This window comes from Pteronotus mesoamericanus, unplaced genomic scaffold, assembly GCF_021234165.1.
Source record: "Pteronotus mesoamericanus isolate MK-2021 breed Mesoamerican mustached bat unplaced genomic scaffold, CSHL_Meso_final contig_78, whole genome shotgun sequence".
Lineage (NCBI taxonomy): Eukaryota > Metazoa > Chordata > Mammalia > Chiroptera > Mormoopidae > Pteronotus > Pteronotus mesoamericanus.
Genome location: NW_026555258.1, coordinates 27,688,471 through 27,832,018, shown reverse-complemented (window position 1 = coordinate 27,832,018; position 143,548 = coordinate 27,688,471). Strand labels below are relative to the sequence as shown.

Here is a 143,548-nt window from a genome sequence, read left to right as displayed (position 1 = left end):
CAACTTTATTGAGATATAATTTATATACAATTCACCCATTCAAAGTATGCAATTCAATGGGTTTTAGCGTATTCACATATACACGCAACCATCAGCATAGTCAATGCTAGAACATTTTTACCACCTCAAAAACAAACCCCATATTCTGTAGGAACCACCTTGTATTTCTCCAGCTCCCAGCAACCACTAGTCTCCTTTCTGTCTGTACATTTGCCTGTTCTGCATGTTTCATATGAATGCAATCATACAATGTGGTCTCTTCTGGCTGCCTTCTTTTTCACTCGTCACAGTACTTTCAAGGCTTATCTATGTTGCAGCATATATGAGTACATTCCTTCTAATGGCCAAATAATACTTGATTCTATGGATATACCACATTTCAATTACCCATTCATCACGCGATGGACATTTAAGTTCTCTCCACCTTAGTGACTATTATAAATAATGGTGCTATGAACGCCCTGTACAAGTTTTGGGGTACACAGGTTTTCACTTCTCTTTGGAGCATACCTAGGAGTGGAACTGCTGGGTCACATGCTAACTCTATGTTTAACAATTTAAGGAGCTGCCAAGCTGTTTACAAAGTGGCTGCACCATTTTATGTTCCCATCGGCAGTATATGAGGGTTTCAATTTCTCCACGCCCTCGCTAATCCCTTTTATTATCTAACTTGTTGATTCTAACCATCCTAGTAGGTATAAAAAGGCATTCTGATTTGCATTTCCCTAAGCACTGAAGGGTTCTGACTGAGGGTCTGATACAGCCAGACTTTTGAATTGTCACCCTGGAAATAGGACTTGAGGACAGAAGGAAGGCCGGGAGACTATGGTTAAGAGGCCATCAAAGCAGTCTGGGGAAGCTGCAACAGTAGCTTGGGCTGTGATGGAAGAGACGGCAAGAAGATGAGGGTTGGCTAAATGGGAGATAAAATCTACAAGGTCTGGAGATCACTGGATGGGGGCACAAGGGAGGGGTCAGAGGTTACTGGTTCACAGAACCGGGTGGGTAGTAACGCCCTCATCAAGAAAACACAGAAATATTTTTTTAATTGTCGTAAACCACACATAACAGAATATTTACCATCTTAATCACTTTTAAGTGTATAGTTTAGCAATGTTAAGTGTTTTCACATGTAAAACCAATTTCCGAGCTTTTTCACCTTGTAAAACTGAAACTCTGTACCCATTAAACAATAACTTCCCATTTCCCCCTCCCCCAACCCCCTGGCAACCACCAGTCTGCTTTCTTTATGAATCTGACTACTCTAGACACCTCATACAGTATTTGCCTTTTTGTAACTGTCTTATTTCATTTAACATAATGTCCTCAAGGTTCATCCATGTTGTAGCATGTGACAGTTTTCCTTTGTTTTTAAGTGATATCACAGAAGTTTTTTACTGACCAACAGATAAACACAGGTTGATCTAAAACATTTTCTTCTTCAGTGTCATTTTCTAAATTTTAATCTTAGCCTATTTTAGATTCAGACTGACAGACGTGCATAGCATTATGCTTGTTCCTTGATCCTTGCTGTTCATGACCCAAACTTCATGAACTTGACCCTTTAGTGTCTTTCAAACTGACAAAATAATTCTCAGGTAATCCAAAGGATAAGGGGCTTTCATCTGAATTACCAATCTGATCATCTGAGGTTTCTTTTTTCTTTAATTAAATTATCTATTGATGGAAACGAAACAGTTTCGTTTGAAAATTAGTCCTAACCTTTTCGTCTACCTCCCTTAAATCTGAAAATGTTAAGATCTATTCTGAGAGATTGGGCAATTTCTGCTGCCTTTAATCATCTTGCCTTGCATGTGACAGGCAATCTTTGCATTCACAATAATTTTATTACTTGATTATAGTGTAATCTTTTATAACACATAATAAGCAATAATGTAGAATCCAAATGCAAGTTAAAATTCAAGTGAGTGGAAGGTCTCCAAATAAAACAAGTGACCATAGCAACTGAGGTGGAAAATAGATGAAATCCTAACTACACACAGACAATGATATTCTTCATCAGAACTATTCCTTTGCCTGCTGGAGAGACACTTCCCTGTTTCAAAAACATTAAAATGTTGAGGGAAGATGTGCATCTTAGAATCAAGAAGATAAGGTGAATGGAGAGAGGCAAAAAGAATATAAGGAAGGTTTACACAGAGCAGCAGAAATTGCTAGCAGGAGCCAGGAGAATGAAACCACATAAAATTGAAAATAACCACATACAACCCTTTTTTATATTCAAGAATCATAGTTTGGGGTCAAAAATCCACATGTCCCATCCAATTTCCCCAGAGTGAAGTAGATGACAACTAATGAGAACTGAGACAAAGATCTTGAATCATCAGTGAAAGACTGAATTAAAAGCACCACATCTTAGAAGGTGGCATGTTAAGAGTGCTTATCTCTGAGAGGAGCAGATTAGGGGAGAAAACACATTGTTATTGTTTATGAGTATTTTCTTGTTTTTCCTTCCCTACAATGAACATACATATGAAAAAATGTTATGTTAAAAAAAGAAATAAAAATATTTTAGAAAGAAACACAAACTGGCCGATATTTAAAAAGAAAACAGTTTCTGGTGTTTAAATGTAGAAACCTTAGTTCCCCAAAAATAACTGCCTTAGTGCAATTCCTGTCCTGAAATCCTGAATAAACGAGGCATCACCGCACATGGAAACCTTGCGTCATCACCGATATCACTTTGGTTTTGCTACAAAGCACTGCTCAACGAACAAGTCCCTGTCTGACCTACACTCAGTGCTAATTCTTCAGTAGCTATCTCTGAAGGTCACAAGGAGCCCTGCTGAGGAGGAGATAAATGGTAATGGTTTTTGTAAGGACGAAGCCTCGTTTGGGGCCTAAAAGTCACTGCAAATGCCATCCACACAACCCACATCAATCCTCCTGGGAAGGAGCAAAGGTTTACAAACTTTGCTTAACAGTCAGACACTCTGTCCTCCAGGCGCTGTGGGTCCTGACTGGGGCCTTGCAGAGTTCATGATGTTCAGTCATTTTGGTCTCCATCATTCTCCAGGGAGGGGACAGGAAAGCTTTATAAACTGTGCTTAGCAGTTCCCTCTGGTGCCCCCGACAGTGTCTGGAACACAAAAGGAGCCTAATGATTTGCCTCCGCTGGAAGGAGGGCCAGCCCTCCCCAGGATTCCCAAGCCCTGATTCAGTGACATCACCTGTTCTTACAAACTGATTAAACCCATCAACAATCCGCACAACTCAGGAATGACAGGGATTTCCTTGGTGTTCTTTGGAGGGGAAGAGCACACCCATACGAAAGCCATGGAAGTCACAGTAATGTTGAGGGGAGGGGTATCACAGGATCCTTCACGCACCCTGCCTTTATGTTCCTGCTCCTGGTCCAAGGGCCCTGACTCCTGGTACCTGGGTTGGCAGGATGGCACCGGGGGCCACATCGGATGGATGTGGCCTCTATGGCTGAAAAAAGGCAAGAAGACAGGTTCTCCCCTGAGAGTCTCCAGAAGAAAGTAGCCCTGTCAACATCTTGCTTGACTTTAATAAGATTCATTTTGTACTCCTAACTTCCAGAACTGTAACTTCCAGAACTGGCCAGAAGCAGAAAGGAACGAGAGAAGATCTGCGCCAGGGAGTCTAGCCTAGTGGAGGAGACAGCCCCTGGCGCATCACTCATTCTAAGCCACTGCTGCTCCTGATGGTGGAAGAGAGGCGATGGCACATGAGGTGAGAAGCAACCAAGCAGCAGTGTAGCACAGAAGAGCCGACTGCTACACCCTCACAGCTGGCGGGGTCCCTGGGACGCTGGGCCCTGAGCTGGGCCTCAGGGACAGGCCGGCCATGATGCCTGCCTTCTGGAGCTCATGAAGGGGGTAGGAGCGCCCTGAGGCTTTACAGGCCAGGAAGGAGGTCATGAGCCAGGTGTCTGGGGGGTGTTGCGCGGGGCAGTAGTGAGGCTGGCCTCCTTTCCTCTTCTCTTCTCTGCCTGCCTCCCCAGGCTTCCGCTGGCAGCAGTCCTGGTCACCAGGTGGGACAGGAATCACGACACCTTTGAACGCGGGCTCAGCTGGCCAGCCTCCCCCATCTTGTGAAGAAGGAAACGGGGGAGAAGCGTGTCTTGCCCCTGAACTCCCAGTGGGATGATGGCTGAGGATGAGACCCTGAGGCCCCAGGACTCCAACTCCAAGAGTGGGGCATTTCCCTGTTCCCACACTGGTCGCAAACACAGAGACCGAGTGACGATGAGCTGTCATCTGACAGCAATTGGGAAACTAAACTGATGGGGATTTCTGAGCCAGTCTAACGGGAAGGCAGTGGTTCTCTGGTCAGTGAGACCAAAGCAGGAGCTGCCATGGACAGGACAGGACTGGGGGAGGAGGGCCCCACAAGGGGTACCGAGTGTGCCGGGCGCAGGGACGGGTGCCTGGGCCAGTTCCATGAAGAGTGAAGAAAGGCCAGCAGTGAGCACCATGAGATCTGAAAATGTGGAGGCGGATGCGGGGCAGGGCCAAGTGAAGGGGGTGGTCATAGATGAGGCCATGGCTCCCAGCCTTTATGACGAGCGGGGAGAACCACACTGGTGACCTCAGGTAATGGGCTCAGTTTTATCTTTGTAGAGCTGATCACATGTCTGCAGTCCAAATGCCCGTCATTCTAAAGGCGAGAGTGGGTGATGAAGTCCAGGAAGGGTTTACAACTGAACAATAGTAAGTATGGACAACTGACCTGCCCCATGTGCTTCCTCCTAAATTCTTTTACCCAAACTTAAGAGTCTACGCCCAGAAGACATCCTTTGCTTTTCTATAATGAGCTATTATTGAACCAATGAATTTCAGAGTGCTATGAAGGAGCAGCATGCAATAGCCCACCAAACGGTCCTTCTTTCAACATTAACTGAGCATTAAATACGCTGTTTCCTAATAGTCTTTCTCCCTTTCTTTCTTTGAGTAATAAAACCACTTCTTACCTGTGGTATATAGAATAGTGCCCCCTACAATGATGTCCACATCCTAATCCCAGACATCTGTGAATATGTTACCTTACATGGCAAAAGAGGCTTTGCAAATGTGATTAAGAATGTTGAGATGCGGAGATTGTCCTGGATCATACAGGTGGGCTGAGGTAATCACAAAGGTCCTTATAAGAGGGAGGCAAGAGACTAAAGTAAGAGGAGATGTGGCCATGGAATCAACAAGTTTGAGTGAAAGAAGGAAAGAGCCATGAGCTAAGGATGGATGTGGCCTCTATGGCTGAAAAAAGGCACGAAGACAGGTTCTCCCCTGAGAGTCTCCAGAAGAAAGTAGCCCTATCAACATCTTGCTTGACTTTAATAAGATTCATTTTGTACTCCTAACTTCCAGAACTGTAAGAGAATAAAGATGTGGTGTTTTAAGCCACTGCTTTGAGATAATCTGCTATAGCAGCGATAGGAAATGTATTACATCATTAAATTTAAGCTAGGCACTTGCCATCTAAGTGGAGATCAAATGTAACCATCCTACCCTTGAAGGTAGGTATGACCATGTGACTAATTTCTAACAATGGGATTGAACAGAAGTGATATATACAACTTCTGGATCATCTCCAGCTTTAAGGCAAGCTGCTTGCTCTGGACTTTGGAACTTTTTCTTCCCCCTGCCCCTTCTGGTGGATTGGAATACGGATGTGGTAGTGACCATGTTCCAACCACATCAATGAGGACAAATCCTACAACAAGAGTTAAGGAACCTGGATCCCTGAATGACCTTGTGGAGCAGATGCTCTCCCGGCCTAGATCAACCAGACTGTTGGCTGATGAAGAAATAAAATTTTAATGTATTTAAGCCACTGTATATTAGGGTCTCTTTGTGACAGCAGCTTACTTATAACCCACACACAGTGCCTGAAAGAAGTCCCAACTTATCTGGACCAACAAACAGAAATAGGTCGTCATATTATTAACAGAACAGAGGTGGACAAGGTGCCCAGGAGAACAGGAGGCCCATATAGTGCAAAGGAAAGAATTCCACATGGGGACCCAGGGCCTCAGGTGGTCATTCACTCAACAGAAGCCCTCAGTGCAAACTGTCCTGCCTTACAGGCCTATGAAAAAACAGGAATAACCCTAAAGATGAAACAATTGTTTCCCATGACCGAGAGGACTACTGCACTATTTGAAGTCCAACGGAATGACCACTGCCCAAGTCCTGCCATCGGCAGTGGTTATTTTCAGTGGAAGAAGATGGCTCTAAGCCATTTGTATGCCAGCCCCAGGCTCCTGACCAAAGGGAGGTGTCTGGCAAACTGCGTACTGGCCAGCCCCAGCACAGCCGAAGGCTTGATCCAGACAACAATATGGTCAAAAATGAGGAGTCCTACTCATTGGCTTTTCCCATATTAATAATCTGAAAGCATCTGAGACAGGTTTACAACATCTTACAGATATTCAAGCACTGTTGTCAATTTTTCAGAATTCTCTTCTGGTTTTTGTGGTGATTGTTGGCTACTTTTTCTATCTTTTTATATCTTTGTCATTTTTGGCCAATTATGCCTGCTTTGCCCAAAAAATTATTTTTTGATAAATGAACCCAAAATGCCTAAAGACAGAGCGTGGAAAGTGGGCCTAAAACACAAGTCAAATCACGTAATCTCTTCATTCAAAATCCTCAAATGTACCATGGCCATAAAACCTTGACGATCCAGCCCTTACCCCGGCAGCTTGATCTGTAGCACTCTGTCACTCCGGTCCAGCCCCAAGGGCCTGCTGGCGGGTCTCAAATTCGCTGAGCAAGCTGCCTCCAGGCCCCCGCAGCTGCTCTTGCACTGGCGTGGACTTCACAACATCAGGGACTCTTCCTCTGTTCAATCTCTGCTCAAAGGCCCCTCAGAGAGGCCTTCTCTAGACACCAGAGCTCACCTAGCACCTAGCATTATCACTCATCCCCTTACTCTACTTCACTTTTCTAGTGTCAAGATCACCTGACAGTTTATGACCAGCAAGCTAAGATATAGTGTTCATTTAGGCACTGTTCATCTGTCTCCTTCACTAGCATGCAAGCTCTCTGCAGAGGACCTTTGTTTAGTACACTAACATACCCCGAGTGCCCACAACAATACCTGCTCCATAGTAGATGGTTAATATTTGTTGAATTAAAGGGGGAAAATTGAGACAACTGTAATAGAATAAACATGATTTATAAATAAAAAAATATGGTAAAAAACCCCCACAAAATAAAACCTCCCCCCCAAAAAAAATATTTGTTGAATAAACAGTGTACCGAAATTAGTATTAAGGACTATTCATTTTTGGCCAGCTCATCAGTTTGGACCTAATTTTCACTGGATCATACTATTTTCAACCAAATAATTTTAGAACACCTGGGTTTCAGATGAATGCACGGATACTGCCCTGAGGACACTTTCAACCACTGTCCAGCTCATCACCTGGCACCCTAATCACTTATTTATTTGGGAAGCAGGTCTAATTCCCCAGACGAAACCCACCCAGTCCCAGCAGCACCTTTAATGCAAGGTGCTTTGCTGGAAAGCCTGCCTGCCACCCCAGCAGCCGGGGTAATCATGAGGTTGGTGATACCAGAGCTCAGGAAGGCTGCAATTAGTACTTGACGAGCACTTTATGGCCCGCAATTTAAATGTCTATAGCATTGTAATTCAGTTCCTCCATGAGGTAAACATGATACTAACCTCATCTAGAAAACTGGATGGAATGCCTCCTCCTATTGAAGGCCTGAGAATGAGTGCACAGGAGGAGGGGAAACTCCCCTGATATCCCACCTTGGAATTGTGAGGAATCTTTGGCATCCTCCTAAAATTCATGCCAATTTTATGCACCCACTGGCTCCAATATACGTTGATCAGGCACCTACTGAGGGGAGCACTAAGATGGTTTTGTTTCTCCTCGGGGTCTCAGTTCGACCAGGAGGAAAGAGGGTAGAAGACCTTGAGGACAGTCCCCCTCTCTAAGGATGTGTAGTCAGCTGCAGGTATGAAGTCGTCCTCCAGCCCTCTGAAATGACCCTTTGAAATGCAAACAGTTCATACAGAGATGCTGAAAATGCCCTTAATAAAATTCAGCACTCATTTCTAATCTAAAATAACAAAACTGAACCTTCTTAGTAAATGAGAGAGAAGGTACCTCCAGGACACAAATTCGCTCATAGACAACAGCCAGTGTGCCTGGCAATAGGAAATGAGCAGTCAGTCCATGGACCAAGAATATGCATATGACTTCTACCCAGTTCTGTCCTCAAAGTTTACAATTCAATCTGTGGACAAAGAAGCAAGGTATTGGAAAGAGGCTCAACTGTTGTTACTTGCAAGTAATATAACTGCCTAGCTAGAAAACCCAAGGTAACCCATGGGAAGCTATTAGAACCAATGGGAATATTCAATTAAGTGGCTGGCGATGAAAGTAATATTCACAAATCAAAGTTTTATACATACCAGCCATAATTAAAAAATACAGCGACGAAGGGGAACCACTATAAAGTAATGGGATAACACTCGCAATGCTAAAAAAAGGTATAAAACACTGAGTAATTAACTTAGTGAAACAAGTAAGATTTATATGACAAGAGCTACAATGTCTGGAACTGCTCAAGAAATATTTGTTGAATGAATGAATAACTATCAGTTTCTCCAGAAAGATATAAGACAGGTAAGAATGAAAGAAAAGATATATCCTGTCCCTGAATGTGAAGACTCAATACCATAAAAAATTTTATTCTCCCCCAATCAATCTCTAAGTTCACCAAATTCCAACCAAAATATCAACTTTATTGTTATTATTTTAGAACTCAACAAAATGATTCTAAATTTCTAGCATAAGGATAAACAGGTAAGGATAGTTAAGAAAATCCTTGAGAAGTACTATTATGAAGGATGGTCTTATGGGATATTAAAGTATAATAAAAAGCTAAGGTGATTTAAATAGTGGGGCACTGACCCAGAAAGCATCAGACATACCTATGGGACAGAACAGAAAATTCAGAAATAGAGCAACTATTTCCAGTAAGTGGAGAAATAAGTTATTCAACAAATGATATTGGGACAGTGGATTAACCATTTGGAAAAATATATTAGATGTTCACATCATAAATAAATAAGTTCCAAATGTATCAAAAAGTTAAAAATTTAAAAATTAAACCATTAGTGTAACCAAAAGAAAATCTAAGTGGGTTATTCTAGAGCCACGGAACATTTTCAAGACATTCGAAGTATGACGACAAAAGCAGAAACCATGAGATATAAATCTAGCTAAGTGAAGTTTTTAAAAACTCCTATGTTAAAAAATAAACATATTAAAAAGCAAGAGAGAAAAGTAGAAAAAAATATGTGCCACATACTTGGAGGGGGGAAGAATTTTAATATATAAAAAACTTTGCAAATCAGTAAGAACTATAATTTTAATAAAAATAGGCAGCAGATATGACAAGTCAATTCACTAAAACAGAGGGCTCATTACATACTAAAATATATTCAACCTTCCTGATAAAGAAAGAAGTGCAAAATAAAAACTTAGTAAGCGCCCAACGGCCAGGGCTTTTGTTTTTGTTTTTATTTAGTACTAACTCGCAGTTACATAATCCAGGAAAGTTCCCCTCCTCCCGTACCCACCCACCCACCTCTGGCTACATGAGGGTTTCATAAGGTGCCTGCCGGGCAGCTGAGTGAGCTGATCCCTTGTCGGTCCTAGCTCTGAGGCCTTGGGCAAATTACTAATGCTCTCTAAGCCTCCAATGTTTTCTCTCAAAAGAGGAATGAAAATAGTTTCTATCTATGTAATGAAAGCTAAATGAGATGATGCATATAGAAGCACCTGATTCTGGTCCAGAGTCAGCTCTTCAGGAGTGGCAGGGAGAGCTAATTATTAAAATACTAAAGTTTAGCATACCCTCTGGCTCAACCAGTGCTGGAGTCTAAAGAGCTAATCATGGAAAAGCATACAGATTTTGTTTCAAGGCTGTATGCTGCAACACTGTTTAGACACACAAAATACTGGAAACAACCCGCATGCTCCATAACAGAAGATTATCCAAATTCACTATGGCCCCTTAAAAATAGGGAGTACAGGTTCTGAAATGGCCTGGAGGGCTCTTCATGATACAGAGTTAAAGAAAAAACACAACATGGAACAAGCAGCAGATAAACCAAATTTTATTTTTTAAAAAGTGTGGTGATACACGCCACTATCTCAACAGTGCTTATGTCAGACAGTGGGGTTATGAGTGATTTTCAGTTCCTTCTTTTTATTTGCCTTTTCCAATATTTCTACCATAAACATAAATTACTTCTATAACAACATAAAAACACTACAAGTTATCTTTTTTCTTTTAATACAAACTCTCCTAATATGAAAGTTTGTCATTAGCATGATTTTTCCAAAGATGTAAGTGGTCTTTTAAGTGTGCATTTCCCTTCCTAGGTGGAAAAAGTCCAACAGTGAAGACAGACTCTATTGGCATGATATTGACTAAAGTCCCCAAACGGAAATTGCTCATGGCACTCAATGATACCCATCGATCCTCAGTACATTTGTCCTCATTCTGGAAAAGGAGGCTTGTGATTTCAAAATAATGGATCTATCACAAAAGATCAAAACCAAATACATTTTGCCATACTCTACAATCATGTTTTCCCAAAACACAGAGTGAAAACAACGTCTGTGGTAGAGAAAAACTCTACCCCCGTCCATAGCTGCTCTCCTCACAGGTCTGTATTTTGCCCGGGCGATGGCCGCTGCCTGAATTCCCTACCCTAAGGATGACATTCTGTGCCTTCCTCAAAGCCAGCGGCTGCATCACCTCCTCCTCCCCAAACTGCTCCATCCAAAGCAGAATGCACGATTCAGCAGCATGACCCTTCTACTTCTGACTCCTCCATTTGGTCTCACCTGTGTGTGTTTGCCAGCTCTTGGCCACATGGATGCCTACTTCAGGATGCCCGGATCTCACCCACAAGAAGCCTAACGGGACCATACCATAGACCCCTGACACAAACTACCCCCACACGTGTTGCAGAAAGACACTGGCTCATCAGCTCCATAAGGACAGGGACCATGTTTGGTTTGCCCACCATGGCCCACTGCAGTGCCTGGCATGCAAGGGTCTTACTTAATAAGCATCTATGGAAGGGAAGGTGAGCTGAGGGAGGAGGGCTGCTGAAGACAAAGCCAGAGTCACACAATAGGAGCTTTTCTCTAGGCTGTGGACATCTTCGATAGTATCACTGGCGTTGTCCTTCCCAGCACGTGCCCTGAAAGACAGCCCGTTCTCAGCGACCCAGGGACTCCAGCCTACCCTGCCCAGCCTGAATTTACATCAATACAGGCGCTGAGCAGTCCCAGCGGTTCCCTCCCTCCAGGGATAATGCATCACAGTCAGCTAGGGCCTCGGTCTTTTTTCACACCAGCTCCCTTTAAGCCTCATCAACTTTGTCCTGTCCTTAAGCAGTTAGTTTTCTGAACCCATGTGCCAGATGATACCGTGAATCCTGAAAAAGAAATCGTAGACTCCTAGAGCAATGGGGTGAATGTAACAAGAGGAAATTTGTTTTCTGGCCTTGCCATCCAAAATATTTGCTAATCCTCCTAGCTTGACATCATCAGCAAAATTTGACCAGTATGACTTCTATGATTTTATTCATTCAAATCACTGATTAAAGAAAGTATACATACCTTCTTTTAAAGGTATCATTTAACGGCCCAGGCAAACAACAGAGTCCTTTTGACAACCACCACAGACTACCTGCAGATTAACACATTTTGGGTTTGAGAAATCAGACAACAGATGAACCTAAATGGACCATCTTCTCCACCTGATTGAAAAGTTACAAAAGATTTTGTCAAATACTTGCATGGAGTTCGTATTTGCCAAGTTCCCAGCTCCCCTGACTTAGCCAGTCTAGTAACTTCCTCAATCGAGCTAGCGAGATCAGTCAGCAGGTAAGCGGTTGGAGAAATCAGAGTGACCCCCAGAGATCCCCACTTCCTTTCTTAATCGTTCAGACCACTGTCTGAGCGCCCCCATTGGAATCACAGCTGGTGAAGGTTCCTGCCAACCTGCCTGCAACACTCACCCACCCCTCTGCGGAGGGGCTCACCCGGGGAGGGTCCTGAAGCCCGGGTGACCCTGGCAACAATAAGAAGACAGGCTGGTTCTAGAAGGGGAGAGTACAAAGCATGATAGCGGTGAGAAAGAAAAGCCCAATCTGCACCAGATGTTGACGTTGCTCTCAGGCCATGAGAAAGAGGAAAGCCACACAAAAGGCAGGGCAAAATATTCTCCGGGGGGTCACTATCGGAATGAAGACCCAGGTCCTAGTCCTGGCTCTCCTGCAATCCTTGAGCTGCTTAGCAAAACAAGGCTCCCTTCTTCCCTGGGTATCTTAATCCACTTGGTCTGCTACAGATTGGGTGGTTTATAAACAACAGAAACTTCTCACAGCTCTGGAGGCTAGAAAGTCTAAGGTCAAGGCACCAGCAGCTTCAGTGTCTGGTGAGGGTCTGCTTCCTGGCTCATAGAGAGCCATCTTTTGCTGTAGCCTCACATGGTGGAAGAGGCAAGTGAGCTCTCTGGGGTCCCTTTTATAAAGGTGCCAATTCCAGTGATGAGGGAAGAGCCTCCCAAAGGCTTCCAATCACCTCTCAAAGGCCCCACCTCCAAATACCAACACACTGAGAATCAGACCATGACTACTGTGGACAAACATTCAGTCTATAACATGGGGCCTCAGCTTTCTCATCTGTAAAATGGGGATAATGACAAGTTTACCTGTGTGAAGGCAGGCGACTGGACTACTTCATCTTTTGAGGTCCCTTTAAAAGCCAGACACAAAGACAGTGGTGCATAATGGTTAGGGGTGTGAGCCCTAACATCAGACTGCCTGGGGTTGAATAAGTCAATTACTAGCCATGTAACTTTAGGCAGGTTATGAAACCTCTCTGTGCTTCAGATTTCTCATCTGAAAAATGGGGGGCGGCAGGAGCGCAGCAATAAAACGCTTACCTTGTAGGGCCTTAATGAGATGTCAATGATTTACTGCCATAGCGTGCTTACCATAGAGGCTAAGCCCGTGGTGTGTGCTCTGAAAATGCTGGTGGTGCTGACGGTGGGTCCTGCTGTGGTTTAACTAGGCAAGTTCATGCCTGCTGCCAGGGCGCCCGGACAATAAAGCAGGATCCCCGCATCCCAGGTTTCCAGAGGACCTTACACAGCTCCAAACAGGAAGAACTGGACTGGAGAAGGCAAACTCTGCAGCCAGCCGACGGCCCAGTGCCATCCTCTAAAATATTCTCTTTTCCAGAAGTCTCCTAGCCAGGCTTTTCCCTAGAGGAGCCAGAATGGTAGGCGTCTGTGGCCCTGTTGGTCCTTCCCAACACTATCATGCCTATGATGATTATTTATACCACATAAAGGTCTGAAAGCTTTTCAACTGGCTACGTATACACATCCGAACCACATGAGAAAATCTTTGCAGGACTTATTTGTTTGTTTGTTCGGGTGGGCCTTACATCAACCCTGACCTCCTGAGTCCTCCCTGACCCAGGATGAAAGAATCCGCCTGCCCATCTTCTGCCCTGAAAAGTCAATTCTGACTTAAAAAAAAAAAAAGATAGCTCAATCTTTACATCTACTGTCCTACTTCTTCCTAAAACCTAAATGAGATCTACTTCAGTCCCTATTATTTTCACGACAAGGCTTTTTCTGTAGCTTTCCTGATTTCCTTCCCCCATGTTCAGGCAACTGCCGCAGTAGGGCTCCCTCATAAAAACACTTAACAAGCTCAGATAGTCCTATCATGACTTTTCCCAAGGGCTTTCCAACACCATTATCTGATTTAAACATAAAATCACCTGTCGGGGCAGGGGAGCCGGAGCAGGCACCCTCCCTGCCTTACAGATGAAGAAGCCGAGGCTCAGAGAAACCAATTCCTACAGAGAGACCCTGGGGCGGAGCATTCTAAGATCCACGTCTGTATCTGGAACACATCTTTTTCTTTCCTTTCAGCGTCCCCTAAGCTAATACAACTCTCTTTCCCTAAACACCCAGAACAGATCCATTTCAGTAAAAATCTAACTCGGTCTTCATACATCAGCTTCTTTATCAGTGGATGTTGCCGCCTCGCTCTGTTCAGAATGCCTTCCATCCAAATGGGGGTCAGGAACGGCCCCGTCACTGCTCCGGGAAGTGAGCCGTGACAGTCTGGAAAAGGGCTGGGACGTGGCAGATCTCAAAAGAGAAGCCATTCGGCGTCCCACCTGGGCAGCAAGACCTCGATGCTCTCACGATGGTCTGCTCAGTCCCCGGAATCTAAAAGGCCAGCCGCCCCCGACCCCCACCAGAGCTTTTCTGTCTCAGGGGACAGAGGGGATGCCTAATCCTTGCCAGGTATCTTGCCACACTCAGAGACAGGTTCCCCAGGACCAACACAGTCTGTGGCTCACCCCACGTCACCCCAGAGAAAACCTCTGCAGTGAGACTGGCCACCCTCAGATAGGCCTGGGGACATCAGCGCCAGTCCTCTGTCCTCAGACCTCATGGCTGGGCCTGCCAACCGGGCTTCTGGCTGCGGGGGGTCTAGGGCAGTTCATTCCAGTGCGAATCATTGCTACCCGCTGCTTCCCTTCATTAAGAAAGCCATTAAGAGAAACGTAAATCTGATTGCGTCTGTTTTGTCCACCTACAGACGGAACTTGGAGTGAGCTTTGAAATCACTGCCCGGCCCTCCTCAGACCCGGGGTCATTTTTCAATTGTTAAAATCTGAATGGTCTCAGGGCAGACCCACTCCTGACCCTGAGCAGTGTCACACAGGGCTGGGCGCACCCCCCGCCCCCGCCGCCCGTTACATGCTCTCAGGCACCTGCGGTGAGCACAGCTCCAGCTGGGGCTCTCTGGGGTAAGTCCTCTCTTCCCTGCCTTCAGGCCACCCTGCCCGGACGGTGCCCACATCCCAACTGTGCAGATGGAAAAGCAGGCTCAGCGGATTAGGGCCTTGCCCAAAGCCACACCCCAGGAAGTGGCAGTGCCAAGATAACTCCAAATCTGCCTGATCCACCTCCTTTCCTTTGTGCCCCAATCTGTGTGACGTCCCTGGAGATGACCTTGTCCAGCTCCCAAGTAAACCAGAGTGCTTCCTCCAGCTTTAGCAACAGGAAGCCTCTTTGCTGACAGCAAGTCCTAGAAGCCAGGACCTTGCAGGAGGTCCTTGGTGAGTACTAAATGATTTTAAAAATACATGCTTTCAGACACTGCAGGTTCAAAAATGTTTTTTCCAGATCTCCCAGCTCTTTCTCCATAATGTGTCTTGCAGTCGATCCCCTATGTGCCTGCCACAAATGGCTCAACACTATCCTCTCCATTTGCTAGTGCAGTTCCCTCCTCCCACAGAGTCCTCCCACATCTTCCACCTTTGCCCTTCAAGGTCAGCTAGAAGGTCACCTGTTCTGCGAAGCCCTCCCAGGCTGCATCCAGTGAGAAGTCAGCACCCCCCTGCTTCATGCTCCTATCGTCCTTACTGTGCTTCTCCTAAGAATATATTTAAATGAGCCTCATACCATTCATTATATTTGACAAACACTTTAATAGCACTTACTGTCGAGCAGCGGATGAAGTCTTCAGCAAGTTTTAGCTGATTTAATTTTATAACTATCCCATGAAGTAGGTACTACGATCATCCCCCCACTGTACAGATAAGAACACCGGGGCCCGGGAAATAAAGTGGCTTGCCCGAGATTAACACAGCTGACATGCGGCTGCCAGGCAGTCCTGCTCCAGAGTCAGCGCTCACTCTTAAGCTCTCTGCCAGGGCCATTTACTTCCCTGTGGGCTGCCAACACCGGCCTGTGAAGCCCCTAAGGGCAGGGGTCACGGGTAAGCCACGTTCAAATGCCCGCAGCCAGCAGGGAGGCAGGTGCTCTGTGCTTGTTCCTGAACAGAACTCAATGTCTAGCACGAGGTCGCCCCTCCCCTGTGGCCCGCGAGAGGGTGGCCTGCAGTATGGATGCTGGTCCAAATTTCCAGCTGCTTGGAGCGCCTGCCTCCCCCCTACAGACGGCCACCTCTCACAGTCCTCTCGTGTTTTGGAGGATGAAAGAGGAAGCCCTTTGTCATCCACGAAGCTGATAGCATCTGAGTACACACCTCGCCATCTATGACCATCCCACCCTCCGTGGGGCTTATCCGGGGGGCTTATCCGAAGGGCTTTCAGGAACAGCCATGATGGATGACTCCCCGGCTGCTGGCCGGATCCCTGCGTATCCAGTCAGGAGTCCAGGGCCACAGGCCCCCTCTGGCTAGAATGCGGTGTACCCGGCACTGTGGGTGGTGCCGAGGGCACTGAGCTTGCGAGTCTGCTGACTCAGTAGCCCCTGCTTTGTGACTCACCTCGGGCTCCTCGCTCCATGCCTCACTTTCCCCATCTATAAGTGGGGTTATTGGGAGAATTCTTTTCTTACCAGGTATTACTGAATGATACATTTGGAAAAAAGAGTGCACTCTAGCACTGCACAAAATTTATAACCCTTATTGTCTAACTGTTGGACTAGTACCTACTAACATAAGATTATCGGAACTAAATGAGAAACTAACTGCACTTTACACTTTACCAGACTGGGGTACAAATAAGGTCACATTTCTTTGAATGTTCAAAGACAAGAGGACTAGGTCAGCTCAGGCATTCTCCCAGCCCGCCTGGCCCCAGGGCTCCACAGACTCCCAGGCAGTCTGTGCTGATGGGTTGGTGCCTCTTCCTCACCTGTACCCCGTGAGGTGTCCCTGAGCTCAGCCTCTGAAGCAGTCCCCACTGCCACGCTGTTCCCTTCAGCTCTGCCCGGCTGCCATGGTGGCCATTGAGATGGCCAGTTGTGCCAGAGACAAGATCGAAACTGAGGATTACAATGATCAACGTTAAGCACCTTCAGTTTGCATTTATACACACGGTCGCTGTACCCAGGACCACCCCACCTCCGGCTATGGTGTCAGGGGAGCAGAGGAATCCAGCATCAGCTCCAATCTCCAGACCAGCCTGCCCTTGACACCCGGAGCCCCAGGACCCCATGCTAAAGTTCGTTAGAATTTCTTTTTGTCCTTTCTTGCAGCAGGTCCCCCTCAGGGCTATGCTACCCCTCGGACATGTTCTAACAATTTCAAACCCCAGAGAGGGAGGAATCAGAGTCATTCCCTTCCCTCCCAGAGGTCCCTCTGTTCTTTGGATGGGACCACCGGTCCCAGCAACCTTGAAGCTTCCTAACAGTAAGGGAGGGGCTTCTATGCCATCTGAATACAGAAGCAGACCAGCACAGGCCTTCAGCCGGTTACTCCCACCTCCCGGAACTGCAAGGCACCCGGCTTTGCAAGTGTGCAGTGAAAGGGCCACCCGAGTGACTCACACACAGCGGAGGTCCTCACCCATGGAAACCAGAACCCACGGCAATTCTCAGAGGCCAGTCCTGCGATTCTCCAGCCCCACCACATCCCAGAACAGAAGTGTGTTGCGTCCCCACTGGGGACCCTGCTCCCCGCTCCGTGGCATCTCCTGAACACCCGCTGGGCACCAGATTCATACACTTTAATTTTATTTAGTCCTCAAAATGAGGCTGGTGGCTTGCTATCAAACCTACACGTTACACATCAGGGAAGGGACGCCCCAGGAGAAGTGACCCACCCAAGGTCGCCCAGAAGGGCTGAGAGTTGTGCCTGGGCCTCTCTAGCTCAAAAGTCCGAGCTTTTCCCACTACACCTTGCCTTCTTGGGCGTACACGTGAAAGCACCCAGCATAGCACCCGGTGCGTCGTAGGGGCTCAAAAAGGAATATGCACTTTGTTTTCTCCACTGTGGAGCCACGAGGCTGGAATTAGGGCCTGCCGGGGCCACGGCTCGCAGAGGATCATGAGCGGCCAAGGCAAAGCCAGCTGGATGGTTTTAAAATCCCAGCATCCACTGGGGGCTGACTGGGCGCTCTTCTGGATGCGGTAGCTGGGAGGCAACCAGGGTCCCCAAACCTCCCAAGCCAAACTCATCATCCCCACCTGGCTAGGTCCAGAATTCTGAATTCTCAACCAAATACTTCACATCTGCTTGGGAAGAGCCAGAACTCTTTTTGGAGAAAATAAGCACTATTAGCTCCTTATGTGGGCATCCCAGCCACCAACTCCTAGGCTGCTATGGGCTGGCCCCATCTGGGCACTTCCTATTTCGAGCTGGCATGCCCATCTTTCCCCAGCCCCCAAACCTACCAACCCCCACGATTTGAGGGCTGGGCCCCCACTGTTAGTCTGGATCCCCAATCACTACCCACAGCAGACAGCCTCACTAACTCCCACGCCCCCGAGTTTCTGCCCTGGGACCCTTGTTGGAGAGTCTGGCTGTGGATCGTGTTGCATCTGACACCTGCCAAAGACAGACGGCCTTCTTTCTAAGACATCTGATAGTTGAGAGGAAGACATGTTAACTACGTCTCATTCTAGATGCTTCTGTGAGACAACCTGAGAGGGTCAAGAAACCTCAGCTCCCTGACTTCCCCATCCTCTCTCCAGTGATCGCCACAATAACTCCATGGAGAAGCAGGGCAGGCACTTGTGTTCCCATTTTATAGATGATAAAACCAAGGTGTGTAGAGAGATTAAATGACTAGTTCAAGGTCATCCACTAGTTAGTATCAGAGATAGGTCACCCACATCAAGCGCAGAGTTCTTTCCACTGAACCACCCTGCTGAACCACTCTAAGCTAAAAGACGTGTCCCTGAAACCTGAAGGGAAATGAATTCTTAGCACACAGGAACACCAGGCAGCCTCTCTCTTGCCTTCAAGTCCAGTGCTCAACTGGAGCAACCGTTCCTCACAAATGCCTGGCAATGTCTTCTCCCTCTGCTCCATGTAGAGGCCCAGTCATGATTTTATCCAAAATTGTTATAGTTTACATTGTGTTTAGTGCCACTCATGCAACGAGCATTTGTTAAGCACTCGCAGTGTGCCAGGGGCCACGCCGGGTGCTCGGACACGGGCCTCCAGTCACTCACTCGCAGATCTCGCCGCACGGCTTCAGGCCCAGTGCTCTGCGCTTGGCGGGACTGCACTCACAGCCACTTGAGCTGGCGGACGATGGCCAGCAGTCACAGCACAGGGCTACGAGGACTTCACTGGGACAAAAGCCTTGCCTGGAGGCCCGAGGTTTGCCATCGACCTCTCCGGGCACCAAAGATTCTTCTGAAAATGGATGGGGCTTAGACACAACCACTTCACTTAGAAAACTCATCCAAGAACGCTCAGACACAGATCACTCCCTTCTCCGTCGGCCTCAAACACATAGGCCTCCACTTTGGTGAGATCCAGTATTTAGGTGACTACACAGCATTTTACATTTTCATATACATTATAATAAAATAGAAGCAAAATTCAGTGGATGCCTACTCAGTGTGGCTCCCTAGGCTCCATTCTTCCCAAGAATATTTTAGCTCCATCTTCAAAATAACCCGCTGAGAAAGTAATGTCCCCATTCCACAGGTGAGGGCACTGAGGCTCGGTGGCTGAACAGTGCCAGCAGGCACACACAAGTCTTCCCAGTGTGACTCTCTTTCCACGGCGCGCAGTCTCCCCGCACAGCATGGGCATGGGACAACACAGAACAAGCTACTATAAACATCCAGCTCTGCCTCATGAATCCCTCAGCATTCCTCCATTCAGCCATTCCGTAAACATTTACCAAGTACCTACTATGTGTTGGAAACTGTACTAAGACAGACCTATTCTTGCACTCACAGAGTTCACAGTCCCCTGGTGAACAGGGGAACACCAACAACGACCAGTCAATCAAACGATGTAAAACCGTAGCTGTGGTAAGCACCAGAAAGGTCAGGTTTGTGTTTCTTAGAGAAAACATGACGGGATTTTTCCTAATCAGGGAGCTTAGAGAAAGCACACTTGAGCTGGTATCTAAAGATGAAGAGAGGTGGCAAAAGCCTGCCAGGCAGCGGGAACGGCTTGTGCAAAGGCCCTGGGCTGCGGGGAGGACAGTCACCCGAGAAACTAAAGGACCACGTGTCTGAGCCCAGAAGGAGGAGGACAGTACTCAGAACAGAAGCTGGGGAGTGGGCAGGGCAGACTCCACAGGGCATCCAAGGCCACCAGCAATAGTTTTGTTCCCCTTCCCAGAACAACCGTGAGCCCCTGCAGGGTTATAGGCCGGGAAGCCACTTAACCGGAGCGCTGGGTCGGCGTTCCTAAGTGTCCCCTGACCCTGGGGCAGCCCCTGCACCTGCCCCAGGCTGCACTGTCACACTTCTCATGCTGCAGGGTAATGACCCCCGGCGGCCTCCCCTTGCGCCTTGAGAGCTTGGCTGTTCCAGCATCTTTTCACACCCCTAACCAGCCCCGGGCCTGGCACCGAGTACGTGCGTAGCAAGTAGGAGCTACGTGCACGCGTATAAAGGAAGCAGCACTGCTGCCCTTGAGATAACCCAAGTCTAACAGGAGAGATGCACACAGACACAGGAGGTGACAGGCTCTGCAGGTACAAGGGGAGCAGAGAGCAGGTTTGTGTGAGCCGGTGGATAGGCAGACAGGCCCGAAGTGACTAGGGAGTACAGCGCGGGCTGTGTGTGGCTGAGTGGGCGGACAGGGAAATGGGTGAGGATGGGGCTGAATTAGGAGGGGAGGCAAGCGGTGGGGTGAAATTAACCAAATTTTTTTTTTAAAGCACCAGCTGCTGACAAAACTTGTACTTGCTTCCATGGGAGCAAGACAACTATGTGAGACGCTCTTTCACTCAGTGCTTGATCTGTAGAGATCAAAGTCTGACCACCCAGTTTAAAATCCCAGCTCACTACTGGGTTGGCTGTGATGTTAAATAAGTCACTTCACCTCTCTAAGCCTCGACTGTAAAATGCAGACAATAACAGTACCTACCCCATCAGATTGTTGTGAGGATTAAATGAGTGATGACGCAAAGCGCCTGATGTAAAGACAGACACACACTAAACACAGGATAAAGGTGATTTGTTGTTATATTCTATTTTCCTTCTCCTACACATCCGCAACTAAGCATTTCCATTCCCTTTTCCTCGGTGTGTGACAAAATCAGAAGTTCTCTAAGGGCTTCCCAATATTTCTAGAACTCACAGAGTCCAGTGAGCTCAGAAGGGTCAGCTGGGCCCCGGAGGATGCTTTGTGGAGCGAAGGGCGTCAGTTCTCCTTCCGTCAAAGTCAAGGCCCTCGGTGCTGGGCAGGGCGGGAGCGCGAGCAGGGCTCTGAACACACGTCCTGAAGTGCGCTCCCCAGGCTCGCCTGCCAGGCCCCCTGAAACAACCCTGGGTGTTCTCAGAAAGGTTTCAGTGAATGGCTAGTCCTGGAAACAGAGCGATTTAGATAATATAGTGAGTATTAAAAGGATGGCTGTTGCTTTCAAAATCAGTTCCCTCTGAACCGAGTCAAGTGGATCATGAGCAGAGTACGAAAATATCATTTTCTCTCTTCTACCTCCTGACCCTGCAGCATGAGAGCAGCAATAATGTATCACTTCACAAAGTCCTTTCGTGGCTAGATTTTATCAGAACCGTGACTGATGACGTCCTTGCCAAATGGCAGGAGAAGGGGTCTGCTCCAGCCAGCCGCCGCAGGACGTGGGCGCTGATGAAGACAGATGACTCCATTTACTCAGTACTTTGGATCTACTGCTAATTTTCTAGATGACAATGACACTTTACCCTTCCAGGATTGTAGACGGTTAAAAAAAAAAAAAAAACACTAGAAAAGTAGAAATTAGCAAAAGAATACCCTAATCAGCCCCAAAAGGTGCTACAATGTTGTCCTCTACTTAAGCAAGAATTCTCAGACCCTTAAACGCTAGCTCCTAACCAATCTACTCTTACTTTGTACACAGTTCTAATAAACTTGATGATCAGATTTGGGGTCCGAACTAAAACCAGACCAGGAAGATGGTGACCTCCAGACTGAGTTTACCCAGTCCCTGAGTCAGCCCTGACCTCGGAAGGATGAAGAGCAGAAGCTTCCGGCCCAAGAGCAGGGAGGATGGAATAAATCTTGCCGTTCACGGGATCCCGAGGCCCCTCTTTATTCACTGTAACCAGACCTGTCACTAGATTACCTGGCTCACCAAGGCTGATGACTTGGCTTTATTGCTATAATTTCTACTAGGATCATAGTCCAGGCCAGCTTCTATGGGCTCTCATGCTCCGTGGAAGTGGAAGTGGAATGTCAGTACCTGATTCTTATGTCAACTGCTGGTTAGAGTATTTTCTAATATATCGATCTCCTAAAACCATCATAGTTCTCAGGTGCTGAAACCTTTCTTAGGTTTTCATGCGCCTTGGAGGATGCCGTGCATGTTTGTCAGGGGAGAGGAGACTCACATCAGCCTTACACATAATCTTTTAGAACCTCCAACATGTACTCCTTTGCACTCCACGAGAATAGCGTCCCCAAAGTCACCAAAGAACGAATAAAGAGCAAGTAGGAAGTTCACCTCACATGGTTTGGCATACAAAACACTTCCTCAATTTGATAAAACTATACCCCATAAATCCTCTTAGAATCGAAGAGCTAAGTAAGTTCCAAGCTTTTAGATCTATTTGTTTGTTCAATAAATATTTATTGAGCGCCTGCTCTGTGCTGAGACAGTGCCTGCGGGGCCACAAGGGAACCAGACATACCCAGTGCCTGCCCTCTTGGAGCTTACAACGGAGCACAGATCCTCAATTCATGATGATTCACAGACAGGAGCAAAGAATTCCCTATGGTCTCAGCCGCTAACCTACCACCAGTACCCGGACCGCCGGCCCCATACGGGGTTCACACTCCCACGGTTTCAGCCTGGCTTACCGGCTCATTCCTAGAAAGGTACACAGAGGAAAGCATCCTACCAGCCTCACCGCACATCGTCACATAAGCAGAGAGAATAAGAATAAAATAAAGCAGCAGATGAATGCAGATGCTCACTGGGCAAACTATGCCATTTAATTTTCTCACCTTCCTAGAACCAAAATAAATAACCGGAAAAGTTAGCAGTAAGAAGTCACCTACATTTCATTCCCAAATAACACAGGGAATGACCGAGCAGCTACCTCCAGAAGGGGCATGCATTCCCAGCCTCCTCTGCTGTCTCTTTCCATGGCTGGACCATACTGTGTGGAACGGGTTCTGTCTTGGCCACTTGTTTAGACAGTGAGCTCAAGGGCAGGGTCTGTGTGTCATCCATCCCAGAACCTAGAGCATAGCCTGGCAGAAAGTTCTTTCAATCAGAGCGTGAAGCATTGGGCTGTTGGAGCAGGAACAGGCAGTATCTGCGGCAGCCATCTCGAAGGGCCACTCAGCTCTTCCTTGAAGAGAGAACCTCCAGGAGGAGTGCAGTCAGCTAACAGCCTTCAGCTGTAGCTTCCAGATCTTCCAGATGTAATTAAGCGAAGGGCACAATCTCCCCAGGCAGCCCGCCGCCAAAGATGGAAGTGGGCAGGCATTCTGAGCCTCACTCATTTGGCACGATACGGAAACCCTTAAATGGGAACCTGTGCCCCAGGGCACCCCACTGGGCTGGCCACACCTTTCTGAGAGCTGCATCCCAATCTGCGACTCTTCCCACCCAACTCTTCTTCCTTCCCCCTCGCTTTTCACAGGCATTAGAACAGCATCTTGGTCTGAGGGTTTCCCTACCTGCCCTTTCACAGGAATTAGCCCCAAGAACTCTTGCACTTCTAAATCCATCTTGGCATCTACCTCCTGAAGGACCAGAATGACAAGTGTCCACGGCATCCACATGCTCTTCTACATATCCCACCCACGAGGTTGACCAGTGACTGTTTCCGGTCAATGAAATATGTGTGGGAATGACATGTGTTGCTCCCAAGAAAGGATGGTTACAAATTCTGTCTGCCTTTCCCATGGATTCCTCCACACCCCTGTCTTCTCGAAGCCACAGGTAGGAGAGTCACAACACGAAACTGCCTGGATCTCGGTGTTCCCACTTGGAGGAGCGCCACCCAGGAGGACCTCTGACACACACTGACTTTGGGTAAGCGACATACAGATTTTATTGGGCTACGCCGCAGAGATTTCAGCATTTGTTTATTAACGCAGCATAGCCTAGTCCATCCTAAGAGTGCTTCTGTTTGCACTGCTATCTTGCACTTCCAGCTGGCTCGTTTCCCTACTGAGATCTCAGATCTCTGTGAGGAGAAGCCGATGTTACTGTGTGTCCACAGGAGCAGAGGCCAAACACATGGAGGGCACCCCTTTAAAGATACAGCTAGAAAGCCAGAACTCTTAGCCCCATGCCAAGTGCTAAACAGGCCCTAGTGTATTAGTTCCACCCACCCTCCCCACGGGTGTCTGGCTGGGTCTGAGGAACTGGCCGGGGGCGGGCACAGCTACGGGCATTGCCCTCATACCAGGGAAACTCAGGAGCTGGTACTGGTGGGAAGATGCAGAGGGCAACAAATCTGATACACCCTGATACATGGGGTCACCTGAGTCCCGTGGTGGCAGGGGCCGGGAGGGTGAAGGACCAGGGGAAGAGATCTGAAGAAAACCATTCATTTTGTGGGATGCGAATTCAGAAATCAGATTCGTACTTATTCACTTACAGTTCAGCTTAGCAAACATTCGCTGACACCCACTGCACGCAAGACACGGGGGCATCAGACGGGCCCTGCCCTCACGGAGCTCCAGGCCAGCGGGGGAGAGAGATAAACGTGGCTGTGCCACATGCCAGAGTGGAAGGTGTGCTGGGAGATACACATTAATAAAGATCTCGGATTCGCACCCTCTTTCCCCGACATCCCTCTCAGCAACCAGTTTTGGAAAACAAGATTACAGATAGCACTGCATTGCATTTACATTGTGTTCTGAAGTTCTACATTCATTACATCTATTCCTTATTACAGCCCTGTGAGGTCAGCATAATTAACCCCATATAGTACAGGAATAATGATAACGGTGATAATATAGCAGCGAATGTTTACCAAGAACTTACAATGTACCGGGCATTGATTTGATGATTTACTTGGATGGTCTCATTTATTTCCCACCCACCCGATAAGGCAGTTAGATTAGATTCATTTTATAAATGAAGAAAGGGAGGCAAAGTGACTTGCCCAAGGTCACCAAGCAGGTAAGTGGTACCCAACAGGGACAGAAGGAGCTCATGCCACAGGCACCAGGAGCTGGGGGGACTGAAGTCTCTGGAGTGGGCGTTGGCCAGGACCCTCTCTCCTTATTCCCCTACAGCGACTGCCTTGCCTGCCAGATACTTCCCACCCCCACGGCTCCCTCTCTGTTGGCCCTCCTGCCCCGCCAGGTCTCAGTGCTACCCATTCTCCTCCACATCCCCTCACTGCCTCTCCTTCTCTGTTCAAGGCTCAGCATCTTTCCTTTCAACCGCTAGAACAGTATCCTGGCTTCTGGGGCGCCAGGCTCACTTGTCTACTAACCAGCCTCTGCATTCCTGCCAACCCTGATCATCGCACATTTGTGTTCAAAAACCTCCCACAGCTCCAGAGTAAAATCCAACCTTCTCGACAAGGCAGTCAAGGCCTTCCACACCCACCACCAAGCTACCTTTCCCTCCACAAACCCTGCACTCAGGTGAAAACACAAGTCCCTGCTCCGCAAACACTGCTCACACTTTGTTGCCTCCGTCCTGTGATCTTGAGGGCCCTTCCTGAGATCCAGTCTCCATTTCCCTGAGCCCCTGCCTCTCTGTGTCAACATTACATTCACCTTCCAGGGCTATCTTTACTTCTTATCCAGAAGACTCTTGACCTAGATATGATCTTCCCTTTCTTTCTCTTAATGTCCCTGGTATCTATCGTTTCATTATTGAATTTAGCATTTCCCCAGTGCCTGCCTTTGTGGATATCTGTGATCAGACCCACCTGATATCCACACCCCTTGAACAGCTTCAGACGTCCTTTGAGGAATCACCTCTTCTTCGCTCTGTATTCATACAGAGCGGTGGGGCTGGCCTTGCCTCCCTCTCCCTCTCTTACCAAACAAAAGAGGGTATGCCCACTTGACACAAAGCAGAGCCAAATACTGAACACTGAGTTTTGCAATGGGGAAATGAAGGCAGTGTACTGGCAGGACGCCCAGCGAAGAGACCAGCAAGCAAGTGTTCAAAATCTGAACTCCCTGATAATTTTTATTCAAGGATTTTTAAAGGAAAAGAGTGAGGGTTAGGGGTCATAGGCAAAGCTGATTGGTGTGAGCTTCAGGGGTTTTCCTTAGTCTGATTAATTCAGTTCCTTTGTCATCTTGTCTGGTGCCTCTGTCACTGTGGTTGGGTGATCTAACTAAGTTGAAGAGTCAATCAAGATTTTACAAGATATTTCACGATTGTGCATCGATAACATTATCTTTAAAACAAAAGGCAGAAATAAATGTCTTGTGACTATTGTTATTGTGTAAGTCAATGCTTTTCAAACTTTTTCATCTCATGGCATACACAAACTAATTACTAAAATTCAGCGGCACATCAAAAAATGTATTTTTTGCGGATCTGACAAAAAATAGCTATAATTTTGATTCATTCACACTGGACAGCTATTGTTGAGTTGAATGTTCTCATTTTTTTTTTTTTTTTAATTTAAGGAGAAAGAGGCCAGTGCCCCTGACTAAACAGCCAAGTATTGTATGTTTTACAATCAGCAACATACTGATTGAAAATTGCCGGTTTAAACTATCACTGTTTTGTGCTTAAGTAGCCATATTTTTCTATTATTTCAAGCAAAGTATACTTTTAAACACTTTTTCCTAGAACTTGCTTTACAGGCGGACTTCTAGGACATGACTACCAAACTCTATAATCTTTGACTATAAGCAATTAACACATTTTCTTAATCTTTGAGTATAAGCTAGGTAGCAACCGAAGTAAATGCAACATTTATTGAATAGTTAAAGCTTATGCCTGTATCTCTAGACTGTAGGATCTAATACCTAAACATGTTCACTGTTAACTGCCAGTCTCATGTCCATGAAAGGCTGGCCGATCGATGTCCTAGGCCCATAGATGTCATGTGATTGGGATGGACATATGACCCATTCAAGTCAATGCAAATTGGTCTTGGCACGTTTGCTGAAACACTTGGGAGAGAAACACTCTTCTTATTGGACTTTCTAAACAGGGAATGGGTGAACTTGCAGCTGCTCAGGGCCACCTATGCCACCACATGCGGAGAGCCTGCCTGAGAGCGAAGTCAAATACAGACGAAATCAGAGCTAAGAGAGGGTGAGAATTTGTTAAAGGTGTCACTTGTGACCCTGGATTCAGCCATGCCTGCACACAGTCTATTCCAGGGTTTTTCACTCATCTGAACCAATTAAAGTTGCAACGAGAGTCCTAAGCACCTGCTAAGGACCTAAGAGTCCTTCATACCTACTAAGGGCCAGGTACCATAAGTGGGCAGTGGGGTTGTTAAGATGTGAGCCTGATCCTAAAAGAGGTAATTTTCTATCTTTTTATTTCTAACAACAGTTCTATTGAACTATAATTTATAGATCATAACGTTCATTCTTTTAAAGTATATGATTCTATGGTTTTTAGTATATTCACAGAATTATGCAACCCTCACCGCGGTCACTATTTTGTGCTGAAAATAACAAATATGTGCTTGTTCTCTTCTCCCCTATGCAACAGCTCCTCTCCTGAGCCCAGGGCTGGGTTTTACTTCTCTCTGCAGCACCGGCAACTACAGTAGGTACTCAATTAATGCCTGCTGAGCTGTACTCAGACCTCCTTGTAAAGCTCGGCCTCCCTCCAACAGTCATTTGGGTCCCTTCTAAAGCACAATGAATGAGAGAACAGATAGTTGGCAAAGCCACTCAAGGAAAGGACGTGCTCACCAATCGCTAGCTTTTCTCTGGATCCCTGCATCAGGGCAGGCTCCCCGGGAGAGAGGTGCATGCCTGAAATGTGCTCCTTTGTCTCCTGGATTTTTCCTAAGGTTATTACAGAATAATTTAAAACAGTAACAAGTGGGAAAACAAGTCCGACAAGAAGGGAATGATTTAATACTTGTGCACCCAAAGAGTAGAATGGTACACAGTCACTAAAAATCATTTTTGCAGAGAGGATTTGAGAATGTGAAGAAATACCCATGACATAATGTTAACTAAATGAAACAAAATATAAAAGGGCACACGTGTATAAAATAGTGAACGCCAGCACCTCGAAGAGAATAATGCTAATTATTAGATGTGATTATCTTAGTGTAGGTACGTTAGGGGAACCTATTATTTTTCTTAATGTTTCTCCATAATTTTCCATTTTCTAAAGTGAACATTAATCAAATCGAAAAAGCCAACAATTAAAAATTTCATTTCTTGGTTATAATTTATTTTATTAATGTGATTACCAAGAATGAGAAACAACCACATGCAGAACATTTCTGAATCTCCTGCAAAACTTTTTTTAAAAAAATACTGTCCCTCAGAGTCTTTTAATCAAACATATAAGAAATATAATCTATGATGTTTACCTTTTTACCCTGACTGCCAGGAAGCTCAGAATTAAAATTTAATACTCCAAAATGAGCATCTTAACTCAGGTTCTTGTTATAGTAATTTCTGTTTCTATAGGGTTTCTGATGCTTCCCTTTACCTGTTGTCTTGCTTATGTTTTTATATTCAAATCTTCCTTGGAATACATAAAGAAGTCTTTGCTAAAGTGATTTGAGGTCCACCAGAAAAAAGAGGTCCTGACTAGCAGATGCTCAGTTGAGATGTTTCATTTTTACAAACACATGCCTCTGCATGGGGCTTTAAAAGTTTGTTACTATTCTAATTACAGTAGAGGGTCAAACATAGATAAACGCATGCAGGAGGCTCCTTTATTCAGACAAACTGTGTCAATGATCAGATTAACCCATTCCCTGCTAAACCTCCATCTCCTTGAAGGCTGTGTGGAGGAAGGGCCATCCTCACTGCCCACCGTCTCCAGCCATTGACTGACATCCAGCGACCGTCAGCGAAGCCAGCCAAAATTGCTTCACCACATCCATCTTGTGTTCAACAAGTGACACAGCCAGCAAGTGATGAGGGAGTACACCAGTCGACAACAGCCCATCTGAATAAAACAGGTCCCAGACACTCAAACACAGGCCCTAAACACCCTTCAGATGACTGTCAATTTGCTGCAATTACAGACTGATCCTTCCTTTACTTCAGCTCAGAGAGAAACTACATCTACTCTAAAGATGGACCACTTAAAAAAAATTAGGTATTATATCACCTGGGCATTCTATTCTCCCAAACATGACACCTCATGGCAGGAGATAACATAATTATTTGAATGTAAGCCAGAATTCTTTTTTTCTTGTGATAACTTCAGGGATTCTTCACAAGCTTTCAAAAACAAGAAAAACAAATAAGCAGTTCTAATCTTTTAGCTGTGACCATTTTATCACACCTAAAGTCTCCATGTTGTACTTGTGAATCCACGCCAGAGGAAACCGAAGGAAGGGAGGCAGGAAACATTTATTTAGTGCTTACAGCATGCCAGACAGAGCGCTGGCCTCTGAGCCTGCGAGCTCAGAGCATTTTCTGCTCTGGCCTGTTACCTCCCTTAAGCGTCACATCACCATCTTGCAGAGTACATCTAATAGTTCCACTTTGCCATATGTGGAACTCTAGGTTCAGAGAGAGTAAGTACCTCCTCAAGGTCACCGAGGGGGAGTGTAACCTGTTTCTCACTAGCACCCAGGTCCAACCCACCCCAATGCCCATGCTATGTGCCCTTCTCAGAGCTAGAGGTGCATCCTGTTTGCCTGAGGCTGATAGTACCCCTGCCCTCCTTCCCAATGCTTCCTACCCAGTCCCGCAAACTGAAGAGCCTTCCGACTGCCTCCTCCTGGGGTCTCTGGGCTCTCTCACCCAGAAAGTCATCAAGACACAGTTGAAAAATAAAATTAAAAGCTTCAACCAATACCCTGAAACCAAGCACCCATCGCTTTACTGCCATAAGCAAGCTAATATGAAATCTCTTTTTAGGGAAGCTTTCTGAAGGGATAAATTGATGATGAAAACATTATGCAGCTGACAATACTGGGAGATGATGCAAGCAGAGCTGCCCTGTCTACAAATGTTTTTGTCTCCAAAGAACTGGCTCTTCCGTGTCCCTTCCAAAAAGATTATGTATGGAAGGAGCAGAGAAACAGTGCAGAGAAGACATGCCTCGGAGTAACTGCATCCTACTCTCCATTTACATGTGCAGGGCAAGCACCCCAGAGAACTTGAAGTGCTAGGGCAAAGACGGAGGCTTCGGGAATGTCATTCAAAAATGATTTCACGCCCGGGTTAGCTCTGCATAGCCCCCCAGCTTGCACCCTCCCAGAGCAGAGGAAGCCTCCTGGCTTGCAGCAGCCTTTGCGCTGCCACCAGCTGTCACCCGTTCCTTCACCTTTTATTTACAGTACAGAGCAGGCTGGTTCATCCGTGAAGGGGGGATGACGGGGAATGAGATGCAATCCAGATTTCTGCCCTTCCTCCAGGGACCAAAAAAGGGCCAGACAGAGAAGGAAGCAAAGCCCATGCCGAACGATCAGCGTGGCACCGCGACCCTCCTCTACGACGAGGTCTACACCTGGCCTCTAGCTTAAGTGCCTGGAGAGCCCCAGGAAGCCCGAGTCAAGCCCAGAGCCTCCGCCAGGCTTGGCACGGTGGAAGAGGTGCCAACAGAGCTTACTGCACAGGAAATCACTGCCCCCTTCAGGCCGCGTCCCAGACTCTGCGGCCGGAGCGTAGAGGCACGCTTAGTCCGAAAAACTCGCAAACCCGACCTCGCGCGGCCGGCAATCGCTCCTCCAAGCCCCCTCTGCGCACCTCAAAACCCTATCCGCGGTGAAGGTCCGCGCTGGGGCTTCAGTCGGAAGCAAAGCCGAGGGTGTGAGGAGGGGGCTTGAGATGGGAAACTCTCGGGTCTTCGGCTCCCCTCGTAGAAAGCGGCCGGGAGGGCAAGCCCGCTGCTGCGCTCCAAGTCTGTGCTTCAAGTCTGCTCCCGGAGAAACTGCGCCTGCAGCCGCCTAGCCAACAGCAGCAGCGCAGCTGGACACCCCTGCGCACCCCCGGGCGAGACTTCCTCAGGGCACTCTCTGAGCAACTAACCCGAGGTGGTCTCCTCCGGCCACAGGCAGCGCCGGCCACCTCCAGGTAGCAGCGCTGCAGAGCCAGAGGCCCCACACCTGCCCGCGCGGTGCGAACCCAGAGCGGCTGGCGCGCACCATGCGCCCAGCCCTGCTGCGCGCGTGGGCCCCTAGGGTCTCGGAGCCCTCCGGACCTCCGAGCGCGGCTCGGCTCTCCTGGTGGACCGCGAGCAGGCCCGTGGCCTCTCCAAACAGGGTGGCCCAGTTTGCAGTCATTGCGCCTGTTCCTCCCACCCGGCACTCCACAGCCCCACCAGCGGGACTTGGGCAGGGGCAACCACTGCAGGCCTTTTGGGGCGGTCCAGTTTCCACCTTCTCCACTCCTCTGGTTAAAGGAGACCCTAGTCTTCTATCCTACACCTCACACACATACACACACACACATACACATACAATCCCAGAGGAACGAGATGCTCAACAAATCTTGGTAGCAGCTGTGCGAGCCCAGCCCGGTGGGACTCCAGGGGTGAGCATGAGCACCAGCTCGCGATGCTCTCGGCAGGCACGGACGGGTCAATCAGGACTCTGCCCAAGGACCGAAGCTTGCCTCTGTCCAACACTCCCCTCCCCCATTGCCCACCACAGCCCCGACGGCGCGGGTGGCCGGACACTCACCTCGGTGTCGTAGAGCCGCAGGTCAAGGAAGTAGGGGCGCAGGAGCGACTCGTTTCGGATCTGCTCGATGGCCAGTTCCACCGCGGGAAGTACGCCGCGCCCGATGCTGCCCTTGGCCACCTCCTTGGTGAGAGGCATGAGGCCCATGATGGAGAGCGGCGGGCTGCTGGGCGGCGGCCGGGGGGCGCCCCGCGCCCAGCCCCAGGCCCCGGGCACCAGCGGGAGCAGCAGCGGCAGCAGCAGGAGCAACAGCAGGCGCGCGGGCGGCGGCGGCGGCGGCGGCGGCCCGGGCTGCCCGAAGCTCCGCGGGGAAGCCATGCCGCGCCGCGGGCTGCGGGCGCCGGCTCACTCGGCCCGCATGGCCTGGCCCGGCCCGCCGCCCCGCGCCAAGCTCTCCCCGCGGCGCCCGCGCAATGGCGCCGGCCCCGGCTTCGGCTCGGGCTCCGGCTTGGCTCAGAACGGCCGCGGCGGCAGCGGCGGCGCCCGTGACGGATCAATCACGCTGGGAAGGGGTGGGAGCGAGCGGAGTGCGGGAGGCGGGGAGCGAGCGAGCAAACGCGGAGAGGGGGGCCGGCGTCTCCTCGCGCGCCTCTCTCCCGCACGGCCGCCTAGAACCGGGCCGCCTCCGCCCGCCCCCGTGCGCGCTCTGAGCCGCTCTCCCGCCGGGAGCTGCTCGGCGGCAGCTCCTAGAGCCTGGCCTGGGGAGGGCGGGCGGCAGGAAACGCGGGAGGCGAAGGCGAGGCTGCTCAGCGGCGGCTCGAGCCGCCTCCGGGGATGGGGACGGGCTGAGCGCGCCAGGGGAGGGGGAGGCGCTGGCGCTGCGGCGGCCGCGGGGAGGGCCGCCTTTCCAGCACACGCATACACGCGTCCCTGATCCTCCGCCTCGCGGGCTGTCGCTGCCCGCCGGGAACCTGAGCGCCCGAGGACAGAGATCGGGAAACTAGGGCTGGCCCAGACGCTGGTTTCCTGAGCGCTTCCTGCAGCACCTGCACGGTGGTTTGGAACTGCTTGTCGGAGGTCTGGGCGGTGAATGCGCCACGGAGGCGTCCAGAGGCACCTGCAGCCTGTGTTCTCCTGCTCTGCGCGGATGCTCAAGAGGCCCTGACCCAGCCCGAACGGGCAGCCGAAAACGCTGCGGGCGCTGGAACACCTTTTTGGTGCCCTGGTGTCCGGCTGGCCCTTAGGACCTTGGATGAGGGCCCTCCTCCCTTTCCCCACCAGACGGTGCAGCCGCCCTTTGCCAAACCCAGGCCACACTGGAGTCCTCACCTTTCCTGTGCTACCGCCCCCTCCAGGCATTTGACCTCCCCGCGTCCCCACTCCCTAAGGGCTCCGCCCTAAAATTCTCCCCGGGTGCGAGCACTGTCCTCAAGCCAGAGCCGGTCCTGGTCCGCGCTCCGCAAGACTTAGCCCTCTCTCTCTTTGCCAGGTTGCAATGGCTGCACCGCCTGACCTTAAACAAAGCAGTCCTGGGATCTGACCTAGGGCCTTGGCCCCGTGTGTCTCTCCATACTTGAAGAATAGAAATCGTGATCATTAAAACATAAAATCCCAAGGAGTGTTTAATGAGGGGGACATCATAGGTCATCAAATCAGAAAACATCCTTGATCTTGCACCTTGTAACAAGGTTGGGAGTTTAACCTTCACAGAACACTTACTACACGCCTTCTAATGTAATCCTCGCAACAGCCCTCAGTCCTCTGAATTAAGTGCTGTGTTTATCATCTTCACTTTACAGGTGAATGCACCGAGGCTCAGAGAGTTTTCCACAGCTCGTCAAAGTCCCAGAACTACTCAAAGAGGGCTGGAACTTAGAGTCAACAGGAGCTCTATGCATAGTGCAGGCAGAATCAGGACAGGAAACAGCTTCTCCAGCAAGCAGGAACGGCACTCTGCCCTGACTTCGAATTGTTCTGGACCTGATTTCCCTCGGGCATGTGAGGAAGGTGCTGGACCAGATTACGTCCACAAACTTGCTCTTCTGGCATGAGGCAGGCAGGGGTGGCCCTGGATTACAGGCTGGGTTCTCAGGAAGCATGAAGGAGAAGGGAGGCTGAGCTCAACTCCTGGAGAGTATTTTGGACAGCTCTCGGGAAACCTAGCCAAACTGTCCCTGCCCCAATTCCTCTTTCTAGGCTTCTGCAGACACCACCTTGCTGGCTAAATGGAGCGTTTTCTTCTCCCCAGGCAGGAAAGTTTGCCTGGGCAGAGCTCACCTGAGCATCTTCCCCTCTCCCTTCCAAAATATCCAGAGGACAATGTAATGCCCAGACGCTCACTCAGCTGACGTCTCACTTGACATCACACATATCCTCTAGCCATAGGCTTCTGGCATCTGCCATTCCTCAACCTCTCAGCTCATATCTCTGAATGGACATTTTCACTTCTTTTTTCTTTCTTCTCCTTAGTCATTTGTGTTTTGCTTGTGAGCTGCGCCAATATGGAGTATTCACCGACACTGACATCTGGGAATAAGTTGAAAGCTAGGATAACTTTGCTTGACATTTACTAAGTGGTTGAAGGCCCTGCCTGGCAGCCTGTCTTTCATGAAAGCCCTCTGTCTCCACTCATGGGGCATCCGGGCCCCAAGACACATTGCCTGGGACCAGCCCTGACCCGAGGAGCACGGACACTTTCCATCAGCCTGGCTTCAGGCCAAGTTCTGATCTCATGCCCCACTCCCGATGTCTGGGCGTCCCTCAGGTTCCCAGATTCCACCCTGGCCTGCGTTCCAGTTTAGGTAACTGGATCCCTGGTGTGCTTCCTGGTTCTGAATTCCTGCCTCAGTCACCAGCTTCAAGTCCGTGTTCCTCTAGAACTGGAATCCAGGCTTTTGCTTTATGATAATCATTTGTTCCTTCAACCAATGTTTTGCAGTGTCTCCTATGTACTGGGTAGTGTCCTGGGAGCTGAGGATACAGGCATAAACAAGCCAAACTGAAAACCTCTTCTCATAAAATTCACATTCTAGTGGAGTGAGACAAAAAACAGAAATAAGATATTTTAGTAGGTCAGTTTATGAAAAGTGCTATGAACAATAAAGCAGGAAAGAGAACTGAGACATTGAAAGAGAACAGAGTGGGGCTGCAATTTGAAATGCGGAGGTCACAGAAGGCACACTGAGGTGACTTTTAAGCAAATGCCTAAAGGAAGTAAGTAAACAAAACATGCAAATGATGTTCCAGATAGTGGAACAGCAAGGGCAGGGGCTCTGAGACGGGAGGGTACCTGGCATGTTCAAGGAACAGCCAGGAAGCCAGTTGGCTGGAGGGGAGTGAGCAAGAGGAAAAGCAATAGCACCCAAGGTCAAAGGCAGAGGGGATCGGGCAGGACCTAGGCATTGACAGGACTTTGGCTTACACACGACGAAGTGGGAACTACTGGAGGGTGCCAAGTGGAGCAGTGACATGATCTGACATATTTTAACAGAATCACTCTGGCTGCCAAGTGAAGAATCATTGGTATGAGGGGAGAGTAGAAGCCGGGAAACCTATTAGTAGGTTATTACAATAAGCCAGGCATGGTGGCAAGAACCAGGTACATGCAGCGGAAGTGGTGAGAAGTGGTTAGGTTAATAATTGTTCTTGGTGGTAATAAAATATGTTGGCAAATACCAAGTCCCAGGGCTGTGGCAAACACTGATCCGTTGAGCTCATCTACCTTGTAAGAGATGTAGCAGGGACTTTAGACAGCAGCATGCCCAGGGGTGCACCCCTGGAAAGTGATGAATATCACCCCAGGTCTGTATGGCTTCAATTCTCGTCTTCTTCCAAAACCCTGCCTCCTTCGCAATCCTTCCTCCTTTGTCCTCACCCTACAACACAAGAACCAGAGTCCAGTCTCCAAACCATAGTTCAGACATTGGGTCTGTGTTAAGAGATGATGCCTTTTCCCCTTCTGAGGATTTTGGGGCCCCATGGTCCACTGACTGCCTATCAAAAGGACTGCGCGTCCCTTTGAGTAGGATCCCAACAGTGGGAAGCTAAACAGGCCTCCCCCTGCTGTCTGTCCTTCTGTATCGGGCTGGACAACCTTTGCTACCCAGTGCCAGCTGCTCAGATCTGCCCTCCCAAAGCTGCCTCCTCCCAGGACTGGATTCAGTTTACAACACCTTGATCCCAGTCTAACCTGTCACCCATGGCTTCTTCTCCTCTAACTCCCATTTTTTAAAAAAAATTCACAAGCCATCTTTGCAAACACCTCCCATGTGTTTCCTATTCATGTTTACAATGAAATGTTTCTTTCAACCAAGTAGCTCTGCTGTTTTTTTTAAAGTATGTTGTTTGTTTTATTTCCTTTTTTTTAACGGATAAGTTATGAATGATGGCTCCATAAAAGATTAGTGAATGAACCTAAGTTGCTTTCCCCTTTTCACAAGGCGTGTTTTTTAAACCATAAAATTGGGCTCCAGGCATCAAACATGGTCTGGTGACACAGTTCGAGTAATAATAATAGCTACCATTTATTAAACACCTACCTCCTCTGTGCCAGACACGTTGGTATGCATCATCTTAATCTTCACGACTACCTGAAAAATGGGTGTTGAAACCCAGTTTTGCAATTTACAAGACTGAGGTTCAGACGGATTAAATGATATGCCTGATGGTACTCAGCAGAGACAACGGCGAGGCCCAAACCCAGTCTGTCTGACCCCAAACTCGTGCATGTGCCTCTAGTCCACATGCTTCTCCTTGAAGATGCCCACGTGTGACTGAGGAAGAAATGGTCTTAAAGAAGTAAAGAATGCTGCTGAGGGTCAACAGCAGAAGGAGGTAAAATGACTTGGCCAGGGTCCCCCACCAAAATAGAGATGAAGCTGGCTCTCCTTCTGGATTACCAAGGGAGAGGGTCTTGCTTAGAGAGAGCCTGTGACTGAACCCTTCGGGAGTCAATGCCAAGCCCAGGGTGGACCAGTAGAGCCTGGAGCCTTCTTTCTCTGCCCCTGCTCCTTATGTGGATTGAGAACAGTGGAAAGATAGTTTCATGGAGAGGTCCTAATTATATGTGGATGGGAAATTTAGCTCATAACCGAGTAGTCTCCAGAAGGACACAGACGGGCAATGGGGCCCTAAGTCCCTCTGATTTAGAAGTTTCAAAAACAGATCCTTTATGAAGGAGATCATAGATGGATAAGAGGCACAGTTTAGGAAGGGAGCCCTGGATGAGGAAGGGTCCTGTCAAGTCTCTGGTCCAAGCACTCGCCAAACCTTACGGGCAATGGTGAGCTCTGGAACCAGGCAGTCCTGAGCTCAAGTACTTACCAATCATTAGCACTGCAGCTTTGGGTAAGTCACTTGCTCTCCTGAGCTTAAGTTTCCTCATCTATAAAGTGAAAATAAATGATTCCTCTTTCACAACAACAAGGTTAGTGTGAGGATTAATTAATAATAGCGGTTAATATGTACTGAGCACTCACATGTGCTAGACACTGTTCCAAGTGTATGTAATTAAATCCCTTATTAAATAAGACGATCCATATAATGTACTTAATATACCACTAGACACTTATCTGGCATGCAACTCATAATATTAATGGTGATGATGATGATGAAAACACCACCAGAAATGACCAGACCAGTGCCTTCTGAGGCTCCCATTCCATCATTTGATTGGTGGGATTTTTGTATGATGCTCCCCATCACCCAAGGCGCCTCCCCCCCGGAAAGACAGCTCACAACCCCCGGAAAGACAGCTCACAGGTACCTCCTCACTCCCAGCCCCAACCAAGTCTTCTCTTCCTTAGAAGAGTCTCCACATTCCTCAACCTTCCCTGGCCACCAGTTTAAAATCTGCTCATGGCTCTCTTCAGAGGTGATACCCAGAACTGACCACAAACCTTCCACGTGGGCCAGGATAGTAGGGCCATCCCTCTGTCCTCGGGCTCTGGACTGCTGTCCCTGCTGTCCTTGCATTTTGCTAGCAGCCACATCACCCTCTTTGGGTCATTGTAAGCTTATGGTTCTCCAAGAGCCCCAGGTGGGGTTGCTGTGCCTTTCCAAATGAACAGCAAGCCAGACGTCTCTGGTCCTAGTTATGAACAGTTTAATTTGAAGGCCCATGGACAGGGCTGAAACAATTCCAGTCAGGATTATGTCCCAGTGCTCCAGCCTATTGAGAGCACCCTACATTCTGGATCTGTTTCCTCTCATATTCAGCATCACTCAGTGCCATTCTTACTGGACAACCTGCTTTTCCTTCTTAACCTGAAGCACTGGTCAAAATGTTTAACGGGAGAGTGCCAAAGACAGAGCTCTGTGACGGCCCACACTGGGAGTCACCTGCCCCTTATGGCCCTAGGAATAAACCCACTGAGGAGGCCCCCCAATTTCCACATCCTGCAGCCGTGTTTCTCCTTCATGCACTCCAGGAAGGGGAGCCCTTACTGAAACCCTGATACACACCGTCTCCTTAATTTCTCTGACAGGCGCACCAGCAACTCCACACATACATGTGACGGTGGCTGGCAGGTTCCTGGTGAGCCCACACTCACTCCTAGGGGCATCCCTCTCTTCTCTGTGTGATCACATGTCAATGGTATAAGGTTTTCCCCAAACATCTTTGAGGGTTGACACCCAAATTCCTTACTGCTGAAGTCGCATGGTTAGCCTGTCAGAAGAGTGACACTTTGCTATATCCAGCACCACCTGGTCCCTCCTTTCACTCATCTCCCAGAGGTCCTCAGATGCTCTCCCTGGGTCACCCACAGTGCCCACCCTGCCTGTCCTCACAGGTACGTCATAGACCTAGTGACATGCGCTTATTGAAAGTAGCTAGGTGCCTTCTGAGACAATCCTCATCTTGTTTTCCCCTTAACTTTGCTCATTCCACTATGTCTGTTTGCTGTCATCCTCCACCAAAATGTCTAGTGTGCTTCAGTCACAAGCCTGGAGGTGAGAAAGTTCTGTGTCCTTTCCATCACCTGCCCGTGCTTGCTCCAAATGCACCCTATGAAAGCCCCTTTGCTGGTCCATGACATTCTTCTAAAGCCAAACTCATTCTGGGATTGAGTGCCTGCATGTACCAGCACGTTCTTGTCTGGACCTCTAATTTCGCTTTCTCTCCACAGCCACAATTTTGTGGGGAGAGGGTGTTAATTGTATTGAACTACAATATACATTAAAAGACTGCACAAGTCTTAAGTGCGGAGCTCAATAAATTTTCATAATATGAAGAAACCCCATGTAAACAGCGCCAAGATTAAGAATATTACCAGCACCCAGAAGCCCCTGTTGAATCCCCTGCCAGTCATTACCATCCCTGAGGCTAATAGTATAGATTGGCTTTTGCCTTTTCTTGGTGTTATTATAAATGGCATCACTATCTGTCCTTTTTTGTGCCTGGCTTCTTTCACTCAATACCATGTCTGTGAGATTCAGCCATACAGCTCTGAGCCTCGTCATCCATCTTAATCCATAGTCTCAGAGCTGTATAGTTGCCTTAGCCTTTTACAATCTGACTTCATTGCATGGATCTGTATGCAGCACGTTGCATTGCTTTCCACCCCCTCCCAACCTGGCTGGTGGCCATAGTCTAACCTGCAGCCCTGCCTCTAGTCTTCTCTTTTCTAGCCTGTGCTTCATCTATTGTGCCAGACTAACCTTTCCAGAGTTTAGCACTAATTGTTTTTCCCTGCATAGAAAACATTCTATGGCTCCCTGTTACCCATGGCAAACTCAAGGCTATTTACAATCTGGCTTCAATGTTTCCACCTTCAAGACCCAGATCAAATGTCACTTCTCCGCATGATACCTTCTCCAGTCACTCAAGAAGAAATAATTGCTATCTTTTCTCAGCTCCCATAGTAAAGCTTGGCTCATGCATAGAGATATCACTTATGACTTCTTTAGAAGTTAATTACCACATTTCACCCACTCTAAGACACATTTTTATTTCTCTCTGAAATCTGGATGCACCTTGCCATTGATGGCATCTTATAATTGGAAGTATTTTTTTCCCTCGTAATACACAAAATAACAGTGTCTTAGATTTGATGAAATACAGTATTTCATTTTTTTATCTAGCACATTCTTGAACAACTCCCTGGCACCGTACTGCGTTGTATAGTTAGCTTACGTTTCTGGGTCCTTTTCCACGTGTGTGACCAGAAACACACACAAAGCACACAATCTGCGTTTGTTGAATAAAAAGGTGCATACTATTCCTTATTACCTGGGCACCTTCTGCCCATATTTCTACTGTGGCATGGAGAAGGCCTCTCAGTGTGGCTCTTCATGGGGTCGCTCACAAGGGGAAGAGGACTACTCTTTCCTCAAGGGGTGCTGAGAGCCAGGTGACAATAGGGGGCGGTGCGGGGTCAGCTACAGAGGTCTCCATTCCCTAGGGCTGGCATCGCTTGTGAGGGGAAAGAGGAACGTTATATACGAGTAATTTAATGCGGAATCCATGATCAGCAAAGCAAGCTTCAATTATAACATCCTTCCTATCATGTAAATATGATTTGCTTTTCAAGGATCTGATTTATGGCCTGGTTTTCAGGAGCACACTGTGGCAGGAAAAAGTACGTCCTAATCAGCCAATCTTGTTCCAAGCCTCCCTCTTTGAATAACAACAGTGTCTTCTCATTTGCTTTTTTCTAATGATATCAATTATTTCCTTTGCCCCCTCAATCTATGTCTATATTATACGATATAACAGAAGACACAGAGAGGTTGGCAGCTGACCTTAGTGACATTTTAGTTACTTTTTGCCAATTTCTTAATATTCCAGCCATTCAAATTTCATAGGTGATTTTAGTAAAATCCAGCATGTTTTCCACATGCTTCTAAAATTGGGAAACGCAACATCTATTGTCAACTTTGGGATTATCCACTTTGCATGATCAATGATACTGTCTTTCCCTGATATTGCACCACCTCGCACAAGTGAGCATAGAACCCCTTGACTTTGGATGGATCTTTGTCTATGTTTAAAGGATTAGTTTGAGTGATAGTTTGCTCCTGTGTTCAAGGGGTATCCTGAACAAGGTAACAACTTTCCAGGTTTTTCTCCAGTTTTAGGTCAGTTTGATAAAGAATTCACAATAAGTATCAGGCATTGCTTTCCTTAAGATGGTTTTCCTGAGTATGTCAAGGGCATGGAGACTGCAAGGCATAATAAAGTTCAAATGCATGGCCATCTGGACTTTCTTCGGGGAGTTTCTTTGATTGATATATTTATTTTGTCAGGATCTAGGAAAGCACTTAATTCTTTTATACAATGTTCATTATCTTTTAGCAAATTAGATATCTCTGGGAATTTTCTAAATTCCATTGTCTCCTTTAAAAGACAGCAGATGCAATCACTCACAATGTGAAAACAACCAATAAAAACTTTCTTGCTGTCAAGAGCAGTGACCCCTGGCTAATAGGATCAGGGATGAGAGGAAATAGAGGGCTGAAAACAGATTTTTTTTTTTTTTTTTTACTTTATATCCTGCTGTAATGTTTGAAATTTTCCCATGAACATGTATTCCTTTTATTAAAGAAAAAAAAAATGTGCCCTGGCTGGTGTGGTTCAGTTGATTGAGCACTGGCCTGTGAACCAAAGACTTACCGGTTCGATTCCCAGTCAGGGCACATGCCTGGGTTGCAGGCCAGGGTTCCCAGTAAGGGGCACATGAGAGGCAACCACACATTGATGTTTCTCTCCCTCTCTTTCTCCCTCCCTTTCCCCCCCACGCCTAAAAATAAATTAATTAATAATCTTTAAAAAAATGTTTATCATTTTGCTCTGTTTTCTTATTGCCTCTGGTTCCATTTTTCTTTTATTTTGAGAAATTTATCCAGAGGATGACTAAGTTCATTCAAAAAGTCCAACAGCAACAAAACAACAAAAAGATTTTTTAAAAACCTACATTTTTGTTTCTCTTGTTTACTATTGCTTTTCCTTTTCAATTTTCTTTTTATCTGTGCTCCGATTTTTTTTCAATATTAGATTTAATCTTATAATAGAAACCAAATAAAACTCTTATGTCTACAAAATAAATTTATTTGAGAGAAGTTAGGGACCCTTTAGAAAATCTGAAGGAGCCACAGACCACTCTGCAGAGGAAGGTAGAGGCACACGCTTCAGGGACCATGCTGTGCTCCCTGAATATCTATTCAATATAACCCAGTGTGTAAATACCCTTTGCATGTATTTTTCATTAATTATTCTGTTAGTTGTTCCTATGACCATTTTACAGAAGATAAAATGGAGTCTTAGAGGGGTTGAATGATTTGCCCAGGACAGATCAAGGAAAGTGACAAATTTGGGGCTATACTTTTGGGCATAGGGGACGAACTTGTTTTTTCTATTGCACAACAGCTTCAACATTGAGTAAATTATTGATTTTCTAGCTTCTCATATCGTTTTTGTTCCCTTTGTTAAAAGTGGGTACCAGATGCCTCATGGTGTTTCTTTGTTGTTTCTCTTACAAAGGTCCCCTGTGTCTTGCATGTTCTTCTCTGGACATCATCTATGCTGAGTATGAGACTCTAAGGGGCCATGTGACTTATTGTCACTTTGAAGGTCCCCATGGAATAACCCAGAAGAGAGTCATAGGGCCTGGAATTCAAGCTTCCTCACTGCAACACCCCAGGGGACACGACAGCACAACCTCTAGGGTCAGGGAAGGGAGGTGGGGTGCACTTGGGAAGCCCTTTGGCTTTAGTTTCCCCTTTTTAAAACGGGGTGTATGTTGATCGTGAGCAATTTGAATTTTTTAAAAAAACATCAAGCATTTATCATGTGCCTGACCCCATGCTTAGCACTTTATAACTAGAAAGGGGCAAAGCTAGAATTCTAACCTGGGTCTGAAAGCCTCCAGGGCCTTCTACCTATTACCCTATACCCTGCTACCACTTACTATGGTACCCTAACTGGCCCACCCTCTGTCAATGGTCAACAGAATATCAAAGGGACATGAAAAGAAATGCCACGCCCTTCCATATATATCTTTTCTCTCTTTTTATGAAAAGTATTTCTTGCCAAAAGTCTGCATTTTTAATGTTCATGAAAATGATATTATGATCAATGAAAAATTAATGGCCTGTGTCTATTCTTAGGCATTTATTTGTCTCCCAATCCATGATGATAACGTGAACTACTTTGGAAGAAATCTCACTCACTGGGGGTTTATTTTCTTTCTTAACTCACATAGCCAGAGTGTTACTAGGGCTTGCTTTAATTTTAAAATATCTCCGCAACACCTGTGTTTGGAGGATTTACTAAGACAGGCAGCAGGACTACCATCTCTCATTGTGATGACATTATCCACTTTTCTCCTGGCCACTTTGGGCTTCCTAACAGCCCAAACAACCCAGCTTTCGGCCTCTGTGCACACAAAACCCTTCACCTGGAAAGCTTTTTTCCTCCAACTCGAAACTACACCCCGGCTTCCGTGGCCAAATTAAATTCCTCCTTCTCTGTGAAGGCTTCCCTGGTTGTCCCTCCAAGGAGACAACCCCTCTGTCTCCTAAATGCTCTGCCCACTGAGTACATCCAACCTCACACTATTATTGTGATGCTCAGGGCTGCCTCTCCACCAGGCTGTGACTATCCTGTCTCCTCTTCAGCCTCCATCCAGGGTCTGGCACATAAGAGGTCCTCAGGGAGACACCTGTTGAAACACACTGGTGATGCCCAAGACTCACCTTCTTCTCCTTCTATCATGTCTCCTATTTCCTGCTCAGCTCTCAGATCCTTGGAGTCAGATTCTCCTGGCCCTCATGTAACCCTGTCCTTCTCAATTTTATTTCACTCTTCACTTGATATCACATGTTTTGGTAACCTGTTTAGCTGACATAACAAACCACTCTAAGATTCCATAGCTCAAAATAACATCTGCTGTGTTTGCTTATGGCTGTCATCTGGGCTGGGCTCAGCGGCCCAGTGACCACTCATGTGGCTGTATTCAGTCGGCAAGTTGGCTGGGACAGTTAGGATTCTCTATGTTTCCAGCTAGTCATGGAGCCACCCCCTTTCCATGTGGCCTCTCCATGTGTTGTCTCCAGCAGGGTAGCTAGTTTTTATGTGGCAGCTCAGGTTTCCAAGAGGCAAAAGCAAAAGCCCCAGGCCTTAAGGTTTACGCCCCAAACTGACACAGTGTCACCTCTATCATGTTCTGTTGGAAAGCAAGTCACAGACCCAGCTCAAATTCAAGGGCAGAGGACATCAAAATGTCATGAATACCAGGACACATAGTTCATTGGGGCCACCAGTGTCACAGACCACCACACCACACATCAGGGCTATTTGCCTCTGTTTCTGTCTCCCTCCCATGAGTGGAGCTCCCTGAGGGCAGATGCTGTGCCCCTATAGCCAGCACAGTGCCTAAACAGAGTGAGGACTTAGTGGAGAAGAAAGAAGAAAAAGTTGCCAAACAAGCGCCAGGAAATCTCAGCTCCGGACCAGTTTTACCATGGTGTGATCTTGGGCCAGTCCCTGCTCATTTCTGGACCCCAGTTTCCCCATCTATACCATGAGAGGTTGAACAGATCTTCAAAATCTTTCAGATGCAACTGTCATTCTGTGATTCCACCAGGTACAGCACTGACCACACACCCAAGTCCCAGTAATGACCTACTCCTAGGTATTCCCTGAACAGGCCACTTATAGGCATCTTCTCTTTTTCATATGTTATTCTCTCTGCCTGGACTATCACATCCTTTTCCCACTCATCCTTTTAGGATGTAATGTATATTTTTTAAAACTTCATTTGCTGAGGTTGAGTTAAGCACCTCCTCAGCTTGATACACATTCATCATCAATCATTCCATGCAGTGCCTCTCTTGTTTTTGCTTTCCCCTTCATCCCTAATCCCCATTCCTCCCCTTATGTCCAACATGATCACTCCTCCAATGTATCCTATACATGTCATATGTTATCTATTCTTGTAAAATATCTGTTCCTCTGACCATGGGTGCCCATGCTCCGTCCACCTCTCCATTTTCACCAACAACACTGTAGATGTCCTTGTACAGACCTCCTGAGACATGCAGGTGAGGCGCTCTAAGATATATATACCTAGGATTGGGACTGATGGATCACAGTGGCCAGGAAACAGGAACTGCTTGAGTATGTAAAACAGAGGGACTTGACTGCAGGGAAATGTTACTTAGAGAATGAAAGGGCTGCGAAGCTCGTTGGTGATGTCAAGGCAGTCAGAAACTAGCAACAGTCGTAAACTGCTACCTTTCCTAGCAGGGTGGGGCCATGGAGAGGAGGGATCACCTGGTAAAGCCGGAATCATAATTGACCTGTGCAGCCAGGACTGAGCCCATGGAAGAGGTACAGCTGCTGCTTGGAGATGCCACCTGAGGCTGAGAGGGAGGAAAAGAAGTATCGTGGCTCTCCTCTCCCTCTCACCCTCTAACTTCCTATGAGTGCCTCACAGTGGAGGTCAACTGACAAGAAGCTTGGGAACACAACCTAAAGGTACTAGACCCCCATAGTACAGAGCAGAGCAGGAAAGGAACAAGAGAGAGATCTCAGAGCACAGAAGCCTGCAGCTAGCAACTCAGTAGGCATGTACCCAGTGTCACTAAATCTGCCAGACTGCTCTCCAGGTGGCTGTGCCAGTTTAACATGGCCCACATGTTGCCAACACTTAGCGTTATCCAACTTTCTAATTTTTTTGATTGATGGGTATAAAATTCAATCTTGCATTTCTTTCAACTACTGATGCGGCTGAGCGTTTCATATCCTTGTGAACCACTCAAGTTTCCAGAAAGACAAAGAGATTCAAGGGTTGAGAGAGATTAAGTCAGTTCCCAGGTTTAAACAGCTAAGATTTCTATGCCACTTCCTTTAATTGGATTGGAAACATGGAGCTATTTGGTGTGGGGACTTCGGCTCTTCCTGTTAGGTATTTCTCAAGTTCTTTCAGCTGAAACACTAACTCCTGGGACATGTGGAAGATATACAGCCCCATTTTCCTGTCCGGGAAACCAGGTTGGAAACAAATTGCCAATGGAGCTGTCCAGGTCTTCCCTCCCCACAGCTCAAGCACTCTTGCAGCCTTGGCAAGCCCAGGGATCCCCAGACCTGGCTGCCGAGGCTTGAGGGCTCCCTTGAGATAGCAATGAAGTGGTTCCTGCGGCTCTGAGCAAATGGAAAAGTGGTGGGAGGACCCTGCCTACCCCAAGGGATGGAAAGCGAGTGAGAGCCCCCAAGAGACCCAGCATCCCGTCAACACAGCGGGACCTGCAAACAGCCTGGATCGTCCCCCAGGAGCAAGGCTTCCCCTTAGCTCTGCGGGGCCAGGAGAGATTTCCAGTTCTCCACCGCTCCTCTTCACCTCCAGAAGATGAAGCTGCCTACAACCCAGAAGGTGGAAACAGGATCAAGGGCCTTTAAAGCAGAGTCTGGGTGTCCAAGGGTATGGTGGGTGAGTTGGGGTAAACACACCATGGACACGTGCTGTCATCGCTACCCTTGGGTGCCCTCTGCCAGCTTAGGCTGAGTCCTGGAGCAGTGGCCGGGAAAAGTGGTCTCAAATGCTCCTCCCCTTGAGACTGAACAGAGACTGTTTTCCTCCGAGCCCCCTTCACAGGAAACTCCCAGGACCTAGCCAGCAAGAAGCTGAAGAACCAGTGCTGATGCTTCTCAACTCAGGTATGTGTCAGCTGATAAACAAGGCATCAAGGTGACTCTAGGAACAATGCATTTCGTTCTCTTTCTTAGAAAATGGTTATCAAGCCACAAAATGTCAGAGCTGGAAGGTCACATCAAACCTGCCTTTTGGTGCACGTGGGAAAAAGGGCTCAGAGAGGGCAAGCCAAGCTGGGGCAGCCACTCTAGGCCTACAGTCTTACCGGTGCTCCTTGCTCAAATGACTTCTAGCAGCCCCCATGATGAAACGTCTTATCCCCGACCTCTGCTGGGTATGAGGGCTGCAGTGAAACAGGGATATTCCTCCAGATTTTGAAAACTCAAAGGCATAGGTTTTGTTTTCACAATTTCACCGTTTCATTTGAGCTTATGTAGTTTACAGAAATCTTGTTTCTCCCATGGAAACAACAAAGACATGATAGCTTTCGGTGTCAAATTCCTGGGAGTCGTAGGACTCGAGAAATATTCTGCTTCTCATCTCGCAGAGCCCAGGGGGAACCAGAGAAATCTTAAGCCTAATGTTTCCCAGGGAGCAGCACTACGATGCTGGCACAAGCATCAAAGGAAGATGTGATTGGCGAAGTGGTGAAACAGTGACTTGAGAGTTGGGAGATTTAGGTGCACGTTTCAGTTTTTTCACTGATTTGCTGTGTGACCCTGAGCAGGCACTGTCTCATTCTGGGCCCATTTTATCACCTATAATTTGGAGGAAAGATGATAAGACATTCTCGAAATGCCCTTCCGATGTCAACTCTGACTGAGGTCCCAGGTCTCCCTTGTACTATCCTTGGACCAACTCCAGCCATCCTTCTATGTTTACAAAGCCAGAAAAGGGATGAGAGACCGTCTCTCAGCCATGTTTTCTTTCCATTTAAACTCAGATTTACTGACTTGTCTACATTTCTCTGGAAGTGACAGCTGGTGGATACCGAGTACGTGAGGTGCTTTGTCCAGATTTGACCAGGGAAATCAAGGGAAAGACAATCTCCAGATTGCTCTGGGCCGACATTGCTGCTACAAGATGATGTGAATTCTGCTGTTTACAGAAATAAGTCCAGTGTGAGTCGAGCCTTTTTGATGTTTAAAACCAGATGGTATTTCCTGCCTTGATTAGCCTCAGAGCTTTCGTTCCCATGACAACTCCTAAGTTCCACCTACTGCAACTTCCCTGTTCTCTGAGCTTCTTCCTCTTCCATCATTGTGCCAAGATCCCTGGAGAATAAACTCACTAACTAGCATGTGCACAGCACTTTACAGTTTACAACACACTCCAGCATTTATTACCTCACTTACTCCTCACCAAGGCCTTGCCAAATAGCATTTGCTATTCCCTCCATCTTTCAGATGGGAAAACCAAAGCCTCAGAAGTGAGGTGATCTCCCTCTTAGCCTCTTGTGCTGTCAGCAGGATGCAAAACCAGGTTTTATGATGTTGGACCTCATGTGGGGTCCACTACACCAGGATGATTATGACTGCTCTGCTCTGCAGGCCATCTACCTACTTATGATTGCTAAGTGGTCAGTTCTATACATGTACTGGGTCTCGACCAAGGTGTGACATCTTAAGGCAAGTAACTTAACTTCCGTGTGCCTTACTTTTGTCATCTGTAAAACGGGTAGTAATAATGGTATCTCCAGATGGATGAAAGAATTAAATGAGTCCATGTGTAAAACCACAGTAAGTGCTCATGGATTTGAAAGGAGAATTGAGAAGCCTGGGTGAGTCTCAGTTCTACTTTAACCATCCTGTGGGCTTGGGTGGGCCATTCTGTTTGTCGCATCCTGTTTCTCCCTCTACCTGATAGCATCACCGTACTCAGATGGATGTTGTGAGTGATGAGATGAATGCATGGAAAGCCCTAGGAGAGCACCCTTGCTCACAATGCAGTGTGCACACACATCCCCTGAGGACCTTGGGAAGACGCAGATTCTGACTCAGTAAGGTGGGCATGTCTGCATTTCTTACAAGCATCCAGAGAATGCCAAAGCTGCTGGTCCATGGACTACACTTTGAGCACCAAGACTGTAGACCGGAAAGCATCATTTAAGTGTTATCAACAATCAATCATGGAGAGTGCCATGCCCACAGGCCTCCAGTTACAAGCTCAGTCAAAAGCTCGAGAAGCTTGGAAAGCTCCCTGGGAGTGTCAACGGGAACCTATTTGAAGGTTTTTCCAGGTGGGAAATTTTCGTCAGGAGGAGGGCTCCTTAGGCACCCTGTGCCAGGCTCCGGGCATCTGTAACCCCCTCAGAGCTCCCGTGAAAGCTGAACCTGATATTGGGGCTCTCAACAGAGGACGTGAAAACATAAACATGCTACATCAAAATATACTCCTGGTAATGACTTCTGCAATTCTTTAAAAATAAAAATAAACTTTTCAAGCTGAAACTTGTTGATGTGACCCAGGAATGCTAAGTGATCTACAATATGTTCAAGCGCATGATAAAAAGTGGATCAAACCAGAGTTATTACACGTGCCTAAAGAGCACAGTCTGCACCTTGTGCTGCTTCTGTCCAATTCTTTCTTTGCTCTTCGTTCTTCCTTCATATAGTTGTGGTTTGTAAACCGAATTGTGTGTGTTAAGTTCACTGCTAAGCAATAAGCAAATATTTCCCCTCGTTTTTGCAATTCATTTGGCCAGGTCATCCTTGCCTTGGTTGCAGGTCCATAACCCAGCTCGTCCGACTGCTACCAGAGCAGGTTCATTAGTGAAACTGTGCAGATCTGCACCTGGCAGAGCACAAGGTTCGCTGGGGGGGGGGGGGGGGGGGGGGGGGGCGGGCGGGTGGAGGCGGGGCCTGGTGACAAAGGGCTCATGTGGCCCTGACCCCGAAAGAATGGGGAGAGAGAAAACGAGCTCTTCACAGGGGCTATGACCCATGAGCACCGACTGTGCTGAGCATTTGTCTTGCATTCTTAGCCAATGCTCAGCCTCGCCTGCGGGCAGGGGCGGTCGTCCCCCGAATGGCTCAGAGCTCCTGGCGGTCAGGGACTCCGTCCGCTTTGCTCCCCGGTGCCTCCTCGGTGCCTGCCACGGTGCTCCATCAGCATCTACAGAATGAGTGTGCCGGCTCCTTTTCCTGACGAGGAGGAAACTGCGGCGTGCTGACCTGAGGAAGCCATCAGCACCACACGCGTGAGTTTGTGGCTCCAGGCGACCCGATCACCTTTCCCTCAGAGGATTCCCTCTGACTCACGCTCTTCACTACGCCAGCTCGTGAAGAGTTAGGAAAAGCGGCTTGCCATGAGGCCACTTCGCCGGGGAAGCAGACCTATAGAAGCTGCAGCAACACTGATGCGCAGCCTCCAGTTCTAGATCCTTCTGTATGGGTGGAATCCCCCCCCCCCCAGCCCCTTTTCACAGCGTGGGTTCCCGGGGACACACTGAGTTGAGGTCAGCCTGCAGCATGTGGTTTGGGCACAGGTCCCTGGGTGGACCCCTGAGAAAGGGACACGTGGAAGTGAGCAGGGGGAAGCTGGCGGCGCGAGAAGTGGAGTCCATAGAGCTGGGGCCCCTCGGACGTACTGACAGCTGAGCAGTCTGGGCAGCGGGTTCCGTGGCAACACGTAAGTGCTTCTGAAGATACTCACTTGAGACTCAAAGGAATGGTTTTTGATCGTGATGAAAGTGGGGATATTTTCTTAAAGAGCCACAAGGAAGTGAAGCAGAATTACTCCGCAGCCCGTGGCGGCCGGAAGTGAGAGTCAGAGGAGCGGCAAGATGGCGCCGCCCGCGAGGCTTCCAGCCCCAGGAGGGTTTCCACCTTCCCCCGGGCTCGCCCTCCGCGGAGCCAGGATGCAGAATACTTCGCAGTCGCGAAGTATTTTCTGGGCCAGGATCTGGAGGCACATGGGCCGGAAAGCCTCTCATGATGAAGGGGGCAGAAGGGTGTGTGTACCTGTGTGCGCGGGAGGGCGAGGAAGACCGAGGGTGGCTGCGTCCTCCCCACGGAAGGATAAGGGTGATTAGATGAACAGACTGACACTAGGGTGGAAGACTAGACAGGTCGCGAGCCCCCCTTTTCCTTCTTTTAAAGTTATGATAGAATATGTGTATATGAAACGTGCTGTTTGAACCATTTTAAGGTGTACAGTGACATTAATGTTGCACAACCATCACCATTATCTAGTTCTAGAACTTTTTCATCACCCCAAAATGAAATCTACCCATTAAGCAATGGCACCCCATTTCCCCAAGCCCTGGCTTTCTGTATGTATGTATTTGCCTATTCTGTCCATTTCAGAAAAATGGAATCATGTAATGGTGTGGTCTTTTGTGCCTGGCTTCTTTGATTTAGCATAATGTTTTCAAAGTTCGTCCATATTATAGCATGGGTCAGAATGTCATTCCTTTTTGTGGCTGAATGACACTACATTTTTAAATTGTTTCTAATTGTTCAAATTTTTGACTAACTACCCCTTTTTAATTCTTTTGGGTATACATCTAGGAGCAGAATTGCTGGGTTACATGGTAATTCTGTTTAGTGGATTGAGGAACAACTCCCCCTTCTTTTTATAGATGTTCACAGACTCTCAGGACTGGAAAGGACCTCAAAAGGGACTTTGAACAGTGTTTCTTAGACTTTTGGATTTCACACATCAGTAAAACTAAAACTACCATCACCACCACCCCTCCCCCAAAAGTATTAGTAGTGACTTTTGTCAAGACCAAGGCCAACCCTGTAAAATGAGTATGTTTAGTGTCAGGTAAACTCATTGTCTTGTACTTGTTTTTTCTCACATCACCTCCACCATTGGGTCATTTGGGAAGCACTTGCCTGGTCCAGTCCTTATCCAAAGTCTGAATTCCCCTCTCCAGCTGCCCTGGGCTTGACCAGCCTCTGGGATACTCCCCTTTTTAGGGAACTCTAGTTCCCAGGGTCTCCCCAGTATTCTTTCTTCATCATCTGGGGCTCCACAGATTTTGGCCTCACTCCACCTTCTTCAGAACTACGACCACTGCACCTTGTCTTCCAAATGCTCTACGGGGATGAGCACAGCTATGTGAAATCCTGACACCAGGAGAGGTGATGAGGTATTGCCCTGACTTGTAAAGATTCTTAGAAGAAATACAGAGAATCTCCCAGCTATTTATAGTATAAGTGCCTCTCCGCATCAAAAAAAAAAAAAAAAAAAAAAAATTGTGAACAAGCTATAGACTAACAAGGTATTGTTTTGTTGTTGTTGTTATTGGCTGAGATTATACCAATTCAACATTCCTCTGTGCGCTGGGCAGCAGCAAGAAGGCATGGAGAAAATGTGGACTCTCCATGACAGTGAGAGGTGAGACCTGCATTCAAACTGTCCCTTGTTAAGTGGGTGACCTTGGTGAGATTCATTGATATCTGTGTACTCCAGTCACCAAATTGGTAGAAAGGGAATTTTAAAGCCTCACAGGGCTATTTTGAAGGGGGCAAGGCCACTTATAGAAGCACCTGGCACACCACAGTTGCCTGCTTCGTAACAATTATCACTGGAAGGAATCTGAGCAGTTTTATACCTTCAATGAGCAAAATCAAAGTGAGAAGACAAACTCACCATTATTTAATATATGCTGGGCAAACAGAAAGTCCTTCAAAGAATCAATTCCCTGTATAGGAATAACAATAAAATAGTATTGAAGTGTGGCAGTAAGGAACATGGAACCCACTCTGCAGAGCTGAAACAAAATGGCATCCTGGTCTGTTACCAAAGGATACAGTGGCCCTGCTGAGGCCTTAGGGTAAGGCCAAACCCTACCCTCGGCACCTGAAGGGTGCAGACAAAGTCTCCCTGAAGAAGACAGGCATGCCCTGAGAGCCCTGAGGGGGCAGCTCCAACAGGAACTGGGGATCTTGGGAGTGGGGATCTTATGCTGATGGGAGTTGGTTTACCCCCCACCAGAAAAGACCCTGAGGAGGAAGCTCTGGGTGGCAGGGAGGTGGGGTCTCTGCTTTGAAAGGAAGTTGAAGACAAGTCCACTGGGCTTTCTGCTCTTTCCCACTAGTGGTGACTGTGTTCATTTCCCCTCTGTCTTCCTCAAGCTTTGGTGACTCACTGTCTACAGACTAGCTTCTCAGCTGAATGGACAAAGTTTAAGGCAGGGTCTAATCCCTCTCAGGCAGCGTGTTAGAGGAGAACCCCCTCAGGTCATTGGGGAGCCTGGCAAGCCCTCCAGAACTATTCACAGAGAACCCCCACCCCGGGGGAGATGACTCGCAATCCACCTCCCAGGGAGCAGATTCGCTATCCCTGGCTAGTCCTGAATTTGGTATTAACTTTATGAGAGAAAGCATCAGCATTCACTTTACATGTTTTACTGGACCTATCGGTTAGTAATAGGTGATTACTTGCTTGAAATGGACAAGGACAGATGGGCATGGATGGTGTTGCCCAGCACCTTCAGTCTGGGCTGCAGAATCTTCCCAGGATGGGTCCTCAGTCTGCAGGAGATACCTTCTTGGCAACAGAGGTCAGCGTGGATGTCACAGCTGTCTAGCCTTGGCTGGGCCTGCACAGCAGTGTCTTAGGCAGCTCTAAGGCAGGAACAAACTGGAAGGCTCTCGTGCTTCCTCTCTGCCTGCTGGACCAGCTCCTGCGACTGGCTGGAAAGCCTTCCTGCTTCTTTCTGTCCACTTTGCTGGCAGTGCCAATGACACAGACACCCAGAGCCAGGACAGCTGGACGGCTGGGACCCACAGCCAATACTGGCATTCTTAAGGCTCCAATGCCAGCAAAGCCAGCTAAGCTGCTGCTACCTCTGGCTGGAGGTGGCTGCTGCTGGCCTCACCCATCCAGCCATGCCTATATTCGGGCAGGTGGGTGAGGGGAGAGGGGATTTCTTAATAGGCAACCGTTGTGGAGATTTCTCAAATCAGCACAACTCCACATAGTGTGAAAGGGCTTTCTCCCCTTTACCTGATCCTTGGCACCTTGGGGAGCACCCCAAATTACCCCATAAAAAGCAGTTGAGCCAATAACCCCTGTGCTAGGACTGCCTCTAGAACCAGTGCTCTTCCCAGGGTTATAAATGGTTCCTATGCATTTCAAAGAAAAGAATCAGCAATTAGAAAAACAGGTATCTAACCTACCCCTGATATTTAACCACAAATATGATACTTCCTCCAAACACAGTCCCCCATCTGGGGTGCCCTTCCTCTTCCCTACCTGCCAGCTGTGGTCTCTCTTTCAGACCGGCTCCAGCTCTGCCCTCTTCTGCCCAGGCTGTCACTGACATCCTCCAAGCTGTGGACCCAGCGCACACTTTTATAACAAGACTCTTCACATGGCCCTGCAATGTTTTATTTATGTGCTTGTCTCCTCTAAGATACTGCGGATTCCCTGAGAGCAGAAATGAGTTTTTTCATCTCTGGATTCGAAGTACCAGCATGGGACAGGCACAGGGCAGATGCCCAGTAAATGTTCATGGAATGAGAGACTAAACATTTTCCTTGCACAGCTAGCCAGCCTCTGTGTAATGGGCTGCCATTAAGCCAAGAAGGTGAGAGCCTTCCCCTGGCCATCGGGCGGCAGGGCTTGAACACCCAGCATGCAGCAGGCAGGGCACTGCACAGCTGCTGGGGAACAGCACTTTCTCCCCTCCAGAATGGAGAGCCCTCTGAGCAGGGTCCCGGCCATCTCAAAGTCGGGGATCTCTTAACTTTAATGTCTCACTGCCAAGCAGGCCACCTCTGCAGAGAGCTGCTGGGGGAAGAGGCCATTACCAAAGACAATGAAGCCCTGAACACCCCCTCAGGCCACTCCTAGCAATGGTGGCGTTTCATAGCTGCCACTGTCCTAGTCAAAACAGGGTCTCCCTGCCTGTTCCCAAGGAATCCGCCTTGCAAGAGCACCATGGAGGAGCATTCTATGATCAAATGTGTGGGAAATGGTACAAGCTACTTGGGCCCTCTTCAAGAGGCCCGACATACACTGCTGTAGTGAAGGTCTGAAATGCCCTACAGGACTGATAATCATTTAAATGATTATCTGCCAAATTCATTTGATCACAGAGCCTCACCCCACTTTCACACATACACCCCTCTTTGTTTTTCTTGGTGGAAAACCTATTAACATCCTGTGAAACTAGTCACAAGGCTAGACAGCTGTGACATCCACGCTGACCTGTGGTCCCAAGAGGTTACCTCCTGCAGACTGGGGAGCCATCCTGGGAAGATTCTGCAGCCCAGACTGAATACACGTGGGGAAAAGCTGGTGACGGTCATCAACCAAGAGAAGCACTGCAGAGGGGAGCAGCCTCCTCGGGAGGGAACACATGGGGTGAGAACGGGCATCAGAAGGCTGGTCATGGCCCAGAACGGGTCCCAGGGATCTCTTACCAACCAGCACACAAACTTCCTGGGAGAACACACCTTAGAACCACTTGAGTCCAGTGAAAAATACAAGAGAAGCATCCATTCTGAGCCTTCGTTTTCCCATCTGCAAAATGGGAATAATCAGCCCTTCTCTGGGGTCATCAGACGAGATTGCGGAGGTTTGCATTTGTGGAAAGCGGATTCCCAGCATAGCTCTTGTGTACTGTGGGTGTTTAATCAAACTTACCTGAGTAGGAGCTGCACAAATAATGGGCTTATAAAAAGAACACGTAACAGCAAAAAGCTGGCACAGAACCTCAAGGCATATAATTCAGCGGCCATGTATTTCATGGGCGAATAGCCCTAGGCCTGTCCATAACCCCTGACTATATGAGCACATTAAGTCAGCAAGAATCCCTGGTACTTCTAGCTCCAGGAGCCTGTGGGAGTCCTTGGAAAAAGCACAGGCTCAGAAGCCCACCCGTTCAGTTCTAAGCCAGATTGCTGCTTCTGGGTGAGTAACAGCGTGCAGCTTCACTCCTCCATGTCTGTGTTCCCATTGCGCAGGACGGGGTTAAACTATGCCAGCTCTCAGAGTGGCAGCGAGGGTGGATGAGACTGAGGTCAAGCTGCTGCACACGTATTGGTAGGTGCCCAATGACACTGTCTCCTTAAGGAAGGCTGAGATGTGAGGAACAATTATAAAGACGTCTGTCAGTGATGGCTAAAATGAAACCTTTTCGCTCCAGTCATGTGGAAAGTTGGCTTCAGCAGGTGGGAGGATGAAGAAGGAACAAAACCCACTGAATTGACAGGCAGAGGGAGAACATGATTTGGCTCTGGGCAACGCAGTAATGACCGCCTCTAAAAGCCAGTGGAGCAGAAATGGGCGTTCATGGCTTGGGGAGGGAGAGATGAGACCCCCACAAGGAGCCAGCATGCGGCCTGCAGAATTCTGTGAAGGCTGCCATCTATTGGGTATGTTCCACAGCCCAAGTCCTTCATGCACTCTGGCTCTAAGCTCTGACTAAGAGGCTAAGTCTCCCACACCTGGCTACAGAGCGGACCACCTGCAGGGCTGGATCTGAACTCTGAGCCTTAGTCCAGAGCACAAACTCTTTCCGCTCCACCATGCTGCCTCTTATGGTTGGGGTCAGATCATCCATTTGCCTTGCCTGTTGAGGTCCTCAAGGGTGGGGACTGGCTCTGGCTCGTCTCTGTACTCCCATCACTCAGCAAATGACAGAAATGCAGTAAGTGTTGTCCGAACAAATTACTCACTTGAAAACACTCCAGAAAGCTCTGGATTTAAGTCAGAGACCTTCTCGTATAATATAACATGGCAGAAAACTACATGAACCAATGCCCTTCTGAGGAACAGAGCATTAACAGAGTCCAGAAAATTCCAAATCCTCTGCTTCTTTGCCTAGAAAATGTGAGCACCGAAGTCCTTCCACAATGTAATATATTAGGGTCTTCTGCTCCCACTTGAAGTGCAGAAAGCCCTACAGTGATCTGGAATGAGCAGTATGGAGTATGAGGGCATCATCTTGTATGACCACAGATGAGGAAACTGACAGCCAGGAAGAAGAGATCCTGCAAGATCACAATGAGCCTCCTCCTCCTTTTTCCTACATAAAAGGTCTTTGCAAAAAGGAGAAATTCATTCAACACACACATCCTGTTGCATGTTGTATGCAGTAGGCATGGTGAAGTGCAAAAGTAGAGTTATATACAAAGCAGGGATCCCAGTGGCCGGAGAGGTTAGTTCTGTGGGAGTCAAGAAAAGGCCTCATTTTATAGGAGACTCAGACTGTCACCTGTCGGGACAAGTTAGAAGTTTTAAGGGAAGATGTGCCGAAAAGGCTAATATTCTGCTAAAATATGCATGTCCCCATGTAAGGATAGAGTTGTTGCTATGAAGCCACTACCTGAACAAAGACTATATTTTCCAGTGTCCTTTGTCAGGTGCGGCCACGTGACTACTGGTGAATGGGAGCAGGAGGAGCCGATGGAATGTGAGCAGTTAAGAGCAAGGCAGTAAGAAACGGCTGTACCCACTTCACATCCTTTTCCCCTTCTGCCAGCCTGAAGCAAAGACTCTGAAGCCCCTGGGAATGGTAGAGCCCCAGATGAAAGGAGCTGGGCCCCTGAATCACCATATGAAACCACGTGCCAAGCAAGAAGCAGCCATACTGGACTTCATGTGAGAATAAGTGTCTAATGTGTTGGAGTTTGTTACAGCCACAAGCATCACCAACTACTACAGCAGAGAAGGGAAGACGGGTATTCCAGGCAGAGGGAACAACAGGACTAAGGCGCAGCGGTGTGACGAAGCACGGCGTGTTTCAGGGAGCTGAGGGCGGCTGGGGCGCTGGCTGTGTGGAGGCAGTACTGGGATTCAGAAAGCTCACGCTGGTGACCACAGGAAGGAGGATCACGTACAGGGATTATTTCCAGGCGCCCTGGTGTTGCTGGCACTGCTCTCAAAGGAAGAATGGAAGTTGTGAATGGTTTCCTGTAAAATTTGTCTCTCACGTCCCTGTGGAGGAAATTGGAAACAGACACAGAAAGCCTTGTTAAATCTTTTAACCATTAATTCAATTGACACAGTGTTGTTAACGCTCAACTCATACTTGAAAAACCCATGGGCGTCTTGGGGGAAATGAATTACCTAATTGACAGAGCACCAAGTTTAATAAAGACACTCTGAGTCAGATTCCCCCCACCCCAGCACCCACAATCACAGCATGCCAAAGACGGGAGAGGGCCCGAGACACAGGAGTCCAGTCCCCCAGCAAAGACGGACAGCAGAGCCCAGGAAGCAGGACTGACTTGCCCCGGGTCACACAGCATGGAAGGGAGGTCTCTTCCCTTGCTCTGCTCTCTGCGTCCTTCCAGCCCTCGGACTTCCAGCGCATTCAGCGGGAGCCAAATTTCTTCCTGCTACACTGTGAGGGTTTGAACAGCCTTCCTCCTCCTTGCCCAAAAGATGTCAGATTCCTCTTCACAGTGATTCACTCCTCATCCCATCCCTGCAAGATCTCCCCTTCCTGGCCCCCTTGCACACACATTTGGAGATAGAAAAAGAGGGGGGATGTGAATGTTTCTTTAAGCCTAGAGAACATCTTCACTGAAACTGGCCAAGAGGCAGCAATACACAGAGGTTAAGACTAGAGACTGGAATCAAAGAGCCTGAGTTCTAATCCCATCTCTCCATTTACTAGCTGTGTGACCTTGAGCAAGGTATTCTGTCTCTCTGGGCCTTGGTTTCCTCATTTATAAAATGGGGATAGCAACAGTACCTCAAATAGTCGTTGCTGACATAGGACCCTGTGCTAGCAGCGGGAGGCCTACAGTCCCTGTCTTCCAGAAGGCAGCAGCGTGGCTTAAACATGTATTTTTAAAACTAACAAATAAATGTGGCCAACACGTAAAGCAAATTAAAAATGAATCATCTCTGGCAGATTGTCCTCTGCTAAGCATAAAAAGGAAAAGAAGTCCATCGAATGAGCCCTGACTTCAAACTTTCTCTCCTTTCGTTCCATGACCTCCCCACACCCTGAGCGGTCCCGCTCGACTCCCAGTGCTGAAGTGGCCTCCCAGACACTTTGAGAGGGCAGTGAGGGTCCCCCTGCAGTCAGTTCTTCCAGATCGTTTTAAATAAGCTGGGAAAGTGCCGTCAGGATTCTATCAACACAAGCCTGAAGGTGGCAGGGGAGAGGACAGAGAAGCCACTGTGGGGTCAGAGGACCATGAGCCTCCACTCTACCGCTCACTAGTGGGGGCATCCTAGGCGTGGCCCCATGCTGCTGAGGGTCCATACCTGTAAAATGGGAAAATGTCACATGCTGGGGCTGTGATGAGGTTCACCCTGAGATAATGAATGGGCGGCACTGTGCAAACTGCAGAGGGCGAAAAAATAAACAGGAGGGGTGACAGCGATGTCGTTATTAAACACCACCTTAGCCTTAATTGCCTGAGAAACGAGGTCAGGGCGAGACAGGGTTCCAGCAGTCTCTGCCTCCGAACCTTAGGAGGGAGCCGTGGATGATGAAAACCGTAATCATTCCTGCATCCACACTGACTCACGTTGATAATGATAATTGCCCTTTAAAAACCCCTGAGTTTCAAAGGACCTGCCTGATAATTCTCAGAAGGAAAAAGCAAATATCCATTAAAAGTAGAAAAAAGTGTTTAGTTTATCTAAGAGTTAAAGAAATGCAAAATAAAACAAGGCACATTTTTTTTGGCCTATCGAGTTAATAACAAATTAAAAAGAAGTACCAGGCTCTCATACCCACAGCTGGTGGGGATGTTCACCAGCTCTTTCTGGAAAGTAATTCAAGAAAAGGTAACATACAGCTTGAATTAGACTCTGACTCCGAAACACTTTTAGACAGCTATTCTGAGCAGATAAATAGAAGGCCTTATACACAAAGTTGCCCACTGCAATACTATTTAGACTAAGTCTGGATAGCTACGTATCCTATAAATAAGAATTAAAAAAATAATTGTAGTACATCCATGCAAATGTGTTATATTAAAAAGAGTTCTTGATGACATGGGTAACTGCATATATTTAATATTAAATGAAGAAAGCAGAATGTAAACTTACAGATCCACATGTATCTCAGCCACATAAAGAAAACATTTGGCCCTAACCCATGTGGTTCAGTGGGTTAGAGCATTGTCCAGTAAACTGAAAGGTCGTGGGTTTGATTTCCAATCAGGGCACACACCTAGGTTGTGGATTTGGTCCCCAGTGAGGGTTTGTATGACAAGCAACCAATTGATATTTCTCTCTCACATCGATGTTTTTCTCTCTCTCTTTCTCTCTCTTCCCCTCTCTCTAAAATTAATAAGCATGTCCTCAGGTGAGGATTTAAAAGAAAAAAAAACCAAAACATTTAGCACAAAACACTGCAGAGTGCTCTTCCCAAATGTGAACAGTACTGGCCTCTGGGTGGATGGATCATGATTTCTTTAAAAATCACCTTTTTGGTACAGTGCAAATTTAGTAAAATGAATATGCATGCTTTGATAATCACAAAAAAGTGGGAAGGAAAGAAGTAATCAATGGCTTAGGACTAAAGGTGAAATTCAGGTCCTTGTTTCTGGTAACATTCTCCAACACAAACTGTTTGAAACTAACAAACTAATAAACAGACTCACATGCATATCACAACTTGAGTGCTAGAATGGGTTTACACAGAAGTTACATGGCTTGCAGGCTGAGGGTCCACAGTGCTTTGCTGATTTTTTGTTAAGGCTGAGCCAGGTTTTAGTTAATACTCCTTTTTTTAAATTTAGGCTAAAATGTTCAAAGTTTTTTTGAGTTTAAAAAAAAACTCAAAGTTTTTTTGAGTAAAAAAATGTATTTTATATGACAACCCTATTACACGTACATACATACAACTGAAACAAATTTTACCCTTCCTACCTGCAAAGAACGTTAATTTCTACTCTACTCTGTTTTTTAAAAGGCTGCTTAAGAACCACCTCCCTCCAGCCCCCTGGCAGGCCGTGGGCCGCAGCTGCGGAAAGACACTGGCAGTCAAGGAAAGCAGGGCCTCCCTTCTCACACGTCCTGGTCTGGGTTCACTAATGTGTACAGGACATCTGAGTCACAACGGGTACTCCCTTGGCCAAGGCTGGGTTGCAAAAGAACAAGTATGAATGTTAGAGGGGGAAGCTCGTGCCTTGTAGCAATCAAGAAATGGGCAGGAACCCCTGCAGTTAGGATCAGGCAGGTCCAGCCCAGAGAAGCCAAGACTCAGGGCATCCAAAAGGCTCCTGGAAGCCACCTTTGGCCTGAGGACCTCTTAGCTCTTTCTAAGAACCAGGATCGAGCTGCAATGGTAACCTAGGATAGTGAAGATAAACTTGCCTTTGGAATATTAGACCTCTCCCAGTGACACATTTGCACTATGAAACATAGTCCTCACTTTCATGACTTTGGTTCTAGTTACCCTGGAATAAGAGGGCCTTCCTTCCTCTAGTCATTAGGTTAAATCCACTCCTTCCCCTTACACCTGTCTCCATGTGGAATCATCTGACTTTGCAGGGTAGATGCTGCCTGTAGGAAGGCCATGGCTGGGATTCGGTGGCTCCTGTGGTGTGGCATGTCGGAAGCGCCTGGGTCTCTTTGTTGGGAGCTGGTCAGCTGGGGCCCCTAAGGAAGGCCACTGTTATGCACTGAATGTCTGTGGCCTCCCCAAAAATGCATATGTGGAAACCGTACTCTGCAATGTGATGGTGTCTGGGAGGTGATTATACTTAGATGAGGTCACCAGGGTAGGACTCCCACGCTGGGGCCTGTGCTACTATAAGAAGAGAGAGGAGAGCTCTTGTTCCTCTCTTGTCTCTACCACGTGAGGGTACATGACAAGTCCACAGTCTGCAGCTTGGAAGAGGACCCCCAACAGAACTCACCCTGCAGGCACCCTGATCTTGGACTTCCAACCTCCACACTCTGAGAAATAAATTTCTGTTGTTTACAAGTCACGAGTTTATGGTGCTTTGTTATGCAGCCCAAACTGACTAAGAAGGCCACAACTGTCATTTCTCCATCTCTAGATGGGATCCTGTTTAGTGTAGGAGGGAGGCTGTAACAGAAATAGAGTAGAGGGATGATGAATTTGAGAGAAAGTGGAAAAAAAGCTCTGTACAAACTTTAAGGAAAGAGTATTCTCCTCTGGAGTGGAATTACAATGTCGCACCATCCACTCTGATGATGCCAGTGACGTTCTAAGATTTTCAAACCGCCCAGTCTGTCTTCTTTATGTGATCATGGGCCAAGGAGGCCATGGCCCCAAGGTCAGAGGGCGGGGTCTGGAAGCATTAGTGGTTACCATCCACCACACCCAGGCCCAGCTCTTGGGGCACCCAGCTCCTCCCTGTCCACCCAAGACGCTTCCACGGTCCTCACTGGCTCTACACCTGGGACATTTCCTGTCCTTTTTCCTCGACTGGCCAAAGCATGGCTTCCCCGCCCTCCTGTCCTCTCCTTGGCTCACATACCGGGCCTCTGAAGACCAGAGGAGGAGGAGGGGTCCTTAAACTCCTGAGCCACAGGGTAACTGACCTGAATTAACTGAGGAAATGTATGCAAAGTGGTTTATAAATGATACAGTGCTACCGGAATATTTATTTGCTGTTGGTGCTAGAAGTTTGTTCAATAGTTCTGTGCATATGTGGCACTATATAGAGAGCACCACGAAGCCAGTCATACTCTCTAACACAACGTCGTCTTGTGAAACAGAGCCTGAGGGACACAAGGACAGAAGAAAAAGGAAAGAGGCAGAGATGTCCACTACAGTAGTATTGACAATGGCAAAATCCCAGACGATGTGTTATAGTTCAGCAAATGGGGGGCCGTTAGGCAAAGTGTGAAAGAGCAACAGTTAAGTATTATACACTGTTGATGGAGCAAAAGACAGAAAACCCAGCTCACATTAGTGGGGAAGCAGAAGGCAAAGGAGTGTGAGCAGCCGGATGTGGCTGAAACAGGACTGAATGACTGTTTGCAAAGTGGGTGTGATTTGCTTTTCATGTTTTTTTGTTTGCTTGTTTGTGTTTTGCACATGCACGCTTTTGGGTGCGTGGGAGGCATGGCTAACCTTTAACTTTAAAGCTGATAAAATAGAAATTTAACATTAGACAAAAATGAAGGAAGCCAATAACGCCAACACTGATTGATGGGTCCCTGGGTGCCAGGGGCTCTGCTTCGCATGAGTGTGGGCAGCACCGCCATCGCCCCTGCCCTACAGACAGACGGACGAGGGAAGCCCGGCTCAGCGAGGTACCGGACTTGCCCAGGGAAACAAGGAAGTACGCGGAGATGCTGTGATTCAACCTGCGGCTGGGCCTGACCCCAGGGCACGTCTTTTCCAGTGTCTCTGCTTCCACGGTGCTCTGGAGGGCAATACCCAGCCTTGTGGGCTGAAATTACTGGAGGGAATCTTTTAGCTGAATCTAACCTTATGGGAAGAGAGATTTGGAAGAGGAACAGGCCACACTGGGAGGCAGTGAGAAGCATGCAAGTGGGGCCAGCCTCTGCCAGATGTGCCGGAGATAAAATTAGACCCCCGAAGGTCCTCTAAGCTCCGAGCTGTTTAAAACGGGGGAAAAAAAGATTGAGAACAATACCTTGCCTGCGTTCAGTTCAGAAATTGCTGCCAGAATCTGCTGCCTGGATCCATCTGTCTTAATACCCAGCTCCTTTAAGTCGCCGTCGGTAAGGGTGAGGAATGCTTCCATATCCACCTGGGAAGAAAGAAAGGGGATTCGCTGCCATCTGCTTGGTGCCACATCTCTTTTTCCCAACTACAACAGGAATATCATGATTATGAGCTATTAGTTCTTATTAGTAGTGAATTAATTAAAACTTAGTATTTCCAATTCCTGACTGTATGCTGAAAGTTTAGTTGAAAATATCAGTAAGAACTAACTCTCCTTAGCTCTAACCCTGGGATTTTCAGGATGGGTGTACTTTGGAAAGAACCTGAAAATGAAACAAGTGAAAAAAGCCCCCAAGGCAGCAGTCTGGGTGGCTAGAGTGGTAAATATAGCCGTGTCCGGCTGTAAGAAAGTAAATTCCAGTTTTGCTGGACTTTGAACAATGTTGGCTACTGCAGAGAAAATGTGGGCATATGGAGATACTCACCACACTTCCCCCCAGAGGACAAGAGAGATGCAGACTGTGGAAAGATAGAGTGAGAAAATAAACAAGCAGAAGCAATAAGGAAAGAAGTACGTGGAGAAGGAAGGTGGGGAAGGGCTCTGGATAATGGCCCCCCCAGCCATACCACCTCTGGTTTCCACGGGAGAAATCCTAACAGCTCTGCTACCCCTGCCTGTGCCTCAGCTCCAGGAGAAAGAACTCCCACCCTATCTTTCCTTCTCTTTTTTAACAATCGCTTTACTTTCCTGGGTTAAAATATATATATATATTGAGCCAGCTTTGCATCAGCGGGATGGGGTCTGCTCCCTCAGCCAGTCCCAAGCTGTCTGTGAGATGCAGGCATCTCCCACCGCTGACACCCAGCTCCTCTGGGACTTTCTAGCTCTCAGGGTGCCGAGGGGCTGAGCAGGAGAGTGATGTGGTTTTGGCTGAAGCCACCTGGCCCCTGGCCCTGCAAGACACTCCCCTCCCCCCACCATCCTGGACCTGGGGCAGGGAACCCACATCCAGTCCCCACGGCCAGCTCTTCAGAAGCCACGGAATACAGAAAACAAAAGTAGGCAGCCATCCGCACACAGGAGAGATGTTCTTGATGATGAGAAAAATTACCGCTCCCATTTAAAACTCCAAGAAAGCAGGATGGACAGGCCGGATAGGGCAGAAAAGCAAATCGAGGAAGAAAGCCACAGCACCCCGGTCTGTTTCTTGAAATAAAATACAAACTCCTCAATTACATCTTGTCAAGCTTGTTGGGGGCAATGATTGATTCTCGTGATTGCTACTGCATTTACTACAGTTTCATGTACTACAAAGCTGGGCACCAGCATGTTCTAAACCAGTGATTACACCCTAGTGGCTTGCGGGCCGCAGAGAAATTTTATTTGGCCAAAACGGGACATTTTTTAACAGCCTATTGAGATATAATTCACCAACCATACAACTTTCCCATTTAAAGTGTACAATTCAAAGATTTTTAGTATGAAGTTGTGTAATCATCACCACACTCAATTTTAGAACATTTCCATCCCCATTGGAAATCACTCCCCATTCTCTCCTCCCTGTGTTCCCTGGCAACCACTAATCTTTCCGTCTGTACAATTTGGCGATTCATGTAAATGGGATCATATGACACACAGCCTTTTGTGACTGGCTTCTTTGACTTGGTGTCATGCTCAAGTTTTGCTCGTGTTGTACATGTGGCCGTGCTTCATTCCTTTTTGATGACCAAGTTATATTCCACTGTACAGTGATAACACATTCCATTTATCCATTTATCAATTAATGGGCATTTGCGTTGTTTCCACTTTTTGGCTACTATGAATAAATGCTGCTGTGGACATCTATGTACAAGTTTTTGTGTGGACATACGTTTTCATTTCTCTTGGGTATAGAGCTAGCAGTGGGATTGCTGGGTCATACAGTAACTCTACGTTTAACATTTTGAGAAACTGCTGAACTGGAAAAAACAGTAATATTTTAAAGATGTGATTGTGAGTGCTCTTAATGAAACAGGAATTCTCTCAGATGAACACAGACTCTGCATTCAGTCACTTACCACAGATTCATTAGGATCTGCTTTTGCCCCAATTTAAACCCACGATCCTGTCAGTTGATCCCCTTTGACAAGTATGCACAGGACAGATGCAGACTTTGTGAGAGAGAGCAGTGCTCAACATTATAAAATTCTATTACAGCAACACAAGCCATAAGGTCCCCAGAATTTCACTGTAATGGACTGAACTAAATGTGCTGAACACGAATTCTAGCTCCTCAGCTGCCACAGTGAAAACAAGCAGAAGCAATAAGGAAAGACAATATTCAGACAATTTTTTAACCAACAAGGTTTAAATTGGAATTCAAAAAAGAACATCCTTACCTCTTGCTCCTCAAAAATGGGCTGATATTTCTCAAGTGACAATTTCTTAAGGATTCCAGTCAGTTCATCTTTCAAGAGGGAAAGAATGGGTGGGGGGGAAACACCATTTTAGAATTTGATAAAATGTATCAAAAGAGTGATCTTCAAACTTTCATAAGGCACAGAAAGCAGATCTAAGCTGCAGGCCTGGATGTGAAGCTGGAAGCCACATGCCTCCCCTTAAGGCAGGCCTTGGGCATCAACTGAAGTCCCCGGCGGGGCTGTGAAGAGAGAAGACAGGGATGTTCATGGCCAGCTGACGCTCCCACGGCTGGAGCCACCGAGGTCTTGGAGTTCTGGATGCTGGGACTAAAGCTCCGCCTTCTGCCCAAGAACCGTTTTTAATTATGATTTATTGACTGCTGGTCTCCACACCTGCAGTAAATGCTAATGCCAGCGAATCTTCAGCTAGGCAGAGGAAGAACTTAGGAGAGCTGGCAGGTGGGCTTGAAACCAGAGTCGGAGTTTGGATCAAATGTGCAGAGGCTGCGGGCTTCCAGAAGGACGGTCACGTCTCAGTAGGGCAGTGGGGCAGAGACCAGAGGAAAATAGAGCAGTTTGGGTATGAAGATATCAGAGTAGGGAGAGGGAAGAAAGGAAACAAGACCAGCATCTGAGGGTTTGAAGAGATATCTTCACACATTCAATAAGTATTTACTAAAATAGGCACTGGGGACTCAATAGAGACCAAGATAGACAAAAAGCAGGCTGGCAGAGGAAGAACAGAGCAGCGTGGGGGAGGCTGGCATGGGATGGGAGGGCGCTGTTTTATAGAGGGTGGTCAGGGAAGGCTCCTTTTATAAGGAGTCACTTGAGCACTAAGTGAAGAAGCAAGATGTGCTGTTATCAAGGGAAAGAGCACCAGGCAGAGGGAACAGTAAGACAAAGGTCCTGGGGCAGTGGGTGCAGCTCACAGAAGAGCAGACTGGAGCTTAGAAGGCCTGAGTCATTCAACAGTGGCTACCAATGTGCCTATGATATGCTGGGAATGCCAGCATGGAAAGGTTCCTGCTGCGAAGGAGCTCAGTGTGGCGGGGAAGATACAATAAGAGATGACAGCTGATGCGCATTGCTCACCATCAGGCACCTGCACATGGACGACCCATTTGCTCTCTACAACAACCCCATGAGGTAAACTGATCCCATTTACAGATGAGAAACTGAGGCACAGAAAGACCGGGTGCCATATCCTGTGTGGGTCATGCTGTTAGTCTACGGCACAGCAGGGATTCAAACCCACGGTCTGGCTCCCGGGCCTGTACTATGCCCCCCATTCTGCCACTTCTCCCATTGGTGCTGAGTGAAGGGCACAAACAAGGGACTCTGGGGACAGAGAGCCAGCCAAAGGGACTGGGGAGTCTTCAGGGAAGAGCTGCCACTGAGCTAGGCTGTGTGAGACGAACTGAGTCCCCACTCAGGCGCCGTCCACGGTAGCTTCATGACACCAAACCTTAGCTTTCGCTGCCCGCCTGCAGTCTCCCTCCACAGTGCTGTGCTGGCACATGGTTACAATGGGCGCTTGGGGGAGCATATTCGTGTATGTAGGGACAAGAGTTTACTGCAGATTTTACTGACGTAAATAATGTGTAACACGCAGTTTACCTATAATAAGCTAGACAATACTCTTTATTATAAATCCCAAAGAGCAAATGTTTTCATTGCACTTCAGGCATCTCACGGAATTCCTTCATTGATTTTTGCCCAGCTCTTGCACCTACGGCCAAGGAGTGTAGTTCCAACACAAAGGCTGGCTGTTCCTTTTATGTGAACATGAAAGATGAAATGAAACAATGAAGACATATGTTGCAACTTCACGTGAGCAACTCTGCTGAATTAGATAACGGTTTTCAAATCCTGGGAGTCAGTTTTTTGTGCTATTCACAATATAACAGCACAAGACATGACACTTTTAAGTTTAACCGGCATAATTAACGTTGCCTCCCCAACTGTCTAGATTACGTCTAGATGATCTGTAAAACAATGAATCAAGCCCTGACCGGGGGTGTTTGCTGACTTCCAGGGTGTAAAATACTCCCATCATAGCTGGCGTCAATCTACCAATGTAATGTTCTTGAAAGTAGAACCGGAGAATGGTGCACAGGAATGACACGCGGTTATATAGTATTTCCACCATAATACAGAGGAGAGATGTAAATAATCTCAAAAACATAGATATTTGTAAAATGCACTAAAAGAACCAGCAAATAATTTTGTTTTAAATACCACATACCTTTATACTTAATATAATTAATTTAATTATAAGTTCATATAACTTGTTTTTGTTTTTCCTTTTTTGTCTTCTTCAATATCTATTCAGTTGTTGTGATTTCATTTTTAAAGCTGTGTTTAATCACCGGCGCGTACATTTCCCACAAATGTCACGCTCAGCCCCGGCCCACCACCGCCTCATCTCCTCTTAGCCCCCGGGGCCGGCCGAGCGCCTGCCCTCGTGGAGCCCACCGCGGCACTCCGGCCTCTGGTAATCTCACCTGGTGCTACAATCGTTCCATGGGATCCTGGTGAGTGCCCCTGACTCCCCAGCCCGACTGTGAGTTTTCCTACCACCCAGCAGAGGTTAATCGTGCCCGGTGCCTGCCCCAGAAGCCTGCATGGGACGAACATGAGGCTGAGAAGGCGACTTCGTCACAGGCCTCACTGCTTCCAACAGGAGTCCAGGGATGGAGACGCAGGTGAAAGATGGGCAGGGCATCATGATTCGCGCCACACATCTCCCACAAGATCAGAAAGACTATCTGTGTCAGGTTGCAGTACAGTCTCTTTCCTGTGACAATCTAATGCCCCACAGGACAAGGGTCTCACTGCCTCAGGAGCCACACACCCTGGAAGGAAAAACTGAGCTTTCTAAGCCAGAGAAATAAATCTGAAAAGAATTCGCTGTCAGGCCCTCCTCTTTTTTCATCCCAACTAGGGCTCTGCAAACCTTTTAAATAATGAATGGGAAGAGTGGGCATGGACAAGGCATACAGATATCTACCGTCTCAAGCCTTGTTTTGGAAAAAGGTGAGGTACAAATACCTAACTGAACCTTTAGGGGTTTCGACTCTTGAAAGCCCCTAGGTGGGAGGATTCACGAGTGGGGAACGTAAAAACCCACATAGAAAACATGGCTAAGGAGCAATTAAGGAGAAATAAGGAGTGAATCTCTGAAGCTTTTATAAATGATCACACTAGATATCACAAAGCAATAAAACAGCCCCCCAAAAAAGAGAATGCTGATGGCAGCAGGCATTTATCAACTCAGGATTCCAACTTATCACACGCTGGGCAGAACCTGCTCAGCGCTCCCTCCCAGCAGCTGCTGCGAGGTGGCTGCAATGCGTTTGTGAGGGCCCCATGCGCAGTGAGATTTTCCTCCCCTCTCTGATTTATACTCCTTGATTTGCACCTGCCTGGGCCCCATCTCTCACGGAAGCTCCGCTCCCTCCTTCCCCCACCCCCGCTCCCAGGAGCCACAAGAGGAGAGCTTTAAAAGACGACCTTCTTCTTTTCATCTCCCTTTATCTTTCCTGGGGCCTTACGGAGGGGCCTCTGCTCCTGCCCTGCCATCCACTCCATCTTCCTGTCCTCATCGACCCCGCAGGAGAGGCTTGTAATTCACACACGCAGGTTCCAAAGTTCTCCTGGTTGCAGTGGACATCTACAGCTCTTGCTTGCCCCGCATCCATCCTGCTCCTCCTCTTTGTAAAAAGCACTTCAATTTTTCTCTGAGGAGCCACTTCTATTTCACTTCCAATTCACACCGTGTGGACAGGGCAGACCCCAACCCTGGCTCCAGAGGCAGATGCATGACCCGGGCCTGGCCCATCAGCACATTCCACTCCCACGGACACAGAGAGAGTCAAGGGTGCGTAAATAACTGAAGTTGTTATAAATTAGCTAAGGCACACCAATGACCTTTACCCCTGGGGTTTTGCTGGACCTACTGAGAATTTAGCGCTCTTTTGGCGGGGTTGCTAAGTCAGTAGGAAGAGGAAGAAAGCCCAGTGTTGCTGGGGGACACCCCTGCCAGCGCTTAGAGAGAGGCTCCCTAAGATGGGGAGAGCACCTGGACCCAGACGTGCCTGCAACACACCCTAGACCCGTCCATGTATGAACCAACAAAAGATCAGTTTGTTTTGTTTTTGCTTAAACCAGTTTGAGTGGAGATTCCATCACTTGCAACAGAAAGAGTTCTAATTTATACAACGTGCAGGGGATGGTAGCTAACCGACGTTGGAGAAACATTTCTACGGGCATGTGTTTGTGTATGTAAACAACATTTACCTACATATGACAGCTTACATACCTTAAGCACAGTGGAGACAAAAATACGGGGTAGCATCAGGGAAGGAGAGGGGCCAATGTTGTTTTTAACAAGTAAACCTGACCTAGGATGGTAACAGCAATTAAAGGCACCTGCCAGGTCACACTGTGGAGAAGGGGAAAGGGTGGGGTTTCAGGACCTCACAGGACTCACCCTCGTCAGTGATGGTGCCGCTGCTGGAGCCCCCGCTGCTCTTGGACTGCCGGTGAGAGGAGGAGGAGGACACCGAGGACTCGGCTGCATGGCCTTTGGGTGAAGGGGAGGGCGTGAGGGTGGGGGAGGTGCTTTTGGAGGTAGTGGAAGTTCCGGATGGAGGCCTTTTGCTTGTCTCCAGCTTCTGCACAAAAGAATATGACAAATACATAGCTAGCTTCTGGAAGGTAGCAATGATTAAAGCAGACGCCCACAACAGGGACCACTCAACAAGACATCTAACCAGGAGTATGAAATCTGTTTAAACACACGCGCGCGCGCGCATGCACGCAAAGCAGAAACAGCATTATCAGGACAGTTATAGGAGAATCCTCCTGTGGAGCTGAGCAGGGCGTGGGATGGAAAAAACAGGCCATGAAGTCAGGAAATGCAGGGACTAGCCCTGCCCCTGCTAGCACTGAGTCCTTGGCCACGTCCCCTTACCTCTCAGTTAACCCAGCTTGAAGATGGAAATGTGGCTTAACATACACGAAGTCTCCTTCTGCTCTTAATGTTCCTTGCTCTAAACCAGCTGCTTCCAACCTTTCACCAAAGGACGTATTTCCCCCTTGGTTTGTGTGTGTGTGTCATTTAGTTTAAAAAAAATTTTATTTGGAAATACTCTTAGATTTACAGAAGAATTAAAAAGAACAGAGTGTCTGTGTACCCCTCAGCCAGCTTCCCCTGATGTTAACATCTTACATAACCATAGTACAATGATCAAAACCAAGAAATTAACATTGAGACATGCTGTTAGCTAAACTACAGATCTGACACTGAACTCACCAGTTGTTCCACTAACACCCTTATTCTGATTCAGAATCCAGTCCAGGTTCCCATGTGGCATTGACTTGTCACGTCTTCGTCTCCTCCAATCTGTGACAGCTCCGCAGTTTGCCTTGTCTTTCATGACCCTGGCATTTTTTTTTTTTTTTTGAAGAGTCCTGGTCAGGTATTTGTAGACTGTCCCTCAAATTGGGTTTCTCTTATGTTTTCTTATAATTAGATTTGTTTATGGGTTTTTGGATCCCACTGCAGAGGTGATGTATCATTCTTAGCACATCATACCAGGAGCCACGAAGTATCAGCATCTTGTTACTGGTGATGTTAATCTTCATCTCATAGTTAAGGTGGTGTCTGTTGGTTTTCTCCATTGTGAAGTTATTATTTTTCCCTTTATAATAAAGAAACATTTGGGGGAAGACATTTTGATCTAAATATCCTGTTTTTTTCTTAAACTTTAACCCACTAATTTTTTTGGTGGCTCTGTATGGAGCAATTACTAATGTGATGTTCCAATGGCGATTTGCTATTTCCCTTATGCTTTCCACGTTTACTATTTGGAATTTTTCTGTAAGGAAGAGTTGTTACTTCTCCCTCATCTATTCAGTTATTTATTCATATCAGTATGGGCCCATGGATATTTATTTTAACCTTGGGCTCTAACCCAATACTGTTGGTTAACAGTTGGCTAAATGGTTCCAGCTTTGGCTACTGAGGCCTTTCAGGTTGGCTCCTGTGTCCTTTGAACATGCCCATCTTTTCTTTCTTTTTAAAAGCATTTCCTTACTTTCTGATACCACAAAATGCTTCAGGCTCATCCTGTATTTTCACCGGCCCACTACAGGAATAAACCACTTCTCCAAGGCCCTGGTCCTTTTTATTGGAGAATGGAATTTAGAAACCAAAATCTGGGTACTAGGTTGCTCGTTGCTACTGGGATGTCACTGCTTTTAGGTCCTTTCAGTGGACAGAGCAAGGAAATATATGAAATATGCTAGCCCGTATATACACACACAGCCACATTTCTTTATCAGCCTGTGTGTATTTATATTTATAAGTATGCATTCGTAATGATTCAATACTGATACTTCTGATTTTGACTCAGGATTTGTTCTAGCATTTCCCCTTTAATTCCATCTCTGACAGTTAAAAACTGGACTTATTATATTTACTTATTTGTTCAACCCTAGTATATATGTAAAGTATATAGATATGCAAAAGGTATGTATGTAAAGTGATTTTGGAATTTAACTTGTATCTCAGCAAGAAAAAAATTTCTTTCACGTAGAATACAGTGTTTATGTATGGTTCCTTTTGTCTGTACTTTAGCCTTACCAAATTCCCTTGACATATGTTTTTTCCCCACCTCCTATAATGTGGTTATGTCATTCATTCATAATACAGTTAGATCTGCTGCCACAGTCTGAATTTCATCTTTGGTTCCTGGTTGATTTATTTTTTAATTTACATACAGCAGAAATAATTCTCTGGGTACAATTCGGTGGGTTTTTACAAGTGCACTGAGTTGTTTATCCACCAAGAGAGTACCATACAAAACAGTTCCATCATCCCCCAAATTACCTGTTCTGTCCCCAGAACAGTCAACCCTTCCCCCCACCCCAACCCATAAAAATAACTGATCTATTTTCCATCCTTAGAGTTTTGCCTTTTTCAGAATGTCATATAAATGGAGTGATACAATATGTAAATTTTTGGGTCTGGATCAATATAATGTCTTTTAAAATTCATTCAAGTTATTTTATCAACAATGTGTTCCTTTCCATTGCTGAGAAGTATTCTATGCATGTATATACCAGTTAGTTTTTCTATTCATCTGGTGGTGAGATGTTTCGAGTTTGGGGTGATTATGAAAAAACTGCTATAAACATTCACCAACAGATATTTATACAGACAGAAGTTTTTAAAAAATTCACTTGGGTAAATATCTAGGAGTGAGATAGCCAGGTCATATGCTAAGTATATGTCTAGTTTTATAAGAAACTGCCAAACTTTTCCAAGGTGGTTGTACCATTTTGCATTCCTACCAGCACTGAATGAAAATTTCAGTAGCCCTACATTCTCATCAGCACTTGCATCTTTTTTTGTTTAATTTTAGCCATTCTAATAGGTAAACAGTTCCACTTCACTGTGGTTTTAATTTGCATTTCCCTAATCCCTAATGATGTTCAACATCTTATTGTATGTTTATTGCCATTTGTATATCTTTGATGAAGTACCTATTCGGATACTTGGCCCATTTTTTAATTTGTTGTTAATTCTTATCACTGAATTTTGAGAGTTGTTTATTCTGTAGTTTAGATGATATGAAGAGGTGTGTTCATTTTGATACTTTTCCTACTCAAGTATTTTCTGAACTTCCTAGGCCTGCGGTTTGGCATCTGTCATAAATTTGGGGAAGTTCTTCATTTAAAAATACTCCTTCTGCCCCACCACTCTCTTTCTTTCTCTCTTTCCCTTCAGGGATTCCAATCACCCACATGTGAGAACATTTGATACTATCCCACCACTTTTGTATGCTCTGTTTCTGTTTTTGTTGTTCTTGTTTTTGCTTTAACTTCTCTTTGTGTTTCAGTTTGTGTAATTTTTGTTGCCCTGTCTTCAAGTTCACTGATTCTTTCTTTGACTCTGTCAAGTCTACTGAGGAGCCCATCAAAGGCATTCTTCATCTGTTACATTTCATTGACCTCTAGCATTTCCACTTGATTCCTCCTTGTAGTTTTCATATCTTTGCTGAAATAGTTACTCATATAATTTTGCATCTTGTTCAAATTTTCCATGAGAGCCTTTAACGTATTAGTAGTAGTTTTCTTTAAATTCCCTATCAGATAATCCAACAACTGAGTCATATCTAAGTGAGAGTCTTCTGATGATTGCTTTGTTTCTTGGGGGCACAGTTTTTCTTGCCTTTTCATATGTCTTGCAATTGTTGCTAAAAATTGAACATATTAAAAGTATGATAGGCCCTGACCAGTGTGGCACAGTTGGTTGGGCACCATCTGCGAAGTGGGTTCAATTCCTGGTCGGGACACATGCCTGGGATGCAAGCCAGATCCCTGGTTGGGGCACATGTGGGAGGCAGCTGATCGATGTTTCTCTCACACACCAATGTTTCTCTCCCTCGTTTTCTCCCTCCCTTCCCCTCTTTCTCACTCAGAAAAAAAAAAAAAAAGTACCATAGTAGAAACTAAGATTTTATGCCTGGAAACGGGCATACCTCTCCTGCTAAGCCCCTCCTTCTAACTAACTAAATCCCAGAATGGAAAAAGAAGTCCCTTCCTTAGGTTTTAAAAGACCATGTCAATTAGTTGGCTATATTATTAATAAATTTTCCCCTCTTCTTTTTTCTATAAAGACATTCAATAATAAAGCTTCTGATTAAGCAGAAAATAATTAGTATATCCCTATAAAACAGATCTACCCCAGCCAAAAGCAAAGGAACATAATATCCTGAACCTGCGGGCAGCATTACTGGGAAGGGGGCAGTAAATATGAGATTTGGGGTGTTCCAAGATATCTGAACTATCCTCCATGTCCTCGGTGTAGGAGACTGATGGCATTAACAACCTCATCTCCACACCTCCCTGGATTCATACCCTCTGCTGTGTAACTCTGTGTTCTCCGACACTGGGTGTGTTTATTTGCTTACACAACTTGATGGTTTTTGAGCTCATGGCTTCAGCCATTGCCACAAGAACATGTCCAAGCCTGTGGACACACATGGCCCAGTTATCCTGGTTACTACAGCCAACAGCCAGACATGCAAGTGAGCCCCTAGACAAGAGGAACTGCCTAGTTAAGTCCAGACTACATGGTCGACCCACAGGTTCATGAGCTGAAAGAATCCTTTTTCTTTCATACCACTGAGCTTTAGGGGTGGGAACAGAAAACTGATATACTCTGCAGGGCTCCAGGCTTTCAGAGGTCTGAGAAGGATAGAAAAAGTGCTGACTACCCGCGCTATTCTGTGCCTCCTAAGGCTCACTTCATGCTGATTCACAAACATGCCAGAAGTCACGCCTTGTGAATATTCCACTATCACAGTACCGCTTGATTTAAGCAAAGTACAAAAACCAGATTCAGGAGGCTCATATTTTGAATACTAATTTCTAATTCTTCCTAAGGGAGTCTTTGAAAAGCACTTCATGTCTCCATTTTCTGGAGCCATTGACAGAAGGCCCGCTCCTGGTGTCCTTTGATTTAGGGCAGTGGTTTCTAAAAGCCCTGAGCTGGGCTGGCTGCAACACTCTCTGGGGGAAACGCAGATTCCCCAGGCCCTGTCTTGAGAGTTTCATTCAGTTATCCTGGGTGGAGCTCGTAAACCTTATTATGTTAATATTATATTAAGAATATTAGGTGGTCATTGAACTGGATCGTTTCCCCAGTTTATTGTTTCCTAAATGAATCTTCTGACACAATTTCCTTTCATCAGAATATACTTGCATATAGATTATATATAATTGACGCATTCAAGTGAGATAATAATTAATATAACTTATAACTTAGATGTCTACCTATTTCCAACACCAATTAAAGGAAGCTAATGATCTCTAACATGTCTAATAAGATCATCAAAATAGAAACAGAAAATTTTAGGCAACAGAGGACAACTATGTCAAAGCCCAGACCAGCAAATTTACTTTAATGAGTAGCTCTGAGTTTCCTAGCAGCACAGGCAAAAAAAGAAATATAATAATGATATAAATCTGACTATTTGAGGGAAAAAAAAATGTATCCAAGTACCAGTAGAGACATTTTTTTTTCTAGCGCCAAATTCTAAAAGGAACTTAATTGCATAGATCATTTTACACAAGCAATTTGCAATATAATGGAAAATATGTTAATGCATACAGAGAGAAACTTTCTCTGGAGCTATATTGTAAAAGGAACCTAATTACATAGGTCCAATTGCAAAAGAGACTTTGAACAACAAAAAGAATTGTGTAACCAGGAGTGGCTGGGCAGAAAATAAAGACTCTTTCTCATTCATCCATAAAAACATCAATCTCTGGAGGCACTTCTGGGCAAAGGTCCAAGGGTGAGGCTCTCAGGTGATCTAACTGTTCTCAGGGGAAGAGCTTAAGATCTAGAAAATACGATAAAGAATGGGGTTGTGCCTGGGCTTGGGGTCCTCTTAGAGGGGGAAATGGACTTCACTGCACCACTGAGAGGTGGGGCACATGGAGGGCCACCTGGGGAAGAGCCCGTTCACACCCACACTCTGGGGGCTTCCTCCACTGATCAACCTGGGGGGCGGGGGAGGCCGGGAGGCGCAAGGGGCGTTGTGAAGACACAAAAAGACTTCTCCTTCCAGGGGCCATTTAGGGTTTCTCATCCATCACAAACTCCATAAATACAAACAATGTGGTGACAGCTGGAGGGCTGCATTGTTGGGGGCGTGGTGTCAAAGCAGGGAGCTGAGGCCCCGCCTCTGCCCTGCCCACCAGCCTTCCCTCGGCTCCCCGCCCCCGCCTTGCTCTGGCCTCTGGAGGGCTGCACCTGGAAGAATCTCACACCCTGCTCCTTCCGCCCGGCTTCTCGCTCTTCAGGTCCCCATTTAGATGTCACTGAGGCCCTGAAGCATGTCCGGGCGTCCTCTCTTCTCCACGACAGCCCCTACCACATTGAGGGGAGACGGCTTGTGTCATAGTGACACCCTGAGAGTGGTCACGAAACCCCAATTCACTGCTGGATCCCCACCGCTGGCAGTGCCGGGCACAGAGCAGAAGCTCCAGAGAAGCGTACAATGAATGAAGAAGGTAGCGCTAATAATGGCAACACAGCTGACACACAGGCTCACCGGGGGCCAGGGCCCCATCCTCAACGCTAAAGCGTGGGGCTGAGGGCTGAACCTGGCAGCCTGCTCCTGAACCCCCACTCCGGCCCCTTTTGCTCTAATCAGTAAACAAATGTGTGCAACATGAGGCTGGATGAGGCACCTGCTGGTGTCCTGCACATCGGGTGGGAGGAGACCGTGTGTGCCGGGGACCCTGTGATTTTGGTGACTGCCTGCACAAGCCAGCCCTTCTCAGAAAACCCAGGAGCGGCTGCTGACAGGGGCCTGTTCCTTGACGAGGGCATCGCCCATGCTTCCCAGCACGTTAGGGCAGAAGCCGTGAGTGTAACGGGAGGAGACAGAAACTGAACAAGCACCTTGCTGCTGGGACCACCACCACCTGCAGGGGAGACTGGTTGCTCAGAAGGGCTCGACCCGGGCGCTGGCCCAACAGGACTTGACCGATGGCTGGGCTTCTGCTCAGATAGTCCGGCTGCTTTTTTCCTCTGGGCGGCGATCTGGGACAGGACACTGTCTATGCTGCCACCTGAGGAAAGAAGAATGGGAATGCCGGCCATGGGTCCAAGGTCTGCAACACGGATCCTACAGACTTCCTGGGCTGACTTGGACGAGCCAGAACCCCACTTCCCAGAACCCCTCCCCCTGTGATTCTGGGTCAGGGCTGACCACGGGAGGACTCTGCATGAAAACCGGAAGGTGGCCGGGATGCAGTGGTCACCATGGGATGGAGGCATCCCAGTAAGAGGTGATGAAAGATGCAGCGCCAGCACGATCAGCTTGCCCTCGCTCCTCTGGCACCACGGCCAGCTCAGCCAGCCTCCGGCCGGCACAGACGCCCGCCCGCCCTGCCCTGAATCCCCGCCGCAGCTGCTGTGCAGCGCCTGCCACCTGTCCGGCCACACCAGGGCTCCTCCCTCAAACTCCGTCTCCCCACTTCAGGCCTTTCTATCCCCAGCTTTTCCCATAGTTGTGTCAATAACTTCCTCATTCCCTAACACTTGGAGATGTCAGCTCCCCTGATTGAACCGTGATTGATAAGTTCTCTCTCCCAGTTTCCCCAGATCTACTGGCCACCTTGAATTATCATGGAAGTAAAAGGAAAGTGATAGTAGCCAGGGCGAGGGAGGGTGCAAGAGGGAGAACACGGGTAATCAGCACTTACAGGGCATACCAGGTGCCAGGTACTGCAGTAAATATTTCACATGTATAATAAACAGAGCCATTCTAGGAGGCAAAATGTATCAAAAGCCTTAAAAATAGGCAAACCCACTGACCTCACCACCCTGATGTGAGGGAACTTATGTTACCCAAATAATTGCCTGAGTATGCAGACATGGAGGTGTGGAGTGTGGTTATTATCTTTAAGAGCAAAAATCTAGGAAAGCCTCAGAGTTCAATAAGAGGGAATTGGTTATATCAAAGCATGATACCTCATATGAAGGGACTACTCTTTGGTTATTAAAACGATGCTGTAGATACAGATGTATGGACGTAAAAAAGGCATTCCCAATAGGGTGATGTGTGCAAAGAGGAAAAAGGTTGCAAAGCAGTCTATACGCTGAAGTCAGCTTGCCTGGGTTTAGGTCCTGGGTCTGCTACTCCACAGTTGTGTGACCCTGATGAAGTTATTTAACTTTCCTGAGCTCTAGTGCCCTCACCTGTAAAATGGAGAATATACCCTTGCAGGTTGTTCAGGGGACTGAAGGAGACAATCCATTTAAAGGGCTTGACACTATGCCTGGCACATACTAGCTCTATAAATTATTCCACTTTAATAATACAATGTGCATAAAAGTAGTTTGCAAAAACATCCAAAGTGTTAATTATGATCTCTGGTGCATGAGATTACACCTATTATTATTATTATTATATTATCATCTTTTGGTTTATCTGATCTTAAAACTTTTCTATAAGACACATGCACTCCTTATGTAATAGCATAAAGCAGGGGCATTCTGCCTGCAAAGTTGGATTTGGTTAATCCTGGATGTCCTTGAAAAGAACATAAAAGTGTGCTCTGAGGTCAAAATAACTGGTTTGGGTCCTAATTATCGCCGACTTGCTATATGTCCCTGGGTAAATCTCTTGCCTACTCTGAGCTTCGGTTTCCTCACCTGTTCAATGAAAAGGCAGGATGAGAGGCTCCCTGAGGTTTTACCTTGAAGGATTTCAAACGCCATGAAAACACCATGCATTTCTCCTAATATCTTATAAAATTGTCCAAGAAAATAAAGCATTATAGACTTTACTTCCTCTGTCTCCACTTCTGTCCCCCAAAAAGTGCAAAGAAGAAATTTGGAATTGTGAATTCACTAAAAAATCCTTTGGCCACATCAAGACGACAAGGTATGTGCAGCTGTTTCTGGGACTGTCTGCAGGGTGGGCACAGCGGGGAGTCACACCCTCAATGCCAAGGGGTCTTCCCGCCTCCCCTCAGTGGCCGTGCCCGAGTACCCACCTGAGCGGTTATGCAGCTCCCCGCCGTGCCTACTCATGCCCCCTACCCCACTGGAGCCACCTGAGGAATGAGGCGAGTGGTTGAAGTTTCCGGAATTGGCCGGAGAGCCTGGGCTTCTGGAGAGAGATGGAAATTTAACTGGCCTGACAGGAGCCTGCAAGAACAAGGTGGGTGTTAGGGCGAGGGTTTGCGGGAAGGGACTTGGAGTTCAGCTGGCCCACCGCGGCCGGTGCCCACTTCCACCCGGCACATCCTTGCTGGCCCATGCTCAGCCTGCTCGGAGTCCCTTAAGGGACGGGAGTTCGCTTCCAGATGCTGACAACCTGACCATTAGCTCAGGCTGAGCCTCCGGGGCATCAATTCCCACGAGTCACCCTGCTTTCAGGATCACGCAACGCCTCCCACACTGCTGGCCAAATGCAAACCAGCCCTGCCCCTTCGGAGCATCTCCAGGGGCCAGGATCTTGGTATCACTGCAGAGATTTGATATTGCGATGGCTCAGGAAGGCAGCTGCAAGCACAGGGTCAGAGCCACTATACATTAAAGGCAGAGGCACTGAGCTCCTCTAAACACCACTGAGCACACAGCAGCAGGGCGGTTCGAAATCCTTGTCTTTGGTTTGCCCATTTACTATATCCAGGGTGTAGCCGGTCTATAAATTTGGAGATTACTTCCTGCCTCAAGAAGGATACCTCAGTATGTTATAGAAGATACGAAGGGCCACAACGACAACAACCACTGTTGTCCAAAGAAGTCACACTCCTGGGTGCAAGAAAACACCAGTAGTGCACATAGTCACCTCCTACTGTTTGTTCTTAGTCGTGGACCTGAGCTATAATGTAGTGCGGAACTTGATTAAAAGCCAAGGACCTGATTTTTGGTCTCAGACCTGCCCCACCTGGGTGATCTTTAGCAAACTACTTCCCCTCTCTGGGTCCCAGGGTCCTCATCTATTAAAGGGAAGGGTGAACCAGCTCGGGTCTTCACACTGTGTTCCTTGGAGCTCCAGGGTTCCAGAGACAGCACAGAAGAGAGGGCTCCTGCTCTCGTTCCCCTCACTCTGACACTGTATCTGTTTACATATTCCGTTCCCTATCGGATTTCATCAGACAAAAGGTATCACTCATTTAAGAAAAATATAAAAGCTTTAAGCCTTCTGGACCAGTGGGTCTGAGGACCTTCTGGCTACAACACATCACGGTTTCAGTGAGTGGTGAATGATGCATCAGAGTGTCAGCTGGCGACTTACGGTGTCTGTGCCCCCACTACCTGTGGGGTGGCCCCTGCTGGCTCTCTGGGGCAGCACGGTCTTCATGGGGTCTGCCTTCCCATTGTGACATGTCCGGGACCGGTCGGAGCTCCACAGCTCAAAGCTGGAAGGGGGTAAGAAAGGGGGGATGACGGCCTTCAGCTTGTCACTCGGGAGTCTGGTGAAGGGGGCTCCGTTCCGAAGCTGAAAAAGACACGCTGCGGGTTAGACCAAGGCCCTGGAGGGCTCCCAGCTTTGAGAGAAAGGCTCCAGGTTTTTTCTGCTTCGCGGGGAATGGCACAATCCATCCCTTCCCCCAAGCCAGAAACACACATGGTGTCCTCAGCTCTCCTCCCAGCAAGTGAGCAATACCCACATCTGCTCTGCTCCAGCGCCTGGCTTCCCCTGGATCCATCCGCGGCAGCAAGATTAGAACAGGGAAAGGATGGAGAGCTGAGGTGAAGCCAAGAGGTGTCGGGGGTGCAGCAAGCGGGCCAGGGGAGCTGGAAAAGCACAGGGGAGGCTCTCCCTGCTGCAGGTAAAGAGGGCATCTTGGAGGAGCAGCACCTGAGCTGAGCCTGACGGCCAACGCGAGCTGGCCGGTGAGCATGGCCAGGGGTGGGATGGGGTGGGGACAGAATGTGGACAGACCTGGGAAGAAGCAGGGCACATGTGCAGAACTGCAAGGAAACTTCATGACTGCAGCTGGGCATTTCGGGTGCAAGGGACAGGGGACAAGGGGCCCGAGAGGCTCAGGCTGGCTCTCTGTGAGCCCAGCAAACACTCCCGTCTCCAGCCCACCACACCCATCCTACTCACCAGCCACACCTCCCACTACTGACATTTTTAACTTCACTGAATTTTAAACTTTGAAAATGTGGTTTGGGGTCAGTGTAAAATCCACAGAGCGAGGACTGGTGGACTATCAAGGAAAAGCATTCAGAGTCCACACTAACTTTAATTAAGAAAAGACACTGAACTTCGTGCCAGATGGTACTTTGCAGGGAAGGGCATCCCACAGATAAACCTGCCTCGGAGCTGGGCATCTCCGCAAGGATGGATGCAAACGCCCACTCAGCAGGGCTCCCTGGCCGGCTTCCATCTGCCAAGGGGCAGGCGAGCACACTGCTGCCCTCTACAGGGCACAGGAGGCAAGACAGTAGAGCTCCACGGCAGAGGGTGGGCATCCTGGGATCCCACCACGGCTGCTCTGAGCTTTTCTGAGTCTGTGAGCAAGGGCTGCTCCCTCTGGACCTCGGCCATTCCATCCAGCAAATAGCAGTTTGTGCTGGAAAATGGCTAAGGACACTCGCAGCTGCAAACCCACCACAGGTGGACACTTTGACTCCTTCAGCCTAAGTTTCTAAATTGTTGCCCACTTTCTGGAGGGCAATGACATTCACACCCTTTGACCCAGGAATGCCTAGATATTTATCCTGAGGAAACAAGCAGGCTAGTGGGGGAAACTGAGGCATAAACATACTCATCAGAACTGTTAAAACAACAACAAAAACTAGAACCCCCCGTCCCCGCGTCCAAAGATGTTGCTGTCACTCAGGCACTCCTCCATGACAGAATGTTGTGTCACACAGCCACTCGACGAGATGTGGACAGTGTTCAGTGACGCAGAAAAGATGGTCCTGAAAACTGTTGTTAAGTGGGGCTCAGCACGCCATGGGGATGATAACACTGCCCGCTCTGCATGGTTGTCAGACGGGCTAAGCGAGCGACTGTGTGTGAAGTGTGGTGAAGAGCGGCTGGGACTTAGTAAGTGCTGTATTATGTATGGACTATTGTTATATAGAGCATTATATCACATTCACAGATGCTACAAATGATAGGAAAAATGCTCAAACAATATATACCACGTAATGTCAATCAGGATTTTATGTGTAGTCAAGGGTGATCTTATTTTTCTTCTTCGTATTTTACTGCACCTTCCAAAATTTCAGTAATAGCCTTTCTGTCCTCATATTGCTATTTAATATGATCGAATGTCAGGTGGTACAAGCTCCCACAGTCAGTGTATAGAGACACTAATTTACACTTAGCGCACGGTGGGCAGGAGCAGGCCGATCCGGGTCAGGACCCCCCGGACCCGCCGCTGCCCAGCACATCCTGAGGCGGCGCAGGCCTTCTCAGGGAGCGTCTCCGCTCCCTTCTCCTTTCCAATACTGCCCTCTCCTGGCCAGCCTCCAGACTGGGGTCCCATCCCAGCCAGGGGGCTCTCATTTCAGAGCAGAGGCACATGAAACTCAGAGGGGTGAGGGAACACAGACCAGGCCCCACAGCAGAGAGCAGAGCTCTCTGTGCGCCAGGCACTATGCGAGGATCTTCCTGTGGATGATCTTATTTAAAAACCACCACCGTGAGAGACAGCATCCCTAAGTCCGAGACTGCTGGCTGTCCCCCAGTAGCCATCTTCCACATCCTCCTCAGTACACATCCCTGACATTTAATCGGGCACACAAACACCTGGAGCAAAGGCTTCATTTCCCAACCTCCTGTGCAGTGTGATGTGGCCATGTGACTAAATTCTGGCAAATGTGATGGAAACAGAAATGTGTGAGTTTCCAGGAAAATTCTTGAAAGACACTTGGCATATACCCATGGCCACCTCTTCTTTCCTGCTGGGTGGAATGAAGCAGTAATGCCCAGAGGTCTGGAAGCCATCTTGGACCAAGAGGTGACCTTGATAATAGAAGCCGTGCCTAAGAGACCAACGAGTAAAAGGAACCTAGGTCCCCAACTCCATGGAACAAGGTACCAAGTCCTGAACTTCACTTACCTGAAAAAATAAACTGCTCCCTTAATTATGTCGCGATTTGGGGACTTTCTATTACTTAGAGCTGAACTTATCCTGATTCATCCCTCGGTGAGGAAACTGAGGCCTTCCTCAGACTGGAAAATCCTAGAGTTCTCTCTCCCTGGCTCTCCATAACCAAATGTCCAACGTTGCCCATCCACTGTGACCCCTTCAATACCCTGGACTGCCTCCCTGAGGGCGAGATCGCGGCTTACACCAGCCCACTAAGCACCAGCGCAGCCTTACCCACGGTTTTGGGCTGGCCTCTGCCCTGACCCCTCAGTGCCAGAGCTGTACCCACTGTTACACATTTTTAAAAAAGATTTTATTTATTTATTTTTAGAGAGAGGAGGAGAAGGTAAAAGAGAAGGAGAGAAACATCAATGTGAAAAAGAAACATCAATCAGTTGCTTCTCGTATGTATTCCAACTGGGGTCCAAGCCTGCAACCCAGGCATGTGGCCTGACTGGGAATCGAACTGGTGATCTTTCACTTTGTGGGACGATGCCCAACCCACTGAGCCACGCCAGTCAGGGCCCCATTGTTACATATTTTGATAGCAACCCCATCTGTGACCACCACACAGAAAGACAAATGCCCACATCCCTCCTTGTACATCAATAAGCTAATGACTGGTAGAGACCTGAAGTGCTTTCAGCAAAGCCCCACACTCACCATGGTTGTCAGTAATGCATCTTCCTTTTCTCCTCTGCTGCTCCCAGGACCTGAGAGACAAATGGAAGTTTCCTGAAATGACCCCCCACCCCACGAGTTCATGGCTGGAGGATGAGCGACCAGGTTGGCCTTCATCCTGATAAGCCAACTCTCCCGGGAGATTAAATATTTAATAACAATTGGCATTCGATATTTGAATAGAAGGAAAGCATTACAAATGTATCTCAGAGCGTGTTCTCAGCTTTTCCATAAACCGCTACCGTGCTGGGTCAGACAGTGGGGCACCCAGCTCAATAGTTCGTCTCAACAATGGTGCCAAAGGAGCTAGTCTGGGTGTGGGGAGCTTTTCAGAAGGGACGTGATCTAACCCATTTCCCTATCAGCGAGGGAATCTCCTTCAGCACCCAGCAAAGTCATCCAGTCTCTTGAATACCTCCTGTGTAGGGGAGCTCACTACCCCTTCTCCCGCCAGGTAACTTGTCCTGTTTCAAAACACTTTCAGTGCCAGAGACCCATCACATTTGATAAGTGGGACAAGTCACCTATCAATGGCCTCAGGTCCCTCGGCAGGGTGTGTGGGACAGGAACCCGGGACTCTTGCCACCCGCTTCCCTGTTCTACCCTGCCGACAGCATCTGTGTCCCTGCCTCGGTCTCTTCTTTGCCAGACCAGCCACCCCGCCCCACTGTCACGTTCCCACATCATCTCACCTCCGACATTGGCCGAGGAGGTAGGACATAGGGCAGGGGATTTGGGTCTGGCCACTGGAAATTCCACTGCACCTGCAGTTTTTTCTTACCATTGTCTTTCATTGCGGGGGCCACATCAGGGAGCCCAGAGCGGCTTATCTTGTCCTGGGGGACTGCCCTCATGGTGGAGTCCAGCGGTGGCTCTGGCTCATCACAGAAAGGCAACGGCTGGTTGCTGGACAGCCCACGGGGCAGAGTCTGCATCAGTTTGAGCTTCCGAAACCGATTGGACATTCGGTTCCACCAGGACTGCCAAGGGAATGTGGAGCAGAGGTCATGCACCAGAACGCCCAGCCTGGGGACGGGGACAGTACTTCGCACTTGCTTCCCCTCCCCTCTCCTGAGCCCTCAGCCACATGCTGCGCCCTTTCCCAATAAACCCCGGTTCTCTAAATTCTCCTGACCCTGCACTTAGGGGCCATTTCCAATAGGAGGGACGTGGCAATGAACCCTAATTGCCACCCTTCATCTAATCAATCTCCTCACTGCACAGATTGAGACATGGAGACCCAGAGAGGGGCCGGCGCAAACACCTTAACATCTATCACTGCATAACTTCTTCCCCCGTCCCAGTGATGTGAGCGGTCCATACCAAGGCCTGGCCATCTGCCCCTGTAGCTGATGCCTCCCCACCTACAAAGAGGACAGTTGCTATCTCTCAAGGTGTCCTTATAAACCTGTGGCAGCTCGGAGGGTACTGGCACAGCCCAAAGGAAGGCCATGAGGGCCAGATCTATGGAGATGGCAGTGAGGACAGGGACAGAGGGACCTCTGCGAGCAGCACCGTGAGGAAGAATCGGGGGCCTGGAGGGAGCCACCAGCATGAAAGGAGGGCCAAGCCCACAGGTCTGCAGAGGTACTAGCACCTCAGACAGGAGAGCGGGAAATAAATTTGATTTTAAACAAGCAGAGCAGATGGGGACGATGAGAAATTCAAAGAAAAATACTAGGTTTGCAGGGAGAAGCAAGCACTGCAGTGTGGCTTTGGCGTTTCCGGGGAGAAGCTGATGGGGGCCTGCGGACCACAGGGGATCCCTGAATGGCACAATCAGCGGAAGTTCTATATGCGAAAGCAGACGCCGCCGACAGATGGCCTGGGTGGGAGCAGAGTTGTTCAGTTCGACCAGCTCAGTACTACATCGTGCAGGAATTTAAAATATTCCCTACATTTTATAAATTGAGTTTCCACACCCAAATCTGGATTTCTAGCTTCTGGCAAAAAAAAAAAAAAAAGAAAAGAAAAGAAAAGAAAAAAAAAAGAAAGAAAGAAAAAGAAAAGGCGGGGATGGGGGGCAATCTGATAACACGGACCCTCATTTTTATCACAAAGCAGCCAAGATGGCACTAAGTGGTTACAATCACCCAGTTTTCCCCAGGCCCTGCCATTCCCTACTCCTCATCCCCGTCTCACTTCCCGCCCCTGCCAGCCCGCACCCCTCACCCCAGCCTAAACCAGCCCGGGGTCCCCAGGAAGGGGCAGGCATCCCCCTCCCACGGACCTGGCTCTCCGAAGCTCTTTAAGACAGGAAAAGGCAAACCTTAAGCCCGCCTTTGTCATCGGGCAGCGCTGGGACACTCCAGGGCTGTCGGACCTTCGAGCTGGGTGGGGGTGGGGTGTGGCTGGGCCGGCCTTTGTCTTTATTCACCTGCATGCAGACAGATGCCAGCAGTCGAACAAGTTCCGTGTCTATGGGCACAAAAGGCAGCGTTTTACCTGCAAAGATGTCTGTTGGGCTATGGGGAGGGGCCCCAAGACGACGCCTGAAAGCCTTAGAACTTGAGTCGGTGCTGTTCCAGGAGCCAGGTGCCAAAAAGGTGGCAAGAAGGCCAGCAGCACAGAACCCACCTAACCCGAAAGAAGAAACGGCTCTCTTCCCACAGGAAGGCAGGGGTGTGTTGTGTGTAAAAAGTGCAGGCTCAGCAGCCAGATGGCAGAGGTTCAGATTCTGCCGCTGTCACTTGCTGGCTGTGTGACTGCAGGTAAATGAAGGAATGTCTCTGTGCTTGTGGAAAAGGGAAGACTGTAGTACCAACCCCTCCCCCCCACCTCCTGCCCCCTGCATAAAGGTGTCTGATAAAGGTGTCTGAAGGAGCACAGGGGATCCCTGACCTACAGTAAGTACGAAAGAAAAGTTAAGTATTATGAACTATTATTAACTCAAGTAGATTATTAAAAAGCAGCAAACAGGAAGGAGAATAAACTACTACCAACTATTAACAGTGCTTTTCTCTTGGTGCCTGTTTCTTTTTCTCTGAGTATTCAATAATAAGTATGCGTTTCTTCAAAAATTTCAGGCAAAAACTTGATTTAAAAGCCTACTACAGAAAAACCAATCCACTCGGGACAGACTGTTATATTGGGAAAGGGAGTGGGGAAACAGGCGGGGAGCGAGGGAGAGACGGTGAGAGGCGAGTCTGTCCGAGAGCCTGCACCCTCCAGCCTGTGGCTGCAGAGACTGATTCTGGGTGACGGGAGCGAGATCACAGGACTTGGGCAGCGGACCCCCACCTCTCCAGCGGGGTCAAGTCCTTTCCCCTGGTCTCCGTCACCTCCCCTCCACAAGACGATATGAAGCTCTGCTTGCCTCACACTCGGCGGGGAGAGGGCATAGGAGAAACATAACCAAGCACCTGTGTGATGAGTGGGGGTGGGGGGTGGGTGGCAATGCTGGTGGTGAGGAAGGACACTCCGCCTGCCACCCTTGTAGCTAAGACGGCAGCAGGAGTAACCCCGCTTGGGACTGTGGAGGTCAAAGTCCTTTTCCCATGGCCAGCAGGTTGGGATCTGGCTCAGAGCTCAAAGCCTATGTATGGGTCAGGAGAGCCTCTTAGCCTCTGCCACTCTGGGCTGAAACTCCTGGGTTATATAAAGAAAGGCCCTGCCCCCCGAGCTGGCTAACTAAGAAGCCCTTGGTCACATTTTGGGGGGTGGGGCAAGGAGAGCAGCAGGGACCAGCTGGAGACCAAGAGAGGCGGGACCAGTAACGGGAGCACGTCCAGCATGGTGCCTGTGACCAGACAGCCTCCAGTACACACTTTAGCTGAGGGACCATGGCTCCATCTCCGATTCTGCTTGTCAGAGGACCTTTTTGTTTCCTCCTAAGTCGCTCAGAACTTCTGGCTATGAAGCACAGATGACATGCTTGGGTTTGTGTGGACTTCCAAGGCAGAGGCATGCCTTGCTGGCCTTCCCTCCTTGGGACTCCCAGAGGCTGGTATTGCGAGGGGCCTCAGGGGCCCAGCCCTTGCTGGGCAGGAAGCGACTTGCCTAAGGCCACGTGGTGAGCTCCTGGGGCCTGAGGCTGGCCTCCCCCTGAATAAGCAAGTGCTCAAAGCACAGGTGATTATCTGACTCCCAGCCAGAGAAAGGCATGCAGGGTTAGAGCCCTTTTCCTGAAACAACCCACCAGGATCACTCAGCAGCATCACTAGGTCAAAGGCCGTGTACCCGTTTTTTGCTCGAAGAGTGACATCAGCCCCTTGGTTTAGCAGGTATTTGACAATTTCCTTATTCCTGGGGAGGAAAGACAGAGCCAGGTTAGACTCACCAGAAGTGAAAGCATGGCTTTGCCCCTGAGCAACAAGACATGATATTAACTACAGCACCCCGTCTGAGTGTGTAAGGAGGGCGTGGAAAGAGGCAAATCACCTCCCCCGCCTCACTGCCTGCCCCTAGGGTAGGTCAGACGTGAATGTGATGGAAATCAAAGCCTAAGTAAGCGCCCCTTCCATAAGATGGGCGCCGAAGGCTCTGCCCCAAAACCTTCTGGCCACCAAGGCTACACGCAGGCCCCACTGTCCCCACCCAGACCAGGATCCCTGCACTGTGCTGGAGGTGAAAGTCTGAGGCTCATCAAGGAAGAAAACAAACCACTTGCAGATGATGCAGGAAAATGCTACCATCACCTGAAACAGGGCAAGGAAGGAGTCCCTGATTTGGAATCAGACCACTAGCAGCTGTAAGACTGTGTGCAGATCCCTGCCTCTCAGTCAGGCAACCGCCCCCCTCCCACCCCCGCCAAGGAGCAGGCCTCCCAGAGGGCAATAGGATGACGGGTGAGAAGGGATTCTGAAGCACGTCATTGCTGGAATTTGTTCAAAAGGAGGAGGTTAGAACAGGTGTCATCACTGGGTGTCTCTGAGACCCCAATGGTGTGAATGGCCCATGTTCATTCCATAGGGGCGGCTTCAGGAGGCCACCGCGCATCAGTGTGAAAACGCCAAATGAACCAATCACCCTGTTCCACTGAAATCAACCTGCAGAAATGTATCTTTCTGCATAAAACGTTTCTGCTGCCTGGTTTTTTATGGCCACCGTGACGAGGTCAGGCAAAATCTGGACATAGATGGGCTCCCGCAGGAAAGAACGAGCCTGTACTTCTTCAATTTTTTTTTTTTTTTAAATATGCCTCAATGTCTTCACAGCCCTGAGGTTTCTCTGTAGGTCTCAGGACCAGAAAGCCCCATCTAGAACCCTCTCTCAGCCGGAGCATCCCGTCAGCCTTGCCGCTGGGGTGGGGGGGGGCTGGCACTGACCCATGGTAGGTGGCCTGCATGAGGGCCGTCCAGCCGTGCACGCTGTCCTGCTTGTCCACGTCAGCGCGCCTCTCCACCAGCAGCTGCACCAGAGGCAGCTGCCCCATGACGGCCGCCAGCATCAGCGGCGTCGCCCCGTCCCCGTTGACCAGGTTCACGTGGTTGGGGTCTTCGTCGGCAATCTCTTTGACCAGCTGGAAGTTCCCTGCGAGCAGAAGCAGGAGCCCTAATGATCCGTGGGCCTGGCACCCCAGGCGTATGTACCCAGCGGGGTCATGTAACGAACATTTGCTGAGCCTGCTTCTGCGCTGGGCTGCGGGGCACTGCAGGGGCTCCAAAGATGAGTCAGAGGGGGCCCCCACCCCAAAGTCCTCGGTCTAGGAGGGACAGAGAAACCACACAAGGAGCTTTGCTAAAAGAGAGAAGTGTTGGTGTCTTAAGAGGACAGAGGAAGGAAGCAGAGGAAAGGCAATGCCCATGCAAGAGAGAGCCCATGCCAAGCTAGGGGGTGAGGATCAGAAAGGGTTTCCTGGAGGCGGGGTCTACATCAGAAGAGGAAATTTTAGGAAATAGCCCTTCATCACAAAGAGACTGGAGTGGGTAGGTGGGCAGCCAGGTATTTCAGAGGCAGGGAAAAGCCAGGACCTAACCACATGCTTTGTCTGAGGGGAACCTGTTCGTGCAGCACAGTAATGGCTACCAGGCCCCGGGGTGGGGGGAACCTTCCGGGGTGAAACTACAGAATCCAGAAACAACTACATGCCTGTTTTTTTACATTTTTTTTCCTCAAATACTCTGGGGGGCCTTGAAGAGGACTACAAATATTAGGTTGGGAAAACATGGCACTGAATACTTAAATATCAAAAAAGATTTCCTAAAGAGCTTACCCATTTTCAATGCATGGAAAATATCAGGTCGCCTTTTCTCCTCATCTAGGTAAACAAAGATTTTAAAAGTTAAGCACCAAAAGGTTTAACGTAACAGAAAAGTCACAAGGGCGTTAACAACACAGCCTAACTTTTAAAATTATTAACTTTTCAAAAGCAACCTAATTGGAGACCTAAGTAACAGACGGATCCAGCAGCCCTTCTGGGAGGGTTATTGTCAGAGTGCCCAAAAATGTCTCAGAGACAGATATTGGGAGGTCGTTTGGCCAAAATGACATGAATGAACAGTGGACTATTTCCTGATCCCACACTCATAAAGTTTCAGGCATTCCAAACTTTGGGGTATCCTGTCTTAGATATGATAGGAAAGCATAGTCTTGGAAACATCTGAACTCCTATGAAAATTTAAAAAAGAAACAATGAGACCTGGCTAGGTGGCTCACCTGGTTGAAGCAACCTCTCATACACCAAAAGGTTGCAGGTTCGCTCCCTGGGAGGCAGCTGACTGATGTTTCACTCTCACAGCAATGTTTCTCTCTCTCCCCCGCCCACCCCCCATACCCCTCTCTCTAAAATCAATAAACATAACCTCCGGTGAGGATAAAAAAAAAAAAGGAAAGAAACAAAACAATGATCCTTTTCTCCTAAAAACAAATTGGAGGACCATGAGATAAAACCAAAGTAGAGGAACCTCAGATGCTAAGCTGCTGTGCCCAGAGGGAAGGTCATAAACCTTTTTGCTTTCCTTTCCAACAAGAAGCAATCTGCATGATTCTGGGAGTCATCGGCTCCCTAGACCTGCAGACACAGCTCCCTGCGGGCCACAGCCCCTTGAGGCGTTCTCACGCTAGTCTCAGCAGCCCTGCCGTTCGCTGGTGCAGGACACCCCCCCACCACCCTGCCCGCAAAGCTGGGCCTCACTGCACCCACCCAATGCCAGCCCCTCCCTCATCTGCTTATCCACACCTTCATCCAAGCTTGACTAGTGTAGACCCTGCTCCCGTCAGAAAGCGGACATTGTTGGGACTGTCCCCCCACTGGTGATAAAAGGCAGGACTCCCTGCTGCTGCTGACTGGCTCCAGGTCTGGGCAGCTGCAGGAAGAAGCCTGAGGCTCTGAGCTAACCTGCAGGACAGCTGGGAGGAAGCTGCACCCACACGGAGCTCTGGCTCTAGAGTCAGCATATCAGAATGAGTGCACGCTTCTAAAGCAATCGGTCTCCTCATGGCTAAAATAGGGGTAACATGTGAATGGGGGGGCCTACAGGGTGGCTGCAGGGGTCAAGAAAACAGATGGGAAATGTGTCAGACATGGTTAGGTCCTATTCAAAGAGCCATTTTTGTTATCTCTACTAGTCACCAGCACCCACACAGCAAGACTAACTACTTCATTCCAGGGTTGTTAAAGGAAGTACAGACACAGAACCAAGCATCTGATTTTGCCTGTAAAATACTAATGTGAAACAAATCTGCATCTTAGTTTTAATAAATATGTTATGTTCCTTTGTGTTTCAGGCTAATTTGCTATGCGCTGGCACCCTCTCATGCCAAGACCCTTTGACAGAAAGAAGCAGTGTCACCTGGCTTTAGTGCTGGTTGCTAAGCAACCATTTGGTACCAATGAATCATTGACAGTCTAGCCTGACCCCAGGAGGCTGGGTCAGCTGTGGCCCTGCTGTCAGGTGACCCTGGGCTGGTCCCTTCCTCACTCCGCGCTCCAGTTTTTGCACTGTCAGAGCAGATCTGGGGACCCAGCCCGAGAAGCGACCACTGTGGGGGTAGACAGGGTGTCACAATGACAGCTGTAGCCTCCAGGGCAGCCTACTCCAGCCAGTTCAAGGGAGAGACCCCGGGGCCCCTAAATCCCCCGTGGGGTGAATTTCCTGGCATCTCACAAAACGAGCTGAGGGCTATTATTATTTATTTCATAACCTCTCATTATTCATAACACAGCCTTGGCCCTTGCTGATGTCCTACCCGATGAGGGCCACCTGACCTCCAGCCTGCACCGCCCCGACTCTGCCACTCCAAGCCCTCTACCTGGCCCCCGACGGCACTCACCACCTACCGTGCTCTGTAACTTATTTTATTTAATAGGCTATTTCCTGTTTATTGCCAAGGTTCTCAAGGGCAGGGACTGGATCTGATTTGCTCCCTGACAAACCCCATGTACTGACAGAAGGGCCTGGGACATTGCAGGCACGCAATAAATACTCGTAGAATAACTAAATGGATGAATGGTCAATAAAAACCTATTATAATAGCTTCATTGGCTGAGTGCTAGCTATGCGCCAGGTGCTGGATACACATTTTCCAGGCACTGTCTTACTATTGGTCACAGAACCTTACAATGTAAGTGCATTTATTACGATGGTTTTATGAAAGAGGTAATACTGAAGTCCAGAGGAGACAATGCACATGCCCAAGGCCACCCTGCCACAGAGTGAAGAACTAGTCTCAGTCTGGGGTCTGCTCATCAGGGAAGCCTGTACTCATAGCCGTGACCTGATCCTGTCAAATATGACAACAGTAACAAGAGCAATGGCAGCTGTCAGCACCTCCCAAGCACTCCCTCTGCGCCAGGGTGACCTCACTTAATCCTCCTAGGTGTCCTGAGAGGCGGAGCTACTCCTGTCCCCCATCCATGGACAATGGAACAGGAGCTTGGTGAATTCAGGTCACCGTCCAACGTCCCTCAACTGGCCTTATGCTCAGATTTTCACCTTTTAGTCCGAGACACTTATACACTGCCAGCCAACTTTTTTTTTTTAAAGAGCTTAATTCTTTTTCCCCACCTTACCTGAGGATATGTTTATTTTAGAGAGAGAAAAGAGGGGGGGAGAGAGAGAGAGAGAGAGAGAGAGAAACATTTCTCAGTTGCTCCTATATGCACCCCTGACCAGGGATCAAACCCGCAACATTTTGGTGTACAGAACAACACTCCAACTACCCGAGTCACCTGGCCAGGGCTGCCGCCCGTCTTTATAGTTCAAGTTGCATGTCACTGAAGTCAGACCCATCACAGAAAGAGGGCACTGAGGCTGTGCGTGACATTGCATTTCATGGTTCCACCGCACATGACGAACGAGTTTTGAAGCGCAATGTGTCCTGGGGCAGATTGGCTAAAGATTATTTAGACAGCCCTTAAAATGCCAGAAAGATGGCAAAAAGAAAAAAGAAACAGGACACCTTACTAGGTGCTGAAAAACTTCAAAACTGGGCTGAATTCTATGTGACCTCGTCTCTAGGGAGTGATCACAGATGAGGTTCAGCGCATTGTTCTAGAGCAGGGTTGGCAAACTACAGTCCATGGGCCAAACCTGACCTGCTGCCTGTTTCGGTGATTAGTTTTATTGGATCATAGTCATACCCACTCATTTACATATCACAATGGCTGCTTCCACCCTAAGGAGAAATGAGTGGAAAGACTGACAGGGACCGTATGGCCCGCAAGGTCTAAAATATTTATCATCTGGACCTTTACCAGAAAAAGTGTGCTGACCCCATTAAAGGATCCCAGAACGGCCTGCATCAGAATCACCTGGTTAGGAAGGCGGGACTTTGCTATGCAGGTTTCAGGCTCTTCCCACAGCTACCTAATCTCTCTCTGGAGGGTGGGCCAGAAACGTTTCCTATAACAGACACTCCCAACTGAACTGTACACAAATCACATCCTACGTGCCACTGCTCTGCAGGCGGGATGCTGATTTCTGCATGCCCTGCGGCAATCCTCAGCCTGAACCACTGAAACACAATTCGGGGTCCTCTGTGAAGCCATGGTGGGGGGCAGGGGTGAGGAGAAGCAGCCTGACCTGTCTTGGGCCTGACGGTGGTCAGCGGGTCCAGGTAATCTGCAAGGTCCCTGTGCTTGCGGTCAAGCGCGACCTCGAAGGCAGTCTTCTCCAGCACGCTGAGGTGGTCGGGGCTGGCCCCCTTCTCGACCAGCTGCTGGGCCACGCCAAGCCTCCCAGTGAGCGCTGCCAGCATGAGCGGACTCCAGCCCACAGTTCGTGCCGCGTGGTTGGGGTCGGCGCCCCACTCCAGCAGCAGGCGCACCACAGCCTCGTGCCCGTGCTGGATGGCAGCCATCAGGGCTGTGATGTCCAGCAGCTCATCCCGGCTGTCCGCCGCCCCCGGCTGCTCGCCTGAGGGGCTGTGATGGTCCACGATGGCACCCGCTTCCAGGAGCAGCTTCGCCACTCCCAGGTGGCCGCCCCGAGAAGCCACGGTGAGCACACTGGCCCCCAGCCGGTTCTGTGCATTGACATCAGCCCCATGGTCCAAAAGCAGGTGTGCCACGCTCACGTGCCCAAATCTGCCAGGAAGAGAGAGAATCGGTTACACTAAACATGGAGCACTGATAAGGAAACACTTACTTAATGTTCATCTGTCATTAAGTCATAGAGCTACTTATAACAAAAGGCCGCCTTCTGGTGCCAGGCACTTCTGGTGCTACCCCTGTTCACGCGCCCCACAAAGGGGAGCAACTGCTCTGCCTAAGTTTGAATCCAGTTCTGCCACCCACTAACTGCATGACCTGGAGAAAGAACTTCAACTTCTTCGTGCCTTCATTTCCTCATCTGTGAAATGGGATATGATTGTATTGACCTCAAGGGAATGTTAAGGATTGAGTTAACATATCTCAATATAGAATAAGTATGTAAGTATTAAATCACCTAGCACAGTGCTTGGCCAAAGGAAGTGCCGCATACATACATGTTAGCTGTTATCATTGTCATTTTACATTCTGCAACATGCCAAAGTTGCCTGGCTGGCGAGGAGCTGTGTTGGGGTCAGACCCCAGGTCTGTCTGAATCCTGCTGCCCTCCCGCTTTCCGCTGCACCACACCGCCTCCCACATCTTGGAAAGGTCATTTTATTCTGCTTTGTAGCCTGGTAATGTCTCTTGCTGCCTACGTTCATCTTACCATGGGCGGGGCCCCACGTATGACTCACGTCTACCCGTCTCCTCCCCAAATGCACACACAGAAAAAGTCCTTCTAGATGAGAGGCACTGGACCCCATGCCAAGAGGCCTGGCGAGGCTGTGGTCAGGCGAAATCGGCTCTAAAGTCTCGCTAAAGGCCTGCTGCCACCTGCTGGCAGGAATGTCCACTGTCAGAGGCTTATATCTGGGCCTTGGGCCAGACCCCCCTCAGTGAAGCTTGAGCAAGGAAGGCCCTGCTGGGACACTGGGGAGACAAACAAGTGCCCACCAACTCTCTATGACACCAGGAAGAGGAAAACAGATGCTTCTCCTGGCAAAGTCCCTCCCTTCTTTTGCCGCCAGAGGGCGAAAAAGTTCTGTTTCCCAGCGCTTTTGGTCGGCACACTCCTTCTGGGCTCAGAGCTGGAAGAGGCCTGGGCTAAGAAGGAAAGAATGACAAGAAGAGAGGGACCAGCTTTGCCAGCTTTTACAAGACCATAAGGCCTGCGTCACGTCTGCCTCTGCAAGGCAGCAGCTTTCTGAATCTCGTGCTGTGCACTCCTACTTTCCGACAGTGGGTTTGGTGGCTCAACTAAACCCAGGGCCTGCTTCCTCAGTGTGGAGGCACAGCCAAAGCTGAACTCTGGTCTGAGCTTCCAAATACCTTCTGGGACGTGAACCTTAACGGCACCAGGTCACCTCAGCCTACAGAGCGCTGCCCACGGAGGGAGAGCTGGGTGAGCTGGCTCCTCCAGCTACAGGGGAACTGGGCCGGTCCGCCTCTTCTCAGAGCAGAGAGGGGGGCAAGTCAGGCCGGAATAAACGCGAAGGCCGAAGGCGGCAACCCCAACCTGTCTCCCTGCTTCCTGTGTTGTTCCTTCCGGCCCATCCTCCATGGCAGTCCCAAAATCTACCATGATACTCCCAAACCCCAAAGCCGACGGCCACTTCCTGCTGCCCAAAGGCCTGCCGACTTGTCGACCTCATCTCCTGCCTCCTCCCACAGGGCGCCCAGCTGTGCTCATCGGTGCTCACCAATTATTTATTGGGCTGGCCAGAAAGTTCGTTTAATTTTTTGCATTTAGGATGATGGTTCTAGTAATGCTTAGTTGTCTTTAACTTCATTAGAAACAATTTTGTTAGACTGTATTGTGACAGCTGTCCTATCAGCGTGCATTAAAAAAAAAAAAAAAACTTATCAAACTTGGTGAATTTTTGTCCAGCCATTTTAATATTAAAAATGGAAGAAAATGTGCAACATTTTTGGTGTGTTATGCTTTATTTTTCAAGAAAGGTAAAAATGCAACTGGAATGCAAAAAAAAAAAAAAGATTTATGCAGTGTATGGAGAAGGTGCTATGACTGATCGAATGTGTCAAAGTGGTTTGTGAAGTTACTTGGTACTATTGACATTTTGGCCAAAGAATTCTTTGCTGTGGGGCTGTCTTATGCATTGGAAGATGTTTGGCAGCACCGCTGGCCTCCACCCACTAGAAGCCAATAGCGGGAGATAGCCGACATACTCAAAACATCCAAATCAATAAAGCTGTTGGTGAAAATGAAAAATGTGTCTTTCATTTTATGGGAAAAACTAAATGGACTTTTTGGCCACCCCAATATTACACTCTCTAAAGACAGGACTGGGTGGCCGACCCATCGTGCACAGAGCTCAGAGCTCGGTGAATTCTGTCAGGTAAATGAGTGAAGGACCGAATGACCGGCATAACTGCGGAGCGCACGGTCACAGACACTGGCATACCCTCCCCTGGAGTAGAGAACTGAAAAGGTTATACTGTTTATTTATCAAGCATGAGATAAAATCTAGTATAATTCCTACCAGCAGATTACAAGGTACTATCACATTTTTATCTCATTGGGTCTTCATAAGTCCTGTGATAAATGGCCCATTTCACAGATGAGAAAATCAAGATTAGAAGGGAAGGCAATCATCCATAAACGTGAAAGTGACAGAGTCAAACCTTGGGCTTAGGCCCTAAAATCCCAAACCTGCTCTTCTGGTGTAACACATGTTCAGAGAGGAAGAAGAGGGCTGGGTTTCTGTAGAAATGTTGGCATTTGGAATGCTTTCTGAACTCATGGGCAGCCCAAGAGGTCATTCAATTAGGCTGAAAGTATAAAAGGATCCAACAAAGGGTGAGATAATGTTGTGGATGCTCAGTTTCTAGTAGGTAATTACTGAAGGTAGGGAAGCTGGGGCTTTCTAAACAGATGCTATGATTATCAATTAATTTCTGCAATTAACACCTGTGTTTAAAGATCTGGCACACACGCCCACCACCCGAAGCACTAGGCCGAGAGTCCGGGTCGGCCACACTGGCAGGAGGAGAAACGAAGGGCAGCAGAAGGAAGGGAAAGAGGCCAACCCGTCTTGTTAGCATCGGGTAAATGTGGTGAGCAGCTTCCTGTGGCCAGCACCAGGGGGAAAATGGTCAGTTATAGGACTCACGGCTGGGAGCAGAGGCTGGGAACACCAGCCTGGGCGTGTGCGCCTGACCCTGCCACTTACTAGCTGTGTTGTCTTGGGCAAGTTTCTTAACTTCTCTGAGCCTCAATTCCTCATCTGTGAAGTGGGGACGATAGTAGAATCTACTTCCTAAAGTTTTGTGTGGATTGAATGAGTTAATTCATTTAAAGCACTGAGCACAGTTCCTAACACAATGTAACCCTTAATAAAGTTTATAATTTTAAGAATAGGGAAAAAACATGAATGTAACCAATTCTGATACCAAAGCATCCACAAGACACCAAACGGCAGCCCAAGCACAGAGCCTCTGACAGCCTGGCCTCATCCGAAGATGGGCTGTGGAAGACGGAGAGCTGGGAGGGTAAACAGGTGCTCTCTTCCACCGAAAGGGGCGGCTGCCGGGAGCACTGTCTCAAGGCACTCGGAGGAGTAGCGAGATTCAGGGAGAGCACAGACCGGAACACACGGTGTATGGCCGTGCATCTGCCCGTCCTGATCTGAGGGACAGACAGACCGAATATCCTTTAGAAAGTCTCCCATACATATTGTTCCTTGGCATACAGAGTAGATGGCAGAAAGCAAGAGCACAAGCCAATGTGGACAGAGGTGATAACTGAGTACAGACGGTCCGTATCACCAACTGAGCAACAGTACATTTAAAGGACCCAGGCCCTGTCGAGGTCAGTTCTAATCCTCTCACAGGACTATCATATTCTACCGTATTCTCACAGGGGTGAATAAGAGTCTGTCATATCTACCACTCCCAAAGCAGTACCAGTAAGGTAAATGAAGGAATAAAGAATGTAATACAAAGCCTCTTGATTTGCAAGTGACAAAATCAGGACACTTGTACCACCACTCCCAGCAAATAGTGTCATGTTGTAGAGAAGAAGGTCTCTAAAAATGTTAAATTATTAATTAACAGAGTTTAGGTTAATTCTTCTGAGTCTCCTGCTCCATTAAGATTAATAGAAATTAATTAGATGAGATTAAGCAGATGACTGACCATCCTGCAGAAAACTTGGTTTATAGCAAAAGCTGGTGATCAGGGGTCTTTGAGACAAGCTACAGTCACAAACTTTGCTCAGCAAGGCACCCAAGGGCTCACTAAGGGCCCCTCTGTACCGGGTGGGAGTTCAGAGACGAGGCTCCCCAACCTACCCTGTGACAGAATCGCTAGGAAGCTTCTGCTCACACAGAGTCCCTGTCGTCCCTGCCCCCTCAACCAGGTCTTCTGAATCACAATCCCCAGAAAGGGAACTCAGGAATCTGATTCAGAAAAGCATCCCGGTGACTCTGATGTGTGGCAGGTTTGGGTGCCACTGAGGAAGGGGACCAGCTATAACATGGGGCGGTGGGCACTACTGCGGGGGCCCTCCTGATGCTGAGAGACCAGATAACAGGAGGGATATCAAGGCAGGCTTCCCAGAAGAAGCTACACTGGGAGGAAGAGGGGGACATCATTGAGTGCTGAAGGGGTTCCCTGGATGTGGTACGGTGAGAGCTCTGTAGTCAGATTTCCCAAAGCTGCTGACTAGCTGCGTGCTCATGAGCAAATCTGTAAACTCAGGTTCTCATCTGTAAAGTAAAGAAAATATTCTTGGCACAAAATAAATGCTCAATAAATGTTAACCGCACCCCCCCCAACACACACACACACACACACACACACACACACACACACAGAAACACAGAAAGAGTGTTTCCCTGGATGAAATCATCTTGGCCTGATTTTAGGTTTAGTTTATGAAGTTTAGTTTAGAACCTAAACCGAGCTGTTTAGGAAGCCAGGGGAAAGCAGAAGAGAGAATTTGGGGAGGGGTCTGAATTGAGAGTCTCAAATGCCATGATGCTGTGGGCTCTTACTAGGGCAGAGGCACAGCCAAACATTCACTTCAGAAAGCCCTGGAAGCTCCGGAGCAGATGGATGGAGGAAGGGAGAGCAGTAGAAGGCCACTACTGAGGTGTGCCCTGGACTAGGGCAGAGGGGAGGGCGAGGGTGTGGACTCGAGAGAGGGCATGGCAGACACAGATGAGCAGCCTTGGCCACAGCACCAACAGGTACCAAGGCTTAGGATTCACCTGGTACTTCCAAGCCTGGAAGAGTAGAAGGCACCAAGAGAGACAGGGAAGGCAGAAGCAAGACGGACAGGCCCAAAGGCTTTGCGGTCATCCCAGACTGCTCCGGGGAAGAAATCGGGTGCCTAAGATGAAGGGTCCCAACACGCAGGTAAGAGCATAACACACTGAATTGCCCATGCGAACAGGCACGCATTCCCTGCCTGGGACGTATTCCCAAAGTGTGTTTGTAGATTGATTGAAATAAGTGCCCAGGGGCTGCGGAACGGTTAAGCAAATCACAGTACTGTCCCATCAACAGACTATTACACAGCAGTTGAAAATGATACTTTTGAAAATAATGTAGAATAAAAATTTTGCAGCAATTCGAACAACTGTGTAACGCTTGGAAAATAACTCAAAGAAATAGCTTCAGCATTATAGAAAAGAATGTTGTTTTCAATGTCTTTGAGAAAAAATAAATGGCTCATACATATGGAAAGATGCTTTACTCCACTCAATTTAACAAATGCAAATCACAGCTACACTAAGATTGATTTTTCATGCACCAAATCCAAAAGTTTGCTAACATACTGCTGCCAGGGCTGTAGAAAAACAAGCACTCACATACACTGTTGCTGGGAGGGCAAACCGGTGCAAGTGCTGAGGCGGGCAGAATAGGCTCCCAAAGATGTTCACATCCCAATCCCCAAACCTATGTCAGGTTTCATGGCAAAGGGGAAATCAGGGTTGCACACAGAATTACTGACCATTAAGGTTGCTAATCAGCTGATCTCGAGACGGGGAGCATCCTAGATTATCTAGGTGGGCCCAATGGAATCACAAGGGTCCTTTAAAGGGGAGAGAGGGGACAGAAGAGTCAGAGTCACAAGAGGTGAGGACAGAAGCTGCTGACTTTGTGGGAAGTTGTTACGGCAGCCCTAGGAAACTAATACACCTATATGGGAAGCAACGTGACAATACAGGTCAAAATGACAAGTGACCTACATTCCCTTCTTGGGAAACTTCTGCAAGAAACTGTGGGATGGTGGGACCTAAGTAGATGGCTGGCAGGAGTAAGAGATTTCACTGTACACCAGGCTTTCAAGTCCTGTTCATCCTGCTTCCTGAGTACGTCTCAAACTTATCTGTTTGCTTTCCCGCAGCTGTCTCTGCTCTGCTCCAGGACACCCTCTTCCTCGACCAATGACATTTCTTCCTAACCAGCCTCGAGGATGCTAACCCACTCCTCCAATGCATCCTCACTGCTGTGAAAGTGACTTTCCAAAACAATCTGATTCTGTCACTCACTCTGCCTAAAACCTTCCATAACTCCCCAGTACCCTTAGGATAGCTAACCTTTCTCAGCTTGGCTGCCTGGTGTCTGATTTCTACTCTCCCGCTACCCCAAGCCCGTCCCAGCCAGAACATTTTTCTGACACTCCTGCCATCACTTTATGTTCACTTTTGCTTCCAACCTTTGCCTGAGTCTCCTATCACCCGCGTCGCACCTCTCACCTTTTCCATCTCGTTTAATTCTTAGCCATCCTCAGGTCTCCACTTGAATATATGCATTATTCCTATCAGAAACCTTCCCCTACTTCTCCAGACCGGGTCTGCTACTCCCAGAGCTCCTTGAACTTTCCCTGTCAAGCCTGTTCCCTTGTCTGGCCTACCTACTGGCATGAAAGCTGCTCCCACTGGGGACTTTAACTGATCCCGCAGTACTCCCATCACCAAGCTAGGGTGAGTAGGTAGGTAGGTTCTTAGGAAACCCTTGTTGCAAGAAGGAATGAATGAAATCTAAGACTGAGTTTCTAAGATTCCACTCTCAGTGTAAAGATGCTGTTTCGAAAGGCCAATGTTTCCAGCTTCCACTTCTCAGAGTCGCATCCCAAAGCTGCTCAAAGTTTACCATTCCAACTCTCTCGAAGGAGTCCTTGACTCTTTACCTCCCGGGGCGTCTGCACGGGGTCCGCGGGCAGGTTTGGCCGCCTGACCCCGGGGACCGCTGGACACCACCCCCCGCGTCCCCCGACCCCTCACCTGGCCGCCTGCATGAGAGCGCTCCAGCCGTAGTGGTTGCGGCTGTTGACCGAGGCGCCGCGGCGCAGCAGGAATCGCACCAGCGGCTCGTGGCCCCCGGCCGCGGCGAACTGCAGCGCCGTGTTGCCTGCCTCGTCTGAGCAGTCCACGGGCACCGGTGCTCCGGCGGCCGCCACCGCCGCCGCCGCCCCGGGCCCGACCGCCTCGGCCCCCGCTGGCTCCGCGCCTGCCTCGGGCTCCGCGCCGCGCTCCGCTGGTTCCGCCGCCCCCGGCTCCAGCAGCCGCCGCGCCGTCTCCGTGTCGCCTTGGTCGCAGGCGCGCAGCAGCAGCTGGAAGGCCGGGGGCAGCCCGCCTTCGCCCATCGCGGCCCGCGGCCCGCCGCCCGCGCCCTTCTGCCCCGCCGGCTGCTCGGGCTCCGCCCCCGGATACCGCGCGCTGGCGCCCCCTTCCGCCCGCCTGCGCGCCTACTGTGTGCGGGACACGCGCGTCGGGGGCGAGGTCGCGTCTCCACCGCCTTCGAGGGTAGATCGCCGGTTCCGGGAAGCTGTGAGCAGCGTCCGAGGCCTTGGCTCGCAGGTCCACCTTCGCCTTCTCGGCGCCCGCTCGCGGCCCTCCCCGCGGCTCTGGAGACTTCCTGCCCTGTGCGGAGGTCGGAGTGGCTGTCCAGCCTTCCGGACGCTACGAGCGCTGGACCTCTGGGCCCGGTCTGAGTCGAGCGCCGCCCTGGCCTGGGCCAGAGGCGCTTCCAAAATAGTTGTTGACTAAATTAGAGAACAGATGGGGCTCCTATGTTCCCCCAGAGTATCCTGCGGACACTTAGTGCCAGTCCTTAGCTGGGCCGGGTAGGTAGGGCTACAAGTGCTTTCTGGACCTTTCTCTTAATCACTGTCTCTAGAATCAGCAACATGGGGGACATTTTACGAATGCAAATTTTCTGCTTCACCCCAGACCTCCTGAACTAAAAGCTGAGTGTGGAGCCCCCGCTGGTGTTTTAACAAGCCCCCTAGGTAATTCTGATGCATGCTAAAGTCTGAGACCCTGTACAACCTGGTTCTGTATGCTGTAAGATCATCATAGCAGTCCTATCAGGCATCAGATGTTCACCCCCAATTTACAGGGGAGATGGCAGAGATTTCAAGAGGTTGTACCTTGCTAAAGACCACATGACTCTCCTGTGGAAGAGCTGTGACTAGAAATCCAGGTCCTCAGATGTTTAGGCCAAAGCTCTTTCTATTCTCAACAAATATTAATTGAGTACCTATTACATGCCAGGTACTGCTCTAGGTGCTGGAAAAGCTGTCAGGAACACAGTAAACTCCCTTCCTTCCTGGCCCTGACAGTGGAGGGAGGCTGTAAATACACGAACAAGTAAGGAAAGGGTATGGGTGATGAGTGCTATTCAAACAATAAATAGAACATAACAAATCCAAGTCAATAGGACAGAGGATGGGATGCTATTTTATAATAGGGCGGGTAGAGAAAGGGTCACTGAGAATGTGACATTTGCACAGAGATCTGAAGGAACTGAGAAGTTGAGCCATGTTGACATTTGGGGAGAGTGCAATCCAGGCGGAGGGAAGGAGAAATATTCTAACAAGAGCAGCCCTGCCTGCAAATTGCTGATGCCATCTGCTCATCCTGATAACGTTAATGTTCCGATAGGGGGTGATTGGGTTCCATAGATTGTGAGCTGTGGCCCCAAAGCCTAGCAAAAGGCCAGGCATACAGTAGGTGCTCAGAACATGAATGACTAAATCGCATATGTTATCATACAGAACAAAACTTGATGGTGTGAGGAAGCAGTAAGAGTCATGTGTTGGCAGATCAAAGACGACGGTAATGCCCTAGGACCTGGGCCAGGAGGGCTGGAAGAAAAGGTCTAGGCAAGCGTACAGATAAGAAAAATCCTCAAAAGTACATGAGACTCATTGCAAAATGCTTCAGTGCCAGGATAAAGACAGTGGGATTTATTTGGTGAGTAATGGGGAGCCAGGGGGAGTGTTGGAGAATGTGAGTTACAGGGACAGAGCAAATCACTTAGGCCCAGTGTTGGTGGTGATACGCTATCACTCAGTTCCAGATTTGGATCCATTTGCCACAACAGAGGTGAAGATGACTTGCTTTTGAAGGTGTAATGAATGGGTTTATACTATGCATGCTGTTCTGACTCTTGTGGGGGTTTTTTTTCTCCATTTAACTATTTTCCAAATAGTTTAAGCATCTTTCCATGTAAATGAATATAGATCTACTACATCCTTTTTAATGGTTGCATGTAACACCATTAAGCAGTTATACCGTGATTTAATCATTTTAATGATATGCACCATTAGCTTGTTTCCAGTTTTTTGCTATTATAAAAAAATCCTGCACTGAACAATGTTTGTAGCAGTCAAGGTCCCAGCAGGAGACAGATGGCACACTTGGCTGAGGAAATGAGGAACATTTACTGAAGGATTAATTCCAGAAGCGTGGGCCAGGTTTACCAAGAGCCACAAGGGTTGGTGCCATACTCCAAGGCTGGTAACAGTAGGGAGCTGTTGTCACCCCAAGCCAAAAGTGGGGAAGGGAGAGAGCAGTTATTGGAATTCTGCAAGAGAGAAAGCTGGAGAGATGTCTCCGATAGGCGCTATGATCTTTGGTAGAGGGGCACAGTCAACCCACAGCAACCCAGTGGGGAGCAATTCCCAGAGGAATGAAAACTTCTGACCTTCCCTTCCCCCTGTCCTCTGATCTCTTCCCTGGACTCCTTGTTGGCCAAACCCAACTTTTAACCAGAGGTTCGGAATCTGCCCATGGAGCCCTCACAGTGGGCCACCAGGGTCCAGAGCAGGGAGCAGAGAGACTTGGCAGGCAAATAAAGATTCCAGCATCTTACTACTCAAAGTAGTGTTCTTAGACCAGCAGCATGGTCGCACCCGGGAGCTTCATAGAAACACAGCATCTTGGGTCCACCCCAGACCTACTGAACCAGAATCTGCATTTCAACATGATCTCAAGTTCATTCACATGCACAGTTTTCAAAGCATGAATCCAGCACACCTTTGTACACATTTATGAACTATGTTTCAGTCTTTTTTTCATTAATTCCTGTGTTGATCTGGGTCCTCTGAGAAATGCAAGATAGTGTTTTTCTGGCAGAAATGCTTGTGTAGGATAAAGGGGGAAAGAGGAGGAAAAGGGAAGGAGAGTCTTCAGGCTATGATGCATGTCTAAGAACTGGGAAAGGAGAGTGGGAAGGGACGAGGCTTGGGTAGGAAGAGCTTTAGACTGCCATGCAATTCTGCTGCGCAGTCACGCCAAATGGGGTGACTCCAAACAGAGGTAGCCTGCCAAGGCATACTGCACCAAGCAGAAATGGCTGGGTTCTGGTATCCTGACCTTGCTCAGTCGCTGACCGGGAGAAACCAGGAGAAGCAGAGCCTCAGCAAGAATTACAGAGAGGATCTGAAGGCACAGGCGGCGGAGGCTCTCAGGCAACCACGCTCCCCAGCAGGTTCTCTTGAATGGCGATCTGAGCAATGGGCCTCCATTGCCAGCACAATCTCCATTCAGCCAACACTTATTGAGTGTCTTCTCTGGGCCAGGCATAGTATGTGTCGGATCATAGGGTCACAGCCCCTGTTTCCTAGGAAATCACACATAGTTGCAGAACAGGGTAGTCAATTCATAGGAAGGTCCCACAGTTTGGTGGGGGGCAGTATGGCTCATGGCTTCAGTGGAGCACTGGGGCGCAAGTTGGGCCCAAGGGCTGGGTGAGGTCTGGGTAGTTACAGGAAAAGAGAGGAAACAGGTTAGAAAGTAAGAGCAGGGGGACAGAGCGGTCAGAGACTGGTGCAGTGGATTAGAAAGGAGGTAAGGAGGGCTTGCTGGAAAGTAAAATAATCCCTTTATTTACTTTAATTGTCTAACCTTTTTTTCCTAATAAGACAATAATGCTTGTTGTAAAGAATCCCAGTATTGTGAAAATATAGACTGTTAGCTCCTTGAGACCAGTGGCTTTGGATGTCTACCACTGTATCCGCAGAATCTAGCACACTACCTGCCAAGTGGTAGGTGACCAATACATGTTGGTTTAAAAAAAAAAGAATAATCTGAATGAAAATGAAAGGGTCGTCAAATGTCACTTGTCAGAAATAGTATTAAACAGTTGATGATTTGGTGAATATTTCTGTAGAGTTTCTCCTTTTGCATCTGTTAACATATTTTACCAAAATAGAATCATACTACCCATACAGGTCTACAACTTGCTTTTCTTAACAATGCGTCTTAAACACATTTGTATGTTAAACACCTATAGTTAGTGTAATCTTGGTAACAACACTAATATAATGTATTAATGGACAGTTGGGTTGTTTCCAACTTTTTGCTTTTAAAAACAATACTCAATAAGCTTCTGGTATGTTCATCTTTTGAGAACTTGTGAACCTATTTCTGTTGGATAAATTCCTAGATGTGAGATTGCAGAATCAAAAGGATGTGAATATTAACATTTCTAATAAATGTTGCTTAATTACTTTCCAAAAGGTTATACCAGCTTGCATTCCTTCCACCAGTGTATGAGAGTGCCTGTTTATTCACATCCTTGCCAACACTAGAATTAATAACCTTTTTAATCTTTGCCAATCTGATAGGTAAAACAATATTTCAGAGTAAGTTTAATTTGCATGCATTTTAAATAGAGATTGTATTATCTCTTTTGTAGCGGGGGGACTCTCTATTCAAATCCTCTGGTCATTTTTATTTCTGTTTGTCCTTTTTAGTTCTCTGTTAATTCACATAGTGGGTAAATATCATCTGCAAGTATCTCTTTCTTTTGTTTGTTGAGTTTATTTTGGGCCTTAAATTTTTTATAAAGTTATGTAGTAGTCAAATTTATAAAGTTATGTAGTAGTCAAATTTATAAATCTTTTCCATAGTGGTCTCTGGGAGGTTTTTTATTTTCTTTGATACCTTTTTACCATTTGGAACTTATTTTAGTGGGAGGTTGGGATTTAACTTTATTTTTTCCAAATAATTATCAAGTTATCCTACTCATTGATTGAATTATCCACTTCTCCCCTACTAATGTTTGAAATACCACATCTACCATATTATTATCTTAAGCTCTAAAAGGGATGTAATGACCTCCATGAAGGAAGCTAATACAACAAATCAAAAGTGCCTTCTAGAGAAATCTGTTTGTTCATCAAGCAGCCGATGAGATGAGATGAGATGAGATGATGTGGTCAAAGAACAAATAAGCCACCCCGCCAATCTAATAACAAACCCAAGCAAAGGACAAGGTACTCTATTTGAGAAGAGGTGTAAAAAGAATTACCGCTAGTTTTGCCCTCTGTGGTTGCCCTCTTATCAGCATGAACATTTACGTAGGGCTCTCTCTGGGCCGGGACCAGTCTTAGTGTTTTACCTTTATTAACGAGCTGTTGTATTTCTAATAGTTCACAGAAGGTACCCATGCTGTTTGTCCAAGGACCGCACTTCGAGCAGCACACTGCTGGGCATCTTCCACTTGCCCTTGCAGAAACTCCGCGCTGCTTTGTGCCCAGGGAAGCTACCTGTGTGGACCGTATCACTCAAACCTCCCAAAAACCTTACTTGGGCAATGCAATTATTGTCACCACCATTTTAAAGGTGAGCAAATTGAGTCAAGAGTAGTTAAATAACTTACCTAAGACCACACAGCTGTCTGGGATGGGGATGGGGTGTGAGCTCAAGCAAGTGGGCTCTAAGGCTGTGTTCCCCCCTGCCACCGCCCGACTAAGCTAAAGCTGTATTTTGGTAACACAGCAGCCTGCCAGAAGCTTGTATGGTGGGAAATCGTGAACCAGAAGTGAGGAGATCTGGGCTCAAATTCTTACTCTGCCACTTGTGTGTCATGTGACCTTGGACAAGTCACTTCACTCTTGAGCCTGTCTACCCTGCAAGGTTGTCAGGAGGCTGAAACACAATGGTATGGGAAAAATAACGTCTGGCAGTTTATGTCACATGTAAGTTCTCAATAAATGACAACTTTTATCCATTACTTGGGACTTGAACCCATGTCTTATAAGGCCTGATTCTATCACTCTTCTGTCTGCAACTGAGCCTCTATGAGGAAGCATTGCAGTTTGGTAAGCTGATCCAAGACACTAGAAGCTGTAATCCTTGTTTGTTTTCTAATCTGACCGCAGATCTTAAATGTGTTGGGTGTCTGGACAGAGGCCAAAATGCACAGCTCCAGGCCTTTCCTATCACTCCTGTCTTCTGGCACCAATTAGCAGAGTGTGTTCTGTGGGTGGAGTCACCTCCTGTTAGTCTGGTAGCAGCAGCAGGTTGTCCTAAGTGGAAGCTGCTTTGCATGGTTCACCCCAAACCCTCTCTCCCTCTTGGAACCTGGAGGAGGTGCTCACCGAAGTCCCCTTTCCTCCAGGGAGCTCAGTAACCAGAGGCTGCGAGTTGGTGAGGATAGCGGGTTAGATCCTAACTCTACCTGAGCCATCATCTTATTCGAGATTCTGCCTGCTCTGGGGCTTGGGCTGCCCATCTGTCAAATGAGAGAATGAGACTGAATTTGTGCTGCTTAACCTTTTTGGCTCTGGTCCCTAGGATCATAGAGAATATTTGATAAAAAGCTTTAAATAAAACACAAAAACAACCCCCCCCCCCCGCCAACTCACACACTCTTATCCTACAGGAGATATAAAACCAGCCACCACCACCCCACAACCCCTGGCACTGGGCACCAGTTGAAGGAGTTCTAGATTAACTTAAAATGTGATTTCAGTCTGATACCACTTTAACGTTCATGTAGCCCTGTAAACATCACTTCCTCAGAGAAGCCTTCCTATACCCCTAACTGGACCAAATGCTATTATTGTAAGTGCTTTTATCTTTTTAATATCTCCCTTTTCCATTATACTCTAGGCACTCTGCTGTCAAAAATATGTGTCTTTGGACAAAGATTCTCCCCTTGACCAAACTCTAGCCAGGCTCCTCTGAATTGTCTTCTCAACTTAGTTTCAACTTTGCTGTATAAAAACTACAGACTCTCAACACAAATGATTCCGTCCACTCAGCTCCCCTCACGTTAAAAGACCTAAGTACTAATGTTGTTTCCAACAGCTCAAGGTCGCATCTCCAGGATGACCCTCGCCCCGCTTGTATGCCGGTCTGAGAAGGCTGGAAGCTCCCCAAAGAATTCACATTTCTAGCTAACACCTGACCGTAGGACCTCTCCACCCTTTCTTACAGCATTTACTGAAAAGAGCTTACAACTGCAAATCCTTTCTCTGTCCTTTTGAGATGTGTTTGTTTCTCCTACAACTCAGGACCTGAGAGTCATTCCCTTAAAATACAATCGTCAGGAAGGAAAGGCCCTCTGTCCCCCAGTCTCTGGGGGAGGGTAGGAGCCTAACTTGGATTATTGTCAGCTAACAAACATGGCTGGCCTCGCCAACATTTACACTGCCCAACCCTTTGTAATTTTTCACTTCCCCAACTACATAAAATGCCAAGGCACCCTGTACAAATCAAAGGTGAATCAGTTCACTCCAGAACCTCTTTCTTACTGTAATTGTATATTCCTGATTAAAATCTATCCTCACCACTCTAACTAGTGTCCAAATTTATCTTTGACACTTGTTCTTTATAGTGTGCCTAATCCCTTGCATGGTGTCTGGCACATAGTAGATGCTCAATAAATCTTTCCTGTTGAAATATGTTGATTGAAATCATCCATTTGTTGCAGCTTTAAATTGCTGCATAACAAACCGTCCCAAAGCTTCATGGTGTAAAACAACAACCATCTTATTATGTTCATGGATTCTGTGGGTCAGGAATTTGGAAACAGCATCTTTCTTCTCTGTCTCATGATATCTGAGCCACCACTGAGATGACTTGAGCGGCTCGGGTAACTCAGATGGCTAGGGAGGAGCCACTTCCAAGATGGTTTTTTCCCTAACCTGTCTGATGTCTGCGCTGGCTGGGGTGGCGGAAGTTTGGGCTCAGCTGGCACTCTTGGCTGGGTGTCTACCTGTGGTTTCTCCAGCACGGTGGTACCAGGATAGTCAAACTTCTTCCCTGACAGCTCAAGGCTGAGAACAGCGACCCCATGAACAGGTGAAAGCTTTATGACTTTTTATATCTGGCCCGAGAGGTCATAGAGCTTCACTGCTTCCATATTCTATTGGTTGAGGCAGTTATAAATCTGCTTTGATTCAAGAGGAGGGAATATTAAGGAATTTTCAGCCTTGTTTTCGAAGCACCACACTATCTGATCCAGATTTGGGGAGAATTCTCTTCATATCAACAAGGATTAAATTTGGCTGCAGAGGACAGAAAACCCATAGAAACAGCGGCTTAAATGAGATAGTTTCTCTTTTACACATAAACAAAGCCTAGGAAGAGGATGTCAGGATTGGTTCAGTGTGTACAATGTTAGGGAACCAAGTGCCATCTGCCAAGTTGTTTCACCATCCTCAGTGCATGCCTTCTACCTCATGACCCAAGGTGGTTGCTTGAGCTCCAGTCTTCACATCTAAATCCAGCCAGCAGGAAGAAAGAAGGGTAAGGAAGTTTCTTTTAAGGACATTACTTGTGAGCTCCCTCTCATACCACCATTTATAGCCCATTAACAGCATGCTTAGTCACATGGCCATCTATGTCTAGCTGCCCTGGAGGCTGGGAAACATAGTCTTTATTTTGGAAGACCATGGACCCAGAGAAACAAACGAATGAAAAAAAAAAAATCAAGGGTTCTACTGTTGGGCAAGAGGAGAATGGATACTAATTTACAGACATCCCGCTGTTTCTGCCACACCTTTTTATTGCATTCTACATTCTGTCACGGGGACCAGCTGCGGGCCTGGACAACATACTTCCTTTGTTCTCGTTACCAGTTACTCTGGTAATTAGGGAGGAGGGTGTCGCAATCTAAATAAGTTCAAAGTATTAAGCAGATAAAACGTGTCAATGCTCTGGTTTCGGGAAGAACTGGAGCCCCGCCCAGTAAGCCTCTTTCCACTTTGCTGGGTGGTCCCCTGGAGTTTCTGGAAGTGGACTTGGAAAATTCCCAGATTACATTGTCACCGAGGCCCTTCCAGCAAGAAGGCCTGAAGCATTCATGTTTGTTACATTTGGGGATATAAGCTCTCTCTGCCCTTAACCAGGTTGTGCCCTCCATTAGACACCTTCCCAGTGAGTTCAGGCAGATACGTATCAAAGTGAGCATGAGACAGACACAAAGCCTGACATTAGTTGACCACTCACTGTGGGTCCCTTACATTTTTTATTGCTGTTGTTGCAAGGCCAGGGTTGATTTCAACACAATCCCATGTACCAAATGCTGTAACGAAGTATGATGGTATTATGGACTGAATTGTGTTCCCTGCAAAGATAGGTTGAAATCTTAATCCTTAGGACCCATGAATGTGACCTTATTTGGAAATAGGGTCTTTCCAGATGTGATCAAGTTAAGATAAAGTCATTAGAGTAGGCCCAAATCCAATACGTCTGTTTCCTTAGAAGAGTAGCAGGGGCACAGATACAGTCACACACCAGAAGAAAGCCACGTGGTGACGGAGGCAGAGCTTGGAGGGAGACGTCTACAAACTAAGGAAAGGCAAGGATTGCCAGCAACCTCAGAAACTAAGAGAAGGGTATGGAACAGATTCTCCCCTGGAGCCTTCGGAGAGGACGGGGCCTTGCTGACAGGACTGATTAACTCTGGACTCCAGAACTGTGAAAGATTAAATTTCTGTTGTTTTTCAGCCACCCAGTGTGTGGTAGTTTGTTTTGGCAGCCCTAGGAAACTAATAGAGATGGTGAGTTTGATGTGTCAATTTGCTAGGCTTTAATCCTCAGTTATGCAATCAAATATTAATCTAGATGTTGCTGTGAAGGTATTTTGTGGATATGATGAATGTTCACAATCAGTTGACTTTTAAGTGAAGGGGGGCCTGATTTCATCAGTCAAAAGGCCTAAGAGTGGAACTGAGGTCATCCTAGAAAGTAAGAAATTCTGCCTGTGAACTATGACTTCAGCTCGTGCCAGAGGGTTTCAGCCTGCCCTTTCTGATGGCCTGCCTTACAGGTTTTGGATTTGCTTAACCATCCCCTACAAATAACATAAACCAATCCCTTGCGATAAATCTCTTAATATATCTCCTACTGGTTCTATTTCTCCAGTGGAACCCTGACTAATACACAAAAGGATGAAACAATCTTGAAATACATTTGCCAAAAAGGCTGTGGAGTTGTTGAAGCCTTTGCAGAGAAGGTAGCTTTTGGCAGAGGTTACCCAGGTGCGGAAGAGCACTTCGAGCAGAGAACAGCGTGTGCAAAGATCTGGAGTGGCCAAGCCCTGCCTCTCCTCCCCCGGAGGCTGGAGGTAGGCTTTGCAGAATTTGGAGTCACATTCTGTGGTCTTCTCCTGTCAAGTTGAGGACTTTAGTGCTTGTTGTGGAGGCCAGGGGTTCTCTGTTTTTTAGAAAAAGGTCTTCATTCTGTCTTTTTACTTATTTTTGATTTTTTGATTTTTAATTGAGATATAACCTTCATAGGTTCATAGGTTTTAAAGAGGAACTTGATGAATTTTTACATATGTAGGACAAATCCCCCCCCCCCCCCCCCGCCGCCAAAAATCCAGAATTATCTTCTGGAGGGCGGCCCCCTTGGAGTACAGGCTTCCCCCCTAGGTGAGTGTTCTAGGAACCCATTTGTATCAGTGCACCAGCTGGCATTGTTGTGACGCGCTGCGTTGGCCTTCAGTGAAATGTTTTTGAAGACTCAACACATCTACCCATTTCATGATGGTGATTTACACCTGTCCACACCATGCTGAGTGTTTAGCAGTTTTTGGCTAAAAATGGCATGATCCCCCATGCCCCACCCTCCCTATTCACCCGATCCCACTCCGAGCAACTTTTATTTTGTTTCCCCAGACGAAAAAAGGTCACAAAGGGAAACATTTTGCTGATGTGGAAGAAGTGAAACAAAAAATGGCAGAAGCACTAAAAGGCATCAAAATCAACAAGTTCAAAAACTGTTTTGAGCAGTGGAAGAAAACGTCTCAACAGTTGAATTGCATCAATGGAGAGTACTTTGAAGGTGACAAGTTTAAATGTGTAAGAATAAATACACAATTTTTTACAAATAAATTCTCTTTGTTTTGGTCCCCCCCCCACCCTTGTATATATCTGTTTGATCACCTTCACGATCAAGATATCAAAATCAGGGCTGGGATTAGGGTGAGTGAGGCGAGCTATGTAAGCATAGGGTCAGGTTCTGCCTTTATTAAAAATTTTGATATGTTGTTTTATCATGGATTTTTGCATTTATTTTGATTTTTAAAATATTAATTTTGATTACTGAGGGTTTTTTTGGCCCACTCTTAAATTTTGCACCTCAGAGAGATCTTCACGTCTCATTCTGGTCTCGACCAATTAAATATTTGCAGCGCCCCCTGGCTCCTTCATTCCCTCAATGCCCCAAAGGAAACCTGGAGTCAAGACCTAGGGTATTTAGCATGATCGCATGGTCTGGGGTGTGTGTTTTTCAGAGGGAACAGTTCATTGCTTTGATCAGCTTCTTGGAGGCATCTGTAAAGTGAAGGTTAGAAACAGAAATATCCACTGGTAGGGAGCCAGAGGAGGGTTTGTTATTCAAGGGATCTAAACAGTGTGTCTTCGGTAGGGCCTGCAGGCCTCAGTGGACAGCTTGGTGTCACTTAGCCTTGCTGTGCCTGTCTTCCCTTCCGGAACAAAGTGTTTATAATCTTAGTACCCCTCTTGCTGGACTGTATAGAGTCAGATGATATACTGTCAGTAAAATTCTTAGCACTCTGCAGCCAACTTTTACTGAGCACTTAAAACGTGCCAGCCGCTGAGCTAAAGATTTTACGCTGTTACTTTTTTTAAAAAAATTGATTCTAGCGAGAGGGGAAGGGAAAAGAGAGGGAGAGAAACATCCATGTGAGAGAGAAAAACATCAGTGGGTTGCCTCTTGCACGCCCGGCACTGGGGACCAAACCAGCAACCCAGGTATATGTCCTGGCCCGAATGGGACCTGGAGACCTCTCGGGTTGCAGGACAACGCCCAACCAACTGAACCAAACTGGCCAGGGCTACGCCGTTACCTTTTAAATAATGCACACAGCCCAACCAGCGAGGTGCTAGTCTCAGCAAGTCCAAGCGGGGACTGGGTAAGAATAGCCTTCCTACTCCGCTTGGGGCAGCGCTCCTGCGGTCCGGAGGGAGGGCTGGAAGGGAAGAGGGCGGTACGCAGGTGGGGCGGGCCGGGGGCGGGGCGGGGCCGCTGGGCGCTGCTGTTCCGGGATCCGGGTCCCCGGCTGCGCCGCCGCCTCGGGGCGCGCCGAGCGCTTGCAGCCGCTGGTGGGCGCATGTGGGGGCGCGCGGTGTGGCGGCGCTGCCCACGGGGGCTGCGGCGCGGCCGGGAGGCACTGCTGGTGCTGGTGGCGTTGCTGGCGCTAGCCGGGCTGGTCTCGGTGCTGCGGGCGCATCGCGGGGCCAGGGCGGCCGAGCCGGGACTCCCGCGCACCCCGCGGTCCCGCCGGCGCGACCCCGTCCTACCGCGGCCACCGGTGCCCGAGGACGCTTTAGGGGCGCAGGGCGAGGCGGTGCGGCTGCAGCTGGAGGGCGAGGAGCTGAAGCTGCAAGAGGAGAGCGTGCAGCTCCATCAGATCAACATCTACCTCAGCGACCGCATCTCGCTGCACCGCCGCCTGCCGGAGCGCTGGAATCCGCTGTGAGTCCGCAGGTGGCAGGAGGAGCCCTGCTCAGGGAGTCCCAAGGCCTCAGTTTCTGCATCTGCGAAGTGGTAGCGTGGGGGTCTCAAAATCCCTAGGGATCGCCGTCTTACTGAGTCTTTCTCAGGAGTTGGCAGTAGAAGGGTTATATGGGGGGAACGGCACCAGAAAGTTTTTTTTTAAAGAAAATAGGAAAATGTCAGAAACTGATAAATCTGTGCTTACGTGGACTCTTGGCTCCCTCCCCCTTGAGAAGATCTGTCATTCGGTCCTGAAAAATGGGGGTCGGGGCTAAGTAGACAGGTTTATGATGAGACCTGCTTTGGGTGCCCTTCCTGGGTGCCACAGCACCCTCAGTCCAGCTCTGCTGGAATCGTCCTGCCTTGGAGAAGCCAAGAACTCCTGGGGTTCAGATAGGCTCCATTCACTTCTGTGTGCACCTGGGCCAATGAATGACCCGGAGGGGTGTGCACCCTGGGCAGGTGAGGTGAAATGTGGCTAGAAGGCCACGTCAGAGGCACCTTCCTTCTCACTTGAGCTTTAGGAGGAGGAACAGGAAGGAGTGGCTAGTGGGAAGGGCTCCTTTTGGCTGTGGTCTAGCCCGGTTCACTCCTATGGGTGGTGCAGGCCCAGAGCCTGTGTGGTCGAAGGTGTAGTTCTTATTGCAGCTGCTCACTGGGCACGTTGTGCGCACTGCCTAGGTTTCAAGAAGAGATTGAGCTGGCAGGAGGATGATGGCCCTTCTGGCCTTGTCTCTCCATTCCTTCATCGGTGGGAATCTTCCATGCCCCTGCCTGAGCCCCTCCTTAAAGACTTTGAGGAGGAGAGGGTTCATTGAGGGCGTCCCTCGGAGTATCTAGTTGGGCGGCCTGCCGTGTGTGCCAGGCACCTGCCATCCCTCCCTGATTCTTGTCTTTCCTAATTTACAGGTGTGGAAATAGGCTCAGAGAGGACAGGTGACAGCTAGAAAGTGGTGGAACTTGGGGGACTGTGATACTCCTGGTCCCCTTGGCACTGTGCTGATTTCAAGATTTAAGGGACCTGCTCTGTGGACCCTTGGCCAGAGAGAGCATGAATGTCTGCACGAGATGGTCCTGCCTCTGCAAAATCTGGATGGACTTGCACCTACCTGTTTTTTTTTTTTTTTTGGATCTGCTCATCTCTAGCCTTGCGCTTTTGCCAAAGCATTTTCCCGGTTAATCTTTTTGAGAAATTTGTTTGTTGGGGTTGGTAGCAGTTCCCCCGACTTCAGCCAAATGGCTGAATGCGTGTTTATCTCCTTGAAATTCCAAGTGTGCTCACTGAGTGCCAGTTTAGAGGAAAGCTTTTAGGTCAGACCCAGGGTTCGAGCCCAGCCCATGTGAAATAAAATTTCGGCTTTTTTGTTTATAAGCTCTGTGATCTTAAGCAAGTGACCTTGCATCTCCAAGCCTGTTTCTTTATCAGCAAAATAGGGAATGAGTAGAAATAACACAACCGAGGAGTTTAATAAAGCACCTAACACCTGGGAACACTCTGTGTACTCAATACTTAGTTTTTTTTGTCTTCCCTGTTGCTAACAATTTACCCAGGAGGTCACTTTTTAGAGTCATCCAGGGTTTTGGTCGTAAAGTTTTTCTTTTCTGGGTTCCAACTTCCTTTATTGTCCCAGGTTGTGAAATCTCTTTGAAACACTGAATGACCTACGGGGCTTATGGTATCCTGTCTCCATGGTGACGCAGTGCTCTGTGGCCTATCAGGATTTGCTTATAGCTCCTGCTGTGGCATTGACCCTGGGGCTTTAACCAAACCCAGTGTGATAAGGGGTATGAATGCCTCCTGCTTTTAAGTCCTGCTGCAAGGCCTGTTGGGTTATTCTTGCCTAACCGGAGAGAAAGGTAAGCTTATCTGTGTTGGGCTCAGCCAGGCCAGGGCTTGATGCATAACTTCAACATGGCCAGTAATGTCAGGGCCTTTCATGGACACTCACTTTCGTTACAGTTCACACAGGGGTGCGGGCCTAGTCATGCTTTTGATATTTAGCCTGAGGATTGGCGGATTGTGAGTTTGTAGTGGGAATGTGAGGGATGGTCCCTTGGGAATCTAGTTAATAAGCCAGGGGGTGGTGAAGATCCTTGAATGTCCCAGGAGGAAAGGCCCTGAGGCAGCATCCAGCCTCAGCTAAGAGAAAAGCCGAGGGAAAGGCAGAGGTGGGCAGAGTGGATCTAGAACCAGATCTTTTATTCCCTTCTCCCTTTCAGGGCGGAGGCATTCGTTTATCTATTTTAATTATAAAAACAATACATGTTCACTCTAGGTATTTTAGTATATACAGAGAAGCAAAAAATAAAAATCGCCCATAAACCTACCACCCCAGGGAGAACCACTGTTAACATTTGCAGTGTATCCTAGACTTTTCCAGATATAGAAATAGATTTTGAAAAATATACATATGGGTATGTGGGTGAGAACATATTCAAACATGAATATTATATAGGCCCACACATGTTTTTAACCAGTGTTTACACTACAGCAGGTGCTTGAATAGCACCCTTTCATTCGAAGTTGTTTTGTTACAACACTGATGAGATGCTGTAGGAACTCCACTTCTATCTGTATTGATTAATCTATGGTAAAATTGGTTTCATTATATGTTGTTTTGCTTAAAGTCAATCTGTTGATAATAAGTGAGGACTGCTGCACAGTGGATAAACCTGTTACCATAGACAGGAAGTTGGGAACTCCCAGGGGACTATTTGTCTGGGCTCTTCCTAGCATCTGCGAGCCTTGGTACCATGTCTGTACTCCTCGACAGAGCCAGGCTGTAGAGAAACGTAGGAGTGTTGGTTCTGATTTTTTAAGGCTTGGTATAGCACCCGGCCTTTCTGAGTCTAATACTCCGTAGGCCGGTGAATTAGAGCACAGCTTTATTTGTTAGTTGTAGTACCAGATTGAGGAGGAGGGGGAGGATGATGAGGAATACTTGCATGGTGATATAGTAAGTATAGAGTTCACAATACTCTTTAACAAATACCATCCCATTTGAGTTTAGCAAGGAGAGGGAGCTTTCGCTCTGAGATGGCAGCAGGCCAAAGTGGGGAGCCAAATAGCTGCGTTTGTGGCCTGGGGAGACTCTTAAAAATATTGATGCCTTCCCCAGAACAATTAAGTAGAATTTCTGTGGGTAGAGCCTAGGCTAAGGCCGATGTCAACAAGGGTTGAAAGCTACTGGCTGAGAGCCTGAAGATTTCTCACTGGGAAGATTAAGGGTGGGTGCTTTGGAGGGCGTGGGAGAACACCAGCATTAGACAAAGTGGGGATTAAATTCAGGCCAAGTGCAGCTGAAATTAATGATGACATCAACCAGTTGTAAGGTGTGTCACAAGTTAGAAATGGCTAACGATTTTGTACTACCAATATTTGCAAAAGGTTTTGATTTTCATAGACCAGAGAAGCCTTGAGCTACTCACTAGAATGCCATTCCTGTTTGCATTCTGATTTATGTAGCTGGAGATGAAGGTGGAGTGAGAGCGCCTTTCCAGGGGCGCATGGATGAGGGCGCCGCCCTTGTGAACGCCAGCCATTCTCTGCTGCAGCAGAGGGGTTGTGCACCCCTGGATAGGAGAGTGCATAATAATACACAGGCATTTGCTTTTCGTAAAAGCTTGCTCTGATTTTAGTCTTATTCATGCTATAACTGCTGATGTATTTAAGTTCAGGGATCAGGATTTGTGGGCTGGGATGATAGCCTGGAAATAGCTCTACGTTGGTAATTTAGCAAAAGTGTTTGGTGTCTTGTGAGGGTTGACGGGAGGGAATTGGTTAGGTAGGATTTCTCTTTTTGCAGTGAGGTAACCTGCTTGTCTGTTCCGATAACATTATTTTTAGGAAAACATCATATATGGTGTGGAGATTAGAATGATGTTTCTTTTGCTTCTCCAACAAGGCTGTAAACTGCAAGATATTTTATTAGTTTTTTTAGACTCATCTTGAAGCAGTCTGAGTGGCATCTTTCTTTGAATCAGTTCTTCAAGTTGAGAACATGTTTAGTTTTTTTAGTATTTTCATGATACCTTTTCCCACTCACTATATGTCCTTATGTTTTAGGTGTGTCTCAAACATGTTGTTGGGTTTGTGGGTTTTTTAAAAAAAATCCAGACTAATAGTCTCCGACTTTAATTAGTTATAATAATGTTCACTTATGTTTATTGTGCTTATTCATACTTTAGGATTTAATTATGCCATCTTATTTCATGCTATTTGTTAAACTCTTTCTTAGTCAGGATTCTTTGGATTGAAAGTGACTGAAAACTCAATGGACACTGATATACATATATAATAAAATATATTGGCTTCAATCACAGAAAATTCTGGGATGAGAACTGGGTTCAGATTATTTTGGGCCCCGGATTCAGGGTTTCTGCTGCTGTCATCAGGAAAAGGTTGACTGGTCAGGCCTGGGGCCTTTGACTTTCCCAGAGGGCCATGTGTGTGTTTTATACATGTCTTTGTGCGTGTGCGTGTGTGTGCGTGCGCGTGTGCGTGCACGTGTGTCTCCTTAACCCTGTGCAAACCACACAGACCGAGAGTCCAGGAGGCATGGTTTCTGAAAGAGAAATCACAGTGCAGTAAGGTGAGGAAAGGTGAAGGGAACCTGGGCAGATAAAACACAACAGTGGACATTATGACCTCCCTGGCCTGTTCTACAAAGGACATGAATTTTCCTTTTTTAAAGATATTTTTGTGATAACCTGAGTACACAGATAAAAGATGAGGAGGCATTTACTGCACCCATTTCATTCACATCCGTATACTACGGAGACACTTATCGTGCTAGCAGAGATTAGCGTGGTCCCCACCCAACAGGCTATTGTGAAGGTTAAATAGAATAACGCATGTAAAATACTTAGCACACTGCCTAGCATATAATAAGCACCCCATGAATGTTACTGTTATTACCAAGTAGAGTACAAGGCATGCTGAATATCCAGAGAAAACCACAGTTCAGCCCCTGCCCCCACGAAGCACACACATTAGGCCAGAGGGTTAAGGAAAGGGTGGCTTACTGTGATTTAGCACTTTGGCTCTCAGCTTTCTATTTGTCCCCCTGGCAGACGTGGGACCCTGAGTGATGCATAGCGACCCTCTTCTAACTGAAGGATGCACAACTTTTTATCAGTCAGGAAAAGGGGAAAGTGTTTCTTGTGAAAACATTCCTGAAGAGTGCATTGAACAGTCAAGAAGGAGAATGCCTGTGAGGGATGTTCTAGAGAAAGGAGAAACTACCAGGCCAAGAGAAAAAGGAGAGGTCAGAATATCACATTGTTGTTCAATGAAGGCATTTGCTATGGGGAGCTAAAGAAATATCCAGATTTTAAAAAATAATCTTTCTTTGTGGTTATAAAAACGATGTATATTTATTGTAGAATAATTTTAGAGTGCGGAAAAACATAAAGACTTAAATAAGAATTAGCAATAATCCACTACTCAGAGATCACTATTGTTAACATTTTGGCATATTTCTCTCTATTGTTTATTGTTTATGTGTGAGTGCGTGTGCACACGCATAATTGTGTATAGACTGGGCATTGTGCTATACAGATTTGTACCCTGCCTTTTTGATTTAACATTATAATGTGGTCATTGTCTTTTATTGTTCAATATTCTCTGACAATGTGAATTGGAGAGCCATGTAGCATTTCTTCATGCAGCAGTGCTATACTTTATTTAACTACTTCTTGTTGGATATTGAAATTTTGCTATTATAAATAATGTTTCAAAGAAAAAATTTTGCCACAAGCCTCCTTCAGGATATCTCTGATTACTGCCTTAGGTGAGAAATGCTTAGATATATTAGTATGAGATCAAAGAGAAGAGGAACATTTTAAAGCTCTGAGTATGTGTTGTCAAAGTGGTACCCAGCGTTCTTGTGATTTAAGGAGATATAAATAGCGAAACCACCAAGACATTTGAGAAAAGTGGCCTTGGACTTTGGGTTGTCACAGACCAGTGGAAACATCAATAAAAACACTGAGTAGGGACTGACAGGCAGTCCCAACTCTGTGGTCACACAGACCCCTCCTACTTACTATCCTCCTGCCCTCCTACTTACTGTCATGAGAAGAAATAAATTTTAATCCAAAACAGTAGGGATATGATTCCAGACTAAAGGGCAGTTATTTAAATCGAATAAACTTTATTTTTGAAGACCTCGCTTCATAGTCCTTATTTCTACTCATTTCACTTTGGATCTGTGTATATTTGAAAATAAATTTCAACTTTACCTTTTCTTACGATAAAAAAACTTTATTTTTAGATTGCACAAAAACACATTTTTTTCATGTAGTGTAAACAACCCTTTATAATGCTTCTATGTGGGCTATAATAGCTTTTCCATGCACCCTGTCTAGTATGCAGGGACTTATTCAATGCAGACATACTTATTAATATTCTTATACATTTATATGTTTCCCATTTGCTAAAACATATATTTGGAGGAGGACAGCTGTTTTGGTGGAAGTGGAAAAAATGAGAGCATAGGGCCATTGTGATATCCACTAAGATTGAGATACAATTCTGTAGGTCAGAACTGGCTTGCTGTGCCCTTTGTGACATTAAACTTTTTTTCCTTTTTGAGTGAAACTTTTAATTTTGAAAAATTGAAACCTAGAGAAAATTTGCAAGAATAGCACAACAAACTCCTATATATCCTTCACCTAGATCCACTCATGATGTACTTTGCCCCATTGACTTAATTTTTCTCTTTCTATTAGTATAATATACACGTCTGAGATAATAATCCTTTATCCTTAGTTACTTCTGGGTATATTTCCTAAGAACAAGGACATTCTCTTCTGATACTATGATGTGTAGTTATCAAGTTCAGGAAATGTAAACAATATTGGATTTTTCCAACTGTCTCAACTTTTTTTTTTTCTGATCTGAAATCTAATCAAGAATCAAGTAAGCCATTTAGTTGTCCTGTCTTTTTAGTCCCCTTCAGTCTGAAGTGGTTCCTCAGCCTTTTACTGTCTCTTAGGGCATTGACATTTTTTAAGAGTACAGGCCCGTTGGCTTATATAACGTCTCTTAGTTTGGGCCTGTCTGAGAGTTTCCTTGTGATTTATTTCACGTAGGTACTACCACAAAACTTAATGACTTAAAGCAACAATAAATATTTTCTTTTACATTATTTCTGAGGGTCAGGAATTCAGTGTGGCTTAGCTGGTGGTTCTGGTTTGGGGGGGTCTCATAAGATCCTTGTCAAAATGTCATCTGGGGTCTCATCCTAAGTATCACGGCCTCTCAGAGGTCCTCCTTGATTACCTGTTCTGCGGTTGCTTCCATTCTCCGTTCCACCCCCTCTGTGGTTGCTCTGTTTAATCACCCTTCTTTTGTTCATTGTATGATCGATCACTTTTGGAAATTATCGATCTGTTTGCTTACTTTATTATTGTCTCCCTGAATGTAAGCTTTGTGGGAGCAGGGGTTTTGCCTCCCTGGCACACACTAGGCCATCAGGAAATATTTGGTGACTGGCTGATAAAGGCCCACTGTATGGTGCCTAGCAGGTGGAATAGATCGTCAGCAGATGTTAGTTCCGCCCCTCATCCTGCTTGGTTCTCCATCCCTTTGACTTGCCACTCAGCTTGTTGGTAAGGCCTTCCCTATCTGCCAGCACCCTGGCTGGTCGTCAGCATTTATCCCTTTCTAGAATTTCCAGCCCAGCAGCCAGGTTAGCATTCAAACCTTGGTTGTTCTGGTGTCCTTCTTGGGTTTTTGTCCCTCCCCTATCGTGCTGTCAGCCATGACCTGCTGATGATTTCCAGGCACTGCCCAGTTCCTGGGATAACACTGGGTGTTTATCATTGGTCCCTCCGAGGAGAGAATTTTGTTTCAACCAGTACCTTCCCTGCAAAGGAATGGTAAACCCTACCAAACAAAGAGGGAGCCTGTTGGTTCCTATCACTGCCAGTCAGGGCCGACCCCCAGAAAGGGTGGGCTCAGCCCTACCACCACCAAGAAGCTGCCACAGAATGGAGCAGGGATGGCATGCATACTAGAGGGTAGTCACTGTCCTCTATAGCACCCTTCCTGGAGCGTTCATACGTCCTAGCCCTGGTTCTAGCGTATACATTCAATGCACTACCTTTGTTAAGCTGGGATGAAGTGGAGGGAAGATTCTGGGAGAGGGTAGAGGGAGATTCAAGTGGGGCGTGAGTAGCCGGAGCGCTGTGAGTGACACATACTGAAACAGAGGTGCAGGCCTGGGCAAAAGAGCTGGGGGAGATCGAGGAGGGAGCCACTGCCCCAGGCGGGGTCCCAGGGCCTTCCTGGGGGGGAGAACAGGGTTCAGTTGTCCTTGAAAGAGAACGGACTTTGCCAAATATAGAAGGGAGAGCAGGGCATTCTAGACAGAGGGCATAGCCTGAGCAAAGGCCTGGCGGTGGAATTGGGAAGGAGTGGGCAGAGGGGAGGGTCGTGGAGCAGGGAGAAGCGGCAGTCTCCCTGCCTTCTGACTCTGCTTAGTTTGTATGTTGCTCAAGCCTGAAAATTGCTTTAAAGTTTAAAACCAGTATCTCAGAGTCCAAGCTTCTGGGATATCATTTTAGAACCTTTCTTAGAATCTGCTGGGTCTTCTAGTGGAACATGGGAGGCTCTGGAAGCTCCCAGATTATTTCCCGTTCCCCAGAGGGAGGCTTGAGACCGTGACCTGTGTTCTGTTCATCGGCCCATCCCCAGCACCTGGGCCCGGTACACACACACTCAGCCGTAGGTTCTTGATTCCTGCAACTCTGCTGTATTTGCAGGTGCAAAGAAGAGAAATACGATTATGACCTTCTGCCCACAACATCTGTTATCATAGCATTTTATAATGAAGCTTGGTCAACTCTCCTTCGGACAGTCTACAGTGTCCTCGAGACATCCCCGGACATCCTGCTGGAAGAAGTTATCCTTGTGGATGACTACAGTGATAGAGGTAAGCCCCTGGCATGGTTTGTTGGAGGAGCCCGGCTTTCCATGGCAGTACCTGGGAGGTGAGAGTGTGACATGGGACATGTGGAACAGGCTTGGTAAGGACAGGTGTCCTGCATGCTCCTGTGACCAGCTGCCGCCCTTAGGGAGCTCTGAACCTGGTGGAGGGACGCATGTCACGACCGAGGCCTGTACTGCACAGTGCTACGGGAAACAGGAGAGGGGCCTACGCTGCCTGCGTGCCCTGGATGGGGTGGTTGACCCTAGTCTTGAAGGTCAAATAGTTTGTGGACAACAGAGAAAGAAAGAGGGCATTTCAAGTGGAGGGCGCCGTTGTGGATAGGCTTGGAGGTGCAGCGCTGTGTGGATTGTGCAGGACCTAGCAGGCGTTCAGAGACGAGGGAGGACCAGCTGCTATGGGGAGTTGTAGGAAGAGGACAGGGAGGAGAGCTGGAGACGCGTGCAGGTGTTAGACATGAGGCCAAGGAGCTGGGACTTTGTTCGAAGGGCAGGGGGAGCCAAGGCAGGGTTTTAGGCAGGAGAACTGTTTGGGAGAATCCCTCTGGCTGGGGTGTGGGGAAGAATGCACAGAGGCGCTTGGTGGGGAGGCCGGGCGGCTGTAGGGGTGGCCCGGGTGAGAGATGGTGGCTTGGAGTCAGGTGGTGGCAGAGGGAAGGGGGAAGGGGTGGGATGAGAGGTGTTTGAGAGGTGGCATCCGCAGGGATGGAGAGTGGCTGAGGTGCAGGGAGGACCCATGGGCTTCTGGCATGGGTCCCTGGGTGAATGGCGGTGTCATCGTAGGGCTGGACAAGGCACCCAGGACAGGAGGAACCGGTCTGGGAGAGGAAAGGGGGTGTTCCGTTTTTGTATGTGTTGAGTTTGAGAGGAGATCAAAACGGGCAGCCCAGAGCAGAGAACTGAAGCCAGGGAGAGGTGTCCGATTGAGAGGGTGGTCAGCGCGCCTGCAGGCCTGGCCGGTGACCGGGACCCAGCAGCTCACATGCAGTCCAGGGCTGGCCCTCTATTATTCAGCGAGCAGTTTTTGAGTTTCTCCGGTGTGCTGGGCACTGTTCTAGGCACCGGGGGTTTGCTGGGGAGCAAGACAAGTCCCCGTTCATTTGTCGTCTCGCTTGTGAATGGGTTTATCCACATCTGTCTCAGAGAGTTGTGGTGAGGAACAAATGGGATCCTGTGTACATATACCTGTGTAGGACAGAGCCTCATGTGGCAGCAGCATGTGGTAGGCACTCATCTGCATTTCCTTTTGTCCGTCCCTTCCAGGGTTGTTTTATAGGTCTGTGTGGACACTGGTTCTGGGTCATGCTGCGTGGGCTTGAATCCAGCTCCATCACTTCACGGCTGTACAGCCTTGAGCAAGGAGCTTAACCGGTTTCAACCTCGGCCTCAGCTTCTGTTTTATAATACATTGATATAGTTAATTAACATAAATAAAATAAAATAATAATAGTCCCTGCCTTGTAGGGTCATTGTGAGGATTAAATGAAGTAAAGCAAGGTCAGTGCCTGGCATAGTGTGGGCACTCGTTAAATGGTAACTTCTATTTTTATGAAATGTTAAACGATAAAGTGCTGAAAATATTTCAGAAATGTCTTCATTCAGGAGCAAATAGTAGATTTAAATTTTATCTTTAGGAAATTAAGCAGGATTGGTGGGCTCCTGTGGTAGGCAGACACACGGTCTGAACCCCTCCAGCACAGCCTGGTTCCCTCATAAACGTGCAGCCGGGCCACGGCCCCCGCCCCCCGCCCCCCACTGTGGGAACCTGTACAGCAGGTGCGATGCCCTCCCAACCTGTCATGGAGGGGAGAGTCCTGCCTGCCCCCTCGCGGCCTTGCTGCAGTCAGTCTGAGCTCCAGGATGCGGTGTCCGCCCCTCCCCGGGTGTGGGAAGACAGTTCAGGCCGAGAGGAGGTTAAGGCTGACCGAATCCCTGATGCGTGCGGGGCGGCCGCAGGTGCACTTTTGCGGGCGCTCACTGAGCACCGCAGTAATGCCTTCGCGTGGGAAGTCACCTGTCTTAGGCCTGCCATCAGCTTATTTACAGTTACATTTAGGATTGAAATAAACCAACTGATGAATGTTTTCTTTTCTTTTTCTTTTTTTGAGTGGCAAAGATATTTAGGGAAATAGTTTCACAAACTATGAAGCAGCCTGGAACATTTTATAAATTGCCCGTTTCCCTGATGATTGAAGACTTTGAGACAAAGCCCATGATGATGTGGGGGAAGTTCTTTCATTTTTACTTTGCCTAAGGGGTGCCCACCAGCCTCCACCTGGCTGCTAAGGGGTGTGAATGGGGGCCTCCAGTCTGGAGCCTGTGTGTGGAGTCGGGAGCCCTGGGCAGCCCTAGCCGTGGGCATTTCCTTTTAACTTTTAAGAGCTCATTTCTTCTTCTGCAAAACATGATGTTCTCCTGAAAATTTTGGATTTGTTTATCAAGGATGAGAAGGTGCGCAAGAAAGCTCTGTGGACTCAAGGGGGCGCAGCCCCTTGGGTGTAAATCATGGGTCTTCAGCTCACTTGCTCTGTGACCTTGACCTGGACAAACTACTTAGCCACTCTGGCCTTAGTGTTCTCATCTATTAAATGGGGGTGATAGTGGTACCTACCTCGTAGGATTGTTGCAAGAATTGCGTGAATTATATATAAGTAACTGGAGAGCAATGAGCACAGTAGGCCCTCTCACCATAGCTGCCGTTATTACTACTGTTACTCTGTCAACTGAAATGTGCTCCTGAGAAAATGTACATTAACATAAGTACAATAATATAATATTGTAAAATTTTCATTAACATAAGTCTAATACTATAACTAAAAAACAAAATTTATGTTAACATAATTCCATGTAAATTAAAAATGTATAGCATATAGTATAATTAATTAACATAAATTAACATATTTATATTAACACAATATTTTAGAAAAATGGTGGTTGGGTGGTTCTTGTGCTTTTTGTTTTTAAATGTTCACGAGTCAATGTATAATGTATTTCAGGGGGTAATACTTCTGTTTATTGAGATCTCTCCACATACCATACCGCGCATTTCAAGCATTTGGTGGTTCTGGAATTCCCCCACCCCGTCCCCCCCTGGACTTTGGGGTGTTTCCAGTCTTGGTTCTGGTTGAGGCGAGCGTGTCCCGGTGGCAGAGCAATGGAGGCCTGTGTCTATTTAGTCGTCTTTTTGGGCCAGGGAGGCCCCGGAAGGGACGGGCTTGGTGTGTGGTGGTGACCCTCGTTGTCCCGCTTGTCCCCCAGAGCACCTGAAGGAGCGCCTGGCCGAGGAGCTGTCGGGGCTGCCCAAGGTGCGCCTGATCCGCGCCAACAAGAGGGAGGGCCTGGTGCGAGCCCGGCTGCTGGGGGCCTCCGCGGCAAAGGGCCAGGTGCTGACCTTCCTGGACTGCCACTGTGAGTGCCACGAGGGCTGGCTGGAGCCGCTGCTGCAGAGGTGCGTGAGCCGGCCGCGTGGGGAGGGTCCCAGCGCTATGCAGAAGCAAAAACAAGCTGATCGCCACCGTGTGAGAGGCCATGGGGCGAGAGGTGCAGGTGCTCCTTGGGCAAGTCCTTTGTCACCGGGTGTGTCACAGCCCCTGACTCATCGGGCTTTGGGGGCCATTCAGTGATTGAATACGTGTACGGTTCTTAAAACACGCCAGCACGCAGGAGGCCCTGTATGAGCATTTGCTTTTATTACTGCTTATTATACACGTTTAGTGTAGAAAACTTAGGAAGAATGATCAACCAAAAAAATTGTCGATCATATAAAATGACATTTCCAGAGAAGATACATTTTGGTGTATTTCTTTCAAGCAGGGCTGACTTATCCATTACCCCCAGTAGTAATGGATAATGCCTAGGGCCTGTGAAACTTTAATGAACCCACAAACATTTTTATGTTAATTTCACTTTAAATACAGAAGGAAAAATGAATATCCTAATAATGACTGCACAACAATGAATCTAGCTTAGACTGTTTGTCTTTATATCACTATAGTCATAAAATGTAGTTTTTAATATATATGTATTTATCAAGTCATGAAAAATGATGATGCAGCCCTGTCTTCAAGGCCAATTTTCCTACCCTCTCATAGCCTCTTACGCTGCGCTCCCAACCTGCCCCTCCCCGAAACCACAGTTACAGGGTCCTGACTTTTAACCTCTTCTTTTCCCTCTCTCTCTCTCCATTCTCCTGATTCTGCACAGCAGTCAGGAGCTGGGCTAGCAAATCCAGGCCTGGGTTGCGGGGTGGCAGGGGCGGGGTGGGGGGTGTCTCTATTTGGTCCCCCTGTGTGGAGCGAGTGGGTCAAGGGCTGGAGGATCAGGGTCTCTGCCCTTGGCAAAGTGCTTTCCCATGGCCTCCAGCACTTTGGTTGCCAGGGTCTGTTTGGAAAAGCTGGGACCTGCGTGTCTCCCTTTCTGGGTGAGACCAAACTGTCCCTGCTCTGCTACTTCCTGGGTCCTTGGACTCTGTGGGTGCCATGACAACCTCTTCACCTCCTCAGCCCTGATGAGCTTCACCAGCAGCAAGGACCCAGGGTTGTCCAGGCCGGTGGCGGAGTCCGAGGTCATTTAGGACACGGTGACAGCTGAGCACTCCCTCTGGAGTCTGGACCAGTGGGTCCACCTTTCTCCCCTCCCTGACATTGTGCATGCAGGTGGCCACCTGGAGGCTGGTCTGAAGTCAGTTGGCACACTAATGTCACCTAGAGTTCCTTGTCAGCCCACCCTTTGGAGAGAGCAAGCAGCGCCCCCGTAAACAAGCCCTTGCTCTCTACTTGTAGAAAAGGATTCCCTACCCGCGTTGCCTGTTAGAAACGAGTGGGGAAGTTTTAAACATGCCAACCTCTGGGCCTACGGCACACCACTGGCATCTAAGTCTCTGGTGGTGGAGCCCAGGCTTCTAGATGTTTCAAAATCTCACCTAAGGACTTGGTACGCACCAGAATTGACCCATACTGGACTCTGTTGCTCCGGTGGTCCCAACCAGGAACAGTAACCTCTTCCTTCTAGGGCCTTTTGGAAATAGATGTTCTTGGTTGTCAAGCTAACCAGACGGTGGTCCTGGCATTGAGTGAGCCAGGGACCAGGGGTGCCAGACGTCCTGCGCTGTGCGTCCTGCGTAGCCCAGGGCGGTTCTGCCCCGGGTGCCAGGAGCCCTTCACTGGACGTGCGGCTCGTCGGCCTGCACGTTCTGTAACTGTGGTTCAGAGTCCTCTACCCCTGTGCTGGCTTCCCGGTTTGCCTTTTCTTGTAAAAATTAGGCTACCCATGGTTCCAACCAGCTTGGTTACAAGTCACATGTTCTCGGGGTCTTTGCTCGGGGCCACGCAGCATCTTTGAACATGCCCAGCAGGTCTGCTGCCGCCCCCTCCCCCTTTTTAATAATGTCCTTTATTGGTTTAAAGAATTGGGCTTTGGTAGATACTGACTCTGCAACTTCCTGAATGTAGTGAACTCATGGTTTTGATTCTCTGTGTCACATAATCTATCCTGAGCAGTGCAGTTTCCCCTAAAATTGTCATCCTTACTTCAGTGTCATAGTCATAATGTCCCCTTTAACTTTCTGGTGTTATTCTAGAAACACATGGAGCTCAAGTTTGGCTGATCTCTGTTTCTTCACACCATTTTTTTTTTGGTGTGACTCTTACGATTTTTCGAGTCAAATTCCAAATAAAAGCCCCCCAAATGTAACCCAGAGGAATCTAGTGTTCATGCATAGTCCGGTCTCAGTTCATCTTTCCTGGTGTGCTGTCAAATGCGAGAAAACACGGCTGTGGAAGCGTGCCGAAGGCTGGTTGGGCTTGTAATAATTGTGGAGGGGCTAGCCAAAGCAGACGCACAGGCTGATATCTGCAACAGGAAATCATAGCATTTCCCTCTATGTGTAATATTTCACAATAATAAAGATTAAAAGAAAAGAATAGCCATAGTTCCGGGTTCTCTGCCAGCCATCCTCCATTCTCTGGGAGTCTTCATGTTAACCCTGCGAGCCTGTACAGGGTAGGGCAAAGCAGGCTTACAGGTCATTTTGCATTGTTACTTATTAATTATTGTATTATTGTCGCTGCAAACAGCTGTGAACCTACTTTTGCCCCACCCTGTTCTACTGTTACCCATGAGGCAATAGTCCCTGAGAGGTTAGATGACTCAGCTAATGTCACACGGTAAATAAGGGGTAGGATTAGAATTTATGTTCTAACTCCAAAGCTGACCCTTTGGTTTGGAGGCATCTTTGCACAGGGAGATAATTATTTCTTGACTTCTTGCGATTCATTGTGATTAAATGAAGGAACCTTCTGCAGTCTTGAGGAATTGAAAATCTACTTTCTGTTTTAAAAGTTACCTTTGATTTTTTATACGTCTTGATTTTGGTAGAGCGAGGCACATTTAGCCGCTGTGTCCATAGGTACAATCAGAATATTAAAGCTGTGGGACGTTTCATATTAAGGTCAGAATCCTTGCTCCCCACTTTTCCCCTAAAATTCCCCAAGATACTCACCTGTCTGACATGGCTGTGGACACCTGGAAAAGAGAAGCAGATCTTCCTCACACAGGTATTCCTCCTTCCTAGCGGAAGGGCGAGGAGAATTCATCCCCAAGATTCTCAGGTGTCCTCCTGCACCCGTCCACATGGAGAGACGGGGCGTCCTGGTATTTGCAGGATCCATGAAGAGGAGTCGGCAGTGGTGTGCCCGGTAATAGATGTGATTGACTGGAACACCTTCGAGTACATGGGGAATGCCGGGGAACCCCAGATCGGCGGTTTCGACTGGAGGCTGGTGTTCACGTGGCACGTGGTTCCCCAGAGAGAGCGGATGCGGATGCGATCCCCCATCGATGTCATCAGGTTAGGGGGCGACTTCTATGAGTGAACCTTATTGCGTCTGGCTACCGTGTTGGTGCAGGCCTTTAGCAGGGGTAGTTAGCTGGTGGGCCCCCCACCTTCCTCCTGAGCATTTGTTTATTTTTATGAAAAATCATCGCGACATACATGGATTTTATATTGGTGTGTTTGTGTGTGTGTATTTTAAAAATCATGGAAAAATATGCATAATCTAAAATTTCCCACGTTAACCATTTTTAAGGGTACAATTTAGTGATATCGAGCACATTCATATTATTGAGCAACCATCACCTCTGCGTATTTCCAGAACTTTTCATCATCCTGTACAGGAACACTATGATTAAGCAAGGACTCCTGTTCCTTCCCTCCCCTAAATCCTTGTAACTTCTCTTGTACTTCCTGTTTCTATGAATTTCCCTATTCTAGATACCTCATATAAGTGGAATCATACAATATTTGTTTTTTTGTTGTTTTTTTTTTGGTTTAGTGGGAGGGAGAGAAAGAAAGAGAGAGAGAGAAAGAGACATCAATTTGTTATTCGGCTTATTTATGCATTCATTGGTTGATTCTTGTACATGCCCTGACCAGGGCCCAACTTCATTCTTTTTTTTATAGTAGAAGAGTACTCCTTTGTCTATACATCCACAGTTTGTTTATTCATTCAGCTGTTGATGGACATTTAGGTTGTTACCACCATTTGGTTATTGTAAACAATGCTGTTGTGAACATGAGTGCACTATTATTCGTTTTGAGTCCCTATGTTCAGTTCTTTAGGGTATGTACCTAGGAGTGGGATCGCTGGGTTTATGGTAAGTCCATATTTAACATTTCGAGGACATACTGTCAGGCACCTTGTGAATTGGGGAGGTGATTGGACCCGGGGGTGGGGGAGCCAGCTTTGGCCAGTGGGTGAGCCTGGGTCTGAGCAGAGTGGGCTCAAGAGGCTCAGTGCCCATTCTTGAGGTGTTGAAATAAGAGTCTGGCTTGCTCCTCCCCTTCCAAGTTGAGGACCGGTTAGGAGACAGACGTAAGCACCAGGCAGATGGGGATTGGACTTCAGCTTTATGGCTGGTGTATTGAGCCTGAAATGGTCTCTGTGCTACCTTGGCATTTGGGCTTCTGAATCCTTCCGCTTGGGTCCGGCCTTGAGATGAGCCACTGTCTGAAGTGGAACGAGAATGGAGCCAGTGTTGGGAGGTGGGGCTGGAGGGGTAAATGGGGTCGAGTCATGTCCGGCTTTGAAGATCAAGGAAAGGGTGTGGGCTCCACCCTGAAAGGGCAGAAGCTACTGAAGGGATTTTAGCTGGACGTGACCTTTGCCTGTGAAATTCTTTAAAGATTGTTCTGGATGCCATGTGGTGAGGGGCCTGGAGGGAGCAGGGCTGCCAGCAGGGACATCGTTAGGAGGCATTGTAGTCTTCAGGGACAGGAGAAGGTGGAGGGAAATGGCGGACTCCAGAGATGTTGTGGTGGAAGAACTGGGAGAAACTGAATGGGAATGAGGCAGGGAAGAGTCCAAGATAACGCCCAGGCTTCTGGAGGAGCCCTTTGGGAGCATCTTGCCTAAGCTCTCGTTGATTTTCTCCATTTCTGAATTTATTCTTTTCTTCTGTTTGTCTGCGGTGTGCTTACAGCTTTCTGCTGGGGTAGCATGGAAGCCTTGGGCCATTTCTGAAGCCAGTGTTGTCTTCTAGAGGAACAGGGTAGAGAGAAAACAGGGCCAGCCGAGGACACAGGCCGGAGCTGGTGTCTGGATCCTGGAGGGGAGACTGCGCGCGCTGGAGAGGAACCGGCCCTGGGAGCCTTATGAGGCTGGTGCCTGTTAGGATCTTCTACTCACTGCTTCCTGGGGGCCTCTGTGAGGGCTGGCACTTTGACTGGGTGACCAAGGCCGCCACAGCCTGGCGCCTGCCACTCTCTGGGGGAACGTGGTCTTATCTCCCGGTCGTCTGTGCTTCTAAAAGTACAGGGTTTCTCTCAGCCTTACACCTTTGCTCTTGATGGTGTCTTCTTGGAGAACCATTCCATTTCTTTTCTTGGCTAACTCCCTTTTGTTCTGCATACCCTGCCTCTTCCGGTCAACTGAGCTCCCCTGCCCCCCACACCCTCCCCTCATGACCTCTTTCTTCTGTGTTCACACAGGCTCAGGGTGATTGAGTTAACACAAAAATGCTACACAGAGTTCTGTACTTGCCTGTTGAGCTGTCTGTGCACTTCCTCATGAGGTAGGCCTGTGCCCCCAGGCCTAGCTTAGCGCTGGGGGTTCTCTTTAGAGATGGATGATTGGACTGAAGAGCTTATGGTGGGAAGGGAGTTCAACTAACTGAGGGTTTCTTGCTGCTTGCACTGCAATGTGGATCTCACACGCTTCTAGGTCTCCAACAATGGCTGGTGGGCTGTTTGCCGTGAGTAAGAAATATTTTGAATATCTGGGGTCTTATGACACAGGAATGGAAGTCTGGGGCGGAGAAAACCTCGAGTTTTCCTTTAGGGTAAGTATTCCACTCTTCTCTTTGGACTCATTCTTAACCTGCTTTTCTCTCTTGTTCTCTCTCTTTGGAAACGATGGGGTTTTATGAGAGCCTGGTAGGCTTTTCCTCCATGTCGGCAATTTATCCAGCCATCCTGAAAGATGATAGTGGCATGTGCATCCTATGAACATGCTTGCCTTATTGTTTGAACTTTTAAAAATATCTACTTTTAAATAGATTTGGGGTGAGAAAAGGCCTGGCAAGTCACCCAGTTCTTTTCTCTCACCATAGAGGGGAGGAACCGAGGCCCAGAGAGAGGGAGCAACCTGCTCAAGGAGTGAGTGTCAGAGACTAGACTCCAAGTCAGGTCCCTGCCTCCTGCTCCTCATCTTTTGGAGACTTGATTTGTAGGACTATTTATGAAGTGGCCTCTTTAGAAGCACACTGACTTTCAAACTTTGACATATATAGAATTGTTGGGGCAACTTCTTAACAAGGGAGATTGACGGGCACAGTCTCCATAAAGTCTGATTTGATGGGTTTACGGCAGGGACCGGGAACCTGCCTTCGGTAAGAAGCCCACCCACCGATCCTGCTGTGCGTGACCCACGGGCGATGCCCCTCTGAGAAACCCTGAGCGTTTCCATGGGGTTTCCAGCTAACTGAAGCTTGCCTTTTAAGTATCAGAACCTTATGTCAACGTTAGTGCTTTTTATAGAAAGTTTAAAATTTTAATAATATTTTATACAGTTTCCTGCTTAAAAGTGTTATTTAATTAACAAGAATGTGGCCTTTTGCCGCAGCATGAAACGGCCCGGACGCCTCCGCCCGCTGAGTCTCAGAGTGTGCTCTTAATGGTCTTTCTGCCTTCTCCCTAGGTGTCAGGCTGCTCTGCCTGCCTCTAGAAGCTCTTCCTTTCCCCCTTCCAAACTTCTCTTCCCACTTGCTGCTTTCCTATCTTCTGTGGCTAGGACATCAGGTAATCAGCCTGTATTTTACATACTGAGTAGTTGGGTTCTCAGCGAGATCAGCTATGGGTACAGGCTTGAGTCAAGTGCATGAGCTTTAGTGCATGGACTTGGGGTCTTGGTTCCAGGGCTTGTTGGCTTTTGGGGCTGCCTTCTTACTCTGGCTGCACTCTGTGTTCTGTGTGTGCTGGGGAAGTGGCCTCCTGCCCCATGGAGGGTGAGGGCTTGGCAGGGTTCGTCATGACGCCTGCGTTCGGCTTCCTGGCTGCAGGCATTGTGGACCGGCACCTCATCCCCTGCTCACCTACCTGGCCTCTTCTCTGCTCTGTGTGCAGATCTGGCAGTGTGGTGGGACCCTGGAGATACACCCGTGTTCTCACGTTGGCCACGTTTTCCCCAAGCAAGCTCCCTACTCCCGCAAAAAGGCTCTGGCCAACAGTGTCCGTGCAGCTGAAGTGTGGATGGATGAATACAAAGAGCTGTACTACCATCGCAACCCCCATGCCCGCTTGGTGAGTTCCTGGGCCACCCGCACCCAGGCTGGCTTTCTCTGAACGCGAGCAGCTCACGCTAGCCTCTGTACTGTAGTAGACCTGGTTCCGGAAATAGAAAATTAGTTGAGTGCTCTTGATACAGTATGGGAAAATTTTATTCCTTAATAGATTACAGTTGATTCTTATTATTGGCAGTAGTTGTGTTATATATAGTCACTGCAGACACTGAATTTGGGAATCCCGATGCATTGCTCGTAGGGGAAATATAGGGTTAGGTTCCTGCAAGCCTCTGGCAGGTTGACATTTTTGTCAACTGATCGATACCTAACCTTGTATTCTGTGTTTCTGTTTAAAGATACCTTGTTTAATATATATTGTTGGTTCATTACATTGGACTTGCGGCCAACAGTACTGCCGCTCATGCCTCAAAGAAGCTTATCAAACACACAATTTCTCCATCAGGCGCATCACAGCCTTCTTGCTCTGAGGAACCCCAGACGACACTTTAGTACTAACACTAGGGAGCCATTTCACACAGGGAAATCCCCAACACAAAGCACAAAAATTTGAAAAATGTGGCACTAAAGAGGCCACAAAAAGGATACTTGTTTACAGTATGAGAGCCGAAGCAGGACCTCAGCTGAGAATGTGCACATTGGGTGACTCAAATTTTTTGCCACCCTACACGTGTTCACAAATGACAGAAAGCGTGAGGACACCCCAAGTGGTGATTTGAGCGTTACAAACAAATTGTAACAAACAGGTCCACTGCCCCTGCATGGGCCAGCTCTGCATGCCCCAGGACAGGGGCGCCCTGACCCTGCAATCCCATTGCTAACAGGGCCACTTGGCAGGACGAGGTGTGCCCCAAGGCCTCTTTCCTGGCCACTTGACGAAAATGTCTTCTGATTCCTTACAGCAGTCCTTCAGGCTAACTCTGAAATTGTCTTTTTTTTGGTTGGGAAAACTGATGCAGGCAGAACTGGGCCAGGAGCATGCACACCCCACTGGTTCCTCTGAGCTCTGCGGAGCCCTGGGCACCCTCCCCCGACCTCCTTCTTGGCCTCTCTCTGCCTGTGGGCTCCAGGGTCATTGCTTTCTCTGTCTTGCCCGAGGCTGCAGGGCGGAAGTGCCTGCTCTACCCTGTCGCCCCGTCCGGAACCCCCAGTTCCCTCTTCGTGATAACTCCCAGAGAGTGGCGTGTGAGAGGACCACTGCTCACACCGTCCGTCGGAATACCCGGCGGCCTTGAAACGGACATGTGGCTGAAGATGAGGGTACAATGGCTCTCATCAAAAAATGAACTTCTGGGAAATAAGCAAAAATTTCAAGTTCTATTCAAACATTTTTACTTATCATTGTCATTATGTTAAATATTTAACTCAGCAAACTTCATTAGTATAACGTCATGGTGCAGGGACACTAGAATCTCTGCACTCAGTGCCGCTCTTGTGGCTGCCATGCTAAATAGATGCCTCCTTTATTTAATTACTTGAAAGTTTTTAATCATTGGTTTTGTTCAGAGCACGAAACTTCCGCTAGTCTTTATTATTGCAGCATTTTGCTCTTTTCATTGTAAGCATACATTTAGACTTCAATACATTGAGCACGTAAGGTTTTCATTCACGATTATATCTAGAACACCCACCTGTGTTTGAAAGTGAATGTCAGGTATCAGTGGTACATTAGAATGCCCTTGCGCATGTGTGCTGCTGACATGTTGCTGGCCTGTGATCGCATGTGTGTCCGTGGTGTGCCGGCCCACAGGTCCCGTGCAGGCCCAGCACGGGTCCCTCATGCCATCAGCAGGTGTTTTTTTGTTCTTCCCTCGTGCACCTGGTTGCAGCTCCCTGGAACGAGAGCACCTGGAAATGTCATTGTGTGACACTCTCGCCTGCTCGAGTGCGGCCACTATGTCTGAGGCTGCGGTTTGTGCTCTGTGCCCTGCACAGGGCCCGATACACATTAGGTGCTCGATAAAAGCTATCGCATGAGGGAGCAACGGTGGAGAGAGGGGCCTTGATAGGAAGTACCATGACCTGCAGGGGCTCACGGTTTTGTTGTTCTGTCAGGAGCCCTTTGGGGATGTGACGGAGAGGAGGCAGCTCCGTGCCAAGCTGCAATGTAAGGACTTCAAGTGGTTCTTGAAGACTGTGTATCCGGAACTGCACGTGCCTGAGGACAGGCCTGGCTTCTTCGGGATGGTGAGTAAGGCGGCCCATGGTGGGCAGGGAGTTCCTGGCCCCCAGGTCTGGTCCACAAACCCTGGGCAAGAAAGACCCCTTAGTGGGGACCACAGGCCTCCCCAACCCCAAACTCTTCTTCCTTTTCTCCTACTGTTCTTCCTTCTCCCCGTGACTGTTTGGGGCTCGGGTCCAGAATGTCAGCTCTGGAAGCCATCTTGAAACTGGCAAGTATAAATGAGGACGTTGGTGTTTCCATGTCCTAGTTTTTACTCACACCTTATAATATTACCTCAAATCTCAGAAGGCGAGTTCATTTCCAACTCAGGGACGAGTTCATTTCCAACTCAGGGAGCCACAAAGGCAGCAGTGGGAAAAGGAGAGTCACTCCTGTTATTTCAAAAAACCTAAAAGGAATGCTTTTGGGATGAGGCCAGATACCGATAAATGTCTGGAATTGCACCAAGTTAGCAGGGGCTGTCTCCTGTGTTGTGCTGATCAGAAGTGCTGGTGTTTTCCTGGAAGTCTTTGATAAACACCAAGCAGGCGGTTAATGCATTAAATTCAATGTTGTTTTGAAAATGTTCAAACATACAGAAACCCAGCGAGAATGGTGCAATGAACCCTGTCCCCAAGATTCTAGAATTATCAAGACTTTGCCTCTCTTGCATTCTCTCTCCTCTGTTCCACTCTCCTCCATTTTTCTCTTTTGAAGCCAACCCCGGGCATTGTGTCATTTTACTCCTGTATCTCAGGGACATGTATTACAGCATGTATCTCAGTAACATTTGGATATCATCCTACAAAACCACAGACCGTTATCAAATGAACCCTAATCAAATGAACGATAATTTCTTGGTGTCGTTTACTCTCTGGCCCTTATTCAGATTCCCCCTGATCTTCAAATTTCTCTCGGGGCATTTGGTGAGATCTCTTTGGGATCCGGACAAGGTCTACACATTGTATGCGGGCACTGCCCCTCCTCCCCCAACGTCTCTCTAATCTAAGGCAGCCCTTGTCTTTCTTTCTTCCCCCTTTGCCACTGCATTTGTTGCCCTGTAGAGTACCTCACCCTTGGGATTGTCTGCTTGTTTCTTTGTGATGATTTTTAAATTGTGCCTCTCTCCTCCCATGTTCTTTACAACGGAAGTGAGGTCTAAAGGTTCGATTAGAGTTGATGTAGCTGTTTTGGCGAGGACACTTCACAGGTTTGTTTTGTTTTTACCTTGCGTCATAAAGGAGCATGTGATGTCTGGTCCTCCTGCTTTTAGTGAGAAGATGGGTCAGTGGGTTCATGGAGCGTCACCAGGATGTGGCCTGTTCCCAGGTTCCTTCACAAAGCAAAGGGATCTCAGGGACGTGGAAGGCGGTGCTTAATGAGCTAGTGGATTGTGGAATCCTTCTTTCTATGTGGCTGAGCCTTGTCATCAGAACCAGGCTAGTCAAGGACGGACAGGGCAGGGCAGCAGTTGGGTTCAGGGCTATTGAGGGTACTTTGAACTCTTCAGGAAGGAATTTAGAAAGTACTTGAGTTTTTCCCTGGAGACTTTGGCAGGGAAGAAGGAGCATAAAACCTGTGGTTTTTTGCCCTTGAAGCGATTAAAGGGTTTTAGATCCAAGAAATACCTCAGTGGTGACATTAGATTAGACAGTGTTGAGTGACAGAGAGAGCACTGGACTTGGAGTCAGAGGCCCTGGATTCAAGACTCAGGTATTTTCGCTTACCTGTTGAGGTACCTTGGGCAATTCATTGGCTCTCTGTATTATGCTGTTGCTACCCTAGTCTAGAGTCATGGGCCTGTGATCTGGGGAATGCTGAGTCTCTAGGCTGGGGTGTCCTTTGCTGATGCCTAATATTGGAGCCGGAGCTCCTTGGGTACCTGTGAGGCGACAGCCCAGTTTGGACCAGTGCACTGATGAGCAACGAAGAGGTATGGGCTTTCAGGCCCTAACAAGCTAACCTCAGTGATCCTCTGGTTTACCATCGTAGAGAGGGGGTTGTGATTCCCGCCTCCGGTGCAGAATGGGAAGGCACTTTTACAACTAGAAATGTCAGGGGCTCTTGCCGTTGAGTGCAGTTCCTGAGGCAGGCACGTCTCTCACTGTTGCCCTCCCTCGGAGCCCTGGGTGGAATCTGTTGTTGTGTATAAATCTGGACCAAAATGCCACCTTATGTTTTGTTTAGCTCCAGAACAAAGGACTAAAAGGTCACTGCTTTGACTATAACCCTCCCAACGAACACGAACTCACAGGGCGCCAGGTCCTCCTGTACCAGTGTCACGGGATGGGTCAGAATCAGGTATGTGCTTGTTTCTGTAGCTTGACAGGCTTGGGCACGGGGGAGACAGTGCGGAGCTTTGTGTGCCGGGGGTCATCGGTGTGGGCCTCTAAAGAGGAAAATGAGGGGAAATCCATGTGTTTTTTAAAAATGAAATGTTTGCTATTTTTTTTTCATTAAAAAGTAACACATGCTCATTACAGAACATTTGGGAAATATAAAATGTAGAAGCAAATAGCAAATGATAGGACCCAGAGCAACCACCATTATAATTAAGACATATTTACTTTCCATCTTTTTTTTTCCATGCACAGCCTTTGGTTATGTGTTTTAAATAGTTGTTATCCTATGTCTATCTGCTTTCTATTCCCTCGTTCCATTTACTTCATCACACTTTCCTTGTGTTATTAAACATCCTTTGAGAATATCACTTCTAACGGCCACTTGATACACCTTTGTGTGGCCACGTTACTGTTCAGCAACTGATTCCCTGCCTCCCTGCTTTTGCAATTGTAAATAACTCTGCCTCTAACACCTTTGGTTAGAAAAATAAAAGTAAGGAAAAAAAAAACGATCTGAATTTTAGATGACTTCCTTAGAATTGATTCTTAACAGAATGACAGGTTTTGAAGGAAAATGCCACACTGCAAAGCAGAGGTCAGGGCGGTTGCTTCGGCTGGGGCCCAGGCGGCTTTGTTAAGTGCCGTCCTTCAGGCTGGGCAGGGGAGCAAGTCCTGGGGGGTCTGAGGACCAGAACAGGACCCTGGCCCAGGAAAGCAGGTGCATCCACCAGGGCGAGGCCAATGGAGGAGGCAGGAGAGGAGGGAAGTGTTGGTTCTGGACCTTCAAAGCCTCACTGTCTTAGGAGGTGTCAGACACTAGAGATGAAGAGGTGGGGATTCAAGTTTCCTTCCAACCTGGGACAATTTCCTGCAATTCCATTTGAATATGAAGGCCCCTTATGGTCAACAGTGAACTTCCATAATTCAGGCCCCTGCAAGCTTAAGGTACTCAGGCCCTCCAGTACCTTTTAGAACAGTGCTCCTCAAAGGTGGTCCCCCCAGCGGTAGCAGCAGCAGCATCACCTGGGAGCCTGGAAACGCAAATTCTCAGACCCATCCTGTCCCTCTATAACGCCAGACTCTTGTTTGAGCCAGCTTTCTGGGAGATTCCTTTCAGAAGCACTACTCCATGTGACTTATGAATAGCCACCTGTGTCAGAACCTCCTGGAAGGGAGGGAGTGGAGCAGGGTAGGTGGGTGGCTAAGTGTCTTGTTAAAAATGTGAAAACGCAGCTTCCTAGCTCCCATCTCAGATGGAAGGAATCTGCCTTTCCCCTCTGGGTGGGGCCAGGATCAGTATTTTCCTGGCCACATTAGCGGAGGAAGGCCCTGGAAGAACCAAGCCCTCCCATGAGCAGGCCTATTGTCTGCTTGCGCACAGCACTGACAGTTTCCAGGGCACGGTCACACTCATTGTACTTCGGAGGGAGGAGGACGAAAGGACTGAGGAAAAGGAGAGGAAATGGCTGGTGAAGGCCGCAGAGCCCCCAAGTGCTGGCCCCGGGCACCGGTGCATTTTCCTTTCTGCTGGTCCGCACCAGCATGGGATGGGGTTAGGCGCAGCGGGAGCCCAGGCACTGCAAGGCAGACCCTAGAAAGGGCCCCTTCATTCACACGTGCTAAGCACCAGACCAGGGTGCGCTGAGAGCGGCAGGGACACGCAGGAGGCTGGCTGATCAGACAGGCCCGTGTCCGTGGGTGAGGGGAGAGTGAGGGACCCTGACTCCCCCGATCTCATGACCCCTGGCTCTCATCCAGCAATTCCCAGCTTTCCCCTGTCAGAGGGTAACTAACGCCCGTCGGCTTCTCCATTTTCAGTTTTTCGAGTACACGTCTCAGAATGAAATTCGCTATAACACCCTCCAGCCAGAGGCCTGTGTAGCGGTGGAGGCAGGAGCCGATACTCTCATCATGCTTCTCTGTGAGGAAAGGGCGCCGGAGAACCAGAAGTTCATCCTGCAGGCGGTGAGTGACCTGTCTCATCCATCCTTGCTGCCGCCTGTGGGCGCAGAGGGGAGTGTGGAGGCAGAGCCCGCTCTCTGGCGCAGTCCTGGCGAGTCCCAGGGCTGCCCCCACGTAGGGGAGACGGGCAATGTCGCAGCGACCCCCGGCCAGGCCGTGGCCGCACCGTTGGAGTCCCAGTGTCCACTGTCGGCCGCGCTTTCCTTCTCCCTTCGCTGTTACTCCTCTTGGTTTTTCCATCTACCTTTTTCTACTGGGAGCCGCTGAAATGGGAAGAAGACCTGTCGCAGGCGCGTTCTGAGATGAAATCAGGTTTAAACAAGTGCAGCCAATTGCCAGCGTGTAAGGATGGCAGGTTAGATCCAGGTGGAAGTCACTCCACTTCTCTCAGGCTCCTTTTTCCCTGGTTCTAAAACTAGGGGCCGGCAGAGCAGCCTCATCTTAACTCTAGCGAGGATTAGACATATGGCCAGGAATATATATGTTCTTTGGGAACTGGGAAGGTCTATTGGAATTAGTTGTTACTTGCAGTGGAATAACCAAGAAAAGCTCTCTCAGAGGGAGCTGGCGTCAGAATGGTCGCTGTGTAGGACCTGGGTGTTATTTCAGGCATGAAGGGCGCTAGCTCCCCCATGTTTGAGGTGAGCCCCTGATGTGACTCATAAATCAGTCATATCCTTTGACTCACAAAAAAGCACTTGAAGGAACAGAACCAAAGAAAATAACTCAAAAGAAAAAAGTTAGTTCTCTTTTATCTCTATGGGAGCTTTCTCTCCCTGGGAAGCTGGCCCCAGGGAGGGAAAGATTTATCTAGACTGCTTATAAGTAGGTGAATCCCGAGTATGACTAGAAGTTGGAGTATGTTTTCCTGTAGAAGATGTTACGATTAGCAATGTAATTTGCAGGCTCCTTGGAAAAGCCAGGCACCATAGTGTTGCCTATTTGATGTAAAAAATGAGGGGAAATATTTCTGTGAACCCCAGAAGTCTCTGACCCTCCGTATGACCTCTCCCTTCTTTCTTTTAACTGGAAGCCATTGTAAGCCCTCAAAGAATAGCAATGCAAGATAAAGGCTATAAAATTGATTTGAAATGTCATTAAAATTTTATCTTAAATTTCAGTGACCATTTAAGGAAAAGGAGGTCCCTTCAGAAGGGTGGGAGGAGGGGCGCTTTATTTAATTACAGGCACATCTCGGAGATGTTGTAGGTCCTGTTTCAGACCACTGCGATAAAGGAAGTTTTGCAATAAAGAGTCACATTAATTTGTTGGTTGCCCAGTGCATATAAAAGTGATTATTTACCTTATACTGCAGTCTATTAAGTGTGTAGTAGCATTATGTCTAAAAAACAATGTACATACTATAGTTAAAAAATACCTCTTTGCAGAAAGATGCTAACTGTCATCTGAGCCTTCAGTAAGTCATAATATTTTTGCTAGTGGAGGGTCTTACCTTCAATTTTATCTGCAAAGTGCAATAAAGTGAAGCATTAAAAAAATGAGATAGGCCTGTATTTACTTTCACATTATTCTGAAGGCAACTTATGAGCACCTTTAAGGGTTTTCAGGGTTAACGTTTTTGAAATTATTTTGCAACTTATTTAATTTCTAAGGTTTCTCTTGCCCTGGAATAGGGAGGTCACTGTTCTTCCCATTTGTTGCTAGGTCATGATTAAGTTCCTTGTGGGTGTGTGTACACCTTACAACAGAGAGAGGAGGGGGAGGCGCAAAGAGAAACTCCAGGATGCGGGGGGTGGAGGGGGGAGAGATTTGCTGAGTTAACTCAGCAGCAGTGTGGGAAAAGAAGAGAAGGGGAGGCATTAAAGAGGATCATCGCCTTTAGGAGTTTGGGAATTGGCACGGTCTGTAGAACCCACTTCCTCTCGGGTGACTTGCTGGTCTGTAGCTGAGCTGGGACTAAAGCCAAGTTTCCTGACTCTCCGTTTCAATACACGCGAGAGAGAGATCCCCAGGGATGCAATTAGTTGGCCCAAGTGGAAGAGATTCTTTGGTATTGACTTCACTCAAGGAAAAGCAGTAGGGTTGAAACGTAGTGTCTGACAGATCCCCAGAGCAGCCAGCAGGTGGCACCATTGGCCCTGACTGTGGAGTCTGGGACCCCATGAGGAGCACAGCAATGTCTGCCTGTAGTCCCCTGATCCTCCCTAGGCAACGGGAGTCCTGGATTGCTTTTGTACATGCAGCCACTGCTCAGTCAGTGTTTCTAAACTGATAAAAGTCACCCGGAGCATTTAAGAACACAGTTTAAGGAAAGAGGGACTTGCTGAGGAATTGCTTGTAATTCTCTTGACCATCCAATGTTATCTATTGTAGGATGGTGCTTTATTTCACATACAATCCAAGAAATGTGTTCAGGCTGAGAAGACGGCTGCTGGCAACAGTTTTGTGCCACTCTTACGAGACTGCGCCAACTCGGAACATCAGAAATGGTTCTTTAAAGAACGCGTGTCATAAGGAATCACTGCACCAAGGAGACCAGCAGAGGAGATGGGGGGCCCTGGACTTAGCCCAACAGAGACTCAGCTAAGGACAGTGGCGGACCCACCAAAAACTTGGCTGCTCTATATTTATAAGGAAATCACTGTGCAATTTGTGAAAGTGATGTGGGGGTGTGGTAAGAATGTAAAAAAGCTTTGTTCTGATTTTGAAAACTTTAAAATTGTTCCCAAATACTCTATTTTCAAAGGATAATCACAACTAACTCTTGGTTGTCAGAGAATTAAAAACCTTTAAATATTTTTCTATCACGATGTATTGTTGTAATGTTGTGTCTTTTTATTCCCCCCCCTCCCCCAGCAAAAAGAGTAAATGCTTTATTTTGGTAATTGCAAGGATTTTCAGGTACAAAGATGTTTGCATGTGTGGAAATTAGACTCATGATCATTTACTTTGATTAAATTGCTAATACTTCAAATGTTGGGTTAGCTTTTCTCACTGTGGACTGACGGACAGTGGGACCAATGTACTGCTTCCTTCAGGTCATTGAGATAATCGAGATTTATTTAATAAAGAGTGCCATTGGATTATGTGTTGCTGCCATTGTCAAACCTCCAGTTAAAACTTACGTTACCCAAAGAAGACTAACCAAAGCTGAAATCTCGAAGGAACGGCTCGATATACTGGACTAACACACGCTTCCACCGCATGGGGTGGACTTCCACGATGCCTCGCTGTTGTGTGACTGGCTTCTTTGAGTAGTTACCACTAGGACTTTAAAACATATTTATATCATTTTTAATTTTATTACACATTCTTGTCAGAGAAAAATATAATGTTCTTTATGAGGCTCAGTTTTCACGTTTGTTCATTAATAATATTCAGTCAT

At 47.9% G+C, this 143,548-nt stretch overlaps 3 protein-coding genes across 3 annotated transcripts in view; 1 reads left to right on the top strand and 2 right to left on the bottom strand.

Annotated features, from left to right (window-relative positions):
* GABBR2 (gamma-aminobutyric acid type B receptor subunit 2) overlaps positions 1 to 32,066 on the bottom strand; it is a 331,202-nt gene extending 299,136 nt beyond the window's left edge. Inside the window, exon 1 of the mRNA XM_054584622.1 lies at positions 31,749 to 32,066. Within this exon, the coding sequence (XP_054440597.1) occupies positions 31,749 to 32,066 (318 nt within the window). The remainder of the gene's footprint in view (positions 1 to 31,748) is intronic.
* A 25,007-nt stretch (positions 32,067 to 57,073) lies between these two features.
* Positions 57,074 to 101,587, bottom strand: ANKS6 (ankyrin repeat and sterile alpha motif domain containing 6). Its single transcript, XM_054584949.1, has 15 exons — positions 101,226 to 101,587; positions 93,524 to 94,026; positions 89,713 to 89,757; positions 88,826 to 89,030; positions 87,697 to 87,803; positions 85,828 to 85,976; positions 84,340 to 84,538; positions 83,541 to 83,590; positions 80,060 to 80,263; positions 78,810 to 78,963; positions 76,708 to 76,877; positions 69,715 to 69,898; positions 65,199 to 65,266; positions 62,788 to 62,904; positions 57,074 to 57,178 (listed from the first exon to the last, which is right to left on the bottom strand). The coding sequence occupies exons 1-15, from the start codon at positions 101,585 to 101,587 to the stop codon at positions 57,074 to 57,076; spliced, it is 2,622 nt and encodes an 873-aa protein (XP_054440924.1).
* Positions 101,588 to 113,560: 11,973 nt separating this feature from the next.
* GALNT12 (polypeptide N-acetylgalactosaminyltransferase 12) lies at positions 113,561 to 142,935 on the top strand. Its single transcript, XM_054584948.1, has 10 exons — positions 113,561 to 113,966; positions 122,757 to 122,926; positions 126,199 to 126,388; positions 129,602 to 129,787; positions 132,159 to 132,276; positions 133,559 to 133,735; positions 135,790 to 135,921; positions 138,086 to 138,199; positions 140,059 to 140,205; positions 142,537 to 142,935. Exons 1-10 carry the CDS (start codon positions 113,602 to 113,604, stop codon positions 142,675 to 142,677), a joined length of 1,740 nt encoding a protein of 579 aa, XP_054440923.1. The 5' UTR covers positions 113,561 to 113,601; the 3' UTR covers positions 142,678 to 142,935.
* The last annotated feature ends 613 nt before the right edge of the window (positions 142,936 to 143,548 follow it).

Coding starts and splice junctions, on each gene's coding strand:
- ANKS6 (XM_054584949.1), bottom strand. CDS start 101,587: ATGGGCGAAGGCGGGCTGCCCCCGGCCTTCCAGCTGCTGCTGCGCGCC. Junction 62,905..65,198: donor CCATTTTTGAGGAGCAAGAG/GTAAGGATGTTC, acceptor CTTTCTTCCCAG/GTGGATATGGAAGCATTCCT. Junction 57,179..62,787: donor CTGAACTGAACGCAGGCAAG/GTATTGTTCTCA, acceptor TTTCCTCCACAG/GGACGTGAGAGACAAATTTT.
- GALNT12 (XM_054584948.1), top strand. CDS start 113,602: ATGTGGGGGCGCGCGGTGTGGCGGCGCTGCCCACGGGGGCTGCGGCGC. Junction 113,967..122,756: donor CCGGAGCGCTGGAATCCGCT/GTGAGTCCGCAG, acceptor CTGTATTTGCAG/GTGCAAAGAAGAGAAATACG. Junction 135,922..138,085: donor GGCCTGGCTTCTTCGGGATG/GTGAGTAAGGCG, acceptor TGTTTTGTTTAG/CTCCAGAACAAAGGACTAAA.